This window comes from Oncorhynchus mykiss, chromosome 19 (assembly GCF_057628025.1).
Source record: "Oncorhynchus mykiss isolate SJ-2025 chromosome 19, ASM5762802v1, whole genome shotgun sequence".
Lineage (NCBI taxonomy): Eukaryota > Metazoa > Chordata > Actinopteri > Salmoniformes > Salmonidae > Oncorhynchus > Oncorhynchus mykiss.
This window is the reverse complement of record NC_143040.1, coordinates 43,908,081-44,029,864: the sequence shown is the minus strand read 5'-3', so window position 1 is coordinate 44,029,864 and position 121,784 is coordinate 43,908,081. Positions and strand designations below refer to the sequence as shown.

At 41.3% G+C, this 121,784-nt stretch overlaps 1 protein-coding gene across 1 annotated transcript; it reads left to right on the top strand.

Annotated features, from left to right (window-relative positions):
• Window positions 1-61,977: 61,977 nt before the first annotated feature.
• LOC110497721 (leucine-rich repeat and fibronectin type-III domain-containing protein 5) lies at window positions 61,978-118,757 on the top strand. Its single transcript, XM_021574034.3, has 3 exons — window positions 61,978-62,982; window positions 111,068-112,475; window positions 117,091-118,757. The coding sequence occupies exons 2-3, from the start codon at window positions 111,088-111,090 to the stop codon at window positions 118,088-118,090; spliced, it is 2,388 nt and encodes a 795-aa protein (XP_021429709.1). The 5' UTR covers window positions 61,978-62,982; window positions 111,068-111,087; the 3' UTR covers window positions 118,091-118,757.
• The last annotated feature ends 3,027 nt before the right edge of the window (window positions 118,758-121,784 follow it).

Sequence of the window (121,784 nt, the reverse complement as noted above, 5' to 3'; positions counted from 1 at the left end):
CTTAATTACGTCTCTCTCCCCCATCTCTTTCTCACTCGTATAGGCATGCACAAGTGAAATAGTCACAAAAATGGTCACTGTAGTAGTACTGGTCATTTGCACAAGTTATTTCTGGTTTCAATCCATTTATTCATAAAATGTAACTTTTGATGAAACGTTTACCCCCACTAAATCTTGAATGAAATGAATATTTTTTTCCATTTACAGGATTTAATGAATACATTATGAAAAAGTGATGTGATGAGAAATTTTAACATGACAGGCATTGATTACAGATGAAAATAAAAAAAACAGAGAACTGAGGACTTTGATTGGAATTTACCATTTGAACACTGTAAGGCATTATTTTTCTGAACACTCCTTAATGAGAATCGTTCCCCATCAACAGGCGAGTGTTTGTCATTTTACAAGTCATTCATTTTCACACTCTCCCAATATGAGATGTACAAATGACATGAGTTTCTTCCCCTATGACTTACCCCTTTCACTAGGGACAATATAAACAGGAATAAAGAATGAAAAATCAGAGAGTAATAAAATGCAGTCTGGTTTCACTGTTTAAGCTCACCTCACATCTCTAACCTTTATTTGCATAACTGAAGTGATTTATTGTGCTATAAAATTTGTTTTATTTTCAAAACAAGGAAATCAACAGGAAGGTAGACGCATAAGCATTTTGTGAAAGAAACAACCCCTTAGGATTCAGACTACATCCCACTGGGCAAAACTCGTTGAATCAATGTTGCTTCCAGGTCATTTCAATCCCCCAAAATCTATGTGATGACGTTGAATCAATGTGGAACAGCCTTTAACCTAAATCCAATGACATTATGACATGTTTTGTTGATTTTACATTGAATTCACATTAGTTGAAAACTCATCCAAATGTAAATCAAAACTATACGTTGAACTGACATCTGTGCCCAATGGGATGTGTATTAGAAAGCATGTTCCCTTAATATTAAATACATAGTTTAAATAAACAAAGCCTTTCTATTTAGTTCCCTACATACCACTATGTACTAACCTTAAATAAACTAGCTCAATCAGCAGAGGAATTATTTCCTATAACTCAGAGCATATCCCACTTTACTGTATGGTTTCAGTTGGAGCACAGAAACGTTGTTCTATTGGCTAGGCCTAAAATAGGCTTCCTATAATTTTACAGCAATGCATCTGTTGGATCCCCTGCAGAGAGAATAGCCTTAGATTTAATTAAAGCAATGCGAAGAGTCTGCCACTGTCGCTACAGAGCAGGTCTTTAAACTTTCAGATTTCTCTCTTAAATATACACAAGCTCTAATGATCCCTTCCTACAGAAATCTCTCCTTTGTTGTTGTCTTATGCAATTCCTTCCTTAGCCTCATGCCTCACAGTTGTCCCTTGAATTATGCAAAGTTTGGGAGTTGTCTTTGTCTGTTCATTGCTGGATTTCCTGTAGGCTTTGCAGCCTCAGCTCCTCACTCTACCTTATCTCTTTTGTGCCCGTTCTCTTTTTTTCCCAAGTTCTTCTACTACAGCTTGAAGCCATCTTCAAATAGGATTTGTATCGACTAATTCATTGCTGTTATATTTTCCCAACCTCCTTTTTGCAAGAGTGTCAGCTGATCACTTGAGATCACTGGAGACAAAGAGGAGTTAAAGGAGATTATCTAACACCCCCTAAACACCCCCTAAACATACCACAGTGCCATGATATTGTAAAAGTTGTAGTACATCCAACGCAACCTTTGGTCTGAGTACATCACATCTTTCTGTACATACACAAACTACCCTACCAATGATCCAGACCTTGATATTTACTTGTAGTTTCCGTATTACCCTACTGCCAGAGTTAAAATTGGAAAAACCTAAAATCCACACTTGACCTCACTGTTAAACTCAATTTGAACCGTGGTTCCTTTTCACCAATACAGAGCAATGAGCTGACACAACCACGTTTTTTTTTATTTGACTTTGACATTATGCAACAGAATGTTCAACTTCGAGGGTAAAATCTCCATGGTTTGCATAAAGTTATTTGGCCCTGTCTAAAGCACCTCAACAATCATGTCAAGTTGGCCATGGCAAAGGTTTTCAAATCAAGCCAGAAAAATCCTACATTAGCAATCAGTGGAGGAGGCTGTTCTGGTGTGGATCTGAATCTCAGGGTTATAGCACTAATTACCACAAAGACATTTCAACACATAGCAGACAGCATCTTCTACTCCAGTCTCACCCTTTCAGAGTGAGCTGACCTGAAGGCTAACATTTTAGCTCTGTTAGATAATGTGTCACGGGGAGGAAACAAAAGTGTAAAAGTGCTAGAGGTTGATGAGAGGTTTGCGTAGAGTTGGACCTCTGTTCGTATCTATTAGAACAAGTAAGAGACTTGTTAACTCAGGGAGACATTGGACAGAAATACAAGAATCCCATTGTACTGTAGATTGCGAGAGCTACATTAGTTTAGTATAGATTAGTTTGGTTTAGTGGTACTTAGGGAGTGATCATTATTGCCTACATGTATCGAGTGATACCTTGAGGTAATCGGACGTCTTTGAAATTAAAATGGATGGCCGTCGCCCTGCAGAAAATATATTTTTACCTGACCCTCCCCGGCATTTGAAAAACCAAACATGTAACCTTCCCCTACAAAATGATAATTAAAACAAAATAGCAGGTAAAGTAGTTAAATCCCTTTTAGTAAGCTGTCATTGCTAAAGTCGTGAATTTTATCAAATCAACCCGTGGTTGAGAACCACTGCTGTATGCATACCATATTCATGTTACCCGCTAGAAGGTGGCATTTACCAATTTAAGAATTAAGGGCCGAACCACACGAAGGATGACAACAATAAAGATACATTATATCTATAAAATGTTGGCGAGCATCCACAATAGAGAAATGTATCGTTCTACAGCCTACACCTGTCAATCAACTGATCAAAGCATCATTCTGCACGCTGTAGGCCTATTAACACGGTGGTAACACAGACCATCAGTGCTTCTGTATTTGTTCATTGCCATTGTGACAATTACAAATAATACTTCAATGTCATATTTAAATATTTACAGTTCAAGTCGGAAGTTTACATACACCTTAGCCAAATACATTTAAACTCAGTTTTTCACAATTTCTGACATTTAATCCTAGTAAAAAGTCCCTGTCTTAGGTCAGTTTGTCACTCCCTGACCTTAGATATCTCTGTTTTCTATATATTTTGGTTAGGTCGGGTTGTGACTAGGATGGGTACTCTAGTTTTTGTATATCTATGAGTTTTTGTATGTCGATGTTGGCCTGATATGGTTCCCAATCAGAGACAGCTGTTTATCGTTGTCTCTGATTGGGGGTCATATTTAGGCTGCCATTTTCCTTATTTGTGTTGTGGGATCTTGTCTGTTTAGTTGCCTGTCAGAACTAGTTGTATAGCGTCATGTTTCGTTTGTTCGTTTTGATGTTTTTGTTCGGTGTTCATTCATTAAAAGTAATAATGTACGCCTACCACGCTGCACCTTGATCTCATCCTTATGACGAATGTGACACAGTTATGATTACCACTTTATTTTAAGAATTTGAAATGGCAGAATAATAGTAGAGAGAATAATATTTATTTCAGCTTTTATTTATTTCATCACATGAAGTCAGTGGGTCAGACGTTTACATACACTCAATTAGTATTTGGTAGCATTGCCTTTAAATTGTTTAAATTGGGTCAAACGTTTCGGGAAGCCTTCCACAAGATTCCCACAATAAATGGGGTGTATTTTGGCCCATTTCTCCTGACATAGCTGGTGTAACTGAGTCAGATTTGTAGGCTTCCTTGCTCGCACAAGCTTTTTAAATACTTATTTTCCACCATAATTTGCAAATAAATTCATTAAATATCCTACAATGTGATTTTCTGGATTTTTTCTCAAATTTTGTCTGTCATAGTTGAAGTGTACCTATGATGAAAATTACAGGCCTCTCTCATCTTTTTAAGTGGGAGAACTTGCACAACTGGTGGCTGACTAAATACTTTTTTGCCCCACTGTATCTATATAAAGCGTGAAAAAACTGTGAACAATACAGTACATGTGGTGAACAATTACCATGCAGCACTCTGCAGGCCTCAGAGTCTCATATTCTATGATTGCCTAAACTAAAGCTTTCAAAGAACACATGCTTGGATAAATCAAAACATGCCTTTTAACCAAACCACTCAGACCTTTTATGTATATCTATGGTCTGCAAGAACAAAAAAAATGCATTCGTTTCTTGTCTTTGTCCTATTTTGAAGACACTTCAGAAACACATTGTGAAACACTTACCATTACTTTAAAAAAGGAGAAAGCACAGTAAATTAGCTGAGGTAAAAATGAACTGTAAACCAGATGAAAGGTTTCCTAATGTTAGTATTACTTTGAAGTATGGCATTGGTGTATTTGCACTTTACAAAATACAAGGGTTACGCAATTACTTTTTCTTTCCTACGCAGATTCTTGATTTCAAAGCCCTCACTTTACTTCTGCTGCAACATAGAAAACAGAATGTGCAGTGGTATGTAGTATGGAATTGCGTATCTTTATTTATATAGTATAAAGTACTTGCATGTGGTATAATATTTTTATTACATTACTATGACTTTGTATTTACCCCGAAACACTGGAACTATAGTGTAAAATATTATTCTAAAATGTATCCCCATGTGTACAGTGATGATTAGTAAGTCAATCTGCACAGGCTTCATGAATATAGTCTAGACTCGTTGCTTTAGATTAAGTGAGGTTTCAAAACCATTTAGATCCTCTTTCAAAACTAGGCTTCATGAATTGGGAAATGTAGATATTGATATCATCACTGGTTTCTGCAAAGAGATTAGGTTCTCGGACAAAGTATCTAGTGGTGCGTAACGGGAACTTGGTTTTCAAATTAAAATATTAATTAGATGTGGTGCCAGGCACTATAGAACACCTTGCAGATCCTAGTATCACCTCCTGACTACCAAGCAGGCTAAATTAAATAGATTTTGAAAAGAGGTTTAATCTGAAAGTGACTCATATTGTACAGTTGAACATCTTGAGTTATTAAAAGTAGAAAGAAACCATGGGTGTTTCATCACAGCTGTCAATTAGGAGTAACTATAAAAAGTCTATAGTTGTAATATGATTTATAATATAGTATAGTTTTATATAATTATAATATAGCTAGCTATATGTCCCTATGAAAAAGTTTCCCTTGAGACCTTTGAATTTCTTTTAGGGCTTATTAAAAGTTAATTCATGACTATTTGTTGATCTGTACGGTGACTATTTTAGTTTTTCCTCACAATTTTGTAAAGGTTGTCTATGATTTTGTGCCATTAATGTAGCCAAGAAAAATATATACTCAATTGAAAAAAAGATGTTGCTATGGCAATCAGTGAGCAGGGAAGTGTGAGAGAGGTTGCGTGAGCTGTGCCATCCTAGGTGTGCGTGCGCACAAAACACCTTTGAAACTGTCACGCCCTGACCTTAGAGAGCCTTTTTTCTCTTTATTTGGTTAGGTCAGGTTGTGATTTGGGTGGGCATTCTAGTTTGTATATTTCTTTGTTGGCCGGGTATGGTTCCCAATCAGAGGCAGCTGTCTACTGTTGTCTCTGATTGGGGATCATACTTAGGCAGCCCTTTTTCCCACCTTCAGTTGTGGGATCTTGTCTTTGTTTGTTGCATGTTTTGCACTACAAAGCTTTACGTTCGTTGTGTTGTTTTTTTTTGGTGGAACATTAATAAAGAAAATATACGCCTACCACCCTGCACCTTGGTCCGATCATTCTACAAACGAGGGGGGTAACAGAAGATCCCACCACCAACGGACCAAGCAGCATGCCCCGGAGTGGAGGACATCATGGACATGGGAGGAGGTAATGGCAGGGCATGAGAGCCTGCCATGGAAACAGGCGGAAGCAGCGAGGGAGGAACGGCGGCGATACCATGAGTCACGGCAAGGACGGAAGCAAGAGAGGCAGCCTCAAAACATTTTTTGGGGGGGACACACGGGTGGGCGAGCGGAACTAAGGGGTGAACGATAACCAACTCCCTGTAAATACAATGAGGAGTTGGTCACGGTTCAAGTGCCACGTTTTCCGGTGCGCTCTGTGCAAGCTCCCCACAGTTGCCGTGCTAGAGTGGGCATTCAGCCAGGACGGATTGTGCCGGCTCAGCGCTCCTGGTCTCCAGTGCGTCTCTTCGGCCCAGGATATCCTGTGCCAGCTCTACTCAAGGTATCCCCAGTTCGCCAGAGCGACCCAGTGAGGCCTGTGCCAGGCTAAAGTGGGTATCCAGCCAGGACGCGTTGTGGCAGCTCCACGTACCAGGCTTCCAGTACGTCTCCTCAGTCCGGTGAGACCTGTTCCGGCTCCACGTACGAAGCCTCCAGTGATGATCCATGGCACGAAGCCTCCAGTGATGATCCATGGCACGGAGCCTGCAGTGACGGTTCCCAGTCCGGATCCTCCAACGATGGTCCCCACTCTCTTTGTCGTATTTGTCCCTTAAGAATAAGGTCAGATCTACACTCTGAACAGACTAAATGTGCAGATATGAGGAGTGCCAAGGTTCAAATAATTTTCTATTCCATTATGCATATATTTTTTGAACCTCAGATACAAAAACAAAATCCCTACTATATTGAAGTGCATAATTTTTATGCTGAGGTCTTTGGAATACCCAAGAACCCCACTTCTAGTGGTAGTTCAAATGTCGAACACTTCCAGTAACACTTCCAGTGTTGTCTTAGGAGTTCAAACGTTTCTTATGCAAAACCTGGGCCTGAATAGACAAAGAATTTCAGAGTAAGAGTGTCCACTTCATCTTATTCATTTTGATCTAAAAGGAAAAACTGATCCTAGATCAGAGCTCCTACTCTGACATGCTTTGTGGATACATGTGGTGAGTGGTGTCCAAAGTCTGTGTAGAGTCTGCAGAAAAACATCAGTCATGCAGATGCACTGGTGGAGAAACAAGCCTTAATAAAAACAACCGCATTGAGATGGAATGCAAAAATAAGAAAAATAATGTATAAAAAGGGCAATTTTGCATTGTTTTTCCTTGAAAAGGGTTATATATCCTCTTTAGGATTGAATAATTCATACATACTGAATGAGGTACATGTTTTTTTATTCATGTTCAGGGGCATGGGGCACAACAAGAAAACATTTATTTTATAATGCGTCTGTTTTGCTAAATTAACACACAATGGTGAAGGAACACAATGGGAAAATGGTGTAAGATCTACAGTGTTGTGTACTTTCTGCCTGACCGAGTGGAATCGAGGGGGGGGGGGGGGGGGGGGGGGGAATAGGACAGACAATTTGGGGAAATAGTATTGTTCAGCATCTGTAGAAATATGAATATACTTATTGTCATATTGCTACATCCATCCATCCTCCATCCACACATCCAGCCACTCAACGTTGTTTCTTATCTGAAATAATTGAATTAGTGAATATTTGTTTGTTTAAAAAAAAAATATATGTTTGATATAACATTTGACTCCTTTGATCTCCAGAACCCGGTAAAAACACTGGCTGTGTGTTATGTAATACTTTCCCATACAAACATGACATAATATGTAACATTTGGGGTGGCAGGTAGCCTAGCGGTTAGAGTGGTGGACTAGTAACTGAAAGGTTGGAAGATTGAATCCCCAAGCTGACAAGGAAAAAAATATGTCGTTCTGCCCCTGAACAAGGCAGTCAACCCACTGTTCCTAGGCCGTCATTGAAAATAAGAATTTGTTCTTAACTGACTTGCCTAGTTAAATAAAGGTAAAATACAGTATATATATTTTTTCCATTATATATTTCCCCGTCCCTGCTGCTAATAATCCCTAGTGATGTTGGTCACTATAGTCGCATCATACACTATCTAAGCCAATATGACACAAATCCCGATGAAAATTTGCAAGTCAACTTGATTGTAGGTACACAACACACTCACTGTCTGTCATTGTGAGCTGTCCAGGCCGTTACTGACTACCGGATTTTTAACAGGGTCATTAGCAATGGAGTTTTCACAGTATTTTCTACGCCTACCTAGCTCAAATTCTAGACATCGGATTAAACCGAGACTATAGCGTCAATAAATTGACCATTGGACTTAATTTTTGGGGATTGACTAAGTATGTAGATGCAACAGTTTTTATTAAATGTATAATTTATCACTTGCGCATTTCCGTCCATTAAGAACCAATGATGTGCTACCTTTTTGTAGCATTTCTGATGATGCTAACATCTTTTCAGCTAAATCTCAGTTCTACCTAAATCGAGCCGATCAACTCGGTTGCTTGGCAACAACACAGCTGCTCATGCCTGCAACAAGCTGCCAGTCATGAAAAGTGGCAGATAACAAACAGATAACATGGCAGATAACAAACATACATAACAAACAATGTAGATTGCTAGCTATACGGTGGTATTCAAGCTGAAGTTCAATAAATGCAAACAAATATTTTGATTTGTTAGGTAGCTAGCTAACACCAGTCAGCTGGAAATGGCTAGCTAATGTAAGGGCAAAGACAGGAAGGTAGCAATATTTGTTTATGTAAGTTTTTTTCACAAATAACTTCAGCCATTAGTTAGCAGAGGCCCATTGATCAGCACAGCAATTGACAAAGTAGGACCCTGCAAAACAAGTGGTTCTGAGCTCATGTCAATATTACACACGTCAGCTAACAGCTGAAGAAATCAGAAAGGCAGATATAGATATGAGATAGCCTATGACTAACTGTGTCCAACACACAATGTACCTGTTATGTTGGGTACCTGCTGACCTAAAAAAAGGATGCTAATATTATTGCTAAAATAAAGGTTTAAGGAAATACAGGCATGCACCACGTTTCTACAAGACAAAACAGCTCACTCAATAAAGCTTGATGGTCTTGTATGTATGAAAGCAAACCTTGCTTTTATGTAATACAAAAAAAGCTTATAATGTCTTCAGAAATATAATAAAACAGTTTGACATAGAAACAATGGATTTTCTGCATTTTTTGTTGTTGTAATGTTTATTAATTATGAAAAATATTAATAATATTCCACTCATGGGGCCACTAGGTAATTTTACAGCAGGAAACGGCTACATAGCTTCTCAACCATCATCACAGCAACTGATTCTGTGGCGGACTGCATCCATTCAAAGAAATACGCCCACTGATAAGTAGTCAGGGATTCAGTCACAGAACCACCCCTGCCATCCCCCATCTCCGGAACCACAATCTCCAAACAAGGACAAGCATTGTTTTTAAAATTTTTTTACCCATGGTATTTGCAAAAAATGTAATCCGGTTGTGAATACCATCGGGAGGGAGCACCGACATTTCACTACCTGCATCTGAGTCAGTTTTATGTTTTCATATTGAAAGTGCTGAGGAACAGGCTCTGGAGGGGTGAGGTGGAATGGGTCAGAGGGTAGTGAAGACTGCAATAATATCACACATCCACAGAAAATTCTCTCTCTATCTCCTCACACAGCCATAAATACAATAACCTCAGCCACTCTGTAGTTTCCAAAGAAGCAGACAGCACACAGAAAAAAGGGTCCTTAATAACATGTATTTATTATTACTCCCACATTTAAAAAAAACATTTTCTAATCACGAGTAAAGTATTTTTGCAGTCCACAATAAATGTGAGCGCTATTTATACTTTATAAATGTTTTGAGTGACCAGTGTAATTTTTCACAAAAAGAGGGTCATGTCATTGGTAGATGTTCCAGCAGTACCTGGTCAAAGAATAAGCACAGAACACAGGATGTTCCGGGAAATATATATGTATGTGTGAATAACTACTGTAGCTTACTAACCTGTACAAATGTGGGAGTAATGATTAATACATGGTGAGCAAACTGTTTCTAAATGCTTTATAAATAGTTTATTATGGACCCTTAAAATAAAGTGTTTCAGAAAAACCCACCTCCTTTCGTTCACTCAAAGGTCATGTCTCATATCCTTTAAGTCACTTCTACTGAATCCTAAATCCTTCAAAAACATTAGATTTAGCATGTCAGTTGGTGATGGAATAAAATAAAATGAATAAAAAATAACACACACATATATGTATATATGTTCTGTAATACAATCCCTGTAGAGCGTGAAAATTGAAGCACATAGGGAGACATCAAATGGGATAACAAAATCATTCCAGTGCTCTAAAAACAAGGGTCCATTAATGCACATGCAGGGGGAAAAATCTTTCATAGAGATCTTCTCACAAACATTTGGTGTTAAAGATGACTACAGTGCCGTGACTTGACTTTTTCAACATTTTGTTGATACAACCTGAATTTTAAATGGATTAAATTGGATTAATGTCAGTGGAATTATGTTTTTAGACATGTTTATTAATTCATTAAAAGCTGAAATGTATTGAGTCAATCAGTATTCAAACCCTTTATTATGGCAAGCTTAAATAAGTTCAGGAGTAAAAATGTGTTTAACAAGTCACATAATAGATGGGTAAAAAAAGCAGACATTAAATATTCATTTGAGCATGATGAAGATATTAATTACACTTTTAGATATTGTATCAATACACCCAGTAACTACAAAGATACAGGCGTCTTTCCTAACTCAGTTACGGGAGAGGAAGGAAACTGCTCAAGGATTTCACAATGCGGCCAATGGTGACTTTAAAACAGTTAGAGTTTATTTGCTGTGATAGGAGAAAACAGAGGATGGATCAACAATGTTGTAGTTGCTCCACAATACTAACCTAAATACCAGAGTGAAAAAAACAAAGCCGGTACAGAATACACCTATTCCAAAACATGCATCCTGTCTGCAATAAGGCACTAAAGTAAAACTTAAAAATGTGACAAAGAAATTAAAGCATTGTTAGGGGCAAATCCAACACAACAGACAGTACCACTTTCCGTTTTCAAGAATGGTAGTGGCTGCATCGTGTTATGGGTATGCTTGTCATAGGCAAGGACGAGGGAGTTTTTTGTTTTAGTTAAAAATAAACAGAAAAGAGCTAAGCAAAATCCTGGAGAAAAACCTGGTTCAGTCTGCTTTCCAACAGACAAATTCACCCTTCAGCAGAAAAATAACCTAAACCAAAAATACACTGGAGTTGCTTACCAAGATGCCATTAAATGTTCCTGAGTGACGTAGTTATAGTTGTGAATGAAATTGGCTTGAAAATGTATGGCATTACTTGAAAATGGCTGTCTAGGAATGATCAACAACCAACTGATAGAATAGAACAATTTTAAAAGAATGTGTAAGTATTGTACAATCCAGGTGTGCAAAGCTCTTAGAGACGTACCCATAAATGCTCACAGCTGTAATCGCAGCCAAATTTGCTTGAACACCATTTGTTCAGCCGGTGATTGTCAAGCAAATGGTGTTCAAGCAATGTCCTCGGATCCTCAAAAGTAGCTTAGCCCATAGGCCTATTGTAAAGGCTGATTTCTTCCTCTGAAGAGGTGTAGCAAGGATTGGACCAAGATGCGACGTGGTAAGTGTCCATGGTTATGAATACAAAAACAATAAACGTGAACAAAACGAAATGGTACCGTGTGGCACACGGACACGGAAACAAACACCCACAAAGAAACAGTGAAACCCAGGCTAGTATGATTCTCAATCAGAGACAACTAATGACACCTGCTTCTGATTGAGAACCATACTAGGCTGAAACAGAAATTCCCAAATCATAGAAAAACAAAGACTGCCCACCCCAACTCACGACCTGACCATACTAAATAACGACAAAACAAAGGAAATAAAGGTCAGAATGTGACAGTACCCCCCCCCCCCCCCCCATAGGTGGTGGTGGGAAAACTCAAAACCTGAACCTATAGGGGAGGGTCTGGGTGGGCGTCTGTCCGCGGTAGCTGCTCTGGCGCGGGACGTTGACCCCACTTCACCACAGTCTTTCTCCGCCTCATTGTCCGCCTCCGTGTCCTCCTAACCACGGTGACCCTCGCCGCCGACCTCGGACTGGGGACCCTAGAAATGGGTCCCGAGTGGACGGGAGATACCGGCAGCGCCGGAGTGAAGGATGACTCCGGCAGCGCCGGACAGGCGGGAGACTCCGGCAGCGCCGGACAGGCGGGAGACTCCGGCAGCGCCGGGGTGAAGGATGACTCCGGCAGCTCCGGAGTGAAGGATGACTCCGGCAGCTCCGGAGTGAAGGGCAATTCCGGCATCGCCAGCGTGACAGGCAGCTCTGGCAGCTCCTGGATGACTGGCGGCTCTGGCGGCTCCATGCTGACTGGCGGCTCTGGCGGCTCATGATTGACTGGCGGCTCTGGCGGCTCATGACACACTGGCGGCTCTGGCGGCTCATGACAGAAGGGAGGCTCTAGCAGCGCTGGAGAGGAGGAACGCTCTAGCAGCTCTGGACAGACGGGAGACTCTAGCAGCTCTGGGCAGACGGGAGAACCTGTAGGGAGGAGACAGAGAGACAGCCTGGTGCGTGGGGCTGCCACAGGACCCACCAGGCTGGGGGGTGTTGGTGTTAGGAGGAGGCACCTGAAAGACCGGGCTGTGGGGGAGCACTGGAGCTCTGGTGCGCAGCCTTGGCACCACTCCCCCAGGCTGGATAACTATTCTAGTCCGGACCCTCCAGAGTGCAGGCACAGGTTGCCTACTACTCGCACCTCTCTATTAGGCTCCACTACCACATTTGCCCAGCACGAGCGGAGCGCAGGCATAGGACGCACTGCACCCTCCCAGCGCCCCGGAGACACAGCACGCAGAGCCGGCGCTGGATACCCTGGACCGAAACAGCTTACCGGCGACCGGACACGCTGAGCAAGCACCATACGCCCTGGCTGGATGCCCACAGTCGCATGACACTTTCGGGGGGCTGCCCTATAGCGCACCGAGCTATGGGCACGTACTGGCGACACCGTGCGCATAATCGCATAACACTGTGCCTGACCAGTAACGCGCTGCTTATAATAAGCATGAGGAGTGAGCTCAGGTCTGCTACCTGGCTTAGCCACACTCCTTGTTTCCCCCCCCCCCAAAAAAATGTGGGGGCTGCCTCTCGTACCTGTCGCGCTGCCGTGCTGCCTCCTCATATCGCCGCCGCTCAGCTTTCGCTGCCTCCAGTTCTGCTTTGGGGCGCCGATATTCCCCAGCCTGTGCCCAGGGTCGTTCTCCGTTCAAAATCTCCTCCCATGTCCAGGAGTCTTGTGATGCTGGCCGCTGCTGCTGCTAATGCTGCTGCCTCTGTCTGTTACCACGACGCTTGGTCCTTGGTTGGTGGGTGTTTCCGTAATGGCTGATTTCTTCCTCTTCCTCTGAAGATGTGTAGCAAGGATCGGACCAAGATGCGGCGTGGTAAGTGTCCATGGTTGTTTATTTTAAAAAAACCATAAACTAAACACTGTGAATACAAAAACAATAAACGTGAACAGTACCATGTAAACCGAAACAGTACCATGTGGCGACAAACACAGACACGGAAACAAACACCCACAAATAAACAGTGAAACCCAGGCTACCTAAGTATGATTCTCAATCAGAGACAACTAACGACACCTGCCTCTGATTGAGAACCATACTAGGCCGAAACATAGAAATCCCAAAATCATAGAAAAACAAACAGACTGCCCACCCCAACTCACGCAGTGACCATACTAAATAACGACAAAACAAAGGAAATAAAGGTCAGAACGTGACACCTATATGTTTTGAAAAGGTTTGTATCACAACTAAAATGGCCAAATAACTTCTTAAAATTAAGCACATTATTCCGCTTTATAAAGGGTTTAGAGCTTAACTGGCATACCTAAGCAGTGCGTGAGTTTCATGTTTGGGGAAGATAATTTTCACCATAAAAATGCGCCTTTATGATAAAAGCAATACATAATAGCCTAATCGGTTGTGTCAGCCACATTGCGTAAAAAAAATATTTGGATGCTAGTGGTTATATTAATTTGGGATCTATTGCATCCCACATCTGTCCAAGACAATGTTTGGATATGTATTTCTTGCACAGAATAGAATAAGTCGACTTTCGTTCTATGGGGGATAGTAGATTGACATAGGCTAGTTCTTCTGCTGTTCATTAGGCCTACTCATCTTGTTGGCTGACGAAAAGTAAATGTGGACAGTTCTTCCAATATCTTCAATAAGCACCTCGGAATTTGATAAGCGTCTACGATGTGTCTGTCTTCACACGTTTCCAAGATGGTGTTGCAGTCAGACGTCTTTGTCCTTCGCATTGTCATGTCCCATGTACAGTGGGCTCCAAATTTACTAGCAATGCACAAACCATGCTTAAACAAATATAAACAATATAATTATAGCGATAAACTCAAAATACCAGCATGTGAGAAATACTGTACTTTATTAATGTTTCAATGGAACCATTGAACCATTTTTAATTAAATTTATTGATTTAATTAAAAATCATTGTCCTCCAAATCAAGGTTTCACAATTAATGGCACCCTTAAATATTATTGTAAATAACATCTACCAAAATTAAACCACAAATTAAATTCCACTTATTTAAGTTTATCTAAGTCTTAAGGAACTATATTGAGCCATTACATCACTTCCTGTTTCACTAGGGTATAGAAATGAGGTAACACACATGCAATATCCCGCTGTCATCCAACACCATGAAGAAAACAAAAGAACTAGCAGTTCAAAAGAGACAGATGGTCGTAGACCTTCATAAACCTGGTAATGGCTACAAGGAGATCCACAAACAATTGAATATACCACTGAGCACTATGAGGGCAATTATTAGAAAATTCAAAAGATATGGAACAGTTGAAAACCTCACGAGGACACAAATGCATTTTGCCCCCCAGGATAGGGAGGAGGATGGTGAGAGAAGCAATAAAAAAAAAACAATAATCACTGTGAAATTATTGCATGCCTTTGTGGCGTCTTGGGGTCACCAGGTTTCAAAAAGCACCATCAGACGCCACCTCCACATCCACAGACTCTTTGGAAGGGATGCCAGAAGAAAGCCCTTTCTGACACATGCAAGCGCTTGGAGTTTGCCAAACGTAATTTAAATTTTGACTGGAAGAAGGTGCTCTGGTCAGATGAGACCAAATTGAACGTTTTGGTCAGATACAGCATCGGCATGTTTGGCGTCGAAACAGAGATGCATACAAGGAGAGGCACCTCATACCCATGGTGAAATATGGTGGTGGGTCAGTGATGTTTTGGAGCTGTTTTAATTCCAGAGGTCCAGGGGCACTGGTTAAGATTGATGGCATAATGAATTCTACCAAGTATGAGGCAATTTTGGCTGACAATCTGGTTACCTCCGCCAAAAGGCTGGTACTTGGCCGTAGGTGGACTTTCCAACAAGACAATGACCCGAAACATACCTCAAGATCCACACAGAAATGGTTCTGTGACAACAAAATCAATGTTCTGCTATGGCCACCTGTCGCCGGACCTCAATCCAATCGAAAACCTGTGGGCTAAGTGGAAGAGGGCAGTTGATAAGCGCTAACCCAAGAATGTAAAGGATCTATAAAGGATCTGCATAGAGGAATGGTCCAAAATCCCTCCAAATGTGTTCCTTAACCTTGTCAAACATTACAGGAAAAGACACCATGCTGTTAACCTTGCCAGAGGTGGTTGCACTAAGTACTAAATAAGGAGTGCCAATCAGCCACTCCTGGGCTACAATACCCAGCCCATCAGCCACTCCTGGGCTACAATACCCAGACACCTTGTACTGCCGGTGCGGGGCACGGAACCTCGCCGATCCTTCCCAATTGGACTACGACGTATTCTGCTCGAGGGGGTACTCAACTGGCCTCTACATCACGACGTCCCCCTAGAGCATATTGGACTGTGAGCTGTATAGATCCTTCGGCCAATTTCTTGGTCCTCTATACCTATTTTGCCAATTGGTCATGGACCCCTCTGCTACTCAGAACCCTACTAATCCATCACGACTGGTCTATCAACGTCACCACACGCGGAGGCTAAAACAGACTTTCCTCCATTGAGACGTCCCTCTAAGGCCCTCTGCTAGCTTGCTAGCCCCGGCCTGCTAGCTGTCTGAATCGCCATGTCTCCAGCCAGCCCAACCACTCACTGGACCCCTATTGATCACCCGGCTATGCATGCCTCGCCCTAATATCAATATGCCTTGTCCATTACTGTCCTGGTTAGTTATTACTGTCTTTCTTCACTGTAGAGCCTCTAGCCCTGATCAATATGCCTTAACCCACCATTTAGTTCCACCTTCCACATATGCGGTGACATCACCTGGTTTAAACGTCGCATCATTACTCAATGCCTAGGTTTACCTCCATTGTACTCACATCCTACCATACCTTTGTCTAGACATTATGCCTTGAATCTATTCTATCGCGCCCAGAAACCTGTTCCTTTTACTCTCTGTTCTGAACGTAATAGACGACCAGTTCTGATAGCCTTTAGGCGTAGGCTTACCCTACTCCTGCTCTGTTCCTCTGGTGTTGTAGAGGTTAATCCAGGCCCTGCAGTGCCTAGCTTCACTCCTACTCCCCAGGTGCTCTCGTTTGTTGACTTCTGTAACCGTAAAAGCCTTGGTTTCATGCATGTTAACATTAGAAGCCTCCTCCTTAAGTTTGTTTTATTCACTGCTTTAGCACACTCTGCCAACACGGATGTCCTAGCCGTGTCTGAATCCTGGCTTAGGAAGACCACCAAAAACCCTGAAATGTCCATCCCTAACTATAACATTGTCTGACAAGATAGAACTGCCAAAGGGGGCGGGGTTGCAATCTTCTGCAGAGTTTGGTCTTACTATCCAGGTCTGTATCCAAACAATTCGAGCTTCTACTTTTAAAAATCCACCTTTCCAGAAACAAGTCTGTCACCGTTGCCACTTGCTATAGACCACCCTCTGCCCCCAGCTGTGCCCTGGACACCATATGTGAATTGATTGCCTCACATCTATCTTCAGAGCTGGTACTGCTAGGTGACCTAAACTGTGACATGCTTAACACCCTAAGCTTGATGCCCTCCATCTCAAACAAATTATCAATGAACCCACAACCCCAAATCCGTAAACACGGGCACCCTCATAGATATCATCCGGACAAACTTGCCCTCCAAATACACCTCTGCAGTTTTCAATCAAGATCTCAGCGATCAATGCGTCATTGCCTGCATCCGTAATGGGTCTGCGGTCAAACGAACACCCCTCATCATGGTCAAACGCTCCCTAAAACACTTCAGCGAGCAGGCCTTTTAAAATGATCTGGCCCGGGTATCCTGGAAGAATATTGACCTCATCCTGTCAGCAGAGGATGCCTGGTTATTCTTTAAAAGTGCCTTTCTCACCATCTTAAATAACCATGCCCCATTCAAAAAATGTAGTACCAGGAACAGATATAGCCCTTGGTTCTCTCCAGATCTGACTGCCCTTGACCAGCACAAAAACATCCTGTGGCATTCTGCATTAGCATAGCACCCGTGATATGCAACTTTTCAGGGAAGTTAGGAACAAATATACACAGGCAGTTAGGAAAGCTAAGGCCAGCTTTTTCAATCAGAAATGTGCATCCTGTAGCACAAACTCAAAGATGTTCTGGGACTTTCTAAAATCCATGGAGAATAAGAGCTCCTCCTCGCAGCTGCCCACTGCACTGAGGCTAGGAAACACTGTCACCGCCGATTAAAACCACTATAATTGAGAATTTCAAGAAGCATTTTTCTATGGCTGGCAATGCTTTCCACCTGGCTACTCCTTTCCTGATCAACAGCCCTCCACCCCCCACAGCAACTCGCACAAGCCTCACCATTTATCCTTCACCCAAATCCAGATAGCTGATGTTCTGAAAGAGCTGCAAAATCTGGACCCCTACAAATCAGCCGGGCTAGACAATCTGGACACTCTATTTTTAAAATGATCTGTCGAAATTGTTGCAACCCCTTTTACTAGCCTGTTCAACATCTCTTTCGTATTATCTGAGATTCCCATAGATTGGAAAGCTGCCGCGGTCATCCCCCTCTTCAAAGGGGGAGACACTCTAGACCCAAACTGCTACAGACCTATATCTATCCTACCCTGCATTTCTAAGGTCTTTGAAAGCCAAGTTAACAAACATTTAACAGCAGTCAGAAAGACAGAAGAATCCCTGGTCTACAGCAGGGTATGTGTTAAGAGCACCACTGCCCCTAGTGTTACAGACTGAGAAATGCAAGAGAACAAGCAAACTGACCATTTCGAATCCCATCGTACCTTCTCCGCTATGCAATCTGGTTTCAGAGCTGGTCATGGGTGCACCTCAGCCACGCTCAAGGTCCTAAATGATATCATAACCACCATCGATAAGAGACATTACTGTGCAGCCGTTTTCAACAACCTGGTTAAGGCTTTCGACTCTGTCAATCACAACATTCTTATTGGTAGACTCAACAGCCTTGGTTTCTCAAATTATTGCCTTGCCTGGTTCACCAACTACTTATCTAATAGAGTTCAGTGTGTCAAATCGGAGGGCCTGTTGTTCGGACCTCTGGCAGTCTCTATGGGGGTGCTACAGAGTTCAATTCTCGGGCCGACTGTCTTCTCTGTATACATCAATGATGTCGCTCTTGCTGCCGGTGATTATTTGATCCACCTCTACACAGACGACACCATTCTGTATACCTCTGGCCCTTCTTTGGACACTGTGTTAATTACAAAACCCACCGCAATACAAAAATAACCTACATGGGTACAAAACCCAGTAACACCAGTAACATAGAGTACAAGCACTTACAAACAAACAATTCCATGCAAGGACATGGGGGGAACAGAGGGTTAAATAGACAACAATTAATGAGGGAAATGGAAACCAGGTGTGTAAGAAAACAAGACAAAACAAATGGAAAATGAAAAGTGGATCGACGATGGCTAGAAGACTGGTGACACCGACCGCCGAACACCGCCCGAACAACGAGAGGAAACGACTTCGGTGGAAGTCATGACTGTCGAACTGTAACGACTGTTGTCGGGAGAAGGATAAGAGGACCAAAGTGCAGCGTGGTACGTATTCATAATAATTTTAATAAAGATGAATACTGAACAAAAACAACAAACCGACAAACGAACAGTTCTGTAAGGTGCAACAAAAACACTAAACAGAAAATAACTACCCACAAATCATAGTGGGAAAACAGGCTGCCTAAGTTTGGTTTTCAATCAGAGACAACGATAAACAGCTGCCTCTGATTGGGAACCATACCAGGCCAAACACAGAAATACAAAAACCTAGAACAACACATAGAATGCCCACCCCAACTCACGCCCTGACCAAACTAAAATAGAGACATAAAAAAGGAACTAAGGTCAGGATGTGACACGAACTGATGTGATTTTTCTTGGCCAGGTCGCAGTTGCAAATGAGAACTTGTTCTTGTTCTCCCTCCCTGTAGTCTGTCTCATCGTCGTTGGTGATCAGGTCGACCTCCTTCGTGTAGTCAGCAAACTTGATGAATGAGTTTGAGTCATGCGTGGCCACACAGTTGTGGATGAACAGGGAGTATTGGAGGGGGCTAAGCACACAGCCCTGTGTGAAGTCCAGGATCCAGTTGCAGATGGGGGTGTTCAGTCCCAGGGTCCCAAGCTTTGTGACGAGCTTGGAAGGCACTATGGTGTTGAACGTTTAACTGTAGTCAATGAACATCATCCTCATATAGGTATTCCTATTTTCTAGGTGGGAGTGGAGTGCAATTGAAATTGCACCATCTGTGGATCTGTTGGGGCGGAGTGGGTCCAGGGTGTCTGGGATGATGGAGTGGGTCCAGGGTGTCTGGAATGATGGAGTTGAACAGCATTGCAATTACTTAATCATTACAGAAGTTAGTGCTACAGAGCAGTCTTTGTGGCAGGATGATTTACAGTTTTGGGGGACAGGATGGATGGTAGTCAGCTTGAAATGTGGGGATTACAGACTGGGACAAAGAGAAGTTGAAAATGTCTGTGAAGACACCTACCATTTGGTCTGTGCTTGCCCTGAGGACATGCCCTGGAATACCGTCTGGCTCTGCGGCCTTACAAGTGTTTAAAAACCCATTTAAAAACCTTACTCATGTCCGCCTCAGAGCAAGAGATCACCCAGTCCTCCGGATTAGCGGTGTTGTTTTTGCAGAAGTGAGCATAAAAATCCATTGAGTTTGTCTGCTAGAGAGGCATTGTTTAATCCAACCAGGAAGGAAGTATGTATCAGCTTGGCCTCAGCCTCAAATCTTATCTTGGCCAAATCTCCAACATTGCAGTGTCAAATATTTTTACTGCGTTGGGAAGGAACTGTTGACTTATAAGCACTTTAAACTTGTGGTATTCATTTGAGGAAGCAGTTGTACATTTGAGGAAAAGTAGGAAGAGAAAGAGATGGAAAATTTACCCACCTGAGGTCAGGTCTGTGGAGTAATAAACATTCTAATCTTTTTCATGCAATGAACATGCGTAATCCCCATCTCCCTCTCCAGCTATAATGTGTTATTAGTCTCGCTTTAAATGACTTGCAGCATATAAAGGCTACATAAAGCCTTAAAAGCCTTCATAAACACTCCATAAATGTTTTACAAATAATCTATTATCCTATGTCATGCTGTATAAAGGGTTCATAAATGGTGCAAAACACATTTTGTCAAATGTGACATAAACCTGTGCATTATAAAGGGTGGCATAAGCGCTGCTTAATAAAGGCCTTATAAATCATACTAAATTGAGGATTCACAAGGAATGTATAACCCTGTCATGCATCTTAGAAGAGCATTGCAATGCCAGGATATTGGGATCTATTCCCAGGACCACCCATATGTAAAAATGTATTCACGCATGACTGTAAGTCGCTTTGGATAATAATGTCTGCTACATTTGCAGTGGGGAAAAAGTATTTAGTCAGCCACCAATTGTGCAAGTTCTCCCACTTAACAATATGAGAGAGGCCTGCAATTTTCATCATATGTACACTTCAACTATGATAGACAAAATGAGAAAGAAATTCCAGAAAATCACATTGTAGGATTTGTTTATGAATTTATTTGCAAATTATGGTGGAAAATAAGTATTTGGTCAATAACAAAAGTTTATCTCAATACTTTGTTATATACCCTTTGTTGGCAATGACAGAGATCAAACATTTTCTGAAAGTCTTCACAAGGTTTTCACCCACTGTTGCTGGTATTTTGGCCCATTTCTCAATGCAGATCCCCTCTAGAGCAGTGATGTTTTGGGGCTGTTGCTGGGTAACACGGACTTTCAACTCACTCCAAAGATTTTCTATGGGGTTGAGATCTGGAGACTGGCTAGGCCACTCCAGGACCTTGAAATGCTTCTTACAAAGCCACTCCTTCGTTGCCCGGGCGGGGTGTTTGGGATCATTGTCATGCTGAAAGACCCAGCCACGTTTCATCTTCAATGCCCTTGCTGATGGAAGGAGGTTTTCAGTCAAAATCTCACAATACATGGCCCCATTCATTCTTTCCTTTACACAGATCAGTCATCCTGGTTCCTTTGCAGAAAAACAGCCCCAAAGCATGATGTTTCACAGTAGGTATGGTGTTCTTTGGATGCAACTCAGCATTCTTTGTCCTCCAAACACTACAAGTTGAGTTTTTACCAAAAAGTTATATTTTGGTTTCATCTGACCATATGACATTCTCCCAATCTTCTTCTGGATCATCCAAATGCTCTCTAGCAAACTTCAGACGGGCATGTACTGGCTTAAGCATGGGGACACGTGCTTTGATTGCTTTTCTGATTTCCGTGACCAAGTTACCTGCTGCCAGCTGGACAAGATGCTATGCTAGGCTATCGATAAACTTACACAAATGCTTGTCTAGATTTGGCTGTAAAGCATATTTTGAAAATCTGAGATGACAGGGTGAATAACAAAAGGCTAAGCTGTGTCTCAATATATTTCACTTGTGATTTTCATGAATAGGAATATTTTCTAGGAATATTTATGTCTGTTGCGTTATGCTAATTATTGTCCGTCGATGATTACGCTCCCTCATGCGGGATGGGGAGTCACTAGATGTTTAAGTGGGAGAACTTGCACAATTGGTGGCTGACTAAATACTTTTTTGCCCCAATCAGGACATTTAAAACAGTTTTTATTTCTTGTCTTCTTCAGTTTTTTTTCCCAAAATTCCGTTTTCTTTGTTTTGTTTTTCCAGGTTTCGGATTTCCCCAATTTCTTTCACACTTTAATAGAAAAACAACAACATTTGATTTTCTGTGTTAAACCACATCAGGGGATGTGATTTTTGAGTGTCGTTGCCCTTTAATTCAAGCCTTTAATTTAGTGAGCATGCCCTGCCCACTGTTGTTTGGTTGGCGGTAGTGCAGTAAGCGCGCTGTGATGGGATTCGACCGCCAATGGAGTGGATGAGGTAAAAGGCCAGCAACACTCAGACCCTACTGAGTATTCCTTATAACACTTTTACTGCAGCACACATAATGTGTGATTTGCATTGGGGGCATTTATTCAAAGTTAGAACATGTTTTAAAACCTAACTGTCACTTAAATATGAACAAATATTAATAATTTAATAATTTAATGTTTCAAAAATTATTTATCATATATTTGCTCACGAGACGCTGAATTTGTGATGAGTTCGCAAATCAAATGCCCACTTGTGCTGCCACTGGGCAGCGAAAAACAGGTAAGTTAACCTTTATTTATTGTAATTTATATTTGTTAAGTGTTGAGTTAGATAAAATACTGTAGCTACCTCAATTGTTATTTAAAATCATTTCTGTGACATCAAAACAATGGCTAGCATGTCTCATAGTCACGTCATGAGATTTGTAAATGAAAGAGTGATATAATAATACGAATTGAATGGAATTTCTAGCATAGCACAGAAATGCCCGTCTAAATATGGTGTGATAAATGCATTTCCTAACAGACCTGCTAACTTTCTTTCTTGTTACTTTTAAGGTTGGAGCAAACATGCAGTACCTCCAGCAGGAAGAGAGGCAAGCACCATTCGTCCGCCAGCTCAGGGACAAGCTACACTATTCACTGCCCCGTGTAATGTTCAATGTAATTGCATTGCTGGACTTTTTGAAACTTCATTTATTTGTATTGTTTTAAAAAGGTACAAATAAAAGGAAATGTACAGTGCCTTGCGAAAGTATTCGGCCCCCTTGAACTTTGCGACCTTTTGCCACATTTCAGGCTTCAAACATAAAGATATAAAACTGTATTTTTTTGTGAAGAATCAACAACAAGTGGTGCACAATCATGAAGTGGAACAACATTTATTGGATATTTCAACTTTTTTAACAAATCAAAAACTGAAAAATTGGGCGTGCAAAATTATTCAGCCCCTTTACTTTCAGTGCAGCAAACTCTCTCCAGAAGTTCAGTGAGGATCTCTGAATGATCCAATGTTGACCTAAATGACTAATGATGATAAATACAATCCACCTGTGTGTAATCAAGTCTCCGTATAAATGCACCTGCACTGTGATAGTCTCAGAGATCCGTTAAAAGTGCTGAGAGCATCATGAAGAACAAGGAACACACCAGGCAGGTCCGAGATACTGTTGTGAAGAAGTTTAAAGACGGATTTGGATACAAAAAGATTTCCCAAGCTTTAAACATCCCAAGGAGCACTGTGCAAGCGATAATATTGAAATGGAAGGAGTATCAGACCACTGCAAATCTACCAAGACCTGGCCGTCCCTCTAAACTTTCAGCTCATACAAGGAGAAGACTGATCAGAGATGCAGCCAAGAGGCCCATGATCACTCTGGATGAACTGCAGAGATCTACAGCTGAGGTGGGCGACTCTGTCCATAGGACAACAATCAGTCGTATATTGCACAAATCTGGCCTTTATGGAAGAGTGGCAAGAAGAAAGCCATTTCTTAAAGATATCCATAAAAAGTGTTGTTTAAAGTTTGCCACAAGCCACCTGGGAGACACACCAAACATGTGGAAGAAGGTGCTTTGGTCAGATGAAACCAAAATTGAACTTTTTGGCAACAATGCAAAACGTTATGTTTGGCGTAAAAGCAACACAGCTCATCACCTTGAACACACCATCCCCACTGTCAAACATGGTGGTGGCAGCATCATGGTTTGGGCCTGCTTTTCTTCAGCAGGGACAGGGAAGATGGTTAAAATTGATGGGAAGATGGATGGAGCCAAATACAGGACCATTCTGGAAGAAAACCTGATGGAGTCTGCAAAAGACCTGAGACTGGGACGGAGATTTGTCTTCCAACAAGACAATGATCCAAAACATAAAGCAAAATCTACAATGGAATGGTTCAAAAATAAACATATCCAGGTGTTAGAATGGCCAAGTCAAAGTCCAGACCTGAATCCAATCGAGAATCTGTGGAAAGAACTGAAAACTGCTGTTCACAAATGCTCTCCATCCAACCTCACTGAGCTCGAGCTGTTTTGCAAGGAGGAATGGGAAAACATTTCAGTCTCTCGATGTGCAAAACTGATAGAGACATACCCCAAGCGACTTACAGCTGTAATCGCAGCAAAAGGTGGCGCTACAAAGTATTAACTTAAGGGGGCTGAATAATTTTGCACGCCCAATTTTTCCGTTTTTGATTTGTTAAAAAAGTTTGAAATATCCAATAAATGTCGTTCCACTTCATGATTGTGTCCCACTTGTTATTGATTCTTCACAAAAAAATGCAGTTTTATAGCTTTATGTTTGAAGCCTGAAATGTGGCAAAAGGTCGCAAAGTTCAAGGGGGCCGAATACTTTCGCAAGGCACTGTATGTATGGTTTAAACATGTCTTTAATGTTTTTTTGTTTTAGCTGTTGGTGATAATTCCCTAAGTGTTAATACATTTGTGTTTACATCATTAAGCCTTTTATGTATGTGTTATTAATGACCAAAGGTGTTTGTCTGACTTTATTGTAAGTAGATCTTCATATGATATAGCATTTACGTATGTGTTATAAATGACCAAAGAGTCTGACTTTAAATTAAGTACAGTGTCATGCTATATGGATGTGTTAAGAATGACCGGTGTCTCACTTCAAACTAAGTATTACAGGACACTACATAATGTGTCAATAAATAGGTTATTATTAATGTTTTGCAGATTCATGAAGGTTCTCTCATTATCCACAGGTTACTGTAGGGTGTGAGAGGTATTTAAATAGGTTGATGGACCTGAAAAGTTTGTATGTGTGTGTCAGAACCAAGATGATTTGGAGTAGTCCAACCTGAGACTACCGCACCAGGTATTCTTCTTCTGTTCCCATGCTGGAGACCAAGGCTTGATTACAACGCATTACAATGGTGCCAACATTTTGTGGCTGTTCTTTCAGCGGGGGAGTGGGTGAATGTGTCAAAGACCTGACTGGGCCCAGCACTACGCGGTATGGCTTGTTTTTGTTGTGTGGGTGTTTGTATACTGAGGAACACGTAACTTGGTTCTAGAAGAAAAAAACATTCAATTCTCTAGGTTGGGGGCTTTCACCAAGTGTTTCTTGGTGTAATGTTGTATCCAGGTTATTGCACACATAAGCCTGTGATATCAACCATTAACAGTAGTCCTCGTCACTACTTAACACAGTAAAAAAGTAATAATTATTGCTAAAACTTGCTCATTTCCACATTTCCACACACACACAAAAAAGGTTTTAAACCTAACCCTAACTAATGAATGCCCAGTTTGATGTGTTGGGCGACCAGACCTTCCGAGCATTTGGGAGGAAGTGTCTGGGAACGAGATTAGGTGTAATGTGACTAACACAACATAATTTTAGAGTGTATGCCAATCTTTTGGGCTCCCGAGTGGCGCAGCAGTCTAAGGTACTGCATCTCAGTGCAAGAGGCATCACTACAGTCCCTGGTTCGATTCCAGGCTGTATCACATCCGGCCGTGATTGGAAGTCCCATAGGGTGGCGCACAATTGGCCCAGTGTCGTCCGGGTTTTGCCGGGGTAAGCCGTCATTGTTTCGATTCCCCTCTGAGGAAAATGTATTTTCTTTGAAAATAGAAATTGGATTGGAAGCCCACAGATGTGAGGGACTCTGTGGCTTTATGTGCAATGCAGGTTGATGAAGAGACCTCCACCACTGTTGAGAAACAGTGTCACACGTAATGTACTGTGGTTGTTAAAGATCAAAGAGACGTCAGGAGGTAAAATGCATTGAAGGTTTCCAGTTTGGAAAATACATCTTAACTTTACTCCACCCCCTATCTCCATCCTTTCTCTCACTTCCTTAATGATCTGTGGGATGTGTGTGTAATGAGGTTTAGGAAATGTTTCACATCTTTATTGTCACATTTCATGGTTTTGTAATTCACTGGGTTCTATCTTTTGCACATTCCTGTGAGAGATAATGAAGTTAATGGTGAGGGGACTGTGTCGTTCAGAAATGTTTTTTAGAACCCGACAATATGTTTTTGAAATTGAATTCAACATTTACGTAAAGAGGGGATCTTTTCTGCGTTTTTTGCCTGTCATGTAGTTCACAGCACATTTTATAGCATGCTCCAACCATTTCTCATTGTTAGGAAATGCCTGAGTGTGTTGGAGGAAACTTTGATAGCCTGCTAGCTACTAGAATCTGTGAACGGTACATAGTAGCACTTCATTGGTACGCTACATCACAATGACTACATAAGGTTGTCTTGAAATATTTGCAAGAATAAGCAAAATTGTTAAATGCTTAGCTACAGTGGGGCAAAAAAAAGTATTTAGTCAGCCACCAATTGTGCAAGTTCTCCCACTTAAAAATATGAGAGGCCTGTAATTTTCATCATAGGTACACTTCAACTATGACAGACAAAATAAGAAAGAAATGAATTTTGAATGAATTTATTTGCAAATTATGGTGGAAAATAAGTATTTGGTCAATAACAAAAGTTTATCTCAATACTTTGTTATATTCCCTTTGTTGGCAATGACAGAGGTCAAACGCTTTCTGTAAGTCTTCACAAGGTTTTCACCCACTGTTGCTGGTATTTTGGCCCATTCCTCCATGCAGATCTCCTCTAGAGCAGTTATGTTTTGGGACTGTTGCTGGGCAACACAGACTTTCAACTCCCTCCAAAGATTTTCTATGGGGTTGAGATCTGGAGACTGGCTAGGCCACTCCAGGACCTTGAAATGCTTCTTACAGGCCTCTCTCATCTTTTTAAGTGGGAGAACTCTCACAATTGGTGGCTGACTAAATACTTTTTTGCCCCACTGTATGTACAGTAAACATACCATTATTTTTTATTCCTTGGCCACCGACTCTCACATTTCTTGCTTCAAGAATTTAGAATGATCTTTAATTCTCAGCATATCATTGGAAAATAGAGGCACCCACACCCATGAACGTGCAGGCTTGATGTCCCTCCATCCCCTCCTCCCCCACTCTTGCAGAGCAAACACACAAGCTCTCTGGAGACAAGACATTCATCCTGAAAACAAACATATGTGTAGCACCTATCTACAGCCATGGTCGCCCTGCTCCTCCTCTAGCCCTTCCCTAACACAACCCTATCTCCGCCTGGTCAGGTTTAAACGTCGACCAGCACCGGAGGATTTGGAGGTAATTTCACAGGCCCAGGAGCTAGCTAGCTCCACATACAGGAACCGGGATCTAGGCGGGCCAAGGTTGTGTAATCATGCTTCAAGGGGATTAGCCAGTGGTTAATGCTATGGTCCAAGTTATTAAATGCACCACCAAAGTCGCTTTCAACTCCGTAAATGGATGCCTGGCTATAGTCTGAGTGTCTCTTTGAAATAAAAACATAAATTAGGCTAAACAAGATTGAACTTTAACACCAGAATATGTCAACACCACACATTATTTCACCCAGTTTGAAAAGTACTTGAAGAGACTAGGATGAATTTAAGGAGAAAATAAGCCAGAAAAACAAACCAATTCATATTGGCTGTTTTTATCTCTGCCTCAGATGAAACAATGTTCAGAGACTCAATTATTCATGTTTCACTTTAATAGTTTGCTGACAAAGAGAAGAATGTCAGAGCACACTAAAAGTTCCTCACGATTGTTGTCTTGACATATACACATAGAGAACCATTTGCAATGAATTGCAAAATCATTTTTTGTTGTTGATTATTTCTAGTAAAAAAAATATACCAATACTGCATTTGTAAATTAGTTGGGAAGGATAATACATAAATCCATCATGCTTGGTTTCATTTATTCATTAGAAATGGGACTGATTTGCCACAGATGTGATCAACATCCCAATTATAAGCTCATCAAATCTGAAGTTTCAATGAATTGCCTCATAGCAACAGCCCATGTCTCCTAACTTTGTGCCAACGTATTTTCTATCCGCTGTTGGCTCTAATTTCAGAGTGCAACAGCACTGTCATCAAACAGATGAAACATTATCACATACTCAAACCATTGATCTCCGATTGAAGCCTTCTTCCAGCTCAGGATATATTTTTAAGGGTTTCCAGTTTTGCCTCACCTCTGAAGAGACCCATGCATACCTGTGCCCTGAGAAACATCATACAGTAATAGTAAGGAGAGAAGGGATAGAAGTCATAAACACAGCAACATACTAGGAGTTTATGTCCTAAGAGAGAACACATCCCAGCATGAATAGTGTTGACAGAAATGCCTGCACAAATGACATATTTTTGCATTACTGCAAAAATGGAAGAGGCAAATGGAAGGGGGAGAAGGTAAGGAACTTGTCTGTCAGCCCTTCATTAAAGACCAAAATGGGTTAAAGAAACTTATGATAAATAAAACATGTATACCAGTTCAATTTAAGGACCCAAAAATTGACAGATGTGCTATATACAGTACATTTGGAAAGTATTCAGACCCCTTGACTTTTTCAACATTTTGTTGCATTATGGCCTTATACTAAAATTGATTCAATCACATTTTTTCCTCATCAATCGACACTGAGTACCCCATAATGACAAAAGTGAAAACAGTTTAGAAATTTTTGCTAAATAAAAAACAGAAATACCTTACTTACAAAATTATTCAGACCCTTTGCTATAACTCTAAATTGAGCTCAGGTGCATCCTGTTTCCATTGATCATCCTTGAGATGTTTCTACAACTTGATTGGAGTCCACCTGTGGTAAAGTCAATTGATTGTACATGATTTGGAAAGGCACACAACTGTCTATATAAGGTCCCACAGCTGACAGAACATGTAAGAGCAACAACTAAGCCATGAGATTGAAAGAATTGTCTGACGAGCTCCGAGACAGGATTGCGTCGAGGCACAGATCTGCTGAAGGGTACCAAAAAAAGTCTGCTGCATTGAAGGTCCCCAAGAACACAGTGACCTCCATCATTCTTAAATGGAAGAAGTTTGGAACCACCAAGACTCTTCCTAGAGCTGGGAGGTGATCAATAACCTGATGGTCACTCTGACAGAGCTCAAGAGTTCCTCTGTGGAGATGGGAGAAACTTCCTAAAGGACAACTATCTCTGCAGCACTTCACCAATCAGGTCTTTAAGCTAGATTGGCCAGATGGAAGCCACTCCTGAGTAAAAGGCACCTGACAGCCCACTTGGAGTTTGCCAAAAATGCAACTTAAGACTCCCAGACCATGAGAAAGAAGATTCTTTGGTCTGATGAAACCAAGATTGAACTCTTTGGCCTGAATGCCAAGAGTCACGTCTGGAGGAAACCTGGCACCACCCCTACAGTGAAACATGGTGGTGGTAGCATCATACTGTGGGGAAGTTTTTCAGCGGCAGGGACTGGGAGACTAGTCAAGATTGAGGGAAAGGTGAATGGAGCAGAGAGATCCTTGATGAAAACCTGCTCCAGAGTGCTCAGGACCTCAGACTGGGCCGAAGCAGGAGTGGCTTTGGGACAAGTCTATGAATGTCCTTGAGGGGCTCAGCAAGAGCTCGGACTTGAACCCGATCGAACATCTCTGGAGAGACCTGAAAATAGCTATGAAGCAACACTCCCCATCCAATCTGACAGAGCTTGAGAGGATTTGCAGAGAAGAATGGGAGAAACTCCCCAAATACAGGTTTGCCAAGCTTGTAGCGTCATACCCAAGAATACTCGATGCTGTAATCGCTGCCAAAGGTGCTTCAACAAAGTACTGAGTAAAGGGTCTGAATACTTAAATGTGATATCAGTTTTTTATTTGTAATACATTTGCAAAAATGTATAACCTGTTTATGTTTTGTAATTATGCAGTATTGTCTGTAGATTGATGGGGGGGGGGGATTTAATCAAATTTAGAATGAGGCTGTAATGTAACAAAATGTGGAAAAAATCAAGGGGTTTGAATACTTTTCGATGGCACTGTATACACAGTTGAAGTCGGAAGTTAACATACACTTAGGTTGGAGACATTAAAACTTATTTTTCAACCATTCCACAAATTTCTTGGTAACAAACTATACAGTAGTTTTGGCAAGTCGGTTAGGACATCTACTTTGTGCATGACACAAGAAATGTTTCCAACAATTGTTTACAGACAGATTATTTCACTTATAGTTCACTGTATCACAATTCTAGTGTGTCAAAAGTTTACATACACTAAGTTGACTGTGCCTTTAAACAGCTTGGAAAATTCCAGAAAATTATGTTATGGCTTTAGAAGCTTCTGATAGGCTAATTGAATTCATTTGAGTCAATTGGAGGTGTACCTGTGGATGTATTTCAAGGCCTACCTTCAAACTCAGTTCCCCTTTGCTTGACATCATGGGAAAATCAAAAGAAATCAGCCAAGACATCAGAAAAAAAATTGTAGACCTCCACAAGTCTGGTTCATCCTTGAGACCAATTTCCAAACGCCTGAAGGTACCATATTCATCTGTACAAACAATAGTATGCAAGTATAAACACCATGGGACCACGCAGACGTCATACCGCTCAGGAAGGAGACACATTCTGTCTCCTAGAGATGAACGTACTTTGGTGAGAAAAGTGAAAATCAATCACAGAACAACAACAAAGGACCTTGTGAAGATGCTGGAGGAAACAGGTACAAACAGGTACAAAAGTATAACCTGAAAGACCACTCATCAAGGAAGAAGCCACTGTTCCAAAACCGCCATAAAAAAGCCAGAATAAAATTTGCAACTGCACATGGGGACAAAGATCGTACTTTTTGGAGAAATGTCCTCTGGGCTGATGAAACAAAAATATAACTGTTTGGCCATATCAACCATCGTTATGTTTGGAAGAAAAAGAGGGATGCTTGCAAGCCGAAGTACACCATCCCAACCGTGACGGGGATGGCAGCATCATATCGTGGGTGTGCTATGCTGCAGGAGGGACTGGTGCACTTCACAAAAAATATGGCATCATGAGGAATGGAAATTATGTTCATATATTGAAGCAACATCTCAAGACATCAGTCAGGAAGTTAAAGCTTGGTTGCAAATGGTTCTTCCAAATGGACATTGACCCCAAGCATACTTCCAAAGTTGTGGCAAAATGGCTTAAGGACATCAAAGTAAAGGTATTGGAGTGGCCATCACAAAGCCCTGACCTCAATCCTATAGAACATTTGTGGGCAGAAATGAAAAGACTTGAGTCAGCAAGGAGGCCTACAAACCTGACTCAGTTACACCAGCTCTGTCAGGAGGAATGGGCCAAAATTCACCCAACTTATTGTGGGAAGCTTATGAAAGGCTACCCGAAACGTTTGACCCAAGTTAAACAATTTAAAGGCAATGCTACCAAATACTAATTGAGTGTATGTAAACTTCTGACCCATTGGGAATGTGATGAAAGAAATCAAAGCTGAAATAAATCATTCTCTCTACTATTATTCTGACATTTCACATTCTTAAAAAAAAGTGGTGATCCTACCTGACCTAAGACAGGGAATTTTTACTAGGATTGAATGTCAGGAATTGTGAAAGACTGAGTTTAAATATATTTGGGTAATGTAAAGGCTATGGGAAACTTCAGACTTTAACGGGATATGCAAGTGGATGTATATGTTTTCAGCAATGAGCATGATAAGCATTCTATTTAGAGGAAGCTGCGAGTCAAATTGAAAGTAATTAATTTAGTATGAAAGCATACTATTCAAACATCTGTAACAGCAGAACAGAGCTCTATTCTGCTTCACTCCACATAGCTAAAGTTTGATCCAGTCTCTTTAGTTTTTATTGAGTGTCCTCTATGTCCCTTGCCAGTGGGTCCTGTCCTGCCTAGACTGGCCCCAGGGTAGGAGGGGCAGGGGGGTGAGAGAAGAGGATTATGATGTTGTGTGACAGGAGCAGATGCTGCTGTGAGACCTCCCCGGTGGCTGTGTGGCTGCATCAGTGGCAGACACTGCAAGGTCAAATACTGCATCCATCACCATGAGGCCAGGATCAGGGCAGGCTATCAAGGCAGGCTGGAGGTATTGCTACACTCTGACATCTCCTTGCAGTAGTTAAGCTGTTGTGCAGAAACCTTTCCCAAAATGGTTGTTGTTATGCACACTTGACCTATACCAGCTCCCTGCATACTACAAACTTGACCAAAATAGATTGGCTGACCCGTTTGCTAGCTAAAACCAATTTTAAGGGCGCTTAGGAGTAAGTTAATCTCAACTGATACCAACAGGATGTATACTTTTACTTAAACTAATGTCCATACAGCTCAGTACATTCTGAGGAAAAAATGGCTTAATATAAACAAAATATGGAAACAGTTAGGCACGCAATTTGTCATAGATTGCCTCTAGAAACTACCCCCTGGAGCTTGCTTCTATACCCTTGTAGATATGCATACACTCATTGGGAAAAACAGATTAATTAAGCTTGTCAGAGTGCCTATATACGATTCCTATGGCGTCATTTTCGTCTCACAATTCAAAGAAGCAGGGAGGCATATCGAACACAGAGCATTATGTTGAGCGCGCGTTGAGAATTTAGATAAAAAATGTCAAAGGCGCAGAGGATTATACTGAGGAGCTGAGAGATAGCTGAAAGCTCAGAGAAAAAATGTTTCATGCTCAGAAAGTGGAATTGAGAGCAAGAAATTAAGTGTTGAGCACGCATCTCTCTGCTCACGGTATACTCTCCTGCACTCTCTCGATATACTTGCCTGCACTCTCTCAATTCACCTCCACTTGCTCGAAATGACGTCTGTGAGCTCTACCAAATCTACCATGACATGGTATTCAAATATGACTGCCAGCCTTGACAAATCATAGCACAGCTTTTTGTTAAAATGCAATTGATTGGCTAGCTAAATGGAAGGTTGGACCCATACAGTGCTACTTCCTTTAAAAGTTATGTCATACTGCAGCACACCACAGAATTCTATGGCACATTATTTAATTGTCAGCCACTGTTACCATTAATGCTAGTCAGTGCTAGTTTGACCAGCAGAGGGCATCTGTGAGAAGCATTTGATAGCCTTCAATACTGGCTGTACTTGAGAATTTAAAAACTTATTCTGTAAGATAATAGTGTATGGGATTGATTTTAAGAAATGTAGCTTCATTAATTTGATTAATATTATGGTGTTTCTATGACAAGAAAAAACAAAAACAAAACCCTCTGGGTGCAGGACAGAGGAATAGCAATTCTTACACTATTGTTCTAAATTCAATCGCCTTCTTCATGCTCATAATTCAGTTAATTGAAATTCAATGTTGAAGTCGTGCACAATTATCCATTACTAATGGATTGATGTCGCCCACTCATTGTCAGTTAGAGACACAGTAGTGCCTTGGGACCCAAAAGCAGAATCAGTGCTCTAACTCCCCCTTGCGCTGGTGTGGAGAAATGAAGTAGTGACGCAGGGTACCGTGCTAAACCACAAATTACCTCTAAGTCCCGCAGCATAATCGCAAAACTTTTAGTTGAGCAACCACTGTACAACATAACTTTTACATCCCAAGTTAGCTAGCCAATTTGCTACATGACGGACCCCAGCAAACTTATTCTCAGGTAAGAAAGCTAGTTAGCTAATTCAGCCTAATGATATTTCAACGTGTTTTTGATTATCTAATTTCATTAAAGATTAATGGTAGACTCAGTTGCACGTTTTTTCAAAATATTGTTTTGAATGTTTGTTTTCAGACTGATTTGGTCTAAAGTGCATTACTGTGACTTGAAAACATGATTACATTTATTAAGAAGGCAAATAATTAGCAGGAAAAGCTTTTGTCATCATTTTGATGTTGCCAGACTGACTTTTGATTCAGTATAATGTTAGCTAGCTAGCTAAGATGGAGGGAAGACCAACAGATTTTAGCTAGCTAATGTTAGCATTGCTAGCTATTTTTGACTTGGCTAGCTAGTCACATTAACATCTGTCTAATTTCCTCCCAAAGACATCGAGCCAACTTGACACAACTGTGGGAACAGTTGGAATCAACATGGGCCAGCATCGCTGTGGAATGCTTTCGACACCTTGTAGAGTCCATGCCTCAAATTCGAATTAAGGATTTTCTGAGGGCAAAAGGGGGTGCAAAAAGGTGTTTCTAATGTTTTGTACACTCTGTATACAGGGGCGGAGCCAGAGGGGTGTTGCTACTGGCAATTTGATGCTGACTGACATCTCATTTCACCTCTTGTTGAAAGAAGCATATCTTTTGTCGTTCTGCAGCGCATTTTTCAAATCGAGGACCAGGAAGAGAGAATATTAACGTTGGTTGCGAGATACAGAAGAATAAGAATAAGAAGAATATACAGAAGAAGAAGAGAGAATATTTCCATAGCTTCACAAGCTCTTTTCGCGATTGTCGAAAGCATCATATTTGAAGTGTGTTTTAAAGTTTAGCATTGGGTTTAGGTTTCCTGAACAACTTTTACGAATCTTGAGTTGCTGTGTAAGTTAAAGGTCTACCTTTGGCTCCAATAACAGACAGTTAATCAGATAAGAGAGATTGGTTCACAATTTAGCCTAACATTATGTTTACATCTGTGCTAGTAATACACACATATACAGTGTGTCATAAGTTACAGTATTCAAATGTTTAGTCAATCTGGGGTAACTAGTAGGCTACAGTTGTCAACATTCAGCTATTTGAAATCCATTAACTCAGTTAGATTTTTGTACTTGAACTCAAAACCAACAATTGTTATTATCAATTTGTTAAAACTTCTTATGGCTGGGGGCAGTATTTAGTAGCTTGGCTGAATAAGGTGCCCAGAGATGCCCAGAGTAAACTGCCTGCTACTCAGTCCCAGTTGGTAATATATGCATATTAGTAGTATATTTGGATAGAAAACACTCTGAAGTTTCTGAAACTGTTTGAATGATGTATGTGAGTATAACAGAACTCATATGGCATGCAAAAACCTGATAAAAATGCAACCAGGAAGTAGGCAATCTGAGGTTGGTCGTTTTTCAACTCATTCCCTATTGAAGATACAGTGGGATATTGGTCATGTTGCACTTCCTATGGCTTCCACTAGACGTCAACAGTCTATAGAACTTAGATTGATGCTTCTACTGTAAAGTGGGGGCGAAGGAGAGGGGAATGAGTCAAGAAGTCAGGCAGAATGCTTTGAGCTCGTGACGCTCGTTCACGTGAGAGCGAGCTATGTTCCAACACAATTCTACAGACAAAGGAATTCTCCAGTTGGAACATTATTGAAGATTTATGTTAAAAACATCCTAAAGATTGATTCTATACATGGTTTGACATGTTTCTACGGACTGTAACGGAACTTTTTGAAATTTCGTCTGCTCCTAGTCAATGCGCTTCGTGACTTTGGATTTGTTTACAAAACGCTCAAAGAAAAGTAGCTATTTGGACATAAATGATGGACATAATTGAACAAAACAAACATTTATTGTGTAACTGGGATTCCTGGGAGTGTATTATGATGAAGATCATCAAAGGTAAGTGTATATTTATGAATGCTATTTCTGACTAATGTTGACTGCACAATATGGCGGATATCTTTTTGGCTTGTTTGGTCTCTGAGCGCCGTACTCAGATTATAGCATGGCTTGCTTTTTCCGTAAAGCTTTTTTGAAATCTGACACAGCGGTTGCATTAAGGAGAAGTGAATCTAAAGTTCCATGCGTAAAACTTGTATTTTCATCAACATTTATAATGAGTGAATGTGAATAATGAATGTATACTGAGATTTATTTTATATAAATATGCACTTTATCAAATAAAACATATGTGTATTGTGTAACATGAAGTCCTATGAGTGTCATCTGATGAAGATCATCAATGGTTAGTGATTCATTTTATCTGTCACGCCCTGACCTTAGTTATCTTTGTTTTCTTTGTTTTCTTTATTGTTTTGGTTAGGTCAGGGTGTGACAAGGGGTGGTTTGTTGTGTTTTGTCCTGTCTAGGGTTTTTATATGTTTATGGGGTTGTTTACTAGTCTAGGTGTTTTGTATGTCTATGGTTGCCTAGATTGGTTCTCAATTAGAGGCAGCTGTTTATCGTTGTCTCTGATTGGGAACCATATTTAGGCAGCCACATTCCTTGGGTAATTCGTGGGTGATTGTCTATGTTTAGTTGCCTGTGTCAGCACTATTATTATAGCTTCACAGTCGTTCTGTTGTTTTTGTATAGTTCGTTCAGTGTTCTTCTTGTATAGTTCGTTCAGTGTTCTTCCTTCATTAAATAAGATGTATTCTCATCACGCTGCGCCTTGGTCTCATCACTATAACGAACGTGACATTATCTCTATTTCTGATTTTTGTGACTCCTCTCTGTGGCTGGAAAAATGGCTGTGTTTTTCTGTGACTTTGCTCTGACCTACCATAATCGTTTGTGGTGCTTTCACCGTAAAGCCTATTTGAAATCGGACACTGTGGTGTATCTTTAAAATGGTGTGAAATACTTCTATGTTTGAGGAATTTTAATTATGGGAATTCTGTTGATTTGAATTTGTCGCAATGCACTTTCACTGGCTGTTGTCATATCAATCCCGTTAGCGGGATCTCAGCCATAAGAAGTTTTAACGTTACTCAAAAGGTTATCACAATTTGCAGATAGCCTGTTTGAATTCGTAAAGGTGTAAGAAATTATAGCTAGTTAAGTTACTTACTGCAGAGTAGGGCTAGCCATGATCTAACTAGTAACTTAGGCTGGTAGTTGATTTTAAGGTACAGTTATGACAATGGGGATTTGTAATTAAGATTGAGATTGGACTAAAATGTGGGTAATTGGATGCTTAGATGTAACCATGGACTATTATGTTTGCATAGGGTCAATTAAACATGAAAAGAAAGGGAGAGATATCAGACTTCTGTTCCAAAATGACCCAATGGTAGGGCAGGCATATACTTTAAACTACAGATTTTAGTTAGCAGCTGTTAGTATCTAATCTTGTGGATCCCTTAATTATACATTTCCATAGAGATATGACTCATTATTAAATGTGTATTTCAGAAATGTGTATTTCAAGATCCAGAAAAGAGGGTCCTGTACAGCCGTGTTTAAAAAAAAATCCTAGAACTCAGCATGGTACTAGGAAAAGGGCTTTCAACAGCTCCTGGTATAAGGACAATTCATGGCTTGAATATTCTGTAAATCAAGATTTGACTTATTTTTTTCACCTGTGGGCATTTCTCTCTGCCCAATACAATACACCTGAATCTGCCTTCACATCACAGTCAGGTTCTTGTAACTGGAAAAGGCGCTGTTTAAAGATTCTGGGTTTTAAGCTCCATTCAAAGGCAGAACATCATATCAATGCTATGTATGCATGGAATCAGCATAAAAGGGCTATTGACAGCAACTCGTCAATGTTAGATGTCATAAATGAGGACTGGAAAAATAAAGTGTAGGAAAAACTGTACTTGCATTAAAACAGTTGCAGATGTGCTCCTATTAACTGCCACTCAAAATATGGAGCAGAGAGGTCATCGAGAATCTGATGACTCTCACAATAAGGGTTATCTTTAGGCAATCTTAGAAGAAATAACAAAGCATGACCCTCTCATAGAGAAAAGGATAAATGCATGTGCCAATGCTAAGTACACAAGCCACCAAATACAGAACAAAGTTCTTGATGGCTAAGCTGTTACAGATGTTACAAAGTGAAATAAAAAGAGAAGTAAAAGAAAGTGAAGTTTTTAGTGTAATTGCAGATGAAACCAAAGAAAAAAGAACAAATGTCTACAGTTGAAAGGTACTATTACAACAGGCCACCCACAAAAGCTTTTTACACTTTCAGTCAGTTGAAAGCTTAGATGCAGCAGGTCTCACAAAAATGATAATTGATTGCCTTGAAAACATGGTCTGGACTAGAACTAATATTGTGAGGCAATTGTGGTGTGTCTGCAAGGATTAAAATCAGTGCAAGATTAGCATTTTATGTGCACTATAATGCACATTGATTGAATTTGGTTCTTGTCGATGCTGTAAAATCAGTGCCTGAGGTAGTTTACTTTTTTTCCTCTCCTGCTTTATAATTTTGTACCTGGCTCGTACAGTTGTAGTCAAAAGATTACATACACCTTATCCAAATACATTTAAACTCAGTTTTTCACAAGTTTCACGAGCTGGTGTAACTGAGTCAAGATTGTAGGCCTCCTTGCTCAATCACGATTTTTCAGTTCTACCCACACATTTTCTATAGGATTGAGGTCAGGGCTTTGTGATGGCCACTCCAATACCTTGACTTTGTTGTCCTTCAGCCATTTTGCCACAACTTTGGAAGTATGCTTGGGGTCATTGTCCATTTGGAAGACCCATTTGCGACCAAGCTTCAACTTCCTCACTGATGTGTCGAGATGTTGCTTCAATATATCCACCAAATTTTCCTTCCTGGTGATGCCATCTATTTTGTGAAGTGCACCAGTCCCTCCTGCAGCAAAGCACCCACACAACATGATGCTGCCACCCCCGTGCTACACAGTTGGGGATGGTGTTCTTCGGCTTGCACGCCTGCCCCATTTTCCTCCAAACATAACGATGGTCATTATAGCCAAACAGTTCTATTTTTGTTTCATCAGACCAGAGGACATTTCTCCAAAATGTATGATCAGTCAGCAGTGCTTCTTGCGAGAGAAGCTTCTCAGCTTTAAAACGGACTAAAACCCACCTTAGGACAACAATGGTTGATGACTGGTTAAGTCACCTCGGAATTCACAGTGTTGAGTCAAGGAGGGCACGCTCCCTCAACATGGATGAGTTTGTGAAATATTTTGCCAGTTCTCACCAGAACCGCAGAGTTATGCTGTTTTAAATCTACCTAGGATAATTTGGTAATTAGGCGGTCCCTCTGGTCATGATTAAAAGCTGCACTGTGTACTAGCTAGTACACTAACATTCTAAAATTATAAATCCAAAGGGTATCATGTCAGACAGATTTAATTTGGTCTTGCTCAGGCCAATTCCAAAACCTTTCTTTGCTATTAGTTAACAATTTATATGAGCATAAATATGATACTGCAAGTTTGTAATATTGGACACCAAGATGATTTATAATTTTCAAGTCCATTTCGTCTTGATACCTGATATGTCAAATTGCAGTGTGTTTTTTTTGTAAATGAACTTTTTTTTGTAAATAAACTATGCAATGTATGTTACACACAAATGCTATCTTCTCTCCTTGGTGCTTGAGCTTTATTTTCTGAATTTTTTTGGGATGTTCAACACTTATAGACCCAGATTATGTATTAATGAAAACAGAGTGACCCAAGTCTCTCCAGTATGTATGTACAGTGAGAGAGAGAGAGAGAGAGAGAGAGAGAGAGAGAGAGAGAGAGAGAAATTGAGCTGCAGTTCCAAGGTAGTGACTATTCAGAAAATGTTAAAGAATTCTAGTGAAGGTTCCCTTTTGGACCACACTATCTGACACGGACAAGTGAATGACAGTTCTTGCATTTGTATCAGTTTGTATGAATAAGTGGTTACAAGATATGTGGACCTTCCAAACACAGACAGAAGGTTGTTCTACAGTCTTTGTTTAACAATGGCAAAAAGTCCAAAAATAATATTCAAAAGTTCTTGAGGAACGTTCTGTTGTACCCCCACAGCAGACACGCTCTCAGGGATCCAATCCAGTGTTCGCAGCAGGCCTCTTCTAGATAGTATTGTACTGAGTGATAGACAAAGATTGTCAGATTGTGCTGAGGTTCCATAGGGCCAAGTACAATAAACCTCAATACCTCTCAAAAAATTATTAAACTATATCACAATGAAGCCACAATAGAACTAATGAAAGGTGTATAATAATATCTAAGCAAAAACAAACTATAATGGAGAAATAGTAAATAGTTTTAAACAAACTTAAAGGGAAAGTTTTGATACAGTAATACAGCTCAAGTCATGTTATCTGGTATCAATAAAGACCCATGTCTATTCAGGAATGTTCAGGTTTTCAATGGTCTTTGTAGTAACTATAGTGATCCCAAATAGTTCAGATGTGAGCTGGGAGTGTTCTGGCAGAAAAGTCTCTATAATCCACAATGACTTGTCGAGTGTGATCTAAAGGAATTTGACCTGGTTGTGAGTCTATACTGGTGTGGATGGAAAGAGGGGTAGGCAACTTAACTTAGGGAAGGGTGAACGTACATTAACGAGTGCAGCACAAAGCAGTAGAGAATTTCAGCAGGAAGTGTTATCAGATGTTATCAAATGTTGGAAATGACTCCTTGGAGAGGTACTTAGCTTTGGGAAGGGTGAAAGAGTTGCACACTTTATATTTGTCTGGGTTAAAAACCCATACCAGGAGAATTAGGTTCTTGGCATATACTGTAATACAATGTACAGTATGGGGGCAGCTTCTAATAGATTCACAGTCACCTCCGTGACATACTGTACCTTTCATAACCAAAGCCCTGTTAGCATTTCTTGCTCATGTTACTAGACAATCCAACCCTTTTGTCAGAGCCAACGATATAAATGGGAAATTCACACCATATTGCATTGACTGTAATACCTTTGCTGTACAACAACAGCTTTCTTACTGGTCGGTCAGCATGCTCCTTTCTAGTGATTTTACCACTCCACCTGAAATGCAATAACAAAAACATGAATAGCAACGTGCCTACTTAGTCAGTAACTTAGCTAACTAATGAAACACTAATGTGTGCATGTACAAGCCTATTCTTTATCAGCCAAATTGTACCAAAACAGCCTCTTTGCTACTTTTTCAGTTACCAATTTATCAATAAACAGTCAGGGGAGATAGTTAACTAGTTTTTAAAAAGCGTTCAGTAGTCAGTAGCAAGTTTTTAAAATAGAATTCCATGAGCAGAGAGATGCGTGCCCGACACTTAATTTCTTGCTCTCACTTCCAATTTCTGGGCACGCAACAATTTTCTCTGACCTCTCAACTATCTCTCAGCTCCTCAACATTATCCTCTGTGCCTTCAACATTTCTCATCTGAACTTTCAACTCTTCACGCACGCTCAACATTATTCTCAGTGTTCTCGACGTGCCTCCCTGCTTCTTTGAATTGTAAGAGGAAAATGACGGCGTAGATTCTAATCACACGTTCCTGCACCTACGATGATTTAATAACTACTTCACCGCCGCATTCTGATTCTAAAGAATCTCTGACAGCAATCACAAAGCCGTGTGCAGCTAATCTTTCTTGGAATCTCTTTAGGAAGCCAATGGACATGCCACGGTCCTTCACAGCCGATATTGAAACTGGAAAGGGTTAAGACTAATGTGCAATTTGAGCAGTGTTCCCATTCAGGCTAAATCTAAGTCCATTACCTGAGGTGTATTTCTACAGAGAGGCTCGGGCAAATCCTTTAATGGCACTGGGATTGCCTGTAAAACACAACAAGCTCGTTACCACCACCAGTCCTTTATATTCATGTCACCTCAGCTCTAATAGTGTTTTCAACTAAACATTTCTGACTCCACTGATCAGAAAACGTTGTTGTACATTTGGTGGTTTTATGGTTTCTCAGATGCATCAAATCTTTACACCATCTAAGGTTTTACTGTATCAACTTTAGTGTTACAGCTTTAAAACGACGCATCTACTAATCAGCTGAATAACCTCGCTATGTTTTATCAGCATTTCTGTCAGTACTGATGGGTTAAGTATATTTCAATTTGAATTAATTAATTATTTGTATGAATTCTTATCGCTTCTTTCCTAATAAAAACACCAGCTGGATTCGAATCGATAATTACTTTGCAGACTCAATAGATTCCAATGGCAAGACACATTTTGACACATATTCTCAACATGTACAATGCTACTATTGGTTTTGCCTTGAAAACAGACGGTGCTACATGAGTGCATGTGCACATGACCCTCAAGTTCCCAAGTATGTTTCGTCTTGTTCATGTAGTCAAACGGCCTAGCCTGAAGGCACACAGATTTCCACAACATCTGCTGTGCAACCTGAGGATCACAGAGCAGTATTTATTTATTTCCATTCATTCATAACTCTCCATTGCACACGTAAATCATAATGTTATCTAGTTCCCAGTTCAGCATCAGAAGGAACTAACTGAATCCCATTGCTTGTTTTCATCAAATAAAAAAATACAGCAAAAACCCAACGTGTTGATTTAAAATAAAGATAGGAGAGACAGGGTAAATGTGCAACGTCGTCTCTGAGCATTTCATGTTATTCTCAATGTAAATCTGAGACACTCCATTTTTAGTATGATATGCTACGTTTTGTATATAGATTTGTGGATGTCCATCATTCATTTCGTATGATATGTTATGAATTACAATTCGTATGATATGTTACGAATTACAATTTGTACAATATGTTACGAATTTGCTAAACATGTCATATGTTATGGATTCTAAATTGTTGTAGCTAATGTTAACTCTGCATTAGGGTTAAGCTTAGGAGTTAGGTTAAAGGGTTAGGATTAGGGGAAGGGGAAGGGTTAGCCAAAAGGGTTAGGGTTAGGGGAAGTGTTGGCAAAGTAGCTAAAAAGTAGTAAGTAGTGGCAAAGTTGCTAATTAGCTAAACTGCTGAAGTTGTCCGTGATGAGATTTAAACTCCGCCTCCTTTGGGTTGCTAGAAATGTGTGCTATACACCAAACCATCCACCCAGACTAATCACCCTCCTTTAGTTTTTGCCTTAAGTAACCTTATCTTACGTAACCATACCAAATGTAACATATATTAATTTCAGTGTCCCGGATTTACATTTTCTATGCTACGTCTAGTCTATCAGACCAGTCTGAAATGTGAGGTCAGATGACCAGTTCACTGGCATTCATGGACAGACAGCTCAGCTGCTGACTGGCACATACAGACTGGAAGCTAAAGAGATTAGTTGTGATACCCAGTCTTTGCCAAAAGTTCCTTGGCAGAGCTAGCTTAGTTGGTGGTGGGTGGCACTCTCTCACTTTTCTTCAATGTCCAATCCTCCACATATTAGGGTTATTACGCACTGTTTTCCTGAAGCAAGGGGGTAAGAAAATGTATGCGGGCTCCCTTTTGGGAGCGAGTGAAATGTGTGGTGGACTAAGGGGGGAACAATGTACCCTTCTCTCGCTGCAATTTACGATCCCTCAGGTCAGGGGATGGGCCTTACATCTCAGAGAAATAGGTTTTGGTTTCATACTGCATCAAAACCTCTTCTTCCACTGGCCTTGGATCTCCTCTCTGTCACAGTCACACTGCTTATCTTCTCCCATTCCCAAAATAACATCATATTACTTACTATATGCTCGTAATCACACTGCCTGTTCTGCTTGCAGTGCTTCTTCATATAGTGGGCTGTCTCTAGTTTTTTAGAAAGGAACTTAATCTGGCTGCAATAATATCCATATTTCCTTATCCACTGTCTGTTACTAAGATGAGATGATTAACTGCAAACTCTGTCCACTACAAACTACACCGATATTTCACGTTTAAGAAATATTTATTATATTTTGTTGATTGTAAGGAGTCTCAAATGAACCCGAGATGTTTCAAAAATAAACAGTCACTTTTTTTGTCGATTTCTGTTTAAGACTACTAAGATCCATGCCAATGTTTGCCAATCACAATTACATTAATCAACTTTATAGTCTGAGAAGGTTGTTACATTTTAAATGGACTGTTCAGTAGCTCAGCCATCCATTTTAAATCGCAGATCTACCACTATAATTAGCTCCATTTAGTGTTCTAATTTGATGGAAGTTTTCCAAGGCTGTGCTGGTCCCTCCTCTAAATTATTTAATGAGTGTTGCATGTGTAATATGAGGCACATAAATAGCCATTCTTCTTGAGTGCCTGGCTGAAACATTGGCCATTACTTACAGTTTGAAAATGAGTTCCCACTTATCTGCTCCTGATTACATTTTCCTATCCTTCATGTTTCTAGTGCCACGCTGGATCGGCACGCTCTGTCACGGGGCTAAACCGTACCCTTTAGAGTAAGAGTAGTGGTTACCTACACATCTGAGTAATTTAAATCAGACATATCTCAGTAACATCATGCCTGCACACATCAGATATTTGTTATATTTACCCGTGGAGTGTAGCGCTGATCACATAACCCACGCATCAACATACTTTGTTCCATGGTCATTTGTAACTTTTGTTTGCAGTCTGGAAAGGCCTACCAGCATGCATTCATTTGGTCACACGTCCTTGCGCCTATCTTTGAGCAGAGTAGAGTTCCTCCCGGCAGACCATGATGGAAATTTGATGCAGAAGCATGTAGTGTTTAGGCCCCTAGACAAATGACCATAGCCTAAAAAACAGTTATATCTAGTATTATGATTTTCAAGATTGTCATTTTTTTTCTGTTTTTGTCCTGCAATATTCCTCCCTGGATTTTGGAACTCCAAAATATCTTGTAAATAAATAAATGGTGATTGCCTCCGCTCCAATGCTGTTAAACATCTGGACCAACCCAACACATTTGTTTTCCATGCCAAGTGTCTCTCTCTGCTTGCCTCTCTCCTGGCTACCTCTTACATGCACACATAGGCAAGAGCTAGGTTTTCCAGTGCAGGTGAAGCTACAGCTGCTTCACACCTCTGTTAGCCAACTTCCATGCTCTAGTCAGAGCTGGAGATGAGCTGAGTCCAAAGACTACAAAATAGAGAGGTGGGAAGCTCACTATACTGAATCAAAATATAAACGCAACATGCAGCAATTTCAAAGATTTTACTGAGCAGCAGTTCATATAAGGAAATTATTCAATTTAAATAAATGTATTACACATGACTGGGAATACAGATATAGTATGTACCTGTAGGTCACAGATACCTTAAAAAAAGGTAGATCAGAAACCCAGTCAGTATCTGGTGTGACCACCATTTGCCTCATGCAGCGTGACGCATCTCCTTTGCATAGAGTTGATCAGACTGTAAATTGTGGCCTGTGGCATGTTTCCCACTCCTCTTAAATGACTGTGTGAAGTTGCTGGATACTTGAGGGGAACTGGGACATTGGTGGAAACTGTCATGGAAACAATGTTGATTCAACCAGTTTTTGCAAAGTAGGATGTTTACCCTTTACCTGAGCTCAGTGACTTTCAACGTGGCACTGTCATAGGATGCCCCATTTTCAACAAGTCAGTTCATATACATTTCTGCCCTGCTAGAGCTGCCCCAATCAACTGCAAGTGCTGTTATTGTGAAGTGGAGACATCTTGGAGCAACAACGGCTCAGCCACAAAATGGTAGGTCACACAAGCTCACAGAAAGGGGCCGCCGGTTGCAACACTCATTACCGACTTCCAAACTGCCCTTGGAAGCAACATCAGCACCAGAACTGTTCGTCAGGACCTTCGTGAAATGGGTTTACATGGCCGAGCAGTCGCACACAAGCCTAAGATCACCATGCGCAATACCAAGCGTCGATTGGTGTGCTGTAAATCTGGCCGCCTGGACTCTGGAGCAGTGGAAATGCGTTCTCTGGAGTGATGAATCACGCTTCACCATCTGGCAGTCCGACGGACAAATCTGGGATTAGCAGATGCCAGGAGAACGCTACCTCCCTGGTGGAGGAGGAATACTGGTCTGTGGCTGTTTTTCATGGTTCGGGCAAGGCCCCTTTGCCCTTCACTGGAACTATCTTAATGCTTCAGCATACAATGACATTCCAGACAATTCTGTGCTTCCAACTTTTTGGCAACAGTTTGAGAAAGGCCATTTCCTGTTTCAGCATGACAATGCCCCCCGGCACAAAGCGAGGTCTATATAGAAATGGTTTTTAGTGCGGAAGAACTTGACTGGAATGCATTGGGCCCTGACCTCAACCCCATCGAACACCTTTGGGACGGATTGGAACACCGACTGCGAACCAGGCGAAATTGCCCAACATCACCTCACTAATTGTCTTGTGGCTGAATGGAAGCAAGTCACCGCAGCAATGTTCCAACATCTAGTGGAAAGCCATCCCAGAAGAGTGTAGGCCTTTATAGGGGGACCAATTCCATTTTAATGCCCATGATTTTTGAATGAAGATGTTCGACGAGTAGGTGTCCACATACTTTTGGTCATGTAGTGTATATGAAACCTGGTCAAAAGTATTGTACCATTTATTAAGGAATAGGGTACAATTTTGGCATGCAGGCATTCAGAACAGAGCCCCCTGTCTTCATTGTTGAGTCAACCTGGCTCGCTGCTGGTACGGCCATCACATCTCAGTAGCAGAACACAGTGGTAAAACAGGAGAAAGGCCTCACCCACTTATTAGGAGAGAGGAGCATAGGGCAGCACTGAACTCCGTATGGGCTCATTAAAGCAGATCTGCTGCAGACTAGTTGACATTATTTAAGATGTCTCTATATTTATAACTGGCTGATGGGCTGAAGGTGGGGAGCAATGTGGCTTGAGAAACAGGCGCTCCGAGATTAGAATAGGACAGGAGGTCTCTCCCCCTAACCCCCTCTCCCCATACCACTTCTCATCCTTACACGCTTAGCTGATCTATTTCAGGAGTGTGCGTGCATGCATGCATGCATGCATGCGTGTGTGTGTTTGTGTCTGTGTCTGTGTGAAGGCTTAGAGCAAGACTGCTGTGACACAAGTTGTCGTTGATAGGGGTTCACGGGAGGACTGTGGCTGTCAGGATGGCTCAGTCTGCCTGTTTGTCACCGACAGCAGCCTTCCTGCCTGTCTCACGACCGACCGACCGACCGACCCACCCACAGACTGGGTGCTGTTCATTAAAAATCACACCGGGTCCGGGGAAGACTGACAGGTGACAGGGCATGCTGTGGGTGCTCTCTTCTCTCTCTCTCCATCCATATCTCTCTTTCTCACCCTCTCTCTCACTCTCTCTTTGTCCATCTCTTTCCATCTTACCCTCTTGCTCTCTTTCTCTCTGGCTCTGGCTCTCTCTTTCTCCATCTTCCTCTCTCCTTCTGTCTCTCTCTCTCCATCCATCCATCTCTCTCTAGTCTGCCACCTGAACTGCTCATTAGCAGAACGTGTATTTCAATCCTCCAGGGGTGAGTCCAATGCCACTGAACCCCTGCTGTTAGTTCTCTGTGTGTGTGCGTGTGAGTGAGTGAGTGAGTGAGTGAGTGAGTGAGTGAGTGAGTGAGTGAGTGAGTGAGTGAGTGAGTGAGTGAGTGAGTGGATGTGTTTAACTATACTTGTGGGCACCAGAAGTCCCCACAAGAATAGTAAACAAACAAAAATTTGACCAACTGGGGACATTTTGTTGGTCCCCACAATGTAAAATGCTATCTCTAGGGGGTTTAGGGTTAAGGTTAGAGTTAGAATTAAGTTTAGGGTTAGGAGCTAGGGTTAGTTTTAGGGTTAGGAGCTTGTGTTAGGTTTAGGGTTAAGGTTAGGCTTTTGGGTTAAGGTTAGGGTTGAGGTTAGGGTTATATTAGGCCACCTTGGAATTCCAACACATTATTATGTTCTGCTTACAATATTTCAAGGAAGGGAGGGAAAGTACATGCAGTGCAAACTATCAATTAGTCAAACTATCAATTATTTCCTATGGCCCAATGAAGAACTACATTAAATTGAAACAATTTGGCTGATGACTGTGATTATAATTATTTGACCATGCGGGTCATTTATGAACATTTGAACATCTTGGCCATGTTCTGTTACAATCTCCACCTGGCACAGCCAGAAGAGGACTGGCCACCCCGCATAGGCTGGTTCCTCTCTAGGTTTTGGCCTTTCTAGGGAGTTTTTCCTAGCCACCGTGCTTCTACACCTACATTGCTTGCTGTTTGTGGTTTTAGGCTGGATTTCTGTACAGCACCTTCACATATCAGCTGATGTAAGAAGGGCTATTTGAATTTGATTTGATTTGATTATTTGACTCGATGTCATGTGGATTCTTGTCTAAGTGTGAAGTCGTTTGATTGAATGAATGACTGAATGAATTAAATGTTATTTTCGTGTCAAATCGCCAATTGGCAACACATCCCTTATGGGATTAATTGACACATTAACAACGTTACAATAATTCACTGTGGTAATTAAATGATCATTCTTCCTCCAACGTTCTCTGCATTGTGCATCACATGAAGTGAAAAAAATCTAATACATCAATACATAATAGTCAATGAGGTTATCCAGACAATAATTACATCCCTAGAAAAGTACATATAAGTATTATACATACACAAAGAGAAGATTCATATGGTAGACAAGCCTATACGCAATCTATATACACACACCATTAACCACATAGAAGTTAAATATTTGTACTATTTAATTATAGGTAGACCTTTTTCTTTTCTTCCATCCTTTATGTAAATATTCCACAAATGGAAATACACAATGGACAAAAAAACATTTAAATTTCTCCTCATCACTCAGCCACATAATGCCAAGGTACATCTGGTGTACTTTCTGGAATAAGAGAAAGCGTATTTCGTGGTAGAAAGGGCTATGGAGGATAAAATGAGTTTCATTTTCTATTTCTTCGAGGTCACATGTCTTGCTGACTCTCTTGTGACAGTGATGGTCATTTGCCTGTTATGCTGTCTGACTATCGTGTGAGGGTGCTGGTCATTTGATTATCCTGCTGTGTGGTCCCAGTAGGGTTGAGCTGATTGCACAGATCACTGGATTTCATAGGGATTTATTTTAGAGTTTAGAAGTGGGCAGGGAGAGGAAGGGGGGTTTAGAGGGATGTGTTATGTCAACACGCAAGGCGGGCAGCCTTCAAAGCCAAAGCCTGATCTGACCCATGTTGTGTTGTTCAGACACTAGCAGCCTGACAGATTGGGATGAGCGTGTGGAGCCAGATTGGGACGAGAGTGTGGAGCTATCCATCAGAGCCCATGAAACACTAGCTTGTGTGTGTCTTTTTCTGCCCTCATTCCTTCTCTCTGTTTTTACATTCTCTCTCTCTCTTTGTCTCTCTTTGTCTCTCTTTGTCTCTCTCTTTCTCTCTCTCTCTCTCTCTCTCTCAGCTCTCCATTTAAACATGGCTCAGGACAGCTGCCCCAGGCGTCTGAATGGACAGGTCCATTCACTGGCCACTTATTTTTTTGGATGGGTGGTTTGTTGAGCATCCAAATGCTGCTTCAACCAGATGTGTTAAGTGCACTGTAGAGCACACACTGTGTGCAGTGGCCCCTCTTATCAACCCCTTTACCCATGGATGTATTGAGACAATATCACCATATTAAATCATTTTCATCACCCTAGATTCCTATTGAATGAGGAATTGTCTTCGTTGCATCACTGTTTAATGCACAGTGTTAGTCTTCATACATAGAGTGGGCAGGGATGGTTACCAGTGTGACACTGAGCTTCTGTGATCGACCAGGCTGCAACAATATTACCATAATAAGCCACTCATCTTCAGTGGGAAAACTTGATTTTTTTCCACCCACTCTTATTTCCAGAGATGTTGTAAAAAAAAACTTGTTGACCGGGATACCTGTAATTTTTTGTTGTTGCTGTATTATGGATTATCTGAAAGGTAAAAGAATGGACTACCAGCCATACTTGTTTAGTCATAACAAAGAATGGGACAGCTTCTGTCATGCCCTGGCCATAGAGAGGTTTTTTATTCTCTATTTTGGTTAGGCCAGGGTGTGACTAGGGTGGGCATTCTATGTCCTTTTTTCTATGTTTTTGTATTTCTTTGTTTTTGGCCGGGTATGGTTCTCAATCAGGGACAGCTGTCTGTCATTGTCTCTTATTGAGAACCATACTTAGGTAGCTCTTGCCCACATGGGTTTTGTGGGTAGTTGTTTTCTGTTTTTGTGTCTGCACCAGACAGAACTGTTTCGGTCATTCTCTTAGTTGTTTTATTATTCAGTGTTCAGTTCAAAATAAAAAGATGAACACGTACCACGCTGCACCTTGGTCCTCACCTTCTTCAACCCATGACAGCCGTTACAGCTTCATAGGCAAATAAGGGATCTGAAATGAGTGACAGGTGACAATATCTCTTAACACCTTCTAGCATGACCTGTGATACTGCTCATTTTACACTACCTTGATACTGAGTAGCCAAAATAAACAAAGTCTAAACATATCTGTAATGCGAAGCCTCTCCTTATCATTCCCATTGAGATCCGTTCATTCGCATGCGTCCTGCTTTTGTCATGTGGTTGCATGGTGATAAAGCTGTGGCTTAGGTTATTCATCTCCATATTCCACTGCATGTATTTTCTTGTTCAAAATTCAATGTAGGATTTGGTACAGTATAAGATTAAAGACTAAAGTGAATTGGCATTGACATTAAAACGGTCTACACAGCCAATGCACAACAACGGTCAATCTGACACACTGTATGGCGCGTATTCACAGTTCTCTGGTAGGAATAAAATGTTAACAGTGATCCTGTGGGTTTCAGCACGGACGCACTCTCCTGTTGTTTTATCTCCAGAGCCAGGAACACATTATGCTGCCTCCTCAAATAAAAAACAAACCCATCCAAAAACCACTAAAGAAACAATTCCCACCTGTCTGTCAAAGCAGTTCGACACCCAGCAACAGCTTAACGGTATTATCTATTAGCATATCCTCTGAAGCTTGGGGAGTCATATACAGAGTCAAAGGGGTCAGTCTTGTGTACTAAGGCACACATGTTCTGCTCTTTATGACTACATAAAACAAAATAGTGGAGAGATAAACCAAGAGATCAACTTTTCCCTGTGCATATGTTAGCCTTCCTGTTATGTCACTTCTCTGATTATCATGTTACAATGTCCTTGTTAGCATACTATTCCTAATGCATGCCCGAATACCTTACCTCATTCCAAGTAGTATGCTACTGTACTATGTTGGAACTTTGGTACAGCGCTATACTCTGCCTAAACAAAGCAAGAGGAACAAGAAGCTTCAATTACAAACGGGTAATGAACAAGACCTTACATGAAAAGCAAGAGGGATGGATAGAGGCAGGAGGAGAGGCAGGATGAGCCAGAACAAAAGCAAGTCCCAAGGCCATGCTGTGTCCAAAATGGCACCCTATTACCTATTAGTTATAGCCCTTGGTCAAAAGTAGTGCACTACATAGGGAATAGGGTGCCATTTCAGATGCCGCCCCTGTTTTTGATGGAGGTGGAACAGCTTGCCTTCTCCTCTGAGACTCAAAGAAGCATGACAGTCTCAGCTGCTTCTCCTTCCCGGAATGCATGGAACATGGAACATGGAAAATGTCTGAACCACACCAATACAACTTTGAATGTGCATATGGACATTAGGAAATAGCTGGTGTTGTAGACGTGTTGCTTTGTTCAATGCTGTGCTGTGTCACGTTCATCTCTCGTCTATCAGGTAAACTGGTCACATACTTTGTGAAACAACAAAACCCTCAGAAGTCACACAGATGTGTAGTCTTTTCTCTACTTGCTTTCGCTTCCATTTCAGTCAGGTTAAAGTGTGACAAGTCTTTCTTCCCTTTATTTCACACTATTTTTCAGATTTCAAAATGCAGAATTGGCATTAAATTGAACGTTATTTGTCTCGTAAAGCCATTTTTGTCTAGTTAATCTAAATGTAGCAAAGTCATGTCCTATTGTGTTTCATAATACATATACTCAGATTGCTGCAGATTTCGACTGCATCACTAAAACAACCAAATCTTGGCTATCCATCACCAAGAAACACTAGCTAAAATAAAATGGCTTAAGATTGTATAAACAAGTACAAAATGGGATAGTTATTATGGCACAATGCTCTGAATAAAATAAAAAAAAGTGGTCTAAGTGGTTTTTATATCTGTGAAAATGAGAACAAGGTACTGTAGTGTGGGGGTGATGATCAGTTGTGTTTTTCATAGTTAGCTACAGTAACAATGTTTCTGGTATGTGTTGTGCAGTTAGTTTGATAGAAGCAGTACAGTACCTGTGATATAAGTATAGCCTAGCTGTCAGCCCCTCTTCTCTCCTCTGTGCGCTGTAATGGTCGGATGTGATGTTATCCTCTCTCCAGCCTCTCGTGTGTGTGTGTGTGTGTGTGTGTGTGTGTGTGTGTGTGTGTGTGTGTGTGTGTGTGTGTGTGTGTGTGCGTGCGTGCGTGCGTGCGTGCGTGCGTGCGTGCGTGCGTGCGTGCGTGCGTGCGTTAGTCCATGCCCCGTTCTCCTCATCTGCCCTGTAATGAAGACGGACATCTCCAATGACATATCCCATTGGCAAACACAACACTGAGCTGATTACAGACGGGCCACATGCTTCAACAAACAGTATAACCATCCATCTTGTTATGTCTATAGTGGAGTTCAGTCTTCTGTGTCGTGTTGTATGTGCGGGCAAATAACATTGTGTTGTATGACTGAGAAAGAGAGAAGGTATATAGATATATATATATATTTTTTTTTATGTTCCACTGTATGATCAGCATCTCATTTGTTGCATTCAATGGAGCTTTGGACACTATGATGATTTTAATGACGCACCACTCCAACCCTGAAGAATGCACTGTGTGCCAAAATGTTGGTGTTTTATAAACACTAATTTATTGGGAGCGTATATAGAGTGACTTTCGACTTTATTTATCAATGTTTTTGTAAATGATGCACTGCTCCTGATGTGCACGATGTTCAATGAGTGTTTCCCAAAACGTCATGTAGACAAAAGATGTCCACAAATGTTTACTAACTGTTTGGCTCAGTCACTGATTGGCCAGTAATGAGAGGAAAGAGGGAGGGATGGATGGTGAATAGCGTTATGCAGTGGATTTCTGTCTTTAGAATCCACTTGTGGATATGTGTTTCCATTGTTTCTGGGAGTGGTGCTGTGTTTTTGCCAGCTGTCTATGTCACGGAGAAGTGTGTGATTATATCACTTGAAGGAGGTTTATACAGGGTCACTCTGGCTTCTCTCTCTCTCTCTTCTCTGCCAGATAAGAAGACGTGTGTGTGTGTGTGTGTGTGTGTGTGTGTGTGTGTGTGTGTGTGTGTGTGTGTGTGTGTGTGTGTGTGTGTGTGTGTGTGTTTGCATGTGTGCGTGTCTATGTGTGTGCTGCACATTAAGGGAGACAAATAAAGTGAAGATGGAAAAACAGAACAAAATGGCCTCTGTGTCACATTAAGCTGAAAACACCCTGAATCAGAGATCAGACCACACATGACCTGCTATCGTAAACACTTCATATTCAGTCGCTCAGCCAATTTAACCACACTGTAGTACACACACATACTTTAATGACGCAGGATTGGTGCTGTACAGTCTGATGTGCAGCTACAATGAAGGCACATCATGAAAGAGCACGGAGACTGCACAGCAGGACAAAATGCAAATGAGTACAGTGTAAAAGTAATCTCATCGTCCTATTCAAATAGCGTTGGACATCAAACCCAGACAGAGTGTTTTGATATGGAGACTTTTGGACTTTATGGCTATGCCTTGAGGGTCCTAGATGGATATACCAAGCTCCAGCTCCGGCTGCATCCCTGGCACATACATAGTAGTTAATAACCTACAATACAGTACATAAGTAGGGTGGGAAAGGCACAAGCCCAATGGCAAAGTAAATTAAGTGCAGCTTATTAAGGCTTCTTAATGTCTTCAGAAAGACTCCATGAGCACTACATAAATATGTAATAAATCATCTATAACAGTATGTGATGCTCTATACAGGGTTCATAAATGTGGCATAACTGTGTGACATAACCACTAATGTCAAATGTAACATAAACCTGTGCTATAAGCACTGCTGAATGAAGTCTTTATAAATCATATTAAATTCAGGCTTCACAAAGCAAGGAAAAATACATTTTCCATCCATTAAAATAACACAAAATTGATCAGAAATACAGTGTAGACATGGTTAATGTTGTAAATGACTATTGTAGCTGGAAACAGCTGATTTTTTTATGTAATATCCACATAGGCGTACAGAGGCCCATTATCAGCAACAGTGACTCCTGTGTTCCAATGGCACGTTGTGTTAGCTAATCCAAGTTTATCATTTTAAAAGGCTAATTTATCATTAGAAAACCTTTTTGCAATTATATTAGCACAGCTGAAAACTGTTGTCCTGATTAAAGAAGCAATACAACTGGCCTTCTTTATAGACTACAGCTTCAGCATTTGTGGGTTCGATTACAGGCTTAAAATGGCAAGAAACAAAGAACTCTCTTGTATTAATGTTAAGGGGTTTCAAATGTAAAAATAAAGGGAAAGTATGGTTTAAACTTGTCTTGATTATATAACACAGTTAGGCCACATTTATTAACCCTTCATAAAGCATGACGTAAGGTTATAGATGATTTATGACACTCATGTATTGCTTATGAAGGCTTTATGGAGGCAACCATTATAAATCATTAGCTTCATTGTCTAGAGAACATTCGGGAGGGAGAAAAAACATCTCATTTATCCTACCTGGCTGTTACTAATGTATTCCTGTTCGGTTGTTGCATAAAATGAAAGCTAGTGGTTAATCTCTGTCAGGGCAATTAGCCCTCTTTTACATGTTCTCCTCTAACCAACGTAACATGGAGTTTATCCAAATATGCACCATGAAATAAATCCCAAAGGAAATATTGTATACATTCTCTGATCGCCTGTCAAGATCATAATATGTTTAAGGTATCCAAATGAAACATATCTGAATACCACAGGTGTGTGAATGAAGGCACCAGGTGTGTCTGATTAATAAGACAGGTGCGTGATTGACAGGGCGAGTGGATTATTATTCCCATTCTACATCCCTCGTTGTGATATGTCTTTCCAAGAGCTGCACACACACACGTGAGTGTAATTCATTCTAATATGATTGCATTTCGTCAGGTGATAGTGTTGCAGCAGTATAACTGATCTAACCACTTCATGTAGAGGTGTCAGTGTGGTTTATTTATCGAAATAAAACAGTTTACTTTAAAACAGCCATGCACTTTGTCTCTGCAGTATTGTATGTACAATTATACCGTTTTTTTTCACTTGTCTCTAAAATATAATTCACCATAACCTCGTGGCAATTGTCTTGAGAAAAAGCGTGTGGGTTGTCATTTATGTTGTATCTCCAATTTATAGAATGGGGGAGAAAACCCACAATGATTTACAGTCAATGACTGTAAGTCAACTCGTGATCTCTTTCAGGATATGTATATGAATATAAATGTAGTTTATACTGATACACTGTATCATCACAGTGCTGGATATGTGATTGAATGGGTTTTCCCTCTGAAGACGATAAATTGTGGCCCTCATACCTTTATTGTAAACCTACTGGTGTTAGAGAATGATTCATTTGGGATTTCAGTGCAGCTCATATGTACAATTATAATCAGTTCACAGTATCTGTTTCACCGTATACATAACTGCTATGCTGTATGGAACGCCTGTATGCTGTCAGAGTCATGAGATCATGTTGGAGGCATAGAACTAAAGAACTCTATCAGTTTTATGGTGGTGGCGGTATTCGACATTGCATGTAGAATATGCCATCATTAAATGCCTATACCTGCTGTGAGGAAAGCCCGAAGCACATCTGTGCTGTCCTGTCCAAAGTTAACATGATGAACAGGACTTACTTTTACTTTCATAGGTGGCCAATAAGATCTATCTGAAAGCTACGCCCTTAATAAGCCACACTTCCTGAAAAGAACCTAAGGATTACGTTATAAAAAGACCAAGCTGCTAGGTCAGCCCAGCATGGAAGTAAAAAATACCCAACTGATGGTTGAATTAATCCATGTTTAGTTAATCCCATTAACCCAACATGTTGGGTCATTTACGCAACTCTACTGGCTGGGTTAAAATAACCCAGCATGAGTTCTGTCCTGTTTCAAATATTTTATTGACGTTTTTTGGTTTTAAGTGGAAGACAAAACAAAACAAAAAAAAACATTTACGCAACCCGGGGTTACCAAATAACCCAAATGGGGTTGTTTTTAACACAGCATTTTTTAGAGTATAGGTAATGTAACATGTCTAGACTACAGGGCCATAATAACTCCACTTCAGGTGTTGTTGTTTTTTGCTGCTATTGTTCCATCTGTGTGGAGAGGTCTTGAGATCATGTTGGAACTCTGAGAAGAGGTGGTCTGTAATGTATGTTTCTACCCATCTGGAAAAGGCCCCTTTCTTTTTAATCATTGTCTAGGAATTGTAATATAAAATAATGAAATGTTCTATATCAGTAAGTCTGTATCAGCTGTTTAGGTCTTGTAAATTGCCACTATCATTTTCTGGACATTATTCAGTGATTTGTGTCAGAGGTCTGCATTCTGGTGTACTGTTTTTTAAAGAAAAGACACCAAAGGTTGGCATACATCAGTTTGGCTGCGAGAGAATTATCACTTTTATACAACGAGTTTCCAACGTATTCAAATAATGATTGACATATTTTCATTAAAATAGTTTTTTGGATTAATTTATTCATACTATTTCATCCTTCCACAAGATATAGTCCTGAAACAAATTTAGAGTTGCTACCCAAGCCGGCTGGTCGTTCGTTCTATTGGTTTGGTTTCCAGAGACGCGATCTAGTCGTTCAGTCTTTTTGTTCTGTATCGTTCATTCTATGTTCCATTGCCCTACTGGCTGGCAACGTTCTTATACCTTGCTTGCTGGCTAGCCAACTGCAGAAAACTTACAGTCACGCCAAACAGTGCAGACTGAATAACAACAGTAGCTGCATGTGTTTAGCCCTCCTGTTGTGTTCGTTTCATGTTAATTAATTCTGTGCCCCATTATAGCTGATTATAAATCCATATAATCAAGGCCTCAAAAAAGCTTTACACACCAGAGCTACGAGAAAAGTCCTATATATTATTGAAACAATATTGCGATTGTTTGTGAGAATGCCAACAGGTGTTTACCCCGTGGGGGAAAGATTCTCCTGGGGAAAGGTTCCTGTGGGGGTTGCCATGGAAGCCAAGAAGGGGAGTGAGGTGTGTGTGCTCAAACACACATGCATGTTGGGGTCTGAGAGAGGAAGTGTGTCCATCTGATGAATGGGCATGTGCCTGAACTCAATTTTATACACTAATTGTAGTCTCACCTATTCATTTCTAATGACCAGTCATTTTTGACCGGGAACACCACAGGTGTACAAAAGTTTAATAAAACACCCCACATTTTATGAAAATCATTCAAATGTATTTTGTGTTTTCAGATGCCCTGTGTGGACAAAGTCATGGAACCTTATGACAATCAGATTAAATTAACTCCATTTTTCAGAGAGAGAACTTGTAAATCGGTCCAATTCAACTGAAACACAGCAGGAGGGTTAAGCTGTTTTCTAGTGACATTTACTTGGATACATCCATAACAATGAGCTAATGAGGCACAATTTCACCTGGCATAGAAAATGTGCTCTCTCGTTAAGACACTGTTGTTCAGAGGAGCTAGCCAACAACACAGTTAACACAATCACTTCAAACTGAAGCTGCAAACTAGCTGCACTTCGTTTCGTTTGACCTTTTTTCAATTGTCCTTTTATTGTCTATATCCATAAAAATTATGCCAGCTGATTCATGACTCTCTCTCTCGTCCCGACTCCCGACCCCTACACGTTCATTACTATGGGACAGTTGGAGATCGAATTTAAATATTGAAACAATGTTGCAAATGACAGAGACAGACAGCAAGGTTTATACAAATCTCCACTGTTGAAAAGTAAATGTTAGTCTCAAAGAAATGTGAGATAATGTCTAGATGCTTTTTATAGTGGAGATCAAGTTTATAACTTCCCTGCCTGGGTTGATGAGACAGTGGATTGCACAGTCAGATGGAACAGAGTAAATAGGCATTTTAACGTCATAGATTTAGCCGGTGGTAACTTGTGAAATAGACACCAACTGGAATGCGCTTTTAACCAATCAGGATTAGACCCACCCGTTGTATGAATTACAACAGCTCCCCCATCTCACCACATCTGTCAGCTGTAGGCAGTGCTGACCGACACTGAGACAGTTGCCAGGGTATCTCATTAGAATAACCATCACTCATATCTCAGTTTACTCACTTACTTATGGAGCTGCCTACTCCTGATGATTTATTTTTCAAATCATATGAACAGAAAATATGTATCTTTATCTGGGATGCTAAACCAGACAAGATAAAGTGTGCCTATTTATATCATGAATATGAACTGGGTGGGTTGAGATTATTAAATATAAAACACTAAAACTTTCTCTAAAGTCTTCACTTATTCAAAGTTATACTGAAACCCAAAATTGTTCTCTTGGAGATTATAAAGAAAAGCACATCCATTGTTTAATAATGGCCTTTTTGCCTTTGTGCACATTGCCATGTCTCATTTTCGATTAGGTGAAAATTAAACCTTGTTCAAACACTCAATTTAAATTTCATCCCCCAGAAAAGATACACATATTACCACAAATATTATGGTTGAACTCAAATGTGCTGGTTGATAACATACCTGTATTTATGGAAAATATGTTTGACAAGGGTATTTTGTTTTTAAATTATATTTTAAATTTGAATGGTAGAGTTATGTCTTTCATTAAATTATCGGAATTGTTTGGGAAGGTCTGGTCAACCCAAGATTAAAACCAATTGATTACAGCATTACCCCACAAATGGAGGAGGCAGGTGGCTGTGGGAGGATGTAGGGATCTGGCTGTCTGCCCAATATAAAGGATCAAAACTGGCAGAGGAACAAAAATAGCATGAATAGAAAAGTATACCAGTTTCATTTGAGGACCAGGATGTTGACAGCTGTGCCATACAGATTGCAAAATAGTTGGGAAGAGATTTTTGATGTACCGATTCCATGGCACAGGGTGTATGAGTTGATACATAAAACGACTCAAGATTCAAGACTTTGTGCCTTTCAGCTAAAATTATTGTACAGAATTCTTGCCACCAACAAAATGTTGAATATTTGGGACATCCCATCATCGCAGCTCTGTAGATTTTGTTGTGAGGATACAGAATCAATAAACCATTTGTTCTAGTATTGCCCTCAGGTAGCATCGGATGGTTGAGGGGCAGCTCTTGGAGAACTGTGGGGGGATCTTGGATGGTTGGTGGCCTGGCGGTTGCGAGCTTGGGCTGGTGGCCCGACAGGTCAATGGTTCTGGTCCCCGTTTTGACTTGTTGGGAGATCTGTCGACGTGCCCTTTGGCGGGGCGCTTGACCCTGGTTGATCCCTTGGGGGAAGGTTAGATGACTGAATATAATGTAAATTTTGAGCGGCTTCACCTCAGGTAGATTGTATGTTTTTATATTCAATAAAAAAACAATAACCATCAATTATGATTAAGTACGTTTACATGCACACTACTAATTTCATATTAAAGCGATTATGGCAGTAGGAGGAGTAAGGAAATAGTAATGCAAACACCTTACTCTGCTTATTTTAATCGGAGTAAGGTCAAAATCTAAGTAAGAGTAACCCGATTGAAACACCTGGTTTTCTGAGCAATCTTTCTAATAATTAGGAAATGTAAGCAGCTTAATTGGCTTTCCAGCAGTGTATTTGATCTGTGCATGTGCCTGCAGCTGGAGCACAAGCCTCCCTCAAGTGAATTGCATTCGAAAAACTGAAAGATTCCATCTTAGGCTACAAATAGTTTTCACATGCAAATGTTATGTGTCCAAACTCAGAATCAAATAGGCTTTGCAAAAATAACATGGTCACTGTGGTAGAAAGTCTATTTTGATTGGTAATTTTCTGTATTAACAAAAGTTATATCCGGTAGCCTGATTTCCGATGTGCCCATGTAAACAGGATTAGAGGGAAATCATTCTTCTTACAAAGCATGTACATACTTTAAAATAACTATTATAGTAATCTGACTCTCCACAATAATTGTTTTATTGGGTGCATGTAACCTTACTCAATGGATAGTCTTTTGACGGACTTGAGAATCCTCAGTAGAGAGACATTGTAATCAACACAAATAGAGGCTCTTGAAGCTCACTGACGATGAATGTACAAGTCTCTGATGTAGAATGTAATTTGTAAGCGCCAATGAGAGATGAGGGAATATTGGTATCACGCTTGACAAAGTTCAGTGATTACAGTCTTAGAAGTCAATGTCATCAAATATTTGTTTACATTGGCGTGTTCATGAGGCATGGCTGCTGGGAGCAATAGGCAAACATGACTGTGTTGACAGCGCAGGTCAAAACAAAAACCAAGCCATGAGGTTGAAGGAATTGTCCGTAGAGCTCTGGGGCACAGATCTGGGGAAGGGAACCTAAACATTTCTGAAGGTCCCCAAGAACACTGTGGCCTCCATCAATCTTAAATGGATGAAGTTTGGAACCACCAAGACTCTTCCTAGAGCTGGCCGCCCGGCCAAACTGAGCAATCTGGGGAGAAGGGCCTTGGTGACCAAGAACCTGATGGTCACTTTGACACAGCTCTAGCATTCCTCTGTGAAGTTGGGAGAACCTTCCAGAAGGATAACCCATCTCTGCGGCACTCCACCAATTAGGTATTTATGGTAGAGTTGCCATTCGGAAGCCACTTCTCAGTAAAAGGCACCTGACAGCCCGCTTGGAGTTTGCCAAAAGGCACCTAAAGGCTCTCAGACCATGAGAAATAAATTATCTGGTCTGATGAAACCAAGATTTAACTCTTTGGCCTGAATAACAAGCATCATGTCTGGAGGAAACCTGGCACCACCCCTACGGTGAAGCATGGTGGTGGCAGCATCATGTTGTGGTGATGTTTTTCAGCAGCAGGGACTGGGAGACCATTCAGGATTGAAGGAAAGAAGAAAGGACAAAGTACAGAGAAATCCTTGATGAAAACCTGCTCCAGAGCACTTAGGACTTCAGACTGGGGCGAAGGTTAACCTTCCAACAGGACAATGACCCTAAGCACACAGCCCAGACAACACAGGAGTGGCTTCGGGACAAGTCTATGAATGTCCTTGAGTGACCCAGCCAGAGCCAAGACTTGAACCTGATCAAACATCTCAGGAGAGACCTGAAAATAGATGTGCAGCGACGCTCCCCATCCAACCTGACAAAGCTTGAGAGGATCTGCAGAGAAGAATGGGAGAAACTCCCCAAATACAGTTGTGTCAAGCTTGTAGTGTCATACCCAAGAAGAATTGAGGCTGTAATCGTTGCCAAAGGTGCTTCAACAAAGTACTGAGTAAAGGGTCTGAATACTTATGTAAATGTAATATTTCAGTTTTAAATGTTTTATACATTTTCAAAAATGTCTAAAAACCTGTTTGTGCTTTGTCATTATGTGGTATTGTGTGTAGATTGATGAGGAAAATAAACTATTTTATCAATTTTAGTGTAAGGCTAAAACGCAACAAAGTGGAAAACGTCAAGGTGTCTGAGTACTTTCAGAATGCACTGTAGCTTGTGGACTGTTTAAAATAGCTTAGTACAGCAAGTCTAGACTATGATCATAATAACTCTACTTTAAATGTAGTATCAGCTGCATGTTCCTTCTGAGTGGAGAGGCCTTGGTTTGAGGGCACCGAGTCACATCCAATGGAATGTTTGTAAGAGCTCACTGAGAATCAACTTGAGCTATTGAGCTATTACAATAGCAGTACTTTATTACCCCTTAAAACGGAAAATATGTATTGTCAAAATGTTTCAACCTCTTGTTCAACCTCAACACTACAAAACAGCACCTGAAGTCTGGTAACCCACTCAACAATGACCTCACACTTCCATTTTATCAGCGTTGCTGTGCATGTATGAATGATATGGCAGGCTATACATAAGCCTACTATGTATACATCTGCATTTTTAGTGCAAAAACACAACACTTTATTATTCACACTCAATTGTAAAAGTTATTCAACAAAAAAGTCGGGTGCATGTAGTTGGTTTTCTACAAAATTAGGCCCTACGCGCTGGATCCTGTTCTTTTCCATCAGCGACTGTCCTATTGCCCGTCGTTCTTTCCATCTTTTGTTCATTGCAATGAAATTCTGTCTGCCCTGCAAAGGCTCTACCGCCAGCATTTCTTAGCAGGTCCCACTGAGAGACAGGCTGAATCAAGGAGTACGAACATGATTCTGAGCCAATCCGTGGTGACTTCCTCATTTTTTTCCAATCGAAAGGAGAGGGAAAATAGCTACCATCACATGTCCCAGTAACTGCAGCTTTTAGTTTGTTAAATCATCTGGAATGGTAGAACTGAGTATTGGGGAAAAGCACAGTGATGGCAATGGGGGGAACCGTTGATTGTGCCTCATAATAGACGTTTCTTTTTGGTCGAGGTTTTAAATGTAATAACTACAGCATATATTTAGATAATTACGCGCTTTTTCGGGGCTGAATAGCTGAGAATAAACTGGAGAAGAGGGACGGAAAGACCTAGCCTTTTAATAACTTGGATGGAGGGCAAGTGTGCCTCAGGCACTGTCACTCTGTGGATTACGTGGTGGAGGCAGAACGGGGGAAGTGCGCGTAAGGTGCAGCGGTGCAACGGTCTCCCTGCTGAGATTTGATCTGAGTTCCCCATAGCAGCCACTTTATAGCACTCGGCTCTAGAGACGTACATTCAGCTAAATAGAGCAAGCCGGTATTACTGCGGAGGAAAGCCTCTACTGTTGTGAGGCGCGTCGACGAGCGGCAGGAGAATGGCAAGGTCTTCGGCGAGTCTGAGGGGAAAGCAAACGCCCGTTTTTCACCAAAGGATTCTGTCGAAGCGCGTTGGAATTTGACTGTCTCTTCGTGTTGGTGTTCTTGGATCTTTATTTTAAACTGAAAAGAAAAGGAACACACGTGGATTGGGTTCGGAGGAGCGCAGACCGATGTCAAATTACTCGGGCACAATGAAGAGATGTGCTGGGCAGAGTTGTGGGCTTTGAAATCCAGCGCACCTTGTATTGATATAGCCTAATTTAGCCTAAATCCAATGGGGCAAAACAAAATTGGAACATGGGAAAATATGAAATGTGAGAAAATTCGATACCCCTGATCGTCGGTGCTCAGAGCAGGGCTGGCGTTCCTTTTTAAGGTAAACTTTTACTGTTTAAATGTTTGTACATGTCTGTACATTTTCATCAGTCCTTTTTGTTTTCGTTCATCGTTCGTTGACCGAATTTCAAGGCTGAACCCATTGGGCTCTATAGCCAGATAACCTGCAGGACGTTGTTGAAAACCAGGTGTGTTCAGTATTACCGGTTATTCAGGAACAACGGGGGGTAAAAAAACGAGACTTAAATAATGCTTAGTTTAAACGAATGCTAGCTGTCTGACTGCATTTCAATTTGAGTGTCTGGGCGTAGATGAAAAATTACGCAGTGGGATCATTTATTTGACCAGGTCACTGCTATCCATAGACCTGATCTTGCTCTAATTGATTTGGGTGAATGTGGTGGTATACTTGGGTGGTGGTAATGATGTGTGTGTGTGTGTGTGTGTGTGTGTGTGTGTGTGTGTGTGTGTGTGTGTGTGTGTGTGTGTGTGTGTGTGTGTGTGTGTGGAAAGGGGGAGGGGTGGTTGTTAACGTAGACACCCTCTTTCACTGCCTCACCCGGTCATAAGGGGCTAGATTGAAATCACCTCTATTTATATGGAAGCTGAGTCCCCATGCCAGTTCAGCCTGATAGATATTTTCACTAAATGCCCTCCATGAAGTGTGTATAGCCTTATAAATGTAGGCTACCCAGACAGGTAACAAGAGTCCTCAACCTTGGCATATGCTCAGATGATGATAGAGGATTCAGGCGTCGTCCTCATCTTGCCCCGTCCTAAGCGATATATCATGCTCACTACCATGGCACCAATGGCTGCTATAGACGCGCTTATGATATAATTATAACCATACCCACATATTCTTGATGCACTGGAATGATATGTATAGAGATCATATGTAAATTAGTCAAAAATCAATGTATGGATGTGATTTAGAATGGCAAAGTGTCGTGTCCCAAAGGAAATTCACGTTTGTACAATCTTTCTGTATTTATGGTACAATTTTCACATAATAACGATTGGATCCAGTGAGTACAATAGACTACATCAATGACCATTTGAATTCCATATTATTCTAACAAGGCGTTTCTTTGATTTCAGCAATGTTGGTTGTCACGGGCACTTCTATAAATGTAATCTGATAAACAAGTCATATTTCAATTCTTCAGACCCTATGATACTTCATCCTTAATAGGGCAGGGTAGCTGCCAAGACTGTGCAAAGCTGTCATCAAGGCAAAGGGTGACTACTTTGAATAATCTAAAATATATTTTGATTTGTTTAACACTTTTGGTTACTACATGATTCCATGTGTTATTTCATAGTTGTGATGTCTTCACTATTATTCTACAATGTAGGCAATAGTAAAAAATAAAGAAAACCCCTGGAATGAGTAGGTGTGTCCAAACTTTTCACTAGTACTGTATGTAAGGGTATACTGTATTGCTTACCTTATGAGCAAGAAACCATATAGGCAAACTGAGCTGCAGCTCCACTTCCAGTGGCTGGTGGTGCTATAATTCAATTTATTCTCCCTCCATACTGCTGCCTGCTGCAGCTCTGAAGGGCTGGGTAACACTGAGGACGGGGGAGGAGAGACTGCCCAACCGCAGCTTTACCATACACCTATTAGGGTGGGGAGGACAGTGGAATACACCTTTGGTTATCAAAGTAGCATGTATTCAAATATTATATCTAGTGCATTAGATATTCATTTTTAGACCCAGGGACCTCTTCATTTGTTGTGATATAATTTGAAAGTTCTATCTTTTGAAAATCAGGGTGGGATTTGGCACGTTGGAGATGGCGTGGCAGCGATCCCTGTAGCTCGGAGACTTGTTTTAATTACGCTAGTAGAGATTAAGACCCCGTGATGATGTGAGCCCGCGCCAAGGAATCAAAGAGCCCGGTATGAGGATCCTGCTGTTAGTGTGATATGGGGACTGAGGGAATCAAACGCTGCAAAACAACATCCTCCTCCAGGTAGGATTAGCATCACATACCTGGGTGCTCAACAAGTACATAGTCTACTATAACATCTTGCCTTTGATATGCCCTCTGGGTGCATGTGTGAGGAGTTACCATGACATATTTGATTACATTTACAGGCAGAGCACTGGTGCCCAATATTACTTCATACAGAGAGCATACGATCAGCAAGTACTTACAGTCCTCTACTACACTGTCTTTACGTCTTTGATACTTGTGTGTTTTTCCCTGTGAGTCTGTGAGGAAGTACCATGGCAGGTTTGAACACATTTATTGATACCTGAGACAAGACATGTATGTCGGAGACTGATAAGTGTCAGCAGATACTTGACAGCTCTGGTGGGATTAAACCTGGATAGGTTTTAAATTTAGACTAGACATAGGACTCAGCTAAAAATCATGTGACCCATGAATGGTGAGTTAATGTAACCCAATATGCCTGTGTATACTTTCTAGAGGCGTTAGCATAGTATGTTTTACCATGTGGTATATGCTCTACGCTGTGTTATGCAGTCATCATATGATGTCAAAGAAACTGGTAATGTGGTGACTGTTGTAGTTTGGCCAAGAGTCCAGCTCCATGAACAGTTACAAGTGAGATTGTGTCAGAAGCTTGCGAAGCTAGAAGTGTTGTTGTGGAGTCAGAACCATGGACAGCCCCTCACTCTTGATCTGTGTTCCGCATGGTAGAGTGCACACAACAGTGTTTACAAACTCATTCATCCAATCAGCACCATGGACAGCAACCATTTTCTCTGTTTGCTTGAATCTACTGAAGGTTTTGCTGCTCCCAAAACAGCTTTGCTAATCTTGAGCAAGAGGTGAATTTGTAATGTATGTGACCTTTATGTGATGTTCTCATTGGTTTTTTGGTAATAATTTATCTGTTAGCATACTGTGTTTACTGAATTTAAGGATGTCTTAGTTTGTATGATCTGTTAATTGCTCAGCAAGGAGTTGAGTCAATTCTAAAAGTCAATCCAGACTTAGGAAATGTACACCTTTCATATGAACACCTTTCCTACGTATCTCAGTAGTTGGTATTCAGACTTACCTTATGCAGGTGGTAACAGGCTTTGCAGGAGTGGTTACCTTGTACACTGAATAGATTTAATTCAACTGCTAAAAACCCTCCCACTTGCTGGCCAACATATTTTCTCTGGGAGTTTTCATTAAATAGGGTTTTCAGTACATTTATCGAAAGCCATCCCTTTATATTTGGTGTACCTTTCATTTGAATTTTCGTGACAGAATCACTAGAATATATGGAGAACAGTTCAGAATATTAGGGATCAATGAAAGAAGCCATGTCATTAGATGCATATTCATCTCCTTTTCAGCACCAATTGGTAGATAAAAAAATACTCTGATCGTGTATATTGTTTAGGGTTAGAAAAGTATTTATGAATAATAATGCAAAAAACTGTTTGGAGAGCCTTTAACCTTTCTAGCGCAGGGCTTCCGCTAGACAACATTCCACTGAAAAGGCAGCGCACGAAATAAAAAAATATTTTTTAGAAATATGTAACTTTCACACATTAACAAGTCCAAAACAGCGAATGAAAGATAAACATCTGGTTAATCTACCCATTGTGTCAGATTTAAAACATGCTTTACAGCTAAAGCACAACATATGATTATGTTAGTTCAGAGCCAAGTCGAAAAAACACACAGCCTTTTTCCAGCCAAAGATAGGAGTCACAAAAAGCAGAAATATCTCTAAAATTAATCACTAACCTTTGATGATCTTCATCAGATGACACTCATAGGACATCATGTTACACAATACATGTATGTTTTGTTCGATAATGTGCATATTTATATCCAAAAATCTCAGTTTACATTGGCGCATTACGTGCACTAATGTTTTGATTCCAAAACATCCAGTGATTTTGCAGAAATACGCATAATAAACATTGATAAAAGATACACGTGTTATTCACAGAATTAAAGATAGACTTCTCCTTAATGCAACCGCTGTGTCAGATTTAAAAAAAACTTTACGGAAAAAGCATAATCTGAGAACGGCGCTCAGAACCCAAAACAGCCAGAGGAATATCCACCATTTTGGAATCAACAAAGTTAGAAACAACACCATAAATATTCACTTACCTTTGATGATCTTCATCAGAAGGCACTCCCAGGAATCCCAGGTCGACAATAAATGACAGATTTTTTCCATAAAGTTCCATAATTTATGTCCCAATAGCCACTTTTTGTCAGCATGTTCAACCCAGTAATCCATTTCATGAGGCGCGAGCATTTCGTCCAGACAAAAACTCTAAAAGTTCTGTTACAGTCCGTTAGAAACATGTCAAACAATGTATGGAATCAATCTTTAGGATGTTTTTAACATAAAACATCAATAATGTTCCAACCGGAGAATTCCTTTGTCTTCAGAAAAGCACTGGAACGAGAAGTAACTCTGTCGGGATTCGCGCATCATGAGACCAAGGCTCTCTGCCAGACCACTGACTCAAAGAGGTCTCATGAGCCCCTCCTTTATAGTAGAATCCTCAAACCAGTTTCTAAAGATGATTGAAATCTAGTGGAAGCCCTAGGAAGTGCAACCTCATCCATATCTCAATGTGTATTCGGTAGGCCAAGCTTGAAAAACTACAAACCTCAGATGTCCCACTTCTTGGTTGGATTTTTCTCATGTTTTCACGTGCCATATGAGTTCTGTTATACTCACAGACATAATTCAGACAGTTTTAGAAACTTCAGAGTGTTTTCTATCCAATACTAATAATAATATGCATATTTTAGCATCTGGGACAGAGTAGGAGGCAGTTCACTCTGGGCACGCTATTCATCCAAATGTGAAGTGCTGCCCCCTATCCCAAAAAGGTTAAACAACAATCAGGTCTACTAGGTCCTGTAGAAGCTGCAGGATGGCTAGTTTATTGGTGGTCTGATGATTTGTTCATTTTAGTTTATTTTGTTTGGTCTCCACTGGGGGTCTGATGACATGTTGAGGTCAGTTAATAATGATCTCTCTATGAGAATTACTCAGATGAGATGTAGATAGACATGGTGGTCCTGTTTAACCCATGACACACTGGCTAGACTGAAGACTGCTCTACTGATCCTTTTAGTCTAAACCCATGTTCCAGGATCACCTAGAAAGGTGATACAATACCTTTATTTGACTGATAAGAAGCACCACATGGATTTATATTATCATTTGTTGTTTGGGATTTGAAAAAAGGAATACATGTTGTCCTTTCAATATTGGTTTGTGATATATAATGGAAGCAAGTATTTGGGAGAGTTTTTGCCAATATAGTATAGAAAAAACACTGATACCCAATTGATCTACAGCATCGAATCAGACAGGCATACTGTAGATAGAACTGTAGGAAGCTTTGGAGTCCTAAGGCTTGTGGAGGATCCCAAACCAAATGAGGATTTACTGTTTACTAGTGCAGGAGAAAACCTCATCTGGTAACAACTAATTAAAACCACCAGGTATTTCAATGTTTTATTTTCTTTCATTTGGTGTCCCTCAAGTTGTTGATGCAGGGTGAGATCTTTGTCAGTGTGATGGGGTGACTAGAATGAGTTCCTCTCGCTGTCTGTGAGTGGGAGGTACTTTGAGGGATGTTTGTCTGTGATAATGAGCTGTCAAGGGGACAGCGGCAAATTGTTTTGATCCCGCTACAACCCGCTGGTTTAAACAGGAGAAAAGTGGTAGTCAGGAATGGTAATAGTTTAGTTTCTGTGGTGAAGGCCAGTGAGTCTGTAATGCTATTACGTATTGGACTGACGAGGCACTGATCCCTAGTTTCTAAAATATTGATAGATTGATATGCACTGTGTTAAATGAAATGACAATAACATGTTAGTTCCTGTTTTAAAAAGTGAATATTCCTAAAGAAGATCTGGAAGGTTTAACAACCAAAAATTACAATATTTCAAGGTAATGTAGAATCTTTCATGATTTGTGGTCTAGTCACTTTTAGTGCAAATATATCAATATTCACAATATTCTCTGACTATTTGGTGTTTGTAAATACAAACATATCATAATAATATCTATATAATCTCATTGTACTGTAGGTAGCTAACAGCTTCTTGTGTCTCTGTGTAAATTGTAGTTTGTCAGGCCCTGAGTATGACGAGATTAGAGTGAATAGGTGGGGATATGGTCTCTTCTGCCTGGCCTTAATCTGCCCAGGGACACACATGGACCCTGCCGTGACACATTTGAGAAGACTATACACACCACTTATGGGATAAGCCCTTTACAAGGCTTTGGCTGTGACAGATAGAGGCAGAGCTACAAAAACGGAATAGGCAGAGCTGTTCTGTACAGCTACAAGGCTTTGGCTGTGATAGAGGCAGAGCTATATGAAACTGCTGTACAGAGCCGTTCTGGCTCACTACAGCACCGTCACACAGTGTTCCCAGCTGACGCCACCTCATCTTCTAAACTATATTACTCTAAAGGGCTGATTATACAGTACTAGTCAAAAGCTTGGACATACCTACTCATTCCAGGGTTTTTCTTTAGTTTTACTATTTTCTACATTGTAGAATAATAGTGAAGACATCAAAACTATGAAATAACACATAAGGAATCATGTAGTAACCAAAAATGTATTAAACAAAGTAAAATATACTTTATATTTGAGATTCTTCAAAGTAGCCACCCTTTGCCTTGATGACAACTTTGCCTGGAATGCTTTTCCAAAAGTCTTGGAAATCCCACATATTCGGAAGACTTTTTGTTGCTTTTCCTTCACTCTGCATTCTAACTCATCTCAAACCATCTCATTTAAAAAAATAATAATAATTTAACTTTTTTTTAAACCCGGTAGGCTAGTTGAGAACAAGTTCTCATTTACAACTGCGACCTGGTGGGTTGAAATCGGGTCATCTGGTGCAGCTCCATCACTCACCTTCATGGTCAAATAGCCCTTACTTACACATCCTGGAGGTGTGTTTTGGGTCATTGTCCCGTTGAAAAAATAATGATAGTCCCACTAAGCACATACCAGATGGGATGACGTATCGCTGCAGAATGCTGTGGTAGCCATGCTGATTAAGTGTGCCTTGAATTCTAAATAAATCACAGACAGTGTCACCAGCAAAGCATCCCCACATCAAACCTCCTCCATGCTTCACTGTGGGAACTACACATGAGGAGACCATCCGTTCACCTGCTCTGCGTCTCACAAGACACGACGGTTGGAACCAGAAATCTCAAATTTCACCACAAAGGCCTGATTCACGCAATCTCCTCTGAACAGTTGATGTTGAAATGTTTCTGTTACTTGAACTCTGAAGTAATTATTTGGGCTACATTTTTGAGGCTGGTAACTCTAATGAACTTATCCTCTGCAGCAGAGTTAACTCTGGGTCTTCCTTCCCTGTGGTGGTCCTAATGACAGCCAGTCTCATCATGCGCTTGAATAAACTTTCAAAGTTCTTGACATTTTCCATATTGACTAACCTTCATGTCTTAAAGTAATGATGGACTGTCATTTTCCTTTGCTTATTTGATCTGTTCTTGCCGTAATATGGACTTGGTCTTTTACCAAATAGTGCTATCTTCTGTACACCACCCCTACCTTGTCACAACACAACTGATTGGCTCAAATGGATTAAGAAGGAAAGACATTCCACAAATTAACTTTTAGCAGGGCACACCTGTTAATTGAAATGCATTCCAGGTGACTACCCCATGAAGCTGGTTCAGAGAATGCCAAGAGTGTGCAAAGCTGTCATCAAGGCAAAGGGTGGTTACTTTGAAGAATCTCAAATATAAAGTATATTTTAATTTGTTGAATACTTTTTAGGTTACTACATGATTCCAAATGTGTTATTTCATAATTTTGATGTCTTCACGATTATTCTACAATGTAGAAAATAGTAAAAAAAAAGAAAAACCCTGGAATGAGTAGGTATGTCCAAACTTTTGACTTAGCAAAACCACAAATGTACTGTATGTATTGCATTTTCCAAACAACCAACAAAGAGATCCGTGGTTGAAACCATATGGATAATTGATGGTGCTTTGAGCATTTTGGACCACCTGGTGTCTGTTCCCAGAACAGTTTGGTTTGATTAGCACAGCTGATATATTGCTTTATATACAGTGCCTTGCGAAAGTATTCGGCCCCCTTGAACTTTGCGACCTTTTGTCACATTTCAGGCTTCAAACATAAAGATATAAAACTGTATTTTTTGTGAAGAATCAACAACAAGTGGGACACAATCATGAAGTGGAACGACATTTATTGGATATTTCAAACTTTTTTAACAAATCAAAAACTGAAAAATTGGGCGTGCAAAATTATTCAGCCCCCTTAAGTTAATACTTTGTAGCGCAACCTTTTGCTGCGATTACAGCTGTAAGTCGCTTGGGGTATGTCTCTATCAGTTTTGCACATCGAGAGACTGACATTTTTTCCCATTCCTCCTTGCAAAACAGCTCGAGTTCAATGAGGTTGGATGGAGAGCATTTGTGAACAGCAGTTTTCAGTTCTTTCCACAGATTCTCGATTGGATTCAGGTCTGGACTTTGACTTGGCCATTCTAACACCTGGATATGTTTATTTTTGAACCATTCCATTGTAGATTTTGCTTTATGTTTTGGATCATTGTCTTGTTGGAAGACAAATCTCCGTCCCAGTCTCAGGTCTTTTGCAGACTCCATCAGGTTTTCTTCCAGAATGGTCCTGTATTTGGCTCCATCCATCTTCCCATCAATTTTAACCATCTTCCCTGTCCCTGCTGAAGAAAAGCAGGCCCAAACCATGATGCTGCCACTACCATGTTTGACAGTGGGGGTGGTGTGTTCAGCTGTGTTACTTTTACGCCAAACATAACGTTTTGCATTGTTGCCAAAAAGTTCAATTTTGGTTTCATCTGACCAGAGCACCTTCTTCCACATGTTTGGTGTGTCTCCCAGGTGGCTTGTGGCAAACTTTAAATTACACTTTTTATGGATATCTTTAAGAAATGGCTTTCTTCTTGCCACTCTTCCATAAAGGCCAGATTTGTGCAATATACGACTGATTGTTGTCCTATGGACAGAGTCTCCCACCTCAGCTGTAGATCTCTGCAGTTCATCCAGAGTGATCATGGGCCTCTTGGCTGCATCTCTGATCAGTCTTCTCCTTGTATGAGCTGAAAGTTTAGAGGGACGGCCAGGTCTTGGTAGATTTGCAGTGGTCTGATACTCCTTCCATTTCAATATTATCGCTTGCACAGTGCTCCTTGGGATGTTTAAAGCTTGGGAAATCTTTTTGTATCCAAATCCGGCTTTAAACTTCTTCACAACAGTATCTCGGACCTGCCTGGTGTGTTCCTTGTTCTTCATGATGCTCTCTGCGCTTTTAAAGGACCTCTGAGACTATCACAGTGCAGGTGCATTTATACGGAGACTTGATTACACACAGGTGGATTGTATTTATCATCATTAGTCATTTAGGTCAACATTGGATCATTCAGAGATCCTCACTGAACTTCTGGAGAGAGTTTGCTGCACTGAAAGTAAAGGGGCTGAATAATTTTGCACGCCCAATTTTTCAGTTTTTGATTTGTTAAAAAAGTTTGAAATATCCAATAAATGTCGTTCCACTTCATGATTGTGTCCCACTTGTTGTTGATTCTTCACAAAAAAATACAGTTTTATATATGTATGTTTGAAGCCTGAAATGTGGCAAAAGGTCGCAAAGTTCAAGGGGGCCGAATACTTTCGCAAGACACTGTAGCTGTGTGTGTATATCAGTGTGATTAGTGATGATCATTTGGAACCATACTCAAGACACTGCTAGTGATTAACCAGGTACAGTTCAGACCTGCACTGTACTGGACCTTCAAATGAGTTTATTTCAAACACTTCAGCTGGGCTTGATTGAGTTTGCCTGGTGGATATGAATACATGCATGAATAGTGGTGTTCCTTGGAACTGTACTTAGGACACTGTTAATGATGCACGTTGAGCAGGTAGCCAGCCTGGTACAGTGTACAGTTTGTATGTCTGTCATATATCATGTTTAGTGTGATGGAGCATGCAACCCTAATCCCCAACTCCTATGAGGTGGCAGCCATCTGCCCTGGTTGGCTCATCTTCTATTATTCATGCCTGTTGTCGATTGACAGAATGGCTATCTCATTCTGTGGCGATGTGGCCTGTACCATACTCATTGTTGGATTATTGTTGGGAATTGTCACAATGCAGACATGTAGTGTATTTATCAGAGATGAGATCAGTTAACAACTATTCCTGATGCGTTGTGATAACGAAGGTTGGGTTTGAGGTTTTAGGCATCTGAGTGCTCTCTGGGAGCCAGCCCCCGTATTGCTGCACACACAGTAATGAATTGGAATTGCTTTGTGCACATCTGTATTCAATATAGAATCCACAGTGTAATACTATAATGGTGTATATTGCTTCAATGAGGATCATACACTATATATACAAAAGTATGTGGACACCCGTGCAAATTAGTTGATTTGGCAATTTTAGCCACACCCATTGCTGACAGGTTTATAAAATCGAACACACTACCATGCAATCTCCATAGACAAATATTGGCAGTAGAATGGCCTTACTGAAGAGCTCAATGACTTTTAACATGGCACAGCCAAAGGATGCCACCTTTCCAACAAGAAAGTTCGTTACATTTCTGGCATGCTAGAGATGCCCTGGTCAACTGTAAATGCTGTTATTTTGAAGTGGAAACGTCTAAGAGCAACAACGGCTCAGCCGCGAAGTGGAAGCACACACAAGCTCACAGAACGGGATCGCCGAGTGCTGGAGGCTGTTATAGCCGCAAAGTGGGAACCAACTACATATTAATGCCCATGATTTTGGAATGAGATGTTCGACGTGCAGGTGTCCACATATTTTTGTTAATGTATTGTACCATAAGCCTGCAGACAGTAGTGCTGAGTACAAATGTAGGCACCTGCAATATCTCTCTCATTTGAAAATGGTTGATGGAATGTTCCGGGGGATGAAGGATGAGGGGGAGTGTGGTTGTGAGACATGATGTGTATGGTTGCTGTGGGAACATGAGCAGGTATGATGTCATTGATGTTTGTTGAAATGTGTGTTCCTCTGTTGATTGTATTTTGTTTATGTATGGTTGTTGTTGAGAAAATAAAATGAAAAATAAAAAACAATGTGAAAACGATTGATCAAACACCAACTAGTTTTAGGTCCTTTGAGCATGCACTCTTATGGAAACAGGTTAATATTATCTTTCTGTGACCCGAGTAACAGTTTGAATACTAAGTACTGTATGTAATGTATTATTTCTCCCCGATGCACTTAAAGATAAACACATACAAAAATATACAAAAAAAAGAGTAGCCAGAAGATTAAGAGATGAATAATTGAGGAAGCCAAATATCTCGGGACAGAGAGAGAGAGAGAGAGAGAGAGAGAGAGAGAGAGAGAGTGTTAATGCCGTGGTGGTGGTTGTGGTGGGGATATTTGAAGTATTTCTTGCATTAGAGGAAAGTGTCTGGAGGAGCCGAGCAAGTTAGGGCATTGAGTTGAATAAACCCATGAGTACAGGTGAAAGGATGATAGGACAGTCTCCACTCCATAGTATTTGCTCTGTCTGAGTGTGAACAAAGTTAAAAGCAGTGCATGACTGAAACTCTATAAATCACATGAAGTTAGATTGGGCTTTTATCAAACCTAATGTCAATGTGTTATTGTGGAGCTACTAAATTGGGTAAGTACCCCAATGGGAAGCGGGAGAGGTAGGAAGAGAATCGATGTGAGAGAGGGAAAGGGAGAGATATTACAATTATAATTATTCTTTACACTTCTTTGGATTATTCCATTGCTGAATTGCCTGGCTGGGTCCTTGGACTAGAACTATGTGAGATTGGCTTAATCTGCCATGCTGCCATACCTTTATATTATTGTATCTATGCATAGTGGGCTAATAATGCTAAACCCACTCCATTTTAGCTTCTGCTGCCATGGCTTTAGTAGTTATCCACGGTAATGCTTTTTGTCTGCTCAGTACATAGCACACTATGCTTACTGTGAATGCTCCACTTACGACTACTTCCTTAAATGTATGTAACCAGCTTGTGTTTAATGTTAGAGACCATTATGTCATATCAAAAAGGCAAATGTTTTTTGCAAAACCCTTTGCATTGTCCCATTGCAGCAGCTGAGTTTAAATGTTGATAGGCTGCATGACACACTGTGCTGACAGGAATGAAATAGAAAGCTTTGAGTCGATTCTTACTTATTGTGAATTAACACTGCTTTGATGTGAGTGATCCCACAGGCTCAGTGCAGTGCCACATATCATATGCATTGTTTCAGAAGCTCCAGACTGCCACTCCTTCCTTCCTCCTCTGTTTTCTCACAGTAACAATATTCATCCACTCTCTAATTACCTCCCGGGGAGATAGTGATGAAATATGTCAATGAATGACAAACACATATATATATATATATACTGTATATATATATATATAGAGAGAGAGAGCGATTATGCATATAATGACCCTTTAATGAGGACCTGCATGTATTGGATAAGCCCACAGTGCATCCATCTCTGTTCTCCTCCTTCACTGGTTTCTATTGCTTTCTGTCGCCTACCATTTGCAGGTTGTCTGCTTGACCTTCAGAGGAAGGAAATCATTAGCATGCACCAGTTTTATTGATTAAGAGAGAGAGTGGGCTTTTCTGAGAAATAGTTTTGCAGTACAGACGGGGAGTATGATTTTTGAGCTTGATCGAGGCTTGGTGAGATGGGTGGTGAGACTGGCAGATGATTGAGCTGGGTTGGTTGGTTAGTGTGTTGGTGCTGGTTTGGGGCGTGTGTGATGACTCGAGAGGGGAATCTTAATGACACATTGCATGCTGGGATGAGACATCAGCATTGCATGGTGTGCTGTGTCTGTGCGCCAGACACGGAGGGAGAGAGTAGTCACTGCCTGTACTCACCAGGACAACAGAGAAATCTTTTAGCACATTTAGCACTGCTCAGGCCCAAGAGTGTGAAACGCAAGGATGACACTTCTTAGATCTGAGCAGTCAGTCACAAACTCTACCAAACACAGTTAATTACAAAAATGTCTCAGCAGCTCATGACATTGCTAAGCCTTTAGCATCGGAATGAACAAAAATAATATTGTAGTGCCTGTAGACATTGCATGAATAGTAGCAAACTATCAAACCATAGTGCTAGGAAAACCACACTTAAGGGCACAAACATGGGAATAGTTTTGTAGTTTTTGTAAAAAAAATATGCTTCCATATTGTTTTCACAGATAAATGGACAGACCTAGCGGCATTTTCACGCAGGATGGACAAATCCTACACCTTTTCTCTTTCTTTCTCAGCATACACAGTTTGATATGTGCCGTAGTTACAAAACGGCCCATCGTATTCTCAGTGATCGACGCGGAGGCACAACACACTGCCGGTTGGAATATGTAACCTGTCATCAAATGTTATGGCTTTTTATAGGTTATGTAACCTGACAGGATCCTTATTAATCATCACACCTCTCTCCTTCACGCACAGGCAACCCAACATGGCAGCTAAAAATGTCTCAGAAAGGTCAAATATTTGGTGGGAACTTAACTCTGAGCTTGAATTAATGTGCTCGTATATGAAGAGGTTGTGAATTCTGCGTAGTTTGCGTTTATTATTCGATCTTAGATCACAATGCTTGCCTTGCTCGGCCATGAACCTCAGCCGCAGTACAAAGTCAAATAGGGTGATATGGTGGAATTGGATTACACACAGATCCAATCAACCCCAGGACTATTGTTTTTCGCTGCGTGCGTTTTGCTCTGTGGTTGATAAGATCAAGAATGTTTTCTCATCTTATCGTTTTGAAAGAAAAGAGAAACGTGCACACTTTATTTTTTACTTTCAAGCTATCTCACTGTTACCATGCACCTGCAACAAAATAGCTAAAATGTGCGAGTGTCTTTTTGAATCTCTCTCTCACATATGATACAGAACCTCACTATAGCATCGCATCGTTATGATTCTAATGATATGATACTGTAGCTGTGCCAGAGTCTGTGCATGGCTGTCGTTATCTATCACTATCTTATCTTTCTGTGAGAGCATGGTATCTTGCTACCTCAGTCCGTTGAAGGCCTACGTAGCAGAGGCTGTTGTACGGGGGACACTTTGAATTCAGCTCACAAATGGAGTTTTTAAGATGGTTGCTAGAGATAGCACAGACCCAGGCTGTAGAATCAGCAGCTCTGTTTGCTTGAGGCATGTATAACGTTATTTGTGTTTGTATTTACTAAGGATCCCCATTAGCCAAGGCAGCAGCTACTCTTCATGGGGTCCAGAAACATTAAGGCAGTTATATACTGTTTAAAATATTGCATTACATTTTATAACACTTTACCCAATACATTTAATGTGTTCCCTCAGGCCCCACTCCTATCACATATTTACAATACAAAATCCATGGGTGCACCCCCCTATCTATATCGATGGGACCGCAGTGAAGAAGGTAGAAAGCTTCAAGTTTCTTGGCATACACATCACTGACAAACTGAAATGGACCACCCACACATACAGTGTGGTGAATAAGGCACAACAGAGCCTCTGTGCAGTTTTATACAACCTTATTATCAACAACCAAATATTTGATGTATGCTACAGTAATTTACAGTATCTTTAGTGCCCTGTAAAGGAAACTCGCCTGTTGAATATATACAGTAGAGAGCAGAGCAAAGTACACTTTAGAGCTGACATAGAGATGAGAGTGTGAGGAGTGTATGATCAATCGCTTCAACGTTGCAGAATGGCTTTGATATTTATAAGACTGGGGAGAAGGTGGCAGCACACCACCCATCAACTAGAGCTGATAACCTCATGCAGACAACTCTACCGAGAGCCTTGCAAAGAATTATGGGATTATAAAACAATCACTAGAGAAAAATACAAGATAATATTTGAACATTTGAACTCTTAAATTGAGCTTAAACAACATTACATATCAGGACAAGTATAGGGTTGTGTTATGTTATCGCATGAGAAAAATGACTTTGCCTGAATCTTTTTGTTTACCTCAAGATCTAATAATCAGTTCAAACTAATGTGCCACAATGAAATGGAATCTCCCCAAAGCTCCAAGATATGGCGGGACTTTTTCCTGATGTTGTAAAAACATACACTTTCATTATGACCTGAAATGAGCTTTGTCAAGAAGGGCTTTAATTCCTTGCCTCAGCAACTTTGAAGAAACAACAATGACTGCTGCACCGGTCCAGTGCCGCTGTCTTTTACTGAGTAAAGCCCATCTGAGGATAAATGATACATGAGTAAACCCTGCCAGGTAAATGTTCACTGACATTGTGGTCTGTTACATTTTCCCTGTGTGGATTCCCAGCTGAGATTAAGCGCTCTCTGTTGTGATCAATAAGCTTGATCTCAACACCTGCCAATGCTAGCACAATAATAATTTCTCCACAACGGAAGTGCCGTCTGTTTGTGGCTATTATTTTCCTCCTTGTCATATCTTGCTACATTGGGGGAAACTTCCTAGTGCATGCGACAGGCAGGAGTCCCCTTGGGGCACTTCATAATGAGTATTTCTGTGTGCGTGTCTCTGCCTTTGTCTGTAGTGTACTGTAAGTGTAGCGATTGAAGTGTGAATTCAAACATGAAGCCTTCACGCGTGAAACTGTGAAGAGCTGTGCCTTCAACCAGCATATACATCTTCAATTTGCCCCAGAGTACGGTATGTAAAATAACACACAGCTGCAGTACACCTGTATGACCTCTCTCTCTGTGTATCGCCTGGTTAGAACTCAAAGAGAAAAAAGGCCAGACAGTTGCAACCAGTGAATAATTCAAACAGTGGAATAAACTGGACAGTAGCTATATTAGGTCAGGAGGCCCGTGCAATTAAACAGACCTGAATAATGCAAAAAACAAATAAGCACTTTTTAATGGGAGGGTCTTGGGAATCGTGAGGTAATTTAATCTGTCCAATCATTTTGTTTTTGTTATCGATGAGGTGGGCTGGCTTACGACCCTCAACAGACGCAGCAGACAGAACGTTCTGCTTATGTAACAATGTGTGTTCACTATGCCGTGCATGGAGGATAACTTTGGAGTTAACCCCAAATGTCCAAATGGAGCAGACCATCTACAGAGGCCATCTGTCTGTTTGTAGTGCTTGTGGCTCTCCCTCTAAAACACTGGCTGCCTCCCTGCCTGGCCTGTGTCTGCCATGATGCCAGGGATATGAACATAAAACGTGCAACAGATGGACAGGTCCAGAGTTCAGAGCTATTTCTACAGTTGGACTGGCAGCAGCACATACATATATAGTGGCTGCTGCTCTGGTATTCTGCTGCTCTCGTGAAACTTGTATGGGATCCAGAAAGAGACAAATGACCCAATTCCTGTGGCCTCATTACGAGACGAGACAAAGCAGACTGATTTTTGATTATAGAATATTATTATAGTTAGGTGGTAGACCATGATGTCTATTGAATGTGTTTTGTGTTTGTTTTTCCAATACTTATTATTCCAAGATGTGTTGGATCTCTCTTTGGTACTGTAGCAAGCAACAAGTGCAGCTCTTTCCGAACAGCCCTGGCTTAATCATTTGTACCGCACTATAGGATGCCAGGATTATACTTTTGCATCGGCCTACAACAATAGGCCTATATCAGGTACACTGCAGCTTGCACATGTCCCTTAGCGACATGGATTTGGATGATAGAATGATCTACACTACAGTATACCTAATATGCGGAATACAAACAATTACATGGCACTGACTGACAAAACTGCTTTTTTTTTTTTTGACTTCACATTCTTTGGGAATGAGATTAAATCAAAACACATGCATGGGTATGTTGTTACTAAACTATGCATTTGGCTTTCAGAAATGCTTCTTTTCAACATCAACAAGCATGTTTTATAATACAATAATGATGTGCCGCTGCAACGATTACGGGTCTATTCTACATTGATTTCTATTTGATCCAATGACAAGCATACTGTATGGCCTTTACCTGATTTCTCATTCCACTCTCATTTCACTTCCTGTATTGATTTCACATTTAAGGATTAATGCAGGGCCTAATGGGCAACCATTTCTAATATTTCTCCTCCATATGTGTGCCCGTTGCCTAGCGGCAGCAGGCATGTAAAGCATTCACACGTCACACCTATTATTAGTCTATAGATGTCCCCGGACCTGCTAATACAAGGCGATCACACCTATAATCAGTCTATGGCTGTTCCTGGGACTACCGATTCAAGGCAATCACGTACAATCATTCTGTATTGTCTTTATAGCTGTTCTTTCCAGCTGATATTGTTTTGGTTCAATATCAATCTCAATGATTTCAGGTCAACTCAGGTTGTTTTCTGTCTGAGCTGCTGCTGATGGGGCTAGACATAATAATACGGTGTCATTTGCAAACAGAGGCAGCTACTTACAGTACTGTATATAAATCGGAATGTCATAGTTTCTTATAACGATAGATGCATGTTTAAAGATGTGTTACAGAGTTTTTGTATACTTTTTAGCCAGTAGGTTTGAAAGTAGCACTCGAGTCAAAACAGGTCCCCAAAAATGTTGCACAATTGTGTACAATGTCATCCATTTCGTATGATATGTTACATCCTGCAATTTGTATGAGTGTTACAAATTCCAATAAAAAAATGCTCACATGCAGGTGCAGCGAAATGCTTCTCTTTCTAGCTCCAGCAGTGCAGTAATACCAAACAATGCAAAACAATACACACAAATCCGCAAAAATGTAAGAGACATCAGAACAAGCAACGTCCGAGTCCAGAATATAAGTAGACTGTATAATGGTGTGTATAGACAGTATGGACAGTATATGAATAGAAAAGGTGTGTACAGCAGTAGTTTTATAGGATGAGCCATGACTAGAATACAGTATATTATATACAGTGCCTTCAGAAAGTATTCATACCCCCTTGACATATTCAACATTTTGATGTGTTACAGCCTGAATTAAAAATTGATAAAATATATATTTTCCTCACCCATCTACACACAATACCCAATAATAACAAAGTGAAAATGTTTTAAAACATTTATTGAAAACGAAGTTGGTGTAGCACAAAATGCCGATTTTCTTTTAAGATATTGAAAACCAACAGATAGTGAACACAAATGTTGACTTTGGACGATGTTTAGAAAAGTAGAAAGTATGACGTCGCATTAACTGCATGAGTAGAAAATAACAGCAGGGAAAAGTATAATGATGTGCAAAATGTAAATGTATATAACGATACTTTCTTATTGATTTACCCTTCAGTAACAAGGCATATCTACTTTACAAATGGGTAATTGTCTCCATTTTGCTTTAATAAGTGTAATGCCATCATACAAACTGCTTATGGATTTGTTATGGTAATGGTGAGCTAAGCTGTTTTCCATGCTAGTCATTACATATCCTGGGAAATTTAAGCTCTCTGAAAGAGGGATATATGAAAAAGCTGCTAAACGCTGTCACACAATCAAATGGATTCCTTTGCCGTCAGACTCATGGTGTCTGTCAGTGGGGAAGAGACAGCCTTAAACCTAGGGCTCTATTCAGCATGAATTAAATGTAAAGGCAATGTTCCTGCATTACCAGAGACTGCATTCACGGTAAACTCTGCATATGTCGGCTCAACCGGGAAATTACCTTTACATTTCTAGAGTCCAATATGTAACTATTCAGCGATACAGATTGCATAGAGCCCCTAATCTCACAGTGAATAGCATTAATATGTGCAACCAAAGCAGAATTTGCCAAAAGAGCATAATGTGGGCCTACCGTACTGCAGGCTACTTCTCAAATCCTCTTCAGCCAGTCAGTCCCAGCTCAGACCCAGGCTATTGACATGGATGCTGTCTTGTTTAATTGTTCTATCTCAGGGGATGGGGTTGTGTAATTGGTGATAAGCAGGCCTGTGGCCAGTGGGAAGCTACTCAGCCCATTATCGGTCCATCTAAGAGGTCTGCCTGCCTGAGGAATCATCCTGGCTGCCATGATAACAACGTAGCTGGAGGCTGCCATCCATCTCCATCCTCTCGTCCTCTCATCTGGGTCCTCATCCAGATTCACAAATCAGATCATCCAATTCATGGATGTTGTCTGCAGGCTGATCAGCTCAACTTGGTGCCATTATTGCAACTTCACACAAGCAGTTCATGGAGAGTGTCTTACAGGCCAATGTAAAGAGAGAGAGAGTGTGAAGGCAGGGTATTTTAACCCATCACCCTTGCGGTTAACCATCTTTGCACCACCTGCCTCTCAGCTGGGGTGTTCTGTCCTCTGCCTGCGATTCAGTTCAATGCAGCTGTTGAGCCCCATTACCCACTGCGCTGTTCAATGTACCGGGGTCATGACGGTTAGTAGTGATTGGGTTAGCAGATTTTGGAAACCCCTCACCTCATCTTCATCACCCACTGAGATCTCCTTCCTCCCGGGCACAGAACACTGGCAGTGTGGTGTCAGACTGTTCTGATCAGACCCACCAGACTGAGGTTGGCAGCAGTGTGGCTGTGCTCTCCTAGGGAGATGAAAGATGGGCTTAGGGAGGCCTGGCCGCTCGTTGAGCCTGAAGGAGGGCAGCTACACTGAACAAAAATATAAACGCGCCATGTAAACTGTTGGTCCCATGTCTCAATCGTTTTCTCCATTTTCTCAAGGCTTAAAAATCTACACTGATTGAAGTGGATTTAACAATTTACTGTTATGGTGAGTGAATGAGGACCCAAAAGCGAACTAACTTAAACAGAGCATCTTTAATAACCAAACATAGGTAGGCTCAGATAGACCGGCAGATTCCGACAGGACAGGACAAGGTTACAGCAAACATGACGATAGTCTGGCTCAGGCATGAAACACAACAAACAAGAATCCGACAAGGACAGGAACAGAAACAGAGAGAGATATAGGGACCTAATCAGAGGGAAAAAGGGAACAGGTGGGAAACGGGGTGAATGGGTAGTTAGAGGAGACAAGGAACAGCTGGGGGAAAGCGGGGGAGAAAAGGTAACCTAACAACGACCAGCAGAGGGAGACAGGGTGAAGGGAAAGGACAGAGACAAGACACAACATGACAGTACATGACAGTACCCCCCCACTCACCGAGCGCCTCCTGGCGCACTCGAGGAGGAAACCTGGCGGCAACGGAGGAAATCCTCGATCAGCGCACGGTCCAGCACGTCCCGAGAGGGAACCCAACTCCTCTCCTCAGGACCGTACCCCTCCCAATCTACGAGGTACTGGTGACCACGGCCCCGAGGACGCATGTCCAAAATTCTACGGACCCTGTAGATGGGTGCGCCCTCGACAAGGATGGGGGGGGGGGGGAAGACGAGCGGGGGCGCGAAGGACGGGCTTGATGCAGGAGACATGGAAGACCGGGTGGACGCGACGAAGGTATCGCGGAAGAAGAAGTCGAACTGCGACAGGATTAATGACCCGAGAAATACGGAACGGACCAATGAACCGCGGGGTCAACTTGCGAGAAACCGTCTTAAGGGGAAGGTTCTGAGTGGAGAGCCAAACTCTCTGACCGCGACAATATCTAGGACTCTTAGTTCTACGCTTATTAGCAGCCCTCACAGTCTGCGTCCTATAACGGCAAAGTGCAGACCTAACCCTCTTCCAGGTGCGCTCGCAACGTTGGACAAAAGCCTGAGCGGAGGGGACGCTGGACTCGGCGAACTGAGATGAGAACAGCGGAGGCTGGTACCCGAGGCTACTCTGAAAAGGAGATAGCCCGGTCGCAGACGAAGGAAGCGAGTTGTGGGCGTATTCTGCCCAGGGGAGCTGTTCTGACCAAGACGCAGGGTTACGAAAAGAAAGACTGCGTAAGATGCGACCAATAGTCTGATTGGCCCGTTCTGCTTGACCGTTAGACTGGGGGTGAAAGCCGGAAGAGAGACTGACGGAAGCCCCAATCAAACGGCAAAACTCCCTCCAAAATTGAGACGTGAATTGCGGACCTCTGTCCGAAACGACGTCTGACGGAAGGCCATGAATTCTGAAAACATTCTCGATGATGATTTGTGCCGTCTCTTTAGCAGAAGGAAGCTTAGCAAGGGGAATGAAATGAGCCGCCTTAGAGAACCTATCGACAACCGTAAGAATAACAGTCTTCCCCGCTGACGAAGGCAGTCCGGTGACAAAATCTAAGGCGATGTGAGACCACGGTCGAGAGGGAATAGGAAGCGGCCTGAGACGGCCGGCAGGAGGAGAGTTACCGGACTTAGTCTGCGCGCAGACCGAACAAGCAGCCACGAAACGACGCGTGTCATGCTCCCGGGTGGGCCACCAAAAACGCTGGCGAATGGAAGCAAGCGTACCCCGAACGCCAGGGTGGCCGGCTAACTTGGCAGAGTGAGCCCACTGAAGAACGGCCAGACGAGTAGGAACGGGAACGAAAAGAAGGTTCCTAGGACAAGCGCGCGGCGACGGAGTGTGAGTGAGCGCTTGTTTTACCTGCCTCTCAATTCCCCAGACAGTCAACCCGACAACACGCCCCTCAGGGAGAATCCCCTCGGGGTCAGTGGAGGCTACTGAAGAACTGAAGAGACGAGACAAAGCATCAGGCTTGGTGTTCTTAGAGCCCGGACGATAAGAAATCACGAACTCGAAACGAGCGAAAAACAGCGCCCAACGCGCCTGACGCGCATTAAGTCGTTTGGCAGAACGGATGTACTCAAGGTTCCTATGGTCAGTCCAAACGACAAAAGGAACGGTCGCCCCCTCCAACCACTGTCGCCATTCGCCTAGGGCTAACCGGATGGCGAGCAGTTCGCGGTTACCCACATCATAGTTACGTTCCGACGGCGACAGGCGATGAGAAAAATACGCGCATGGGTGGACCTTGTCGTCAGAGAGGGAGCGCTGAGAAAGGATGGCTCCCACGCCCACCTCTGACGCGTCAACCTCGACAACGAACTGTCTAGAGACGTCAGGTGTAACAAGGATAGGAGCGGATGTAAAACGATTCTTGAGGAGATCAAAAGCTCCCTGGGCGGAAACGGACCACTTAAAGCACGTCTTGACAGAAGTAAGGGCTGTGAGAGGAGCTGCCACCTGACCGAAATTACGGATGAAACGACGATAGAAGTTCGCGAAGCCGAGAAAGCGCTGCAGCTCGACGCGTGACTTAGGGACGGGCCAATCAATGACAGCTTGGACCTTAGCGGGATCCATCTTAATGCCTTCAGCGGAAATAACAGAACCGAGAAATGTGACGGAGGAGGCATGAAAAGTGCACTTCTCAGCCTTCACAAAAAGACAATTCTCTAAAAGGCGCTGGAGGACACGTCGAACGTGCTGAACATGAATCTGGAGTGACGGTGAAAAAATCAGGATATCGTCAAGGTAAACGAAAACAAAGATGTTCAGCATGTCTCTCAGGACATCATTGACTAATGCCTGAAAGACAGCTGGAGCATTAGCGAGGCCGAAAGGAAGAACCCGGTATTCAAAGTGCCCTAACGGAGTGTTAAACGCCGTCTTCCACTCGTCCCCCTCCCTGATGCGCACGAGATGGTAAGCGTTACGAAGGTCCAACTTAGTGAAAAACCTGGCTCCCTGCAGGATCTCGAAGGCTGAAGACATAAGAGGAAGCGGATAACGATTCTTCACTGTTATGTCATTCAGCCCTCGATAATCTATGCAGGGGCGCAGAGACCCGTCCTTCTTCTTGACAAAAAAAAACCCCGCTCCGGCGGGAGAGGAGGAGGGGACTATGGTACCGGCGTCAAGAGCTACAGACAAATAATCTTCGAGAGCCTTACGTTCGGGAGCCGACAGAGAGTATAGTCTACCCCGGGGGGGGGGTGGTTCCCGGAAGGAGATCAATACTACAATCATACGACCGGTGTGGAGGAAGAGAGGTGGCCCTGGACCGACTGAACACCGTGCGCAGATCGTGATATTCCTCCGGCACCCCTGTCAAATCACCAGGCTCCTCCTGTGAAGAAGAGACAGAGGAAACAGGAGGGATAGCAGACATTAAACATTTCACATGACAAGAGACGTTCCAGGAGAGGATAGAATTACTAGACCAATTAATGGAAGGATTATGACAAACTAGCCAGGGATGGCCCAAAACAACAGGTGTAAAAGGTGAACGAAAAATTAAAAAAGAAATGGTTTCACTATGATTACCAGAAACAGTGAGGGTTAAAGGTAGCGTCTCACGCTGAATCCTGGGGAGAGGACTACCATCCAGGGCGAACAAGGCCGTGGGCTCCTTTAACTGTCTGAGAGGAATGTCATGTTCCCGAGCCCAGGTCTCGTCCATAAAACAGCCCTCCGCCCCAGAGTCTATTAAGGCACTGCAGGAAGCTGACGAACCGGTCCAGCGTAGATGGACCGACAAGGTAGTGCAGGATCTTGAAGGAGAGACAGGAGTAGTAGCGCTCACCAGTAGCCCTCCGCTTACTGACGAGCTCTGGCCTTTTACTGGACATGAAGTGACAAAATGACCAGCGGAACCGCAATAGAGACAGAGGCGGTTGGTGATTCTCCGTTCCCTCTCCTTAGTCGAGATGCGGATACCTCCCAGCTGCATGGGCTCAGCACCCGAGCCGGCAGAGGAAGATGGTAGTGATGCGGAGAGCGAGGCGACGGAGAGCGCGAGCTCCTTTCCACGAGCTCGGTGACGAAGATCAACCCGTCGCTCAATGCGAATAGCGAGTTCAATCAAGGAATCCACGCTGGAAGGAACCTCCCGGGAGAGAATCTCATCCTTTACCTCTGCGCGGAAACCCTCCAGAAGACGAGCGAGCAAGGCCGGCTCGTTCCAGCCACTGGAGACAGCAAGAGTGCGAAACTCAATAGAGTAGTCTGTTATGGATCGATTGCCTTGACATAGGGAAGACAGGGCCCTGGAAGCCTCCTCCCCAAAAACAGATCGATCAAAAACCCGTATCATCTCCTCCTTAAAGTCTTGATACTGGTTAGTACACTCAGCCCTTGCCTCCCAGATTGCCGTGCCCCACTCACGAGCCCGTCCAATAAGGAGAGATATGACGTAGGCGACACGAGCAGTGCTCCTGGAGTAAGTGTTGGGCTGGAGAGAAAACACAATATCACACTGGGTGAGGAACGAGCGGCATTCAGTGGGCTCCCCAGAGTAACACGGCGGGTTATTGATTCTGGGCTCCGGAGATTCGAAAGCCCTGGAAGTGGCCGGTGGATCGAGGCGGAGATGGTGAACCTGTTCTGTGAGGTTGGAGACTTGGGTGGCCAGGGTCTCAACGGCATGTCGAGCAGCAGACACTTCCTGCTCGTGTCTGCCTAGCATCGCTCCCTGGATCCCGACGGCTGAGTGGAGAGGATCCGAAGTCGCTGGGTCCATTCTTGGTCGGATTCTTCTGTTATGGTGAGTGAATGAGGACCCAAAAGCGAACTAACTTAAACAGAGCATCTTTAATAACCAAACATAGGTAGGCTCAGATAGACCGGCAGATTCCGACAGGACAGGACAAGGTTACAGCAAACATGACGATAGTCTGGCTCAGGCATGAAACACAACAAACAAGAATCCGACAAGGACAGGAACAGAAACAGAGAGAGATATAGGGACCTAATCAGAGGGAAAAAGGGAACAGGTGGGAAACGGGGTGAATGGGTAGTTAGAGGAGACAAGGAACAGCTGGGGGAAAGCGGGGGAGAAAAGGTAACCTAACAACGACCAGCAGAGGGAGACAGGGTGAAGGGAAAGGACAGAGACAAGACACAACATGACAGTACATGACATTTACATTATATAAGGGATCATAGCTTTCACCTGGATTCACCTAGTCAGCCTATGTCATGGAAAGAGAAGGTGTTCCTAATATTTATACACTCAGTGTAAACAGTTGAAGTCGGAAGTTAACATACAATTATGTTGGAGTCATTAAAATTTGTTTTTCAACCACTCCAGAAATGTCTTGTTAACAAACTATAGTTTTGGCAAGTCGGTTAGTACATCTACTTTGTGCATGACACAAGTATTTTTTTCCAACAATTGTTTACAGAAAGATTATTTTCATAATTTTCGTAATTCCAGTGGGTCAGAAGATTACATACACTAAATTGACTGTGCCTTTAAACAGTTTGGAAAATTCCAGAAAATGATGTCATGGCTTTAGAAGCTTGTGATGGGCTAATTGGCATCATTTGAGTCAATTGGAGGTGTACCTGTGGATGTATTTCAAGGCCTACCTTCAAACTCAGTGCCTCTTTGCTTGACATCATGGGAAAATCAAAAGAAATCAATCAAGACCTCAGAAAAACAATTTTAGACCTCCAGAAGTCTGGTTCATCCTTGGGAGCAATTTCCAAACGCCTGAAGTTGCCACATTCATCTGTACAAACAATAGTATGCAAGTATAAACACCCTGGGACCACGCAGTCTTCCTACCGCTCAGGAAGGAGACGCGTTCTGTCTCCTAGAGATGAACGTACTTTGGTGCTAAAAATGCAAATCAATCCCAGAACAACAGCAAAGGACGTTGTGAGGATGCTGGAGGAAACAGTTACAAAAGTATCTATATCCACAGTAAAATGAGTCCTATATCGACATAACCTAAAAGGCCACTCAGCAAGGAAGAAGCCACTGCTCCAAAACCGCCATAAAAAAGCCAGACTACAGTTTGCAACTGGACATGGGGACAAAGATCGTACTTTTTGGAGAAATGTCCTCTGGTCTGATGAAACAAAAATATAACTGTTTGGCCATAATGACCATTGTTATGTTTGGAGGAAAAAGGGGAGGCTTGCAAGCCGAAGAAAACCATCCCAACCGTGAAACACTGGGGTGGCAGCATTATGTTGTGGGGGTGCTTTGCTGCAGTAGGGACTGGTGCACTTCACAAAATAGATGGCATCATGAGGGAGGAAAATTATGTGGATATATTGAAGCAACATCTCAAGATATCAGTCAGGAAGTTAAAGCTTGGTTGGTTGTGGCAAAAAGTCAAGGTTTTGGAGTGGCCATCACAATGCCCTGACCTCAATCCTATAGAAAATTTGTGGGCAGAACTGAAAAAGTGTGTGGGAGCAAGGAGGTCTACAAACATCAGCTCTGTCAGGAGGAATGGGCCAAAATTCACCCAACTTATCGTGGGAAGCTTGTGGAAGGCTACCCAAAACGTTTGACCAAAGTTAAACCATTTAAAGGCAATGCTACCAAATAATAATTGAGTGTACGTAAACTTCTGACCCACTGGGAATGTGATGAAAGAAATAAAAACTGAAATAAATCATTATCTGTTCTATTATTCTGACATTTCACCTTCTTAAAATAAAGTGGTGATCCTAACTGACCTAAGACATGGTCTTTTTACAATGATTAAATGTCAGGAATTGTGAAAAACTGAGTTTAGATGTATTTGGCTAAGGTGCATGTAAACTTCGCACTTCAACTGTATATACTGAACAAAAATATAAATGCAACATGTAAAGAGTTGGTCCCATGTTTCATGAGCTGAAATAAAATATCCCCAGACTTTTAAGCACAAATTTGTTTACATCCCTGTTAGTGAGCATTTTTCCTTCGCACAGATAGTCCACCCACCTGAGAGGTGTGGCATATCAAGAAGCTGATTAAACAGCATGCTCATTACACAGGTGTACCTTGTGCTGGGGACAATAAAAGGCCACACACAAAACACAAATCCACAGATGTCTCAAGTTTTGAGGAAGTGTGCAATTGTCATGCTGACAATCAACAGCCTAATCAACTCTATGCAAAGGAGATGTGTTGTGCTGAATGCGACAAATGGTGGTCACACCAGATACTGACTGGTTTTCTGATCCTCGCCCGACAGATGCATATCTGTATTCCCAGTCAAGTGAAATCTAGTGATTAGGGCCATATTTGTTTATTTCAATTGATTTCCTTATACAGTACATTCGGAAAGTATTCAGACCCCTTCACTTTTTCCACATTTTGTTACATTACAGCCTTATTCTAAAATCGATTAAATTCTGTTTTTCCCTCATCAATCTACACACAATACCCAATAATGACAAAGCAAAATAGGTTTTTTAGTAATTTTAGCAAATTTACAAATACATAACACCGGAAATATCACATTTACAAATAGTAAGTATTCAGACCCTTTGCTCAGTAATTTGTTGAAACACCTTTGGCAGCGATTACAGCCTCGATTCCTCTTGGGAATTACTCTACAAGCTTGGCATTTGGGGAGTTTCTCCCATTCTTCTCAGCAGATCCTCTCAATCTCTGTCAAGGTGGATGGGGAGTGTCGCTGCACAGCTATTTTAAATTGGGTTCAAGTCCGGGCTCTGGCTGGGCCACTCAAGGACATTCAGAGTCTTGTCCCGAAGCCACTTTTGCGTTGTCTTGGCTGTGTGCTTCAGGTCGTTGTCCTGTTGGATGGTAAAACCTTCGCCCCAGTCTGAGGTCCTGAGTGCTCTGTAGCAGGTTTTGATCAAGGATCTCTCTGTACTTTGCTCTGTTCGTCTTTGGCTCAATCCTGACTAGTCTCCCAGTCCCTGCCACTGAAAAACATCCCCACAGCATGATACTTCAACCCCCATGCTTCACCGTAGGGATGATGCCAGGTTTCCTCCTTCGACCTCCTTTTTGCTCTGACATGCACTGTCAACTGTGGGACCTTATATTGCAAATACAACATTGAGTGGCAGTCATGGATCTTTGTATTCGTGTTGTCGTATTAGTATATATCTTTTTTCTTCGCATTTTCCTCGCATATACAGTGCCTTGCGAAAGTATTCGGCCCCCTTGAACTTTGCGACCTTTTGCCACATTTCAGGATTCAAACATGAAGAATCAACAACAAGTGGGACACAATCATGAAGTGGAACGACATTTATTGGATATTTCAAACTTTTTTAATAAATCAAAAACTGAAAAATTGGGCGTGCAAAATTATTCAGCCCCCTTAAGTTAATACTTTGTAGCGCCACCTTTTGCTGTGATTACAGCTGTAAGTCGCTTGGGGTATGTCTCTATCAGTTTTGCACATCGAGAGACTGACATTTTTTCCCATTCCTCCTTGCAAAACAGCTCGAGCTCAGTGAGGTTGGATGGAGAGCATTTGTGAACAGCAGTTTTCAGTTCTTTCCACAGATTCTCGATTGGATTCAGGTCTGGACTTTGACTTGGCCATTCTAACACCTGGATATGTTTATTTTTGAACCATTCCATTGTAGATTTTGCTTTATGTTTTGGATCATTGTCTTGTTGGAAGACAAATCTCCGTCCCAGTCTCAGGTCTTTTGCAGACTCCATCAGATTTTCTTCCAGAATGGTCCTGTATTTGGCTCCATCCATCTTCCCATCAATTTTAACCATCTTCCCTGTCCCTGCTGAAGAAAAGCAGGCCCAAACCATGATGCTGCCACCACCATGTTTGACAGTGGGGATGGTGTATGTTCAGGGTGATGAGCTGTGTTGCTTTTACGCCAAACATAACGTTTTGCATTGTTGCCAAAAAGTTCAATTTTGGTTTCATCTGACCAGAGCACCTTCTTCCACATGTTTGGTGTGTCTCCCAGGGGGCTTGTGGCAAACTTTAAACTACACTTTTTATGGATATCTTTAAGAAATGTCTACCGTCTTCTTGCCACTCTTCCATAAAGGCCAGATTTGTGCAATATACGACTGATTGTTGTCCTATGGACAAGTCTCCCACCTCAGCTGTAGATCTCTGCAGTTCATCCAGAGTGATCATGGGCCTCTTGGCTGCATCTCTGATCAGTCTTCTCCTTGTATGAGCTGAAAGTTTAGAGGGACGGCCAGGTCTTGGTAGATTTGCAGTGGTCTGATACTCCTTCCATTTCAATATTATCGCTTGCACAGTGCTCCTTGGGATGTTTAAAGCTTGGGAAATATTTTTGTATCCAAATCCGGCTTTAAACTTCTTCACAACAGTATCTCGGACCTGCCTGGTGTGTTCCTTGTTCTTCATGATGCTCTCTGCGCTTTTAACGGACCTCTGAGACTATCACAGTGCAGGTGCATTTATACGGAGACTTGATTATACACAGGTGAATTGTATTTATCATCATTAGTCATTTAGGTCAACATTGGATCATTCAGAGATCCTCACTGAACTTCTGGAGAGAGTTTGCTGCCCTGAAAGTAAAGGGGCTGAATAATTTTGCACACCCAATTTTTCAGTTTTTGATTTGTTAAAAAAGTTTGAAATATCCAATAAATGTCGTTCCACTTCATGATTGTGTCCCACTTGTTGTTGATTCTTCACAAAAAAAATACAGTTTTATATCTTTATGTTTGAAGCCTGAAATGTGGCAAAAGGTCGCAAAGTTCAAGGGGGCCGAATACTTTCGCAAGGCACTGTATTTCGTATATATTTTTAAATCATTTTTAACCTCAACTAAAACATACTCTCCTGCAACCCGCCTCACCCAATGTGGAATGGATCTGCTATTTTCTTTACTTTAGAACTGGAACCCCCAACAGAAGCTAGCCACTGCTAGCGGTCATCAGCTAACCTTTAGCCCGGACAACTCCTGCCAGTATGAACAGCACGATTCATCCCAGAGCGTACTGGACTCTTTTACCCCACATCTCAGGATTCCTACCGCAATCTCTGAACCTTTTCACCTGGATCATCGCAGCTAGCTAGCTGCTATCCAAGTGGCTACTCCTGGCTAACGTCTCTGTCCCAAAGCAAGCACCAATTAGCCTGGAGTTAGCCTATGCTAGGCCCATCTCGTGGCTAGCTGAAGAGGTCCATCAGCCACTCCTTGGGCTACAATACCTATTTTGCAAATTGTCCTGGACCCCTTTTACTGCTGATACGAAGCATCGCCGATCCTTCATGACTGGACTACCGACGTAATCCGCCGAGGGGGTTTTCAACAGGCTTCTCCTTCGTGACATCCCCTGAATGCTTAACGTCCCCCTAAGGCCCTTCTGCTAGCCTGCTATCCCCGGCCCGCTAGCTGTCTGAATCGCTGTGTCTCCAGCCCGCTTTTGTTCCACCTCCCACACATGCGGTGACCTCACCTGGTTTAAATGGTGTCTCTAGAGACAATACCTCTCTCATTGTCACTCAATGCCTAGATTTACCTCCACTGTATTCACGTCCTCATTGCCTGCATGCGTAATGGGTCTGCGGTCAAACGACCACCCCTCATCACTGTCAAACGCTCCCTAAAACACTTCAGCGAGCAGGCCTTTCTAATCGACCTCGCCGGGGTATCCTGGTAGGATAGTGACATCATTCCGTCAGTAGAGGATGCCTGGTTATTCTTTCAAAGTGCTTTCCTCACCATCTTAAATAAGCATGCCCCATTCAAAAAATGTAGAACCAGGAAAATATATAACCCTTTGTTCACTCCAGACCTGACTGCCCTTGACCAACACAAAAAAATCCTGTGGCATACTGCATTAGCATCGAATAGCCCCGCAAAATGCAACCTTTCAGGGAAGTTAGGAACCAATATACACAGGCAGTTAGGAAAGCAAAGGCTAGCTTTTTCAAACAGATCTTTGCATCCTGTAGCACAAACTCCAAACAGTTCTGGGACACTGTAAAGTCCATGGAGAATAAGAGCACCTCCTCCCAGCTGCCCACTGCACTGAGGCTAGGAAACACTGTCACCACCGATAAAGAGAATTTCAAGAAGCATTTTTCTACGGCTGGTCATGCTTTCCACCTGGCTACCCCTACCCTGGTCAACAGCCCTGCACCCCCCACAGCAACTCGCACAAGCCACCCACCCCCATTTCTCCTCCTAAACTGTTACAGACCTATATGTATCCTGCCTTGCCTTTTTAAGGTATTTGAAAGCCAAGTTAACAAACAGATCACTGATCATTTCGAATCCCACCGTACCTTCAACGCTATGCAATCTGGTTTCCGAGCTGGTCATGGGTGCACCTCTGCCATGTTCAAGGTCCTAAAAGATATCATAACATCGATAAGAGACAATACTGTGCATCTTTATTCATCGACCTGGCCAAGGCTTTCGACTCTGTCAATCACCACATTCTTATCGGCAGACTCAACAGGCTTGGTTTCTCAAATGACTGCCTCGCCTTGTTCACCAACTACTTCTCAGACAGAATCAGATGCATCTGTAAATAGCCCATCCAACTACCTCACGCTCCATATATATATATGCACACTCACACACACATACAGGCATGCACACACAGAGACACACACACACACACACACACACACACACACACATATATATATATATATATATATATATATATATATTTTGCTCCTTTGCACTCCAGTATCTCTACTTGCACATTCATCTTCTGCACATCTGTCACTCCAGTGTTTAATTGCTAAATTGTAATTATTTTGCCACTGTGGCCTATTTAATGCCTTACCTCCCTTATCTTACCTCATTTGCACACACTGTATACAGGTTTTCATTGTGTTATTGTCCGTATGTTTGTTTATTCCATGTGTAACTCTGTGTTGTTTGTGTCGCTCTGCTTTGCTTTATCTTGGCCAGGTCTCAGTTGTAAATGAGAACTTGTTCTCAACTGGCCTGCCTGGTTAAATAAAGTTGAATTAAATTATTATTATTTTGTTTTTAATATTATAGCTGTGTGCATTTCCAAATAGTGTCCAATTAATTTAATTTATGACAGGTGGATGATCAATGGAAACAGGATGCACCTGAGCTCAATTTCAAGTCTCGTAGCAAAGGGTCTGAATACTTCAAAATGAATTGGCAAACATTTCTAAAAACCTGTTTTTGCTCTGTCATTATGGGTTATTGCGTGTAGATTGATGAGGATTTTTTTTATTTGATCAATTTTAGAATAAAGCTGTAACGTAACAAAATGTGTAAAAAGGGAAGGTTTCTGAATACTGTAGGCCATTAAAACCTTTGAAATTGTTGAATGTGTTTATATTTTTGTTCAGTGTATATATGGATCACTAGGCAGCCTGCTCCACCTGCTCTCTCCATGGCTCTCGGCTGCTTAGTATGTTGGCCCGCTAGTTGCTTGTGCCTCCACTGACTCTCGTCTACTGCAGGATGCCCTGGACCACACAACAGCTAAACATACCCAAGCACTCACACACTTTTATTTTTTACTTTTATTTAACTAGGCAAGTCAGTTAAGAACAAATTACTATTTTCAATGACGGCCTAGGAACAGTGGGTTAACTGTCTTGTTCAGGGGCAGAACAACATACTTTTACCTTGTCAGCTCGGGGATTCGATTTTGCAACCTTTCGGTTACTAGTTCAACGCTCTAACCACTAGGCTACCTGCCGCCATGCACACTCACACACACATACAGGCATGCACACACAGAGACACACACACACACACACACACACACACACACACACACACACACACACACACACACACACACACACACACACACACACACACACACACACACGTGTATATTTATTCCTCGTGTCACTATTTATATTTAATACATTTATATTTTTATACACAACTCTGTATTGTTGGAAAAGGACGTAAGTAATCATCAAATCAATCATCAACTGTTAGTCTAATCTTGTTTTTTAGGAAGCAAATAAAATAACATATGATTTGATGATTTAAGTTGACACACACATCACACCACTCTTCATCAGCTCCCAGCAAGCCCATAAACAGTATAGTGCTGCTAGAGGAAATTATCTAAAGTTCAGCTGCATTAAACAAGCAAACCCAGGTTGTCTAGCCAGTGGCCTGTCTACAGCAGCTGCTACAGTAGCACAGTGCACAACAGATGGGAGCATTTTCTTCTCTGTGAAACACAGGCAGGGGGAAGGGTACAGGTTCAATTGTTCTGGATGACAACCTGCGATTCAGTGACCAGTAAACAACATGTCTAAAGAACCAGGGGAAATCAGATTGGTAGCTCATTGATTTCATAGTGTCATGAGCTGCTTCACCCAGTTTATTAATATGCATCTCATTATATGCAGCGATGGATTCATGTTCCTCTCCAATTAAAAGGCCTGAGTGGAGAGGCAAACATGCACGTACGCACTCCTGAACACACTCACACGCAGACACACACACAGTCGTACAGGCACACACACGTAATATGCTAACACAAACACACTAAAACTGTGTAGTCTTGTGTTACTCAGTGTCGTTCCTCTCTTGTTACTGCTACTCTTTTCCCACCACACGAACAGGGGGAAGTGGTGCACATGAAATACAATATGGGTCTACATTCAGCTATAGGTAACGGTAGCTATAGGTAGCCAAAATAAAGGAAACACCAACATAGTGTCTTAATAGGGCATTGGGACACAACAAGCTGCCAGAACAGCTTCAATATGCTTTTGTAGAATAGTGAAAATTCACTTTATCTGAGGAATACAGAGAATTAGTCTAGAGGGTCTATGACCCTAATATGATGTACACTACCGGTCAAAAGTTTTTGAACACTTGTAAATTAGATTTTTCTTAATTTGTACTTTTTTCTACATGGTAGAATAATTGTGAAGACAGCAAAACTATGAAATAATGTAGTAACCAAAAAAGTGTTAAACAAATCAAAATATATTTTATATTTGAGATTCTTCAAAGTAGACACCCTTTGCTTTGATGACAGCTTTGCACACTCTTGGCCTTCTCTCAACCAGCTTCACCTGGAATGCTTTTCCAACAGTCTTAAAGGAGTTCCCACATATGCTGAGCACTTGTTGACTGCTTTTCCTTCAATCTGCGGTTCGACTTATCCCAAACCATCTCAATTTGGTTGAGGTCGGGGAATTGTGGAGGCCAGGTCATCTGATGCAGCACTCCATCACTATTCTTGGTAAATTCACCCATACACAGCCTGGAGGTGTGTTGGATCATTGTCCTGTTGAAAAACAAATGATAGTCCCACTAAACCCAAACCAGATGGGTTGGAAAATCGCTGCAGAATGCTGTGGTACCATGTTGGTTAAGTGTGCCTTGAATTCTAAATAAATCACAGACAGTGTCACCAGCAAAGCACCCACACACCATAACACCTCCTCCTCCAAGCTTTATGGTGGGAAATACACATGCGAAGATCATCCGTTCACCCACACGCATCGCACAAAGACATGGCGGTTGGAACCTTAAATCTCAAATTTGGACTCCAGACCGAAGGGCAGATTTCCACCGGTCTAATGTCCATTGCTCGTGTTTCTTGGCCCAAGCAATTCTCTTCTTATTATTGGTGTACTTTGGTGGTGTTTTCTTTGCAGCAATTCTACCATGAAGGCCTGATTCACACAGTCTCCGCTGAACAGTTGACGTTGAGATGTCTGTTACTTGAAATCTGTGAAGCATTTATTTGGGCTACATGAGCTGAGGCTGATAACTCTAATAAACTTATCCTCTGCAGAAGAGGTAACTCTTGGTCTTCCTTTCCTGTGGCTATCCTCATGAGAGACAGTTTCATCATAGCGCTTGATGGTTTTTCCGACTGCACTTTATGAAATCTTCAAAGTTCTTGTATTTTTCCTTATTGACTGTCTTTCATGTCTTAAAGTAATGATAGTCTGTCATTTCTCTTTGCTTATTTGAGCTGTTCTTGCCATAATATGGACTTGGTCTTTTACCAAATAAGGCTATTTTCTGTATACCCCCTTACCCTGTCACAACACAACTGATTGGCTGAAACGCATTCAGAAGGAAATAAATTCCTCAAATGAACTTTTAACAAGGCACACCTGTTAATTGAAATGCATTCCAGGTTACTACCTCATGAAGCTGGTTGGGGGAATGCCAAGAGTGTGCAAAGCTGTTTGAAGAATCTCAAATGTAACATATATTTTGATTTGTTTAACACTTTTTTGGTTACTATGTGATTCCATGTGTGTTATTTTATAGTTTTTATGTCTTCACTATGATTTTACAATGTAGAAAATAGTCCAAATAAAGAAAAACCCTTGAATGAGTAGGTGTTCTAAAACATGATTGGTAGTCTATTATCTGACTCTGTTATTATTGGAAGGCACATAATTGTATCCAGTGGGTATAGCCAAGCTTGTGCGCCTCGCTTCACCACTCGGAATACTATAAGATGCAAGTGTCTGGGTTTATCGTTATGCAATTATTAAATGGCTATGGAACAAAAAGCTAATATCTTGCAATCAATGTCCTAGCATTTAATGATTGAGTTAACCTTAGCTCAGAGATGCACAGTTAGAGACCGAGCATATATGCTATGTATATTGTGAATAACATTTACCATTAGACAGTTCACCAAATAATAATTCAAAGGATATTACTCAGAAATGTGAGGACTACGGTTCGTATCCATTTCAATTTAATCAGATGTATTACAGTTACGCAATAAGAATACAATTAACTAATGGTACGTACCAGAAATCTTCACAGTAAAAAAATATAAAATATCGTACGTTTTTAGCATCATAGAAAATTCACCACTATGACATACAAGCGTATTTCAGGATATCAGTTTACCAGTGTCTCAATGATCAACGTTTAAACCCAGCTTTTATTCTACCAAGAGCGATAACTCCCAGTATCTCCTATCGTCTAATTAACATCACTTTGCATGGTCGAAAACATTAAACCAAAGGCATGAAAACACACAGATTCTTGGATCTAATCATCACAACTCTTATCTAAATTATACGGGCGCACCTGTGTCGCTCCTCTTTGAACTACGTGCAGTCCGATGAACAGAATCACACAGTTTCTATGTAACATTGAATCCATACCACTTACACTACATTGAAACATATCAAAATTGATAGATCATCATGAACTCTTGAAACAATCAAAACATGACAATTTGTTTCACACAGTAACATTAATTTCGTCCATTCAAGTTTCATCAGTCTTCACACCTCTCCTGGCTTCAGTGACCCTAGGACTACTGTGGGATGTCTCTTCATTGAAATTTAAACAGATAAGGTGTTTGACCCCTATGATAGCCCACATATGGTCTGTCATTCTACCAATGCCATACATCGTGATTGTGTCATCACGCTGGGCCCCGGCGCCAGCAAGTTGCTATCTTTATCACTGGTCTTCATCGTTCACATTTGTTCACTCTCTTCATTTTTCCACTACACTTTGGCATAGATTCTACAAGTGTCTGAAACTATTGGAGGGATGCGACACCATTATTCCACAGGAAATTCCATCAATGGTTGTTTTGTTGATGGTGGTGGGAAATACTGTCTCAGGCGCCGTTCTGGTGACTGAGAGAGACACACGCACACACCCACATCCCTATGCTCCTTTGAGACACCTTTTTCATAGTAAAATTTTCTTCAAGCTCTGCTAGCCAAAATAATGGGCAACTGTGCATTTTTATACATGACCAAGCATTATGGGATGTTAATTGCTTAATTAACTCAGGAACCACACTTATGTGGAAGCACATGCTTTCAATATATTTTGTATCCCTCATTCACTAAAGTGTTTGATTTATTTTGGCCTCCCAACTTAGCATCACAAATTGCTGACAATACAGCCGTAGCATATTCGACTTTCAAATATGGAATGCGAGATGTTGAGAGCATGAGAGAGAGAGAGAGTGAGATGGAGAGAATGGTAAAGGAAGACAAATTAGGAAAGGGAAAAGGGAGCCTGTGACTCAGAGCACCTTCCTTCCAGAATGCTCCATTGTCTCCTTGTGATCAGAGTAGGCAGAGGCCTTTCCTGCTTTATACAGCACAATGGCGGCTGCTGCCTCTCTTAGGGGGGAGCAGCCTTTTGTAGCCTCCAGCTCTGGATTTAATCTCATGTTTCCTCTAAGTTGCTGATTTATGTGAAATATTACGCAGAAACTGCTGCCACCACCATTTATCGCTGAGGAAAAATGAATTATTTTATGCTGAGTGGAACAGGGGAACCCAAGAGCAGGCTCAGACAAGAAGACTGGGATGAAGTAACCAAGAATTGATTGAAACACAGGGGGAGATGGAGTGCAGGTCAGGGGAAGCTCGGGTGGGTTGCTGGAAACCAGGTGCGGAGGCTGAGGCTGGTGCGAGAGGGGTTGAGACAGGGTAAGCAGGTCCGGAGGGGAATCCAAGGGAGTAGTAGAGTGGGGAATCCAGGACAGAGTAGCACGATGACGAGACGTGGGACTGGAGACAGGGACCAGAGTCAGAGCGGGCAGAACTGTAGCGGAGAGGAAAACAGTGTCAGGCAAGGAAAACAGGCAAAACAGGATAACAGCATCGGAATAGTAAAAAACGGCTAGAAACGTAGACTGACTGAGCAGAGATTACGATCTGGCAGCGTGGAAGTGGCAGGGCTGAGTGTTTGTAGAGGTCTTAATTATGGAACAGGTTGCAGCTGGTGGAGATCTGCTCTGACTCCAGCCACACAATCACACACACAGAGAGGAGAGGGAGGGAGGGAGAGAGTACTGGGGGAGTGTCAGCAGGTCAAGGAGACACAGGAGGAGCAGTAAAGGGCGTTGCAGGAGCAGATGTGACATTTTCATCCCGTTAATCATCACCTTTGTAAAGCTACGTCTTCAGCTGTTTGAAAATAGAGAAGTACATATACTATAGGTCTTTAGAAGGCCTTAGCTCTGTTGAATCAGCTTGAAGTTACGTTCACTCAGGGGAGATTGGAATAAAATAGTCAAATGTGTTTTTAGCAACTCAAACTATTCTAATTTACAATGCAAAAGGGTGTCAAAGCCTTGCAGAGACAAAAGAAAATTGCAAATGTTCCTCCAAAGGAAACTGAAAGAAATACCATGTCACTTATTCATGGAAAGAATGAATCCACAGCTTCATTATGTCTTGTTTTGTCTACAACAAAAGCAAAAGGAATAGTGAAAAAACATGCTACCACAGGTCATGCATACAAATAACTTAGAAGACATTGTTTTGACAGAAATATTCTTATTGAAGACATGGCCACTAGCTGCTATCTTAGAGTGTGTGTGTGTGTGTGTGTGTATCTGCATCTGCATGAGTTTGTGTGTGTGTGTGTGGGGTCAGCTTTAACGCTGACCACTCTTATTACGATAAAGAAAGCATCCATACACTGTCCACCCATTTTCCCTCCACTGCACACAGAGAGAGAGAGAAAGAGAGTGAGTGAGAGAGAGCGAGAAAGAGAGAGACTCTAGGCTAAACAGCAAGGCTGCCAAGTTGAGATAAGAACCCTTTAGCACTCCTTCACCAGATGATTCCCTTCTACTGTAAATGTAAGCTGCTCCAAAGTTGCCAAAAACATTAATCAGAATGGTGACTATATTTGCACTGGTGTTCTATATTTAGCAACATATGGTCACTTTTTTTTTCAATTGTGTCAAATCTTTATTTCAGTACATTTCATATAGTATTGACAATGTTGTCAAATCTTTTATATTTCTTTGCTCGGGATTATACAGTGGGGCAAATAAGTATTTAGTCAGCCACCAATTGTGCAAGTTCTCCCATTTAAAAAGATGAGCGAGAACTGTAATTTTCATCATAGGTACACTTCAACTATGACAGACAAAATGAGAAAAAAAATCCAGAAAATCACATTGTAGGATTTTTTATGAATTTATTTGCAAATTATGGTGGAAAATAAGTATTTGGTCAATAACAAAAGTTTATCTCAATACTTTGTTATATACCCTTTGTTGGCAATGGCAGAGGTCAAACGTTTTCTGTAAGTCTTCACAAGGTTTTCACACAATGTTGCTGGTATTTTGGCCCATTCCTACATGCAGATCTCCTCTAGAGCAGTGATGTTTTGGGGCTGTTGCTGGGCAACACAGACTTTCAACTCCCTCCAAAGATTTTCTATGGGGTTGAGATCTGGAGACTGGCTAGGCCACTCCAGGACCTTGAAATGCTTCTTGCGAAGCCACTCCTTCGTTGCCCGGGCGGTGTGTTTGGGATCATTGTCATGCTGAAAGACCCAGCCACATTTCATCTTCAATGCCCTTGCTGATGGTAGGCTTTGTTACTTTGGTCCCAGCTTTCTGCAGGTCATTCACTAGGTCCCCCCGTGTGGTTCTGGGATTTTTGCTCACCGTTCTTGTGATCATTTTGGGGTGAGATCTTGCGTGGAGCCCCAGATCGAGAGAGATTATCAGTGGTCTTGTATGTCTTCCATTTCCTAATATTTGCTCCCACAGTTGATTTCTTCAAACCAAGCTGCTTACATATTGCAGATTCAGTCTTCCCAGCCTGGTGCAGGTCTACAATTTTGTTTCTGGTGTCCTTTGACAGCTCTTTGGTCTTGGCCATAGTGGAGTTTGGAGTGTGACTGTTCTCATTTTGTCTGTCATAGTTGAAGTGTACCTATGATGACAATTACAGGCCTCTCGTCTTTTTAAGTGGGAGAACTTGCACAATTGGTGGCTGACTAAATACTTTTTTGCCCCACTGTATGTGATCGACTGGCTCGATTCAGTCTTATGTAGAAATTATGCTTTTTACATTGGATAAAAGTAGAGACTCAGAGCTAGAAAATTGTATATCATACACTACAGTTGAGGAACAACGGGAAAGTAATTATGCTTTGATAGTTGGTAAACTTGTAACCTCACTTTTGAGAAAACGGCCCTTAAATCTTTTGGTAAACCTATTGGAGAGCTCTCCTTTGTTAACACCCATTCAGCATCGATCACACCCTCTCAAGCCTTAGTTCCATCCATTCCTTTAATGATTCACATCTACTAAACAACCAAAGATTTCAAGACTGAAGGCTGGTTTATACTACGTCTGTCTACAGTTGTCGCAGTGACATCATGAACATTCTATTATCGTCCTACATCAAACTTGTCGTTGTCGTTATGAAAAAGTATAAACACAAACTACAGGCTGCATGACATCAGCAGCCTGGTGGTCCAAAATAGTATAACTTGTGTATTTTAATACCATAAACCCACCTATTTAAAAACAAATTTAGTATATGTCAATATAGCAAACCAGGCAACTAAAAGCTAATTTCGAAACAATGTTTTGGTTCGTTTCTAGGTTGTTTGCTAGCTATATAATGTTAAGTTAGCTGGCTAGCCAGTTCAAATAACGACCATATCATATAGCTGACAACGTCTTCACTTTAGCTCATTTGTCTTCATTATTACAGGAAAAGAAACTCACAACAAGATCATTATTTACAAGTTAATGGCGAGCCAATTACAGAAAATTGCTTATGGATGTGAGTGTGATGAAATAAAAGCAGGCCATTCTACCGCAGAATTTTATATCTTGGACACTGTCTCATTGGCATAATGTTACAGTATATACTAATTTGACTTTGGTGCACGTCATGTCTTAACATTACTGTCTCTGGTAAACACATACGGTATCAAATAAAATCAATGTTTATTTGCCAGTTGCACAGGATACAGAAGGTGTAAACAGTACAGTGAAATGGTACCTTGCATAGTGGAGTCTTTTTTGTTTAGACATGTAGCTAGCTAGCTAAACAATTAACGACAATCCCAACTCATAACATTAATACCCTGCATGAATCTGCAGTTAGCTAACCAACCAGGTTCAATGTTGGCTAGCTAGCTAACATTAGGCTATAACTAGCAATACAAATGGCTTTGAGATACTAATAATATTACTACACATATCATACAGGTAACTTTAGCTAGTGAGCCAGCCAGGTAACGTTACTTAGCTAGCTAACACTATGCTTTATCTTGAAATTAAGACGGCTTTTGACAAAATTAGAAACGTCTAATATCTGAAAATATAGCTAGCTAGACTCTCTTACTCGTATTCATGAAAGGACGCTTCTCTCTTTCTATCGAGGATGCCATGGTTTCCCCTAGTTTGAAGATGTAATCCGGAGACAGGTGTTTTATACAACAGCCTTCTGTGTGTTCTCTTTTCGACTCCCTCTGCATATTTGCAAACAAATGCCAGAATTTTCTCCGGACATTCCACTGATTTCAAAATTCTGTCCTCCAGAAAGTGGAGAGCAACACTTTTGCAGTTCTACTGCGTGATATCTTTTAAAAAATCCATGTTTGAAAGGATTACCTACAGTACATATACTGACCAGCTCATGTTATAGACAGAAGCATGCTACATGGCAGACCAATCTGAACTCATGTCTCGGCATGACCAGCCCATCCATTATCTCAACCAATCATGTCTAATTGGAAGGTTCCTGTCTTTTTACCAGGCTGAACCAACTAGGCTCTTAATTTAAAAGTATTATTTGTATTTACAAATGGCGTACAAGTTTGTTATTAAGGCACATGAACATTCACATGTTCCAGAAGGCATTTCTGCGAGAAAAAAAAAAGTTTTACTTTCAAATGCCTCTCCTGTGAAGCAGTGACATGCGACATACCCTTAGTTTCCTGAAACTAGTTATTAGGGCTGGACATGCCGAGACATGAGTTCAGATTGGTCTGCCATGTAGCATGCTTCTGTCTATAACATGAGCTGGTCAGTATATAATCCTTTCTAACATGGATTTTTTTGAAAGATATCACGTAGTAGAACTGCAAAAGTGATAAGTGTCAGGTTAAGGATTTTATCTTTATTTAACTAGGCAAGTCAGTTAAGAACAAATTCTTATTTTCAAGGAGGGCCTAGTAACAGTGGGTTGCCTTGTTCAGGGGAAGAATGACAGATTTTTACCTTGTCAGCTTGGGGATTTGATCTTGCAACCTTCTGGTTACAAGTCCAACACTCTAACCACTAGGGTACCTGCCACCCCGGCAGTTTCCCTAGATAAGAATAATGATTAGAGTTAAGTGGTTACCCACTGGGCACATACTGGTTGAATCAGTGTTGTTATAATGTCATTTCAATGAAATTACGTTGATCCAATGTGGAATAGACATTGAATTGACATCTGCACCCAGTGGGTAGTGTTTAGGGGTTAAGGGGTTCTAAGGTTATGCTTAGGCTTAGAAGTAAATATGAACCATAACACTTTGAAAAATACTAAGGTGGTGATGTGATGAAAACAACATGTGACTAGGTTATTACAGTTTACACGTCCCCACGTTGATGTGATTCTACTATGGGTATTTTAGACACCGTGACACAATTCCAGCCTAACTCCAGTTGACGTTCATGTCAACGCTCTCACTGTTCTCAGGGCCTGCTGCCAAGCCACATGGCTCTTTCATCCTTCTCCTCATCCCCGTCTTCTGTGTACACCCGCCGGCCGGGTGTGTGTGTATTGACATATAAAACAAAAAAGATAATATTTTGAGTGTGATGGTAACGTCTCCTTTTACATCAATTTAAAAATTCACATGTGCGTTGTGTGTAAAATGTGATCAGTGTTAATTATAGATGAGTGTTCATGTTTTGGCCGGGTGCATTATTCATTGGTTTGAGCGTCTTCTGCACATGGCTCCCCTAATACTCCTCCTGTTTGCATGCCACTGCACTGTCACTCAGCCATATTTTATTGATGAACAGGATACAGAAACGGAACAGTACCACTTGCACAACTCTGCCTTGTCCTAAACATTGAGTGTGACTGTGTTGACGAGTGGGATTATTAGTAATTTACCGCTGTTCCATGTGTCCAAGCGCTGTGCTGTGATAGTTAATTTCATAACACATTGTTGTTGAGCTCAAGCGATGTAGAATTATCTCAATGTGAACACTGTAGTATAGTTAGAAGGCTGAAGGCAAGTATGCTGTGAGACAGAAGAACATTTTTATATTACTGAGATTTTAAGGTTTATTGTTCTGGCTGTGTAATAAAGTGAGACTTGGCCAATATGAGTAGTACTTTTGTTCAGATGTTTTCCTTTTTTATTAAGAGAGGAAAAGTCTGGTAAAAGAAGCCTTTCAATCCTGCCTCAAACTCGTTGAGTGGTAAATAAAGGACCCTTTCAGACTTTTCAAATTAGCATGGACTTCCTGAACTTTGGTTGAATGGAATAAGACAGTAGTTGTATTGCCACTCTTGTGGACAATTACACATTCAGGACAGACAAATCATGTTCCATCATGAAAGGAAGGCAAAAATGTTGTTTTCAATGCTGTGGCACTTCCCATTTTGTATTCTGTAGCACCCTATAATTTGCTTACACGTAAACAAGCAACAACCATCCTATGAGCAGAGCACTGCTTTGGAGTACGCGAAGGAACATCCATCTACATACATACACCTCATGCCTCAAGGACATATCCTACCGACAACGTCTTACTTTGTACTCTCGTTCTCTCTCTCTCTCTCTCTCTCTCTCTCTCTCTCTCTCTCTCCCTATATATCTGTCACACACTCACTGTAATATCAATTTCAAGTAGATATCATGAAAATGCGGTCTCTGTGCGTCCAAGAATGATCTTAGCTTACTTCTCTACACCTCAACGTTGTTCAGGGCATCATCGAGTGTGAACAGCTTAACTACCTCAACTACCTCACTGCTTTACTAACAATCATTCCTGTCTGCATAACTGGCACTTAGGTGAATTACTTTTGAATTACTTTAAGTATTTGAAGGTTTGGAGTGCTCTTAGATATTAATCTTAATATAGCCTATAATGAAAAACATGAAGGACATGTAATCACGTGAACATTAGAGTAGGTCACTTTTGCAGCTTCAAAATGACTATCAAATATATTTTCATAAAGAATGAGACATAAGATAATATAATAACACTTGACATCAAGTTCTTATACATGTATAGTAACTTTGTGATTATTACAATAGCAACATTGTTGTTAGATTTGGAAATTGCTTTATTTAATGACATAATAATGGAATTATTGCATAAGTGGAAAAAGGAACAGTCACAATTCCTCTTGTGTACAGTGTTATACAAATTACCAATTATTATGGTAACAACATGCTAATAAAATGTCTCTCCAAAAGTAATTACTGTTTTATTACACAGGCATAATAGCAGTTTAATGTTACGTGTTACTGAGAATGCTAAGAGTAACAAAACATGGCTATTAAGTGTCGAAAGGAAACTAAATATCCCAAAAATGCCTGCTTGAATCAACTAAAGCCAAGGTCGGTGGAAAATCATGTTTGTTTGTATTCTGAGTAAACTATCCCTTTAAAGATGGTATAGCGTTTGTTTGATTAAAAACTTGAGCTGGCGGACACCCAGAGAAAATTATTATATGTAGGTGCTGACTAATGGCTAATAAACTATAAGATATACAAATAAATAGAGTCGCACACTCTATACATTATCTCCCCAGTAATTTATTGGGTAAATCACCAACATTTTGTTATCACTGTGCCTTCTTCAGGGTGTGTGTTTGAAACAAGAGCGCTTACCCTCAGATGCAGTATTTTCAGGTATAATTCAATTAATTGCAGCTTTTGATATTTTCAGTGTATGCTGAAAGAGTCATACAGTAGTTGAGCGTCACAACTTATTTATACTTAGAGTATGTATACAAAATATAATTGGTCAATTGGTTTGACTTGATTATGTACACCTGGGGCAATGGACATTTAAGAGAATGTGTAGGTCAAATGTGACTGTCAGATAGACTGGAATAGTATTGGAGATTTTGTGCTCTATTCATTCTATTTCTATCTTCAACATGCCGTTACAGATACAGCCCTGCCATCAGTTGAAGGCAGTCAATCCAATAGTTTCAGAAAAGTAGTCACTTCCTGAGATTTGTGGCACTGATAAAATAATGTTTACTAAATCGAATCAAACCGAATTAAATGTTATTCGTCACATACACAGTTGACAGCAGGTATAAAAGGTGCAGTGAAATGCTTATGTGCTAGCTCCCTCACAAATGCAGTACATTAATGTAATCATTGTCAATAATAGGAATAATAGAGTCAAGTCAAAAACAACAAGTAATGGAAGTAATACTAGAGGTATGGAACTATATTACATACACTATCGTTCAAAGTCTGGGGTCACTTAGAAATGTCCTTATTTTTGAAAGAAAAGCACATTTTGTCCCCATTAAAATGACATCAAATTGATTAGGAATACATTGTTAATATTGTAAATGACAGGAAACGGTTGATTTTTAATGGAATATCTACATAGGTGTACAGAGGCCCATTATCAGCAACCGTCACTCCTGTGTTCCAATGGCACGTTGTGTCAGCTAATCCAAGTTTATAATTTTAAAAGGCTAAATGATCATTAGAAAACCCTTTTGCAATTATGGTAGCACGGCTGAAAACTGTTGTACCGATTAAAGAAGCAATAAAACTGGCCTTCTAGGCAGAGTTGCAAAGAAAAAGCCATACCTCAGACTGGCCAATAAAAAGAAAAGATTAGGATGGGCAAAATATCACAGACACTGGACAGAGGAACTCTGCCTAAAAAGCCAGCATCCTGGAGTCGCCTTTCCACTGTTGATTTTGAGACTGGTGTTTTGCGGGTACTATTTAATGAAGCTGCCAGTTGATGACTTGTGAGGCGTCTGTTTCTCAAACTAGACACTAATGTACTTGTCCTCTTGCTCATTTGTGCACCGGGGCCTCTGCCTCCTCTTTTTATTCTGGTTAGAGCCAGTTTGCGCTTTTCTGTGAAGGGAGTAGTACACAGCGTTGTACAAGATATTCAGTTTCTTGGCAATTTCTCTCATGGAATAGCCTTAATTTCTCAGAACAAAAATAGACTGACGAGTTTCAGAAGAAAGCGCTTTGTTTCTGTCCATTTTGAGCCTGTAATCGAACCCACAAATGCTGGTGCTCCAGATACTCAACTAGTCTAAAGAAGGCCCGTTTCATTACTTCTTTAATCAGTACAACAGTTTTCGGCTGTGCTAACATAATTGCAAAAGGGTTTTCTAATGATCAATAAGCCTTTTAAAATGGTAAACTTGGATTAGCTAACACAACGTGCCATTGGAACACAGGAGTGATGGTTGCTGATAATAGACCTTTGTATGCCTATCCGGATATTTCATAAAAAATCAGCCGTTTCCAGCTACGATAGTCATTTACAACATTAACAATGTCTACACTGTATATCTGATCAATTTGATGTTATTTTAATGGACAAAAAATGTGCTCTTCTTTCAAAAACAAGGACATTTCTAAGTGACCCAAAACCTTTGATTGGTAGTGTATATGGAAATCAATGGGTCCTGTTCAAAAGCAAAGCACTCAATAGGTAATTGGAGAATCATCAAAAAGTGATTTTTGAAGGTTCTCTGTCTCTATGTGTATAAACCATCACACGTAGCTGTCACTTAGAGATTGCGCTGAGATTTTAGATTCAGTAAAAATAGCTACTAATTTACATTCATGGGCATATTTGCATGGGTGTGACATTCTTTGTTTGTAATCCAATGCACATAAATCCATTACAATATCATATTTATTTCCTCCTCGTTCCTCCCTCCATCCTTTTTATTTCTGGTCCCCCCACACAAACACAAACAGCAGTATGTACAGCCTGAAAGAGAAATCAATGTTAAAAAATTACAGTGTGGTAATGAACATGATCCTGCTGTCTGCTTTGTCAGTGGGCAGCAGTGTTGCTTTCATTACCCTGTGGTGCTATGACCTTCCTATGTGCTCTGGAGACACGACCCCCCGTGATTAGAAAATCACACAGGCTGCCATGCCATGCAAGACTTTCTCTGGCGCTGCATGTCATGTGATTCATCGTGTCCCAAATGGCACCATATTCCCTATGCAGTGCACTACTTTTGTCCAGAGCCCTATGGACCCTGGTTTAAAGTAGTGCACTATACATGGAATAGGGTGCCATTTGGGTAACATATATTGACTCTGTACCTACCTTTCAAGGGCCCCTGTCATGTTATTAGTAGCCTGTCATGTGACGAGTACCTATTCTCCTTCATCGAAATTACATGTTATGCCAGATCATCCTATAGGCTAAATGAGGCCTTTTTCGTCAAACGGAGGTAATCACATAGCACGTGTATATGTTAGGCAAGCCTGTGGTTTTAACATGTTTCCGTGTCATGTATGCTCTGGCTGGCTATGATGATAGACCGTTATGTCGACATGATCACATTCCCTTTACAGCACAAAATAAAATTTCCCTGTCAGGTTTTTTCAACCTCATTACATTGATTTTATTTAATTTGCCCATCATCCTTCCTGTGAAGCCAGGCAGGCAGGCAGGCTGAGTGAGTAGCGAGACACTTATCTTCTCATTACATACTTTCCTCAGTGTAATTACAGCGGTGATATCTTCCCACGTGTCAGATATGTCCGCTGCAGTCCGCAGTTCAGGCTGAAGCATTATGAAACAGCTCCTCTGTTCTGCACTCCCACACACTTGTAATGCGGAGTAAGTGACCCAACACAGGGATGGCATGACTCATTCTGGGTATGGAGGAGAGGAGAACAGCAAGGGATGTGTTTAAAAGTAAAAAGCTCTGTCGTTCCACCTATTAGGTGCATTTTGAGTAGTGTAACGCGGTAAAAAAAAAGTTGTATCTAATTTTAACATTCTGTCATACACATGTTCAACTTAAGAAAAAAATGTTTTCCCATTTCAAGAGGTTAAATAAAAAAATGTCTATAGTAGTGAACTATTAAGTGCCAAATGAAGTAGGATTGACAACCTCACCTTAAATCATCCATAAATCCCCTTGTGACAGGGGGAATGGAAGCTTGTTGTGTACAACAGGGAAGGGCAATTGAATGCAAGCTTCACAAAAAATGTGAGATTGTTTAAACATTTCTTTGGGTGTTATGCTTGACCCACTCAGTTTTCCACCACAAAACACTAGAACATGGCCAAAAAGAGTAAAACTAGCTCACCTGCTTTTACACTATGATTTGACTATTAGATATTCAATGTTTCTTTTGTAAAATAAAAATTCCCCACCATATTAAAATGAGAGTTCAGATCACATAAAAGGGTTGACCTCAAAAATGAGGAAGAGTTCTTTTTCCCCTTAAAATGAATTACTAATAACATGAAATAAACAATAATCTTCTGAAATTACTTTGTAACAAAATAACTAGGGCTATGCAATGATGGTGAAAACTTGGATACTTGGATGTCTGAATTAAGCGGGTTAAAATCTTCCTAGAAGTCACAGAGGATACACAGAGGGACATGAAATTACGTCATATTGACTTTATTGTAAGCAGTTTCTAGTTGTACTGACATCATTTCAACCAGTTTTGACCCCTGGGTATTTCTTACTAAATGGCCCCATTATACTGGGAACTGATAAGTGTTCAAGACTGGGGTGGAATTTACTTTACTCAAGATGTTAGTGTTGCTGCTGGTGTAGTTTCTGGTGGTGAATGTCATGGTCCAGTTCAAATTATTAATTATCTATTTTTCTCTCCTCTCTGTCTTATGTTGCAGGTGTTTGAACCTGACTTACAATGGAAAAACTGCTGGTCTGTCTGTTGGTTATTGGAATGGCAGTGAAGGCCCAGATCTGTCCGAAGCGCTGTGTCTGTCAAATACTATCTCCCAATCTTGCAACCCTCTGTGCCAAAAAAGGTCTCCTCTTTGTCCCCCCGAACATTGACAGGCACACCGTGGAGCTACGGCTGGCAGACAACTTCGTCACCAGCATCAAGAGGAAAGACTTTGCCAACATGACCAGGTTGCAGGACCTCACCCTGTCAAGGAATACCATTAGCTTCATCACGCCACACGCGTTTTCTGACCTGGAGAACCTCCGCGCCTTGCACGTGAACAGCAACCGTCTGACCCGGATATCCAACGACACCTTTAGCGGCATGTCCAAGCTGCACCACCTGATCCTCAACAACAACCAGCTGATGTTGATCCACCTGGGGGCTTTCAATGATCTGCTGGCCCTGGAGGAGCTTGACCTGTCCTACAACAACTTGGAGTCTATCCCCTGGGAGGCTATCCAGAGGATGACGAGCCTCCACACCCTCAGCCTGGACCACAACATGATCGACTACATTCCTGAGGAGACCTTTTCTCTTCTGCAAAAGCTCAACCGCTTGGACGTAACCTCAAATAAGTTACAGAAGCTTCCTCCAGATCCTCTGTTCCAGCGGGCCCAGGTTTTGGCCACGTCTGGGATCATGAACCCTTCCTCGTTCGCACTGAGCTTCGGCGGGAACCCACTGCACTGCAACTGTGAGCTGCTGTGGTTGAGGCGCCTGAGTCGAGAGGATGATCTGGAAACATGCGCATCGCCGCAGCACCTCTCTGGACGCTATTTCTGGTCCATCCCAGAGGAGGAGTTCCTGTGTGAACCTCCTCTCATCACCCGGTACTCCCATGAGATGAGGGTGCTGGAGGGCCAAAGGGTGGCCCTGAGGTGCAAGGCCAGGGGGGACCCTGAGCCTGCCATACACTGGATCTCTCCAGAGGGGAAGCTGGTGTCGAACTCCTCCCGGACGTTGGTCTACACGAATGGAACCCTGGACATTTTGATCAGCACTGTGAAGGACACAGGATCCTTCACCTGCATCTCGTCCAACCCGGCGGGTGAGGCACATCAGACTGTTGAGCTGCTGATTATCAAACTCCCACACATCTCCAACAGCACCAACAACATCCAGGAGCCTGACCCTGGCTCTTCAGACATCTCCACGTCCACCAGGGCTGGGGCAAATGGCAGCAACCACACTGGAGACACCAAAACTAGTCCGGATAAGAGAGTGGTCATCGCTGAGGCCACATCTTCCACAGCACTCATCAAGTTCAACTTCCAGAGGAATATACCTGGGATCCGCATGTTCCAGATTCAGTACAATGGCAGTTATGATGACTCTCTTGTGTACAGGTAGGTTCCATTCAATCCCTTCAAATTATTTGTGCATGATTTGTGTATGAAATGTGTGGTGAAATGCGTAATGGCCCTAATGGATTTAATTTCAATCATCAAGTACACTTATAGTATAGGTTCAGAGATGTTTTGTATTTTTTCGATGGAGATTCATCTCAATCACGTTCACACACTATGCAAACACAAAAGTATGTTTTATAGGCTTTCAACCACTTGTTTGTAAAATCATCCTAACCATCCTGAACTAAGCAAGGCAACAAACTAAACAACCAAAACAAGTTTCAATTGCTAAGCAATTACAGTAGCCACGATATGAGATTTAAAAGATGTTTAGCTAGTAGCTGATTCTTAATTGTGGAGCGTTTTACAAAAACAACTAAATACATTTATAAATGGGAGTGGAATTACAAAAACAAAAAGATAATTTATATAAAATCCCAATGGTATTCCATTTGTTTTTTTTTAGATATTCTGTAATCCTTGAAAATATATTAGTAAAACACCCGCAAAGCAAAACCCCCAAATGGACTCGGGCGGGCCGTGTGACAGAGGGATCATGATCTCATATTGATTAAGATGAGATGAACTCTGCATTGTGAAGCAGCAGAGATGAACATAACTGCCATGTATTCTCTGTGATGTGAATAGGAGGTTATTAGATTTCAACGAGGTCGTCAGTGAAATGGCCCATTTTAGTCAGTTCAACACAAACTAATTCAGTCTGAACTACAATTAACTGGCACTGTAATGGACACACAAATTGATTCGGTCTCAATAACAAACAATTAGCTGTAACTCCAATGGGCAGGAGCAAACGGTCTTCGGTTAATTAACAAATACTGTACATCTGTCACTTTTTTTGTGTTGATCTAATAGAGAAGGATCAACCTATGTCACTGAGCAGCATCTATCCTCAGAGAGTAGAGAGTGGTGAACACCAGGCTTCTTTTAAAGGAGTTTCTAACATCATCTTCAGGTTGTGCATTGCTTAATCTGAACACTATTACAATACATTGTTTACCCTTATTTTTACAGGTAAATTGACCGAGAACACTATAATTTACAGCAATGCACTGGGGAATAGTTTCACTGGAGAGGAGGGTGGATGAATGAGCCAATTGGAAGCTGAGAATGATTAGGTGGCCATGATGGTATGAGGGCCAGATGAGGAATTTAGCCAGGATACCGGCGTTAACACCCCTACTCTTACAATATGTTTCTTGGGATCTTTAGTGACCACAGAGAGTCAGGAAAGACAGCACCCTAAACAAAGCAATGTTCCCAATCACAGCCCTGGGGCATTGGGATATTTTTTTAGAACAGAGGAAAAAGTGGCCCTCCAACGCAACTTACAGCAGAATCTGGTTTCCCATCCAGGGTCCAACCAGTTCCAACCCTGCTTAGCTTCAGAGGTAAGCCAGCAGTAGGATGCAGGTGGATATGCTGCTGGTGTCCAATAAATAAATGTTTTTAAAAAGCTTCACACTGTGTTGATATTGAGGATCACCATAGGTCTCTGGAGTACCTTGACCTTTTGAATAGCATATCTCCTGTCAATATATCCTACAAGCACAGGCCTTTTCGGTTTTATTGTAGTGTTCTCCATTGTTGTTTCACCTGCACACATTCATTTCCCTTTCAACATTATGCATTACTCAAAGAGGATGTGATAAAAAAAATCTGGGCATCAAACAAATTGTGTGACAAGTTTTATGTGCAAACAAATCAGGAGAATTAGGCTCTTTTAAAGCACTCCAACTCGTGCAATTTTAGCCAGCAAAAGGCCCTGTGGAACAGGTAATACCTGGCTCAGATCTGCTTAAGGTATAAAATAAACCACTTTATTCAAATGATATGGTTCCAATTTCCATTGCATATCTAATAAACACACTCCGGATAACATAACAATATTGTTGACATTTTACGTTGTCTGTCTCTCACGTGATTGTAAATGGGTTCAAACTAAAAGAATACAGATATTCCATTAGTTTTTCGATGACATGGCGGGATGGATTTTCGATGACTGTGCTGTGCTGTGCTATTTTCCACAGTGCCATGGCTTTCAAAACTATTAGTAGGGCACTTTACCATTGCCTGTTGGTAAATGTCAGGGAGGTCAACCTTCACGTGAAGTCACCCTACATGAAGTTATCTTGGTTTGAGCTCAGTACATGTTAATGGTAAATACATCAGTGGAAGTGTTGTTTACTTTTTGGGTGCTGTTTGGGTGCTGTTGTTTTTATCTTTTACATTTTAAGAGTTTAACGCAGTCATTTTCTTGACAATGTACACTGAGTATACCAAACATTAAAAACACATTTCTAATATATACTCCCCCTTCCCCTTTTGCCCTCAGAACAAACTAAATTCGTCGGGGCATGGGCTCTACAAGGTATCGAAAGCATTCGAAAGGAATGTTGGCCCAAGTTGACTCCAATGCTTCCCACAGTTTTGTCAAGTTGTCTGGATGTCCTTTGGGTGGTGGATCAATCTTGATACACACAGGAAACTGTTGAGCGTGAAAAACCCAGCAGCATTGCAGTTCTTGACACAAACCTGTGCGCCTGGCACCTACTACCATACCCCATTCAAAGGCACTTAAATATTTTGTCTTGCCCATTCACCCTCCACACATACAAAATCCATGTCCCTGGGGCGGCAGGGTACCCTAGTGGTTGGAGCACTGGACTAGTAAGCGGAAGGTTACAAGTTCAAACCCCTGAGCTGACAAGGTACAAATCTCTCATTCTGCCCCTGAACAGGCAGTTAACCCACTGTTCCTAGGCCGTCATTGAAAATAAGAATTTGTTGTTAACTGACTTTCCTAGTTAAATAAATAAATGTCTCAAAGCTTGAAAATACATCTACGTGGATTTAATAAGTGACATCAATAAGGGATTGTTGCTTTCACCTGGTCAGTCTATCTCATGGAAAGAGCAGGTGTTCTTAAAGTTTTGAATAATCAGTATCTGCTGATATGATTCAATTAATTTCATTGCTTTGGCAATGCAATCAGTTCCATATGGGTTTGAGTGTAGCAAAATCATAATCAACAAAGAAAAAGGATACAGAAGTTACAGAAGTTACCCCTTCAAATGAGTGGATTTGGCTGTTTCAGCCACACATGTTGCTGTCAGGTGTATAACATAGTGCACACAGCCATGCAATCTCCATAGACAGACATTGGAAATCGAATGGCCTTACTGAAGAGCTCAGTGACTTTCAACGTGGCACCGTCATAGAATGCCACCTTTCCAACCAGTCAGTTCATTAAATTGCTAGAGCTGCCCTGGGCAACTGTAAGTGTTGTTATTGTGAAGTGGAAAAATCTAGGAGTAACAACAGCTCGGCCCCGAAGTGGTAGGCCACACAAGCTCACAGTATGGGAACACCGAGTACAGAAGCACATGGCACAAAAAAATGTCTGTCATCAGTTAGAGCACTCACTACTGAGTTCCAAACTGCCTCTGGAAGCAACGTCAGCACAACAACTGTTCGTCAGGAGTTCATGAAATGAGTTTCCGTGGCCGAGCAGCCAGACACAAACCTAACATCACCATACGCAATGCCAAGTGTCGGCTGGAGTGGTGTAAAGCTTGCTGCCATTGGACTCAACAGCAGTGGAAATGCGTTGTCTGGAGCGATGAATCACGCTTCACCATCTGGCAGTCTGACGGGTGAATCTGGGTTTGGCCGATGCCAGGAGAACGCTACCTGCTCCAATGCATAGTGCCAACTTTAAAGTTTGGTGGAGGAGGAATAATGGTCTGGGGCTGTTTTTCATGGTTCGGGCTAGGCCTCTTTGTTCCAGTGAAGGGAAATCTTAACACTACAGTATACAATGACATTGTAGACGATTCTGTGCTTCCAACTTCGTGGCAACAGTTTGACAACACCCCGGTGCACAAAGCGAGGTCCATATAGAAATGGTTTGTTGAGATCGGTGTGGAAGAACTTGACTGGCCTGCACAGAACCCTGACCTCAACTCCATCGAACAACTTTGGGATGAATTGGAACGCTGACAGCGAACCAGGCCTAATCACCCAACATCAGTGCCTGACCTCACTAATGCTCTTGTGGCTGAATGGAAGCAAGTCCCTGCAGCAATGTTCCAATATCTAGTGGTATTCAGGTTGGGGTGTAGGGTTTGAAAATAGCCTGAAGGTAGGGAAGGGCAGTTCCTCTTGCTGCTCTACAGGCAAGTACCATGGGGTTGGTACATTAGAAGCCAAACGATGTTCAGAAGTATGAATGACATTCGCATTCACCCAGTCAATGTGTGCTGTCTAATGTTATACAGGAATATTGCACACAGACATGGTATAACAAGTAACGTTGTTTATTTTAGGATTTATTACTCTCCAAAAATAGATTCATTTAATGAAGCACAGCATTGTCATTTTGGGATAATGATATATGTTAAACAATGTTTTTTTTAAATACAGCAACTAGGATTGTTTTAAGAATATAGGAAAATGCTTCTCAACAGCAGAAGCACATTTGGAACAATTGGTAAAAAAAATATCATGCATGAATGACATGAGCTGTCCTTATAACAACTTTTATTTGAATCCACATTGATATCTTTCCTTTGTCCTTCTCTCCTCTCAGAATGATTCCCCCCACAAGCAAAAACTTCCTAGTCAATAACCTGGCTGCTGGAACGTCGTATGACCTGTGTGTTCTGGCCATATACGACGACGGTATCACTTCCCTCACCGCCACCCGCGTGGTGGGCTGCGTCCAGTTCACCACCGAGTCTGAGTACCTGCGCTGTCACTTCATGCAGTCCCAGTTCCTGGGAGGCACCATGATCATCATCATCGGCGGCATCATCGTGGCCTCCGTCCTCGTCTTCATCATAATCCTCATGATCCGCTATAAGGTCTGCAACACCAGTGACTCGGGCAAAGGCACATTGGTCACCAACGTCCACTCCCAGACCAATGGGGCACAGTCTCAAGGGTGCACCGTCAATCCCTCTGTCTCCAAACAGGCCATGGGAGGGTCGGGGTCAGAGGGAGGGGGAGGGGGAGGAGGGTCTATAAAGGCCGCTGGGCACGCGCCAGACACTCTGACGGACTCATCTGAGACCTCTCTCCCAGACTGCTCCACTGCTACTTCTCTGGTGAGCCAGAGCTGGAACACGCCTGGCTCCTCAGGGTCTCTGAAGCCAAAGCGCAAGCCTGCGCCAAAGCCCTCCGCTACTGCTTCTGTCACCCCTGAGCCCAAGATAGAGGCACTCCCTAACGCTGAGACCCAGAACACCAACCGCAACAACTCCACGGCTCTGCAGCATCCCCCCGCCCCGGTATTCCACTCCCCCCTACCCTACTCACGCATCAAGGACACGCCCATATTAAGACGCGCACACCCCAGACCATCCTCCAAGTACCTGACCTTACCGGTGGAAGGGGTGCGGGCCAAACGTAGGTACTCTCTAAACGAGGACTCGTCCAAGCACCACTGCTACATTGGGGTAACAAAACTTGGGAATATGTGGTCTAAGCGGAGTAAGTCCATGAATGGGATGCTACTTCAACAGGAAAATATAGACAGTGGCAAGGCCACCTTTTCCAGTTCAGAGTGGATTCTAGAAAGTACTGTGTGACTTTTCTGTTTGTATGTATGTGTGTGATTGAATGTGTGTGTGGGGACATCTGTTTTTGATTCTTTAGATTTTTTTTGCGTTTCAGTTTACTTTTATTTTTCTAAAACCAATAGTAAAACGGATGCTTGCCTTGTAGTAATCAGAATTTCATCAATGTTCTCCTCTGATGTGGAGAATCTCCAGCAGCTCCGAGCCCAGTGCTCGGCAGTCCATGCAGTGTTTTCATACCCATACAAAAAATTGAGAAAAATAAATCCAACACACCCACCCAGTTATACAGTACATACACCCAGTGTTGTCGTTGTGGCAAGAGAAAAGCATTGGTGCCTTCCTCTGCATTACAGTTTTCCTCTTGCAAGGAGCACCAATAGGATTTCAGTTGTCCCTGACATGGGATTTGGGATCGAGAGGAACATGAGAGATTTCACAAAAAGCCTTTCTATTACAGGGAAATAATTACCTGCATATAGAGACAACACAAAAAACAACTATCAAAGCCTTGTTACTGGACCTCTTAATAAATTGATATTTTTTAAAGAACAATTCAAGCTTTCTTTTCAGTGACATTGATATTGCCTTTGTTTTAAGGCACAAAAAAGCCCTGTACAGAGAAACAACATCTGCTGTGTTGTTATGTTGTGTAAAATAAAATAAAAATGAAACAAGTATGTTTTGTTGGTTTTGTGTTGGTAAATACATTTCTAATCTCTTCATCCCAGACAGGTATATTTTCAGACAAGCCCTACCATACCTACACAATTCGATAATGTTCAATGTAACCTAACCAACCCCAAACTTTTTTGTGTTCCCAAAGCTTGTCAAAATGTTCCTCTGACCTACCAGATAAACCAAGCAAATTTTTTAAGACTCAATCTGTAGTCTTTAGCCACAGCCCTAAAAGACCTAGAGTTATCTATACCAAGATAAGACAATTGCACTTATTGCAACATGATACTACAGTATCAGAATTTATGAAGGCTGATAGAAAATAACTACTGATGTATGGGGACTCAAGTCAATGTTTCAGTAGCCAATCCATTTTATTAGATACCGCTTACATTCATGTAGCATGGAAACTGACGTGCAGGTTGATGTTTCTCACTCACGGTACCTAAGGACTCCACCTCAGGAGATTTTAATCAATCTGATGCCAGAAACATGAAGCCTGCCATGTACTGTACCAGTAGAAAAAGGATTTACATGTTTTAGTACAATTCAGGAAGGGGTTAATAAATGATTCCACACGAAACCCAGATACCTGAGCCTGGTGCACAATGCTACTGAACTCATAATGTGCTCAGTGACATAGGATAGGATGAATATAAATCACTTTAATATCCCGAGGGGAAATTGTCTTAGACACAGTACTGTTGTATACAAAATAAGCACAGCACATTACACACTCAACATTATACATACATTGCATGTTACCTATGTCATACTTTTCGGTGTTGTTGAATGAATACTTGATGAAATTAAGTCATTACAACTATATAATAATCAATTTGTTTTAATTATTTCATTTCAACCAGATTTGCCTGCTGGGATGAGTGTAATGTCAGGTTTCTTACATGCTCCCATGTGTATCAATTCACTACGTTTTCTGCATTGGTCTTCTCTTTCTTACGTCAAAGCAGTAGTGTATGTTGACTCAAAGACTTGAAAGGTGAGTGAACTCTGGGTACATTTTTTGCAAAATCTTTAAATATTTAATTCTACTGGGCTATAGCTATATAATGCAATTGCAAACCATGCCTATAAGTGTCAGCAGGTACACAGAAGTGAGGTGATAATAAATGGGAAAAACAACAGATAAAGTGCCTTCAGAAAGTATTCATATCCCTTGACTTGTTCCACATTTAGTTGTGTTACAGCCTGATTTCAAAATTAATTAAATGTTTTTTTTTTCACATCGATCTACACACAATATTCCATATTGACAAAGTGAAAACATGTTTTTAGAAATGTTGACAAATTTATTGAAAATTAAATACAGAAATATCTAATTTATACATACTGTACGTATTCACACCCCTTAGTCGATACTTTGTAGAAGCACCTTTGGCAGCGATTACACCTATGAGTCTTACTGGGTAAGTCTCTAAGAGCTTTCCACACCTGAATAGTGCAACATTTGCCCATTATTCTTTTCAAAATTCTTCAAGCTCTGTCAAATTGGTTGTTGATCATTGCTAGACAACAATTTTCAGGTCCCCAAGACCAGAATTGACTATGGGAGGCGCACAGTACTACATAGAGCCAAGACTACATGGAACTCTATTCCAAATCAAGTAACTGATGCAAGCAGTAAAATTGGCTTTAAAAAAACATAAAAAAACACCTTATGGAACAGCGGGGACTGTGAATCAACACAAACATAGGCACAGACACATGCATACACACACACACAATAACATACGCACTATACATGCACATGGATTTATTACTGTATATTTTGTGGCAGTGGTGGAGTAGGGGCCTGAGGGCACACAGTGTGTTGTGCAATCTTTTAAAATTGTATAAACTGACTTAATTTTGCTGGACCCAAGGAAGAGTAGCTGCTGCCTTTGCAGCAGCCAATGGGGATCCATGATAAATACAAAATACACATTTTCAAATAGATTTTCAAGTCACATCTGTAACTCAGCTACTCAGGAACATTTATAGACTTCTTGATAAGCAACTCCAGTGTATATTTGGCCTTGTGTTTTAGGCTATTGTCATGCTGAAAGGTGAATTTATTTCTCAGTGTCTGGTGGAAAGCAGACTGAACAAGGTTTCCACTAGGACTTCGCCTATGCGTAGCTCCATTCCATATTTTTTTTAAACTCCCCAGTCCTTCACAATTGCATGCATACCCATAACATGATGCAGCCACCACTGTGCTTGAAAATATGGAGAGTGGTACTCAGTAATGTGTTGTATTGGATTTGCCCCCCAAAAATACTTTGTATCCAGAACAAAAATATAATTGCTTTGGCACATGTTTAGCATTATTACTATAATGCCTTGTTTGCAAACAGGATGCATGTTTTGGAATCTTTTTTTATTATGTACAGGCTTCCTTCTTTTCCCTCTGTCAATGAGGTTTGTAATGTGGAGTAACTACAATGTTGTTGATCCATCCTCACTTTTCTCCTATCACAGCTATTATCACTAGAACCACTGGGCCTCGACAGACCCCCCAACAGACCCCCCTAAAAGTTTAATTAATTCATCTCATATATGATACAGAACAAAGTATAATTTGGTTGTGTTCATGAAGGCCTATTTTTTATTTTATTTTAAATAAAACAATAGCATTTCCATTAGTTCTTGTAACTGCAGGCTATATGTAAAAACTATAAAAAACTAAAAACATAACATTTCAAGTGTTCAATCCATTTTATTTGTGGAGTGACTTTTTACAACTGTGAAACAGAAAGCATACAGTATGTCTTGGAACACAATAACAGCTGAATATTATAAGGACATAATACATAAAACATACCACAACCACCAAGAATCGCGGTCAAATGATGAAAACATCAGTAGCCTAAATATCATTATAAGCGCCAAGTGGCCTTGATTAATAGTGAAACTCAAAATAAATAATGGCGTTATAGTAACTATAAGTGTTGATATGACAGCAGGGGGAACAAAGTTTCAGACAAAACAACTTACATACACTAACACAACATTGAACAAAACTATA

Coding starts and splice junctions, on each gene's coding strand:
- LOC110497721 (XM_021574034.3), top strand. CDS start 111,088: ATGGAAAAACTGCTGGTCTGTCTGTTGGTTATTGGAATGGCAGTGAAG. Junction 112,476..117,090: donor GATGACTCTCTTGTGTACAG/GTAGGTTCCATT, acceptor CTCTCCTCTCAG/AATGATTCCCCCCACAAGCA.